The sequence below is a fragment of the Eleutherodactylus coqui genome, chromosome 4 (genome assembly GCF_035609145.1).
Source record: "Eleutherodactylus coqui strain aEleCoq1 chromosome 4, aEleCoq1.hap1, whole genome shotgun sequence".
Taxonomy (NCBI): Eukaryota; Metazoa; Chordata; class Amphibia; order Anura; family Eleutherodactylidae; genus Eleutherodactylus; species Eleutherodactylus coqui.
The window spans coordinates 38981991-39102609 of record NC_089840.1 but is presented as its reverse complement, the minus strand read 5'-3'; the positions used below and the strand labels follow the sequence as shown (position 1 = coordinate 39102609).

Below are 120619 nucleotides of genomic sequence, written 5' to 3'. Positions count from 1 at the left end.
GTCCTGCCCCGCTCTCCCCCGCAGCTCCCTGCCCGCCGCCGGCACCCGAACCTTCAGTCTCGAGCGGGCAGGTACTCACTAAAGGCAATGGTCAATCGAGCAATTGCCTGTAGCGAGTATACTCGCTCATCTCTATGTACAATGCGTTTGAAAATGCTGCTCAAAATCGTGGTAAAACGCTGCAGTTTTGTGAACGCCTGTGTGAGAGCGGCCTCAGCCTGGAGATCCGACCTTGCCGCCCCGCAGCTTCTGCAGTTTGTCTTTTCCATAAGGTAACTTGTAAAGCTGGAGGCACTCCAAGGCGATAAGATTGCAGCTCCGCAGATAAGAGCGCAGCCTCTGACGTCTGTCCTTCTTGGGACATCAGAAGCTCGGGGGCATTAGGCTGCAGGAATGACAGTGATGCCGCAGAGACCGTGCATTATACTTCATGCAACTGCAAGAATAGCGAGGGGTTTCCACAGTTGGGCCTTTCTTGGAGGAGCCCCACAATGAGCTGCAGAGAACCTCCCAAAGCCGTTCAATGGCCACTAGGGGCACATAACACAGACTATGCTGACAACACTGAGCACTGAGGGGTTACTGGAAAAGTCTTATCATGCAAGTGTAGCCATTTCATTTTTTTACCCATAATTCCCCTGGCAACATAATGGGAACTGCTATTGTTATTGCTTTCTCTGTGTTCACTGACTGGTTTCATTAAAGAGGTATTCCAGGCAGTGCTGGGCTTCATCGGGGTCGGAGCGGAAGCCGCTGCTCCCACATCTGCGTAGTGGCTGGCACTCGTAATTACAGGCGCAGCCTTCATTGAAATCAAGAGGAGCTTCGCTTGCAATTGCAGGCTGGGGTCCCAATGAGATCTGTGCCTGCAATTACAGGCGCCGGCCACTACACAGATGTGGGAGCAGCGGCTTCCGCTCAGCCCCTGTGTAGCCCGGCTCTGAGATCCAGCGCAGTCTGGAAAACTCCTTTAAAATGGGAACCCAGGCACCTGATTCCAATACACTGAAGCTAATGAGGCTGTGACAATCACATCACAGCCGGTCAGTGACTTAGGGTCCTTTTACAGAGGACGACTTGTCGGGTGCAGATGCCCAAAAGGTCGTCCCAGCGATATTCCCGCGCTTTTACATAGAAACGATCATCGCTCAGTGAATGGTGGCGGAGTGGACCGGGAATCGCTGTGGCCAACCGCCTCCATTCACAGTAAACAGGCAGTCGTTCATAGATGACCAACTGCCTGTTCACATGGGCCGATTCACGGTTCGGATTTTAGGCATGTATAACTAAACGAAGAACTGATTATCATCCTTGTATTCTTTTACACTAAACGACGAACGTTCATATTTTCGCTGATCGCAGCAATCTGAGCTATTTGTCTGCCCGTGTAAAGCCCCCCGAGGATGCACATTAACAGCGACTAGGAAGGAAGCAGATAGAAGAACCTACCTGCCAATGCCCTGCCCATCGCTGCCAATGCCGTGTGCTCCTTGTTGAGCGACTGCTTTACCTTCTACTCATCTTGCATTTGATCACTGATCAGAATTGGGCCGCCTGCATAGCTGATGTAATCGCTGCAGACATTCTGCAAGGGAAAACCCATAGCAATTATGCCAGATAAACGCAGTGATCAGATCCGCACGGACCTGGATGCATTTTTTCTTGCAGATTTGCAGCAAGATTTAACCCTTGTATTCCACAACAGAAATCTGCAGAATTTTGCAATGTGGATTCATTGCAGAAAATTTCCGCACTGCGTGAAGATTTCTGAAATCTCCATATGTAGTCGCAGTGCGTATGTGTATAGGTGTCCTTACTTTAGCTGCCTGTCAGCTCTTGGGCTGCAGGCCTGTATACTCCCGATAGAGCATCTGTACAGTTTGCTGCGGTGCTTCTGATGCTGAACTCTGGATGGACCGTTCACACTGCAGAATCTGATGCAGGTTCGTCTCTAAAACTGCCGCCGAGCCGCATATTTCAGTTCCGTAGTTTGCCGCAATCTGCATGTGGATTTATGCTGTTAACAGGTACAGATACACGTTAGGCGACATGTTATCCACTGAACGCGGTATTGTAATTCCACACGTGACCTTTGCCTGTGGATGGGGCTAAAAGCCATATCCAGATCCGCGACAGAAATATGCAGCTTATTCTGCATTGAGAATATTGCCTTATTTCTGCGTTCGTTTACAGGGTGGCGTGCAACACAGGTTTTTGCGCAGATTCAGCCTGCAAAACTGCAGCATTAATAGTCTATTTCTGCCGTGGATCCAAAACCTGGTCAATAGGCAAAATCTGCGTGCACAATTTCTGATACCATTCCGCTTGAGTCCACATACAGAAAAGCTAAATCTGCGTACAGATCCACGGCAAAATGCGTGGCAGAAACACGAGGCTTAGCGATGGTTTTAGGCTACATTCACACGGTCAAGCGTGATATCAGGCAGAGAAACTCGGCCCAATGTCGCACTTCTCAACATGCATTTTAAACGCCAATACGAGGCGTTATTCCTTCAAAAATGCCGTGCATCACTTTTGTGACATTGCGATCCTCAGACGCGCGTTTCACGCCCGCTAGAGGATTGCGACTGTTTCCCATTTATTCCAAAAGGGAAAGATCACATCACACAGCATGCGAGTGTCATGTGACGTCTTTTGAAAATCCCATTGAAAACAATGAACGAGGCGTTCTGAAGGACGCCAAAATATAGGACACGCAGCGATTTTTAACCTCGCAGCATCGCTTCGAGGAAAAAATAGTTCATGTGCATAACCCCATTTAAAAGAACGGAGTTCATATTTGCGCGAGTTGTGTGCATTTCACAACGCACGAGATTCTTACCTGTGTGCATGTAGGCTGAAAGATCCATGTTGGATTCTGCCGTGTGAACATCTTTCTCTTTATCATGTCTCAACAGATTTAACCTCATCCTTGCTGGGGGTCCCGGGACAGACCTCATCTCTGCATATAACCTAATTCCGAGCTTTGCATTCTGCGGCCTCATGTGATCGCTGCGTAGCGAGGGTGAAGTATGCGCGGTTTGTGCTTTAATGCATCAGTCTACATAGATATAAATCATTGTATGGACTGGAGAGAAATGAGCATGGTTTAATTACTGTGGCAAATCCAGAAAATGCACCAGACCCCCGCGGACGTGAGGAGCGTCCAGTCAGGGAAATGCTCTATATAGATCTCTATGTCTATAGTGTCACCACCCTGTGACCTTTAAAATGGCCTTGGGAAAAATAAACAATGTTTACATTAAAATAATGCAATAATTTACACAGCAACAAAAAAAATTGCTGCATCAACATAAAATAAAAATATATATATACTCTAACCTACAGCGGCTTCTCTTTGTAAACCAGACAGATGAAGGGAAGGAGGAGACGACTTTGCCTACGAAGACCTCACTCAGGAACGTCACAGCCTGAAGCAGCGTCCATGGCGTGCGGCAAAGGATTCAGTCCCATCACTTTTTTTTTCTTTACTTGTTTGTGTGTTTGGAGGTCGGTTTCAAGGGACGGGGAACTTTTTTTTTTTTGTCATTTTTTTCATGTTTTTTAATTTAAAGAGTCACTAGAAAAGTCTCCACAAAAGAATTTCAAAGTCCGTCGTGTCTCTGGGGAGAGAGTAAGGACAGCAGCCGTCCACAGTCTCATGGGGTCAGAGGAAAGAGACACAAAAATGTTTAAGTAGCAAAATGAAGAAGAAGAAGAAAAAAAAAAGTCAAGGCAGCCTGAAGATCATCGTGAGAGCTGAACCACCTGTCCGGGGATGGAGATGGTCAGTAGTGAATGGCCGATCCCACTGAAGATTCTTGGTACAGAAGTTTTGTTCCTGTATATCTTGACTTCATACAGTTAAGTCTCTACATCGTTCCTCTCTGACCTTCAGGTCCGACAGAAGCCGGGCAGCTTGTATCAGAGGGCCCACGACCCGGCGCCAGTCGCCTGGGTGCAGGGCTTTCTTTGTCGGTATTGTCAGGCGTATACGGTTAGTCTGGTCTTTCCTTTTGTCACTGCGTCCTTGTAGTTGAAGTCGGAGGTGAAATGAAGATATGTTAAAGCAATCAGAAGGGTGACGCCATTCTGTCATGGCATAGGCATAGGCTTGGACCGGGAGAAAGACCTCCTAGCTCCACTGACAGCGCCAAATGTCAAAGAGGAAACAAGATAAAAGAGTGCACAGTGAGGAGAAGGGGTTAAAAGAACTGGAAATTAAAGAAGGGGAAGAGCAACCTGAAGAAAATTTTGAGGGGTAGGGGGAGGAAATAAGAGGGGTTTACAGGGCAGTAAAAAGGGAAGATAAAACCGCGCACGCGGCCGACAGATGGTGGAGGATCGGGAAGGAGGATGATGGAGATCTAGCTCTGTGGCATGCTGAGCCCCGGTGGATCTAGTTACAGTTGGAATCTCTCCATGGGAGTTTCCCGCTGCTGGAAGATGTACTGCTGTTGGCTGAGATCTACTTGGGGGGCAATACTGCTGTCTTCATCCTCCGTTCCGAAGTAATGCTCAATCAGGTCGAAGGCCTTCTGATAGATCTCCTGGTTCTCGTGGCTCTGCAGGAACTCAATCTTGTCTAGGCCTGAAAGGACACAAGAGGTGAGAGCGCCTCTCCTGGTGACACCACAGCGGTACATCTAGAAACATTCTCTACTTCATTTATGAGTTACATCCAGTGCTTCATTAAAAAGTGCAGCTTCTGCTATCCAGTCGACCCAAAGCTTACAGGTGGAAAAACCTTCCATCTCACCGATGTCCCCTGCTGGTTCAGAGGATGCAGAGTATACTCTGCTACGCTGCATTGCAGGTTTAAAGGGGTTGCCCCAAAATGTAGGGTGTATTCAGCTGGCGGAATCAGACACAGATTTTTCCGCATGTATTTTGCGAAATCCGCAGCTGATCTGTAGATTTCTGCTGTAGCTATGCAAATTGGCAATGGGTAAATTTGCATGCGGAGAACCTGACACCAAAACGGTATGGAATCTGCATCAAGAAGTGACATGCCTTTTTTTGCACACGAATTTGAAATACACATACGGGGAAAAAAAATCTGCCCTGTATAATAGGATGCAGATTTACCAAGGAATCAGCACGGATTTTGCGTCAAATTCCATGGCAAACTCCATCATGTGATCAGACCTGTAAAGTTATCTCCTATCCAAAGGATAGAGGATAAGTGTCTGATTGGCTGGTGCCTGGCCGCTGGGGCCTCCCAGATCACGAAAATGGGGGTACTTGTGACCCCTGTAGAAATGGTGCAGAGGTTGAGCATGTGCGCTGCCACTACATTCATCTCTATGCGACTGCTATGGTCTGTACTCTCTTTGGCATTCTCTATGGCAGTCCCATGGAGATGAAGGGAGCAGCAGCCTCGCCACACCATTCATATCTGAGAAAATACTACCCCATTCTCTTGGTTGGTGGGGGCTCCAGTGGTCAGACCACCACAATCAGACACTTACCCCTAACCACAGGATTGGGCTAAGTTTAAATCTCTGGACATCCACTTTAATACCAGGTACTCAAAGAATTCCTGATGGAGGATAGAAAATAAAAACAGCTCCCACAATGCAATACAGCATTGTAAAAGCAAATGGATCAAGAGAGCCATCACCCGACTTGCTCACCAATTGTTATATGAGGATTTAGTGGGTCGGGGCATCTGTAAGATAAAGCGGTTTGTTGGGTGACATACCCACATTAAGAATTTTAAGCAAAATTGTAAACGCAGCTCTGGATGTGACAGGAGTGTAAGAGATAATGAAACTCAGTATCAGCACAAAGTAACGCATACTTATGTAAATGCCAAACTATATTTCAGAATGCGACCCGAGTCTCCACCTTCATATCCTTACCATAAGCTTCCTCGATGAGAGCGCAGTAAGGGTTTATGCCTGATCCGCTCCGCTTTGATTCCTGCTCGCCCAGTCGCAGAATATTTTCTAAGCCATTCAAAGCCACCTGCACGATCTTGGAGTCCATGACCGTAAGAAGGTCACAGAGTGGTTTGATGCAGCCCAGATCGACCAGGTATCTGAAATGCAGAAGAAAATATGAATGTGAAGAATCTGGAATATCCTACGATGCTCCTCCAGATTGATTCCTTTCTTCCACATTAAGACTATATGTCCAGGTACGGATACATAATGACTACCACTACCCCCCAGACAGCCATACACAAAGCATTACTTCTATCCTGTATTTATCTACCACTGCACCCAACACTCCTCAAACTCTGTGCACAATCAGGGAAGCTCTTTCGGACTATACATGTGGCCATATCCATATAGTGCCTGTCTGCACTGACTAACACAAGGGGGTCCGAAGCAGAGGATTAATCACTCTTTTACCTACATACACACTGATAGGTTATATGTTGAGAGGTGATTTAGTAAATTCAGAAGCCTCTGCACAGTAAGTAGAGCCCTACTTTATTTGTTCCGCGGAGCCCCCAGATGTGGCATTTGTAATCGCCCATGCTGCTTCCTTTCGGGTCCTGAACTCAGCCGTCTGCAAGATGTTAATAAGAGCAGGGAAGATATCGGCTTCAATTACAGTCTGAAAAGAGAGAAAAGACATGGGAGAAGTGTTAACCGATGACTCCTAACCAATGGAAAGTTAGTCCCCTGGATGTCTCTAGTTTAAAGCAAGTTCTCATTTTGTTTCCTTAGATTTATTAATTCCAAGAATGAGCAGCAATGCAAGAAAGGGATTGTCTGAAACTTTTGGGACTTCAGCTATTGATGACCTCTCCCCAGGACAGGTCATCAATAGTTGATTGGTGGGGTGGGACCCCCACTGATCAGCTGATTCCCAGGCTCTCCATCAGTACAGACAGCGCTGGAAGCAGATAGTGTTGTCTGTATTGCAGTGGCCTGCCAATAAGCTATTGATGAGCTATTCTGAGGATGCGTCATCAACAGTTTAAGTCCAAAACAACTCCTTTAACTGTGGGGCACTATTTTTCACAGGGAGTGTTATCTTGCCTTTATGTCCCTTTAACAACCAGCCTCCCAATTCCTCATAATTTGCAAAATAGGTTTACTGTCAGCAGAAACTCTTCCCGTTCACGGACAACAAGTAAGAATCTTAATAGTGATGAATTGAAAGGATGGAATGCAGTGAGGTGATGGTGAATGACACAAAGATAATGACCTGGATCTGAGCTCTGTTGCCGGCCGTGATGTTTGATATCGTCCAGCACGCCTCCTTCTTAATGGACTCCTTGGGGCTGCTCAATAAATGGAGTAAACTCTGCAGAGCTGAACAGTTCAGGATGACCTGCGATCAGAGAAATGCCTCTTACTTTATATCACAAGCTCTTCCCAAGTTCTACTTTGTGAAATAATTAAGGCAAATAAAGGGATTTTCGGGGGGCTGCAGAGCCAGGAAGAAGCCCCTTCAATCAGCCGATTGGAGGTTGCTGGGAGTCAGACCTCCACTGATCTGGTAATGATAACGTTATCGTAAGGACAGACTATCAATATTATAGTCATCAAAAATGCTTTAATCCCATCCAGATGCTGACATGTGCGTGATGTTTGTAAAATAGGCCACTAGAGGGCGGTGTCACACATCTAACAGCATGGAACCTGGAGCCATTCCTAAACAGCTTCCAAGACTTCACATAGCTTTTTGTCATTGGGCAGTAGTATAAAAAAAAAGCTGCACTCTGCTTGTTCTCACAGCACCGGAGTCAATGAATTACACAAGATTTCATGTTGTCCCGCTCAAGTGGGAAATCCTCTATTCTGGGCGTAGTTTATTCTAGAGACACATTCATGCCAATTACTAAGCTATATAAAAGAATCCACTTTCCATGGTTGGGTCCGGTATTGCAGCTCCACCCCCTATCACATGAATACCAGACAGTTCATGGACAGGCATGGCGCAGTCTCTGCACTTCCCCTTTAAGGGACGCAATACTGAGGGTATCAATCATCAAACCTGCGTCTGAAGGTCATCTCCAGTGACGATGTTCCCAACAGCTCTCAGGGCGGGTGACACCACTTTATAGTCGCTGTGCCTAAAATGAAAGGAGAGCGCACGTTTACTGGTCAGCAGATTACACTTATCCCCATGATATGTAGTCATGCTTCTGTGTGGGCAGGTAGATACTCAAATACTGGTTACCAAACAGCGCACCGTCCATCACATCAACTATATCTTACAGTAAGAGCTCCACCAATCGTCTGCACACTCCAGCATCGATGACCGCCTGGATTTTATCATTTGGCCCGTCGGACAGGTAAGAGAGCGCCCAGCAGGCATCAGCGAGGACATCAGTGTCACTAACAAACAGCAGCCAAGACAGCACGCTCAGACACGGGGAGACCTGCCGGAGAGAAGATGGCAATCGCATCAGTGCCCGGCCAACAGACCAGACCAATGACTGAGAATGCTATAGTTATGTTGTCTGGTAACCGGACAACCCCTTTAATGCGGAAGTCATCCACATCCAGAATATGGTTGTTTGAAGGAGGCCTTATGGCTCTATGTCAACACCTCCCTGTTCTTGCTCATAGAGGGGAGTCCCAAAAGTGTGATGTACCTATGACCTTACAATGTATGTTATTACAGGCGGCATCTCTATACTGCAGAACGCAGCTGGAGAAAAGCTTATTGCAGCCTGGACTCCACATAGTTACTGAACTCACAAGCCCTGGTGCCAGCCGCAATCAGCATTTCTCCATCTGTGTTTTGCAGTGGAGAGATGCTGTGTGTAAAAGTGCCTTAAGGTGCGTTCCTACGAAACTGATTTGCTGCAGATCTGCACCAAAATAATCAACAAAATCTGCAACACATCAGCGACGTATCAATGCACTCCAACTGATCATGAGCGATCCCCATACTAATGAAATCTCTCACCTTGGCAAATTCTGGAGGAGGGTTCTTCCCTCGGCACAGGTTAGACAACGCCCAGACAGCGTTCCGGGTCATCGTGAGGCGATTCTGTTTAGAGAGTAACCTAAAATATATATATACACACACGTGAAATGTACTGTACATACAGAAGTCAAATACCTCTCATCAGATGCCGCCAGCCTCAGTCCAGTATCAGGAGGGGCTGGATACTCATCTACACAAGATTTATTGACAATCACTCATGAAATCATGAAAGACTCTCCGTCTAGAGGCATTACTAGAAAGATCTGATTAATATGGCAGCCTTTGATGAAATTATGTAATTGCTGCCAAGCTGCTTCCCCTGTTAGTACACAATACAGCCATGTCTGACAGTCTGACCAACACGCTCACTTTTTCAGGTGATTGTCAGGAAGTCCCATCCCTAGTAAACAATCTGTATCTGATTACTCAGGTCTACAGCTCTAGGCAAAACTAGTCGATAAGGGATAGGACATAGGAAGGACTTAAAGAGTTTTTCCGGGACTAATCTATCGATTACCCATAATCAAGATAGGTCATCAAAAGTTGATCGGGTAGATTCACCAGTCCGGATCCCCACCGATCAGCTGATAGAACAGGCCACAGCGCTCAGGCCTATAATGTCATGTACATCAGTCACACTGCCTGAGACCAGCTCAGTCCCACATTTAAACAAATAGCAATGAGCTGCTATACAATGTACGGCGCTCTGCCTGGTATGGTTCACCTGAGAACTACTGTGACTTCAATCAGCCGATAGGCAGGGATCCAGAGCTGTGCACCCTTGCTGATGAAATATTGATGACCTGAGAATAGGTCATCAATAGTTTACTCCTGGAAAACTCCTTTGAAAGGCAGTCTGTCTGCAGTTTTGAAAATGCAAAACTGCTTAAGAGTGCTATATGGGGGCAGCGGGGCACGACTGAAGCCCACCGGTGTGCATGAGGTTAGTATTACCATGATTGAGAAAATGAACGTCAAGTGCTTTCCTTCTCTGTCCAGCGAGAACTGGTTTATAGTTGACTGACAGCGTCAGCGTCCAACTAGGAGACCGCTAGAGCTGTCGATCAAAGCTGTGGAACAGCTCTTTGGACAGAAAGGGAAAGCACTTGAGGAAGTCGCCCAATACTTGCAGTGTTGATGAGAGAATAAAAGTGGATTTTCTCTGTCATAGCGTCCTGCTATGTAGAGAAAAGTGGATCATTGCCCTAGAAATAGGAAGGTGATGTATCGTACTTACTGTAAGAGGGGCGGCAGGATGTTACAGTCCAGCACATAGTCTCTGCACACAGTGCTGTCTCCAGCGATGTTCCCCAGAGCCCACACCGCCTGGTGGAGAAGAAGTACAACAAATGTGTATATATATATATATATATATATATATATATATATATATATATATATATATATATATATATATACACACACACACACACACACACACACACACACACACACGACTTTGACACATTAGAAGGGTGCACAGAAGGTGTAAGGCAGTGCCTTCCAGCAGTGATGGACACGATATTACCTGCTCTTGCACATCTTCAAACTCTGAGCTGAGCAGTTCTATGAAGATGGGCACGGCGCCCGCCTGGATGACGATCCGGGTCTGCAGGGAGTTCCCCGAGGCGATGTTTGTTAACACCCAGGCTGCTTCAAACTATAGAAGACAATGAAGAGTCCAGGATGAGTGTGAACAGTGCCGGACATCATACATAATACATACTACATGGGGTCTCCGCGGACCTGTAATGTGCAGTTCTCTTTCCTCTTCAGGAACTCCACGAATCTGGCGACCACCCCATTAGTCCCAATCACTTCATCTATCGGGGGGTTAGGTTCTAGAGGAAAAAAGAAGAAGGGTTCACTCTGTAACCATATGGTAAACCCCTGGCCTGGAAAAGGCATTACGTCATCAATTAGAGCAGTATATGACGATGACTAAAGGAGACGGGTTTATACATAAGATCTAGCACCAAGGAGAGTAGCTGCGCTGCTTGTAGAGGGAACATAGCCATTGTTATAGTGCCGGGTGAAGAGTGAAACCAGGAGCTTTAAAAGGGGGTTGTGCCAAGATGCACAGCCGGGTAAGGGAGGGGGGGGGGACACATTACCTCTTTAAAGGGGTTGTACCAGAATTACAAGCTATCCTCTACCCTATCCTGTCCTCCGCACTGCAGGCTTGCTGCACTCCTTTAAGTGAGGAGAATGAAAGGAGTGACGGTTACGCAAGTGCACAGCCACTCGATTAATTTTCAATGGGACTGCGGAGATAGCCGAGTGTCAGGAGCTCGGGTATTTCCATCAGACTCATTGAAATGAATTGGTAGCGATCAAAGTGGATGGCAAAACGGAAGAGTCACTGATGCGCTCGACATATGCAGACATTAAGATAGGCATCATTGATGTCAATAGATGACAGAGACTCCCCCAGTTCCATGGACGAAATGACTGATCAACGACTCCAAGTGGAAGTCTCTGACCTTGACACAAAAAAGGGCATCACAAAAAGGAGTGGGTCATACGCGGTAAAATCATCGTCAGACATGTTTCGTGGCGGTTGACGGATAGTGCGCTCCAATCTGTCCATGATGGCGGTGAACGCCATTCTTGTTTCAGTAGATGACAGGGGTTGGATGGGAAGAGTGCCTGCAGATGGTTGATTGGCCGTCCGACTCGATGAAGACAGTTGGGGTATAACAGTTCAGACTGTCCACATAGAAATATGCTACTATAGTGAAATGCTTAACTCTCGTTGGGCCCTATCAGATTCCTTAAGCCCTGGAGTTGGACATGGTGCCAAGTACTGCGTACTAGTCAGTAGAGCGCTCTTATATGGGCTTGCTGCTATGGGCACTTCAGGAGGAGCAATGGAGGAGGGAAGCACTTACCTGGTCCTGAGCTGCTGTGGAAGCAGGGCTGGAATGCTGGCGAGTCACTTAAAAATTTGCAAGGAGCTCGCCAGGCACACTACTGGTCCCAGCACGCAGCAGAGAACAATGTGCTGGTGCAGGCAGGAAGACAAACAGGACCTGAGGGCGGGTTCTGAACCAATCAGAACAGAGAATGCCGACGCTAAGAAGGGGATTCGAAGAAGGACAGGAAGCCCCCTATTGGATGAAAGTGGTAAATGAGCCGACCCTAAAGGAAGTGCCCCTACCAGACTGCAGCCAGGGGCCTTGATTAGGGCCTGGAGGCTGGGAAGTTTTACGGATGTTTGTGGCCGCCAGCTTCCACACCGCAATTCCTGTGATACCCGCAGGATAAAAAGAAAAAAAAAAAAAACAGCTATGGCAATAGCTGCACTAGGAGTAAGGGGGACCACGCTGCCACAGTACTAGCCCCCCCGGCACCGCCAATGCCACAGTAAACGCCACAGTAAGAGCCAGGCAGCAGTCGAAGAAAAAAAAAAACGCACCGGTGGCAGGGAGCAGATTTCCGAGGGCACATAGAGGACGAGGAAAGGTCTTTAGTGACCCTCTCCCCAAGTGGACAATGAAGCCAGCTGGCTCGTTCACTCACAAATCGTTCAGTTATTCACATTCATTGTATTAGTGAATGAGAGCGAGTAAACGATTGGTATTTAAACTGAATGATTAGAGAACGAGCCAGCAATGATTCTCAAGCTTGAATGAAATGAACAAACGAGTTATCGTTCATCGTTGGCCGTGTTTACACTGAACTATTATAGTAATACATAGTAAGAACAGTAATCGATCTGTGTAAAAGGGCCTTAAGCTAAAACATGCTAGCTTGGTGCCTGCAGGAGGCGTATAGCTGGTAGGAGGAGCCAACCCTTTTTTTGGCCTAATGTCCACCTCCTAGTGGCAGTAGCTAAACCGATGGTCCTAAGCCGTGTCCCCCAATGCAACGGAAGAGAAAGTATATTCATCTGCAAAACAAGAAAAGTTTGTCTATCTGTTCCTGTAGTCCTCCCTTTTTTCAACCCCTCTGAGACAGCGGGGCGCCCCGAGTCCCACTATCAGCAGTCCTAACAAGCAGCAGATTTTGTCTGGGGAAGCAGCAGTCACTGCAAAGGAAACGTAGCATTACAGCATAGTCATTCATATGAATGGTCATTCTATAATATGGCAGAAGGTCCACTAGAACGAGAACCTCTCTTATTGGGCAACTCTCCATTCTGGGACAGGTGGAATCAGAGCAAGGGAACCCGCTATGACTTTTCCGTGCCTGGGTAGGACATACTAAATGGGGATGCCATTATTGCACAGCCCCTTTAATGGCTGCCATCTGGACCTATACTGAAGAAACTGAACTCAGGCGCCTCCTGACATATTAGAAAAACGTTACAAATCATTTAAGCAGATTACTTCTGAAGAAGCAAGACTGTAGGAGGTAAGGGAGCTGGATATATACGTTACAATACTGCGATAGTGCTGCAGAAAATCTTCATCAAATTCTCTACATGTGAGGCCTCCTTCACACGGGGCGCTTTTGTACAGCATTTAGCGCAGCGTTTTCAGCCCTGTGCTAAACGCTGTACAAGGCTCCCATTCATTTCAATGGGGCTGAAAATGCTGCGTTTTGTTGCATGTTCTATTCTTGGCTGTTTTCAGCCGTGTGTCTCCCATTGAAATGAAAGCGCAGCTGAAAACGCTGTAAACGCAGCATTGAAAAACGCAGCGTTTTTGCAAACGCCCCGTGTGAGAGAGGCCTTAAAGTGCCCTTAAACTACAAGCTACAACTTTAGGGATGCATTATAGGGCTGCTGTGTAGGTGGACCAGTGAATGCGCAGATGTTACCTTTAGACAGAAGCTTCCGGAATTTCTGGGTGGCGGCGAGCTGCTGCTCCGGATTATTGGAGAAAATCATGTCTATCATGTCGGATGTGATCACCCCACTCTGCAAGAAGAAAGAGAGCTGCAGGTTCGGGTTGTTGGAAACAATGCAAATAACGGGAGGTATTATGGAGTTAGTCTGTATAGGATCTCCCCATCCATCACCGGAAGTCTTCCCCATGTAAAAGATCACTGCATTGAGTGGGAAAGAGGACCCTCCCTATACAGTAATGATGTGTCCGATCCTGTGAATGATGCACTGATTAGCATGGAAACCATTAACCCCTCTATGACCAGATGCGTTTTGGCCTTCGTGCCTAGAGAAAAATTTCACCTTTTAAATTGTTGCATTCTAAAGATCCATTTGTTTTAGTTTCGCAGTCTATCTTTATTAATATTTACCCCAAAACTGATTCCTCATTCTCCTGTATATAAAACAACATTACATACGTGTATATTGTATAACATAGGACATTACATACATGTATATTATACTAGCTGATATGCCTGGCCTCGCCCGAATTAATTTGATATAAGTGTTTACATGTTGTTTGCACAGAAAATTTTATGAAGTCAAGGTTAGTTTAGAGGAACCGAGGAATAAAATATGTATACACATAGAGGAGCGTTAGATTCTCCTCAGACTGCATGTACTGATGTCCCTCTGCAGAATGTGCTACCCCTCCCACTCCCCTCATTTAGAACCTAAGGAATGCTCACGCCAAATTTCACGCTTTTATGACACCGAGAACTTACATTACATAGGGGTGCACTTACTTTTGCACTTAGCATTGAATAATTGAGTTGTGACCCACTTACTTTTCCTATTTAGGACCTAAAGAATGATCATCCCAAATTTCATGTTTGTACGACATTGAGAAGTTAGAGAATTAGATTCGGTACATTACATAGGGGCGCCAATACTATACAATATATATATATATATATATATATATATATATATATATATATATATATATATATATATAACATATGACAACACAATAGTGGCAAAAGCCTTATTGTAGTCATAAATGTATCTTTTACATTTTTTATACACTTTTATTTACCATACTATGGGGAGGTTAGCAGGCAGCACATTTTCTATGTGTTCCCTCTTGCCCCCATATACAGACCACTGATAATAGTGATCTAATGGTAACTGCCCATTAGATCACTGTTGGCAGTGACCCGAAGTCACAGACATGGGGCTTATTCACACGGACGTATTGTCACCACGTATTATGCGCACGTATATCTCGTGCGTAACACTCGGTGAATGGAAGCAGTGAAAGTCAATGGAGTTTCATTCTTCCATTTACACCTGCGTGTGAGCACTGCGTATTGATATGCAGCTCTATTTCTTTGTGTATCGTACGCACCCCCTGTATGAGCTGATATACAACAAAGTCCATGTCCATATGGATGCATTGTGTAAGGACAGAGTTTCCATACGCATCACTGCTCAGAGCGGGGAATTAAAAAAATAATTAAAAAATAAATAAAATAAAATCACACCATGCATATCCGTGACAGCGTCATTCTCAGGCATGTGCAGTGTCATATGTAGCCCGTACGCAGTCTCTGCCGCCTCAACGTATGGGCTGTGATGTGTACAACACTGTGGAAGACCCGCATTGTTGTACGCATACGTCCTTGTGAACTAGCCCATACAGAGAGGATGTACATTATCTGTGCACGCCTTTAACCCTTTGCAATCCAATTTTGGATTCAGGGTTTCCTAGGGGGCTTTCTCTTTCTGCAATTATACAATGGCGCCATCTGCTGGCTAGAGCCAGTACTGTGGTATGTGACACGCTGGAGAGGCCTCCGACAACAGAGCGGCCAGTGATCTACAGCAAGAATACCCTGCTGGACGTCTTCCGATGTCGGAGCTGTACAGCTGTCAATCAGAATGTCTTTAGACGTCAGACAGTGGATTGGAAAGGGTTAAGCTCTGATATGCAGAGGGAATCCCTACGCCATCATTACTGAGTAGCGCTTCCGCATTCTGGAGTTCAGATCCATCTCACGCGGCAGAAAACCCTAAGATTAGCGGGTCCCCACAGCACAGGATGGATCAGCTGTCATATTAAGTAACAGCAGGAACAGGTCCCAATGTTACTTACGCTGACAGCTGATTGCTCCTGGCCTGCAGGGATCCACCGATCGCAGAGTTCGCTTGAAAGGGCTTTGGTTGCAGTTCTCTACCCCGGCTGGAAGCAGCGCTGGGCAAAGACTTGTTGAGGGTCCCACAATTGGCAATGTCCCCGCTTGTTACAGCTGAAGTCCCCATGAGGGTCGAGTCCCCCACTTACCGATGCCATCTCCATATTATTTGTCGGTGCGTCATGGTAGTTTGCATCAAACATGCCGTCATCTTCAGCCGCTTCTTCTGCGGTTGCAACATTTCGTCTTTTGAATAACTAGAATAGAAAGCAGATGATCAGTTTCTGAAGGCGGTGAAGCTCAGCGGCCTACATGTACAATATGCCGACAACAGTATCGGGACCCCCAACAATCCAGAGCAAATCGGATCTGTGAGCATTATAAACGGGGTCTGGTGGTGGGAGTCACCTAAGCAACCAATCAGTACGGGGCAGTGCGGAGCTTTTGGACTTTTCAAAGTCCACTCTTGTGGCAACCATGTAAACTGACTGAACGTGGACAACAGAGCCCGGTACGGGCCGTGAAGGCATCATGCACATCGTTGGGAAGTCTCATAGGCTATTAGAACATCCACAAGGGACTGAATGTGACGGCTGACCATGGACGAGTGGCGACACACAAGCCCAACACCACAGCAGTGACTGCACGGCGGCGCCAGCGATGGGAGCGTCGTTCTTGGACTGTATACAGCCTCTTTCGCACGGGCTACAAAACGCATTAATGTGAAGCCCGCGGTTTCCAACCAGTTCTTTCACAGGAGATGTTTTGTAGTGAAGTTTAGCATACTTCACCATTGATGAGGTGCGCTAAAGAGCAAAATAGAACAGACACCGCTCAAAAATTGCGGCGTTGGACCAAGTGGCTGTCTGGGCAGTCCCATTGAAATTAAATGTCTGTGTGAGGGAGGCCTTAATGTTCCATAAAAATGTTTAAAATTTCTAAGTGGACTGGAATGGAAAAAAAAAATAAAAATGCAATTTCGCCATCTGGCGGGGCGGGGAGGGATTGTTTTTACGGCACACCGACTAGATCAAAAACGACATGATAACTTTATTCCGTATGGGGACGACGATACAAAATTCAGGGTTTTTTGCTTACTGCTTTTGAAAAATAAAATATCTTAAATCTGCGGCCATGACTTTATTTCCCACTGTTGCTATGCGAGGGCGCGGTTTTTCGCAGTCCATCCTGTGGTTTCTATTGGTACCGTTGTAGAGAGCACATGACTTTTTGATCACTTTTTTTTCCTGTAGACACAGTGACTAAATTAGTGCAATTCCGGCATTGTGTATTTATTTTTCCTGATGACAATCACCGTTTGGGATAAATGATACATTATTTTGATAGATTGCACCTATATGGATGCGGCAATACCAAAGGTTTTTTTTTTATTTTTGCTATTATACCTATGGGAAAGGAGGGGGGGGTTAAACTTTTAATAACTTTCATTTTTTGCAAGTTGAGGACTGAAAAAAAAATGTGGTTTTATTGTAATTGTTTAATCGCTCATACAGTCTGATGCAATACTATAGTATTGCATTACACTGTATTCTGACAGGCAGTCTTGATGGGAGATCACTATGGGAGCCTTTAGAAGGCCCTGGGTTGCCATGTCAACTGAAGGCACCTCACAATCTCATTGCGGGGAAGCAGTTCTGGACCACTGAATGGGGCATTTAAACGGTTAACAGTCAAACGTTGATCGCGGGTGTAAGCTGTCAAAGACAGCTAGCACTCACCGTGTATGGGGCAGGATTGATTCCGGATTCCGCACTATACAAACCCCGCACCTGGACACCGTACATGTACGCCCTTTAAGGTTAAGGGGCCAATGGGACTTTTAGAAATCCACGCATATGCTGCGGACATACTTCCATTCAGATGATTTTGCAAACATAACCAAAGGGTCCCGACACTGTAGACGGGCATTCGGACTCAATTTCTGCTGCTGACGTGGCATGCATTTGAATAAAGCCATTGATGTAAAGTTCCACCTTGCAGCGCACCCCGCCAGCCACGCGAGCATGGGAAGTGTAGCCGGAGAGGCACAGGTTAGAGACCATAGGTGTGAAAAGTCAACAATTTTAGCAAATTTGCTTGGAAGCACCCAGATAAGTTTGGGAAAGTTCCTTTAAGAGTACCAGGACCCTTCTGTCTGGGACCTTCGTAGGAGTCCCCATAGTTACCATCTATAGGGAATATTCACATCTGATAAACAAGTCAAACCCGATCACTAATACAAGAGAAGTCAGTGGTTAACATGCGAGACGTCCGGTCCCTTCCCCCAAGCCCTACTGGTCAGTGACTGACAGCAGCAGCCGGACCCCGCACACGCTGATACCCGAGGCTCTGCAGGACTGTCGGCCCCCGCACCAGGCATTCCCAACAGTGTAAACAGTCCCCGGGACCGGACGTGTTTATCAGAGACCCCGCTTCCTGCAATGTCCACCTGTCCGATGAGGGGACAAGAGACGATGCAAAGGGGACAGTGTCCGCTCATAGACAATAGTGATGGACGCGGCATTATACTAGAACCAATGCAGGTCACAAAACTATCCACTTAGCTGCGACTTCTGAAAGTCACTTCTTGTCTTTTAATGGGAACCCGTCAGCACCAATGAGCGCCATAAACCAAGTTATAGTGCTTACAGGGCAGGTCCTGAGGAGTCAGGCGCCCCGATCCGTCACCCGTGAAAGTCGTCGCGTGGACAGTGCAGCGGACTAATCTCTGCATGCTGCGTTCACGCACTCCCATAGAGAACAAGGGGAGGGCGCAGGAAACGAGTCCGCTAGACTGTCGGCGCGCCAACCTACAGGGGGTGAACGAGGCGCCAGACTCCTCAGGACCTGCCCTGTGAACACCATAACTAAGTTTATGGCGCTCACAGGTTCCCTTTAAGGGGGAATTCCCCTTTTATTCATCCATTGATCGCAGTGTGATTTTACCTACACTGATACATTGTAACAAACCATTACCTACGAGACGTATCAGATCTTTATCACTTTCTGATCCTTTGGAAGTGAAACAGGAATCTCCCCAATCACTCGTAGCGTCAAGAACATAAACCGCACAGCTTACAGAACTCCGTATTCTACAGTGACTTTACTTATGGACAATCCCTTAAAGGGGTATCACCATCTGGACTTTAAAGGCGTATCCACAGGATATCCCATGACCCACACCTAGCCCGGCTGTATGTGGTCACCAGGGGTGGGCTGATGCTATAGAAGGAGCCGAGCGGGCTGTCTTACATCATTTCCGTAACTGCCATAGAGCGATAGTGTAGCACATCTGCGCTTGGCGTTTCCATACTCCTGATTGCCCGGCGCAGAGAGGAGATCTCATCGCAACCACATATGGCCGAGGTGTGAATATCCTTTTAGCTCTAAAACGTTGGAACAGAATCTTCCAGTTTTCACAACCCAGAAACCGCCCGGCCCCCCGACTCCTGGGCTATCCCCCGCCACTCACCTGCTCTTCTCTTTTCTGTTTGCGCAGCTGTAGCCCCTCCTCCTCTCGCCTTCGCCGCATCTCATCTGGGTTCAGAGATTTGTTCTTGTAGCTCTTGAGCCGCGAGTTTTCCTTTCCTGAGCTCGTCATGGTTACTGAAATCAAGAAGAAAACCACAATAATTCACCGTTCTGTTGTAGCCGGTCCCCCCCTGCAGACGTGCGCCGCCGCTGTAACAACCCCAGCAGATCATCACATATATTATTATGTAAGAGGCCAGAAGAAGCAGCGGGTAAGAGACCCCAGAGGAAGCGCTAGCTTTCATTTGAGTCTCCCTTTAAAAGGGGTTTTGACAGGATGACGAGTTATGCCCTAGGATAGGTGACAACTTGCTAATCAGTGGGATCATACCACAGAGACCCCCAACGATCCAGAGAACAGGAGGCCCCCCTGTGTACCCCTCACTATGGGCTGACTGCACCCCCTGCAGTGGGGAGGAGACTGAACGCAGCGGTGGTCTCACGAGCGTGCGGACGCTCCAATCACTTTCAACGAGACAGTGGAGATAGCCGAGTGGCAAGTGCGCGGGTATTTCCATCAGCTCCATTGAACTGGAGAGCGAACCGCGTGGTAGGATCCTGGCACAACCCCTTTAACAAAGTTGGATTACAGGTCCAGCTCATCACAAATACCAGCTGGGGTCTTAACTTGGTGCTGGAGAGTCCATAATCACCATAAAGGAACAAGACCTGCGAGGACGCCGGCACTCGTCTTCATAAAAGATACTCTGTATACAAACGTAGTCACTGTTATGGGGAGGAGTGTTGGAGTCCGCATGGAATTCTGTTCTTTTAGTGTTCAACATTGCTCCGCCGCTGCCCCGATACCTTCTGTATCCCCCCCCCCCCCACCCCCCTTGTTTCCAAATAATTGAATACCATGTGTAACTTTTCTGTAATTTCTGTAGTTTTCGCATTGTTCGTGTTCCCTTTGGGCCTCGATAGCGCTGCGGAATAAGGTGTTGCAATACAAATAAAGGTTACTACTAGAGATGAGTGAGTAGTGCCTTAGCTGAGTATCTCCCCGCTCGTCTCTAAAGATTTGGGGGCCGGCGGGGAGCGTCAGGGAGATCTTTCTCTCCCTCTCTCCCCCCCACCCCCCGAATCTTTAGAGACTAGCGGAGAGATAATCGGCTAAGGCACTACTCACTCATCTCTAGTTACTATGATTAACGTGTTATTGTACTAAAAAACACTTGGAGAATAAAACCAAATGTTTTTTTTTGTCGCCGCATTACATTTTAATTTTTGTCAAAAGATCCGTGGGACAATCTGTAAATTTTATTGGTAGCATTTTGATCTAAGATGAACTTTTTGCTCGTTTTCTTGTTCTGCTTTTTAGGAGGTAGGATTAGCAAAAAAACAGCAACCCTACAATAGTAGTTTGTTATTGTAGTTTTTTTTAGTGTTCCCTGTGCGCAATAAATGACCTTTTTCCTTCATTTTGCAGGTTAATACAAGTGACCACATTTCTAGTTTTTAAAACAAAAATTTCTTATAGAAATAAAAAACGAATTTGCATCGCCGCATTCCAAGACCCCCAACATTATTCATCCTCCCACAGAGCCATGCAAGGAGCTGTACTTTTCATTGCTACCACTTTGGGTTACATTGGACTATTTAATAGCTTTTTATTGCAAGGCAAATGGATGACAAATAGCGATTCTGCTTTTTTTTTTTTTTTTTTTTTTTAACGTCGTTCACCAAATAACAAAATATTTTAGATGTTCGTGCCGTTACAAGAGCGGTCCTATCCTTTATATATATATTTTTTTTTTAAACTGTTTTATGAAGTAAATTTTTGTTTTTTAATTTACAGTGGATTTTTTTAATAAACCTTATCAAACTTTCTTTTGACACTTTTTTTAGTCCCTCAAGGGGACATGAAGATGTGATTGTGTGATCACTAGCATAATACACTGCATTACTTCTGTAATGCAGTATACTATGCATATGCTCTCAGCCAATCAGACTCTTCCAGACGCAGGTCTGATAGCTGAGATGTCAGGCCTCCTGCTGCCATTGTAACCCATCAGCACCTCACAATCACATTGCAGGGTGCCGATGGATGATAAGGTGAGCCTCCTCCACTGTCTCCTGCTTCCATACAGTGATCGCTATTGATTGTGGCATGGAAGGGGTAAAATAGTTGGGAACAGAAGTTTCTCTGCCCCCGGCTGTTACAGTAGGTGCTCAGCTGTCAGTACAGCACCAGACCTGTTCCTGCTAGATTGCATGGGCAAGAGCTTTAAACCTGTGCTGTAAATTTACTATAGCATGGGTTTAAAGCCCGGCACCAAGTGCCATATATATATGGGCTTAGTCACTAAAGGGTTAAAACAAGGCTCAGTTTACAGTTGTTGCTCTTCCTTTGTTCTCCAGTCTTATCCCATATAACTACCAAGTGTGAACTTGGCCAAAGCGGATTTAGCTTTACATAGAGAAGCCCAGAAGACCAAGAAGAGACCCTCGGTGGCCGCAACACGGGGGATATGAGGGCGACTCCTCCGACGTAACGTACAAGTCTCTTCTTTGTGATTGTTGGCAACTCAATTGTTTGTAAATTCAACAAAGCCAACATGAATCTGAAAGGCCCAAATAAAGTCACCCCCAAATGAACAGCCGGTCGCCCCGTCTAGTGCCGCCTCCAAGGGTGTAAAATGAGGACACAAGGTGGCGCTGCGGATCTGCACTTTCTTCTGGCTTGGTTTGCTCAGCCGGCGCGCTGCCATTTGTGGATGGTGTCCCCTTTAATAAAACCCCGGGAAGTCAGAAATCAGCATTTAACATAATAAAGATAAAAGATTTTTAATTATTATAGAAATATATATGAAATATCCAGCAGACCAAATGGACGGCCAGCAGGGGGCGTTAGAGCAACCAGTGATAAAGGCATGTTAGATTGTGGATCCATGACAAAGCGTATGGCTATTGCGGCGGGTTTGGGCGCAAAAATGCTGCTCGCTTGCTGTAGACCTCACATCTTCGGGAAGGGTTAAATCGGGGTATACCCATCCTGACCTTTCATAGTCCAGATGGGAAACCGCTGCTCTAGTCACCAGCCAACCAGCTCATAACTACGGCAACAGCTGAGCGCTGCAGCGCGGCGCCAATAGCCCTCAGTGAGGTGAGCGGGGGCTGCAGGAGCCGGGGCCACTGTTGCACACAGCACTGATTTGCTACGGACATTGTTACAGATCTGCAGCAGATTTTACACTTCCACTTGAATTCAAATTGCAGGAGTGAAATCTGCAGGAAATCAGCGAGGTGTGAACGCACCCGAATGCACGTTGGATTTTCCGCTGCACGTGGACATATCCTAAGGCTGGGTTCTCACAGGGCAGATTCTCATCGGAATGCTCGCGGTTTGGCCGCAGCGAAAAAACGCAAGATTTCCGCTGGGAAATCCCACGACGGCTTTGAAGCGGCCCGGCGGCTTTGAAGCGGCCCGGCCGCTTGCGCTGCCGCTGCGGCCGGCGCTCCCATAGAGGAGAGCGCGGCCACAGCGGGAAAAAAAAAAAAAGACATGCTGCGGTCGGCAAATCGGCGCCGCAGCAGCGGTTTCTGCCGGCTTAGCTGCAGCGGATTTGCTGTTCCGTGTGGACAAGATTTCTGAGAAATCTCGTCCACATAGCTGGCTAATCCCGGGATTAGCGGCCGCATGCGGATTTGCCGCGGCAAAATTCCGCACGGCATTTCCACGGCAAATCTACCCCGTGTGAACCCAGCCTAAGGGTGCGTTCACGCCACGCTGATTTGCTGCAGATTTTGTACCGGATTTTGGCGCGGCTCTGCAGCAGATTTCACTCCTGCAATTTGAATTCATTATGTGTAAAATCTGCAGTGGATCAGCGATGTGTGAACGCGCCCTAATGGCCCCTTTGATGAGTGTTTAAGCGAAGCGATTCTGAAGCGCACGCTGTATGCTCTTGAGTTCAGCGCATTTTTGACGCACCACATCCCCCATTGTAATGACGGGGTGCATTAAAACCCCCATCAAACGGGTTTAAAGACGCTGTTCTGAGTGCTGAAATAGGTTTTTACAAACGCCAGTGTGAGCGTCGCCTCGCGAGGGTTAAACCTGCTTTTCACAGACACGGTTATGGTTGCTATATTTTGCAGAGGGTTATGGCTGGGTTCACACGGGGCCGAATTGCCGAGGAATTTCCGTTCAGACGTTCTGCATGCAAAGTCCGAGGCTAAGCAGCAAAGTCAACGAGATTGGCAAAACTCTCATCCACATGCTGCGGGCGAGCTGCGCGGAAACTGACATGTGGCATGGAATTCAAATCCGCGAATGTCAATTGTATCGTCGTTTCCGCTGCGGAATCGCTTCTCTCTCTGGAGAGATTCCCACAGCGGGATACTGGCGGACAAGATGCTTCAAACGCGGGTTTTTAAGCTGCCTTTCTACTGCGGTAATTTAGCTAAATTTCCGAATGGTCCCGCTGCGGACATTAGGCGAGATTTCCGTCCCGTGGGAACGCAGCCTATCTGTGTGGAAGGTCTACGGTTGAACACACAACATGTGCAGCGACTGTTACAGATTTGGTGGAACTAACTGAAGATTCCGGCCTCTCCACTGAAGTCTAATGGTCAAAATCCGCAAAGTAGCCGAGGCGAAAACGGACGCGCTGCAGCTCCCGAATCCCCTTCGCAGGTCAATTTCCGTACGGATTTTGTATGAATTTTTCGACTTGAGAATGCCGCAGATTTCGGGCGGAGGGTCTGCATTGAAAATCTGTGGCAAATCCGCCCCGTGTGAACACGGCCTACAGATTATTCTTGCGCTTCCGTCAGCTGACATCTCATCCTTCATATCGCTGTGTACTGTAGCTGTCATGCGCTCGTCACATTGTGGACAGACCGGGACTGACAGCAGAGGCTGAGGTTAGACCTAACTAATGGATAGCAGAGCGACTATCTGCTGGTCTTATCACATAGGGATGCTTGTCCCTTTATATGAGACCATCCACATGACCCGCTACAGACCCCACGTCTAAGGTGGTCAAAGGGTTAAAAAAAAAACACATTCATCTGCTATTGGCCCATTATCTGTAATAATAACTTGGAGATGCTGAATGGACCGGACCGACTTTCCCTTAACCCCTTGAGTGGCAGGTTTCCTACCACCCTGTCGTGCCCACCAGGGCAGGTTTTTTAAAATGGTCTAATCATTGAATTTCAACTAATTTTGCAGTTGCGTCTCAAGAGCCATAACTTTTTCATTTTTCCATTGACATGGCCATATAAGGGCTTGTTTTTTGCGGGACAAGTTGTGATTTTTTTAAACAGGAGGGAGGAAAAAAAGAAATGGGGAAAAAAGAAAAAAAGGGGCCATGTCATTAAGGGGTTAAATAATGTATTAACTTCCTTCTCTGGGTCATTACGACGCATGGATACCACATGTGTGATTGTATTTTTGATTTTTTACAAAGTAAAGGGAGACAAGTGTTTTTATTATTTTATTTTTTTTTTTATTTTTTTTTTTGTCCCTTTAGGGGACTTCCACAGGGACCCATCAGGACCCCTGATCACATTCCGGGGGTCTGATGGTGACAGCCCTTTACATGCTGCAATGACAGCCCTTTACATGCTGCAGTCACATAGACTGCAGCATGTAAAGGGTTAACACAGCAGAGATCGGAGGTTTTCTCTGATCTCTGCTGTAAGAGCTGGTACCTAGCTGTCCTCTGACAGCCAAGCATTAAGCTCTCCCTGCCACAGAAACCATCGGCTTGCTTCTGACAAGCCGATGGTCTCTATGGCAACCTGTAAACAAAGCAGGAGGTTGCCGACATATCGGCAATATCTTCTGCTGGTTTTTCAAAGCCCTTGTACTGCTCTGTGTGGGTCTGTGCAGGCAGAGCACACTGTCACAGCTTGTGGCATTGTGCTCTGCAGCTCCCATAGTGATACATAGCCCGGAAATCTTCCGGGCTATGTCACTATGAGCAGTGGAGCTCGTCCCGGAAAATTTCCGGGAGTGCCACTCAAGGGGTTAAGGCCCGGGACACACGAGCATATTACAATCACATATACGTCTCAGTAACATAAGTCAGAGTCCCGGTCTGCCCGCGGGTATCCATAACCGAAATGCGAGAATTACAGGAATCAAAATCATGTAAAAATGCCATCTACTAGATGTCACCACTAGAGGGCGCTCTCTACAAAACTCCACAGAAGTTTACACAGCCGGTCCAAATCAGGTTTGTAATAATGACCAGTTCACAGTTTCTGCGAGTGAAATTACTGTATACACTGGGTTTGGTTTCCTGCAAACACTGATTGCCAATTATGTTTAGTGGCAGCGGGCCCTGCCCTGGCATACCAGCTGCCCTCGTATTATTACCTGTGCACGGCCCATATATGCCCTGTGATGAATGGTTTAATGATAGATCCCGCCGCAGACGCGGCGCAACTTTATTATATTATATCCTGGATTCAGCTATTCATAGCCACTTTTTCTCTGATGTCCTGACTCACGAATAAAGTGTCAGACTACCCCCAGAGCTTGCAGATATACAGAACAAGCAGAGCTGCAGTGTAAAGCACAGAGGAAGGATGGAGCTGCAGCTGGAGCCTCTGAGACAGGAGGTGGATTTCAGACAACTTCAGACTCCAACAGACAGACATAGCCGATTCATGATGGAGCGGATCCAAAAAGCATGAGACGTAGAGCACAAATACCAGGATCCCATGGGGACGATGACTGATCTGCTGTCACACGAGGAGGACGCCCGTCATTACTGATATACGGTGAATGACTCAGCGGTGACATCAGTGCTGGAGCCGTGACAGATGGAGGAGGCTCCGGGATTACAGGATTTACACAGATCTCACCCTCCATGAAGGGCTGCAGAGACAGCGAGGCCTTGGCGCCCGCATACTGTTACGGTATGGCCAGGATGTGCGGCCACGCTCCTCCGTGCCATCCGGACCAGGGGAGGGTTTACCCCATTCACCAGATATCAACTAACTTTAATGGATTCAGGAGGCAACAGCTTTCCATCAGAGACCATCAAACTACAGGAGATAAACTAGAGGACATCCAGATAATGAGCAGATTACAGAGAGCAGAGCCAAACCCCACCGAGGAATACACTCAGTATACACGCAACGCCGTCACATCCAGCTATATACTAACGGGCTGAAAATATTACTACTCATGCCCCCCTACGTACAAGAATATACCTACTATAATACTGCCCCCTATGTACAGGAACATTACTATAATACTGCCCCCTATTCACAAGAATATAACTACTATAATACTGCCCCCCTACGTACAAGAATATAACTACTGTAATACTGCCCCCTATGTACAAGAATATAACTACTATAATACTGCCCCCTATGTACAAGAATATAACTACTATAATACTGCCTCCTATGTACCTGAATATAACTACTATAATACTGGCTCCTATGTACAAGAACATAACTACTATAATACTGCCCCCTATGTACAAGAACATAACTACTATAATACTGCCTCCTATGTACAAGAATATAACTACTATAATACTTCCCCCTATGTACAAGAATATAACTCCTATAATACTGCTCCCTATGTACAAGAATATAACTACTAGAATACTGCCCCCTATGTACAAGAATATAACTACTAGAATACTGCCCCCTATGTACAAGAATATAACTACTAGAATACTGCCCCCTATGTACAAGAATATCACTACTAGAATACTGCCCCCTATGTACAAGAATATAACTACTAAAATACTGCCCCCTATGTACAAGAATATAACTCCTATAATACTGCCTCCTATGTACAAGAATATAACTCCTATAATACTGCTCCCTATGTACAAGAATATAACTACTAGAATACTGCCTCCTATGTACAAGAATATCACTACTATAATACTGCCCCCTATGTACAAGAATATAACTACTATAATACTCTCCCCTATGTACAAGAATATAAGTACTATAATATTGCCCCCTATGTACAAGAATATAACTGCTATTATACTGCTCCTATGTACAAGAATATATCTACTATAATACTGCTCCTATGTACAAGAATATAACTACTATAATACTGCCCCGTATACACAAGAATATAACTACTATAATACTGCTCCTATGTACAAGAATATAACTACCATAATACTGCTCCTATGTACAAGAATATAACTACTATAATACTGCCCCTATGTACAGGAATATAACTACTATAATACTGCCCCCTATGTACAAAAATATAACTACTATAATACTGCCCCCTATGTACAAGAATATAACTACTATAATACTGCCCCCTATGTACAAGAATATAACTACTATAATACTGCCTCATTTGTACATGAATATCACTACTAGAATACTGCCCCCTATGTACAAGAATACAACTACTATAATACTGCCCCCTATGTACAAGAATACAACTACTATAATACAGCCCCCTATGTACAAGAATACAACTACCAGAATACTGCCCCCTATGTACAAGAATACAACTACTATAATACTGCCCCCTATGTACAAGAAGACAACTACTATAATACTGCCCCCTATGTACAAGAATACAACTACTATAATACTGCCCCCTATGCACAAGAATACAACTACTAGAATACTGCCCCCTATGTACAAGAATACAACTACTAGAATACTGCCCCCTATGTACAAGAATACAACTACTAGAATACTGCCCCCTATGTACAAGAATACAACTACTATAATACTGCCCCCTATGTACAAGAATACAACTACTATAATACTGCCCCCTATGTACAAGAATACAACTACTATAATACTGTCCCCTATGTACAAGAATACAACTACTATAATACTGCCCCCTATGTACAAGAATACAACTACTATAATACTGCCCCCTATGTACAAGAATACAACTACTAGAATACTGCCTCCTATGTACAAGAATATCACTACTAGAATACTGCCCCCTATGTACAAGAATACAACCACTATAATAAGGCCCCCTATGTACAAGAATACAACTACCAGAATACTGCCCCCTATGTACAAGAATATAACTCCTATAATACTGTCCCCTCTGTACAAGACTATAACTACTATAATACTGCCCCTATTACAAGAATATAACTACAATAATACTGTCCGCTATGTACCGGAATATAACTACTATAATACTGTTCCCCTATGTACAAGAATATAACTATTATAATACTGCCCCCTATGTGCAAGAATATAACTGCTATAATACTGACCCCTATGTACAAGAATATAACTACTATAATACTGCCTCCTATGTACAAGAATATAAATACTATAATACTGCCCCCCTATGTACAAGAACATAACTACTATAATACTGCCCCCCTATGTACAAGAGTATAACTACTATAATAGTGCTCCCTATGTACAAGAATATAACTACTATAATACTGCCCCCTATGTACAAGAATACAACTATTATAATACTGCCTCCTATGTGCAAGAATACAACTACTATAATACTGCCCCCTATGTACAAGAACATAACTACTGTAATACTGCCTCCTATGTACAAGAATATAACTACTATAATACTGCTCCTATGTACAAGAATATAACTACTATAATACTGCCCCCTATGTACAAGAATATAACTACTATAATACTGTCCCTATGTACAAGAATATAACTACTATAATACTGCCCCCTATGTACAAGAACATAACTACTGTAATACTGCCTCCTATGTACAAGAATATAACTACTATAATACTGCTCCCCTATGTACAAGAATATAACTACTAATAATATTGCCCCCCTCTTACAAGAATATAACTACTATAATACTGCTCCTATGTACAAGAATATAACTACTGTAATACTGCCCCCCTATGTACAAGAATATAACTACTATAATACTGCCCCCTATTACAAGAATATAACTACTATAATACTGCCCCCTATGTACAAGAATATAACTACTATAATACTGCCCCCTATGTACAAGAACATAACTACTGTAATACTGCCTCCTATGTACAAGAATATAACTACTATAATACTGCCCCCTATGTACAAGAATATAACTACTGTAATACTGCCTCCTATGTACAAGAATATAACTACTATAATACTGCCCCCTATGTACAAGAATATAACTACTATAATACTGCTCCCCTATGTACAAGAATATAACTACTATAATACTGCTCCCCTATGTACAAGAATATAACTACTATAATACTGCTCCCCTATGTACAAGAATATAACTACTATAATACTGCTCCCCTATGTACAAGAATATAACTACTATAATACTGCTCCCCTATGTACAAGAATATAACTACTATAATACTGCTCCCCTATGTACAAGAATATAACTAATAATAATATTGCCCTCTATGTACAAGAATATAACTACTATAATATTGCTCCCTATGTGCAAGGATATAACTACTATAATACTGCCCCCTATGTACAAGAATATAACTACTATAATACTGCCTCATTTGTACATGAATATCACTAATAGAATACTGCCCCCTATGTACAAGAATATCACTACTAGAATACTGCCCCCTATGTACAAGAATATAACTACAATAATATTGCCCCCTATGTACAAGAATACAACTACTATAATACTGCCCCCTATGTACAAGAATATAACTATTATAATACTGCCTCCTTTGTACAAGAATATAACTACTATAATATTGCCTCCTATGTACAAGAATATAACTACTATAATACTGCCCCCCTATTACAAGAATATAACTACTATAATACTGCTCCCTATGTACAAGAATATAACTACTATAATACTGCTCCCTATGTACAGGAATATAACTACTATAATACTGTCCTCTATGTACAAGAATATAACTACTATAATACTGCCCCCTATGTACAAGAATATAACTACTATAATACTGCCCCCTATGTACAAGAATATAACTACTATAATACTGCCCCCTATGTACAAGAATATAACTACTATAATACTGCCCCCTATGTACAAGAATATAACTACTATAATACTGCTCCTATGTACAAGAATATAACTACTATAATACTGCCCCCTATGTGGAGGAATATAACTGCTAGAATACTGCCCCTATGTACAAGAATATAACTACTATAATACTGCCCCTATGTACAAGAATATAACTACTATAATACTGCCCCCTATGTACAAGAATATAACTACTATAATACTGCCCCTATGTACAAGAATATAACTACTATAATACTGCCCCCTATGTACAAGAATATAACTACTATAATACTGCCCCCTATGTCCCTGAATATAACTACTATAATACTGCTACTATGTACAAGAATATAACTACTATAATACTGCCCCTATGTACAAGAATATAACTACTATAATACTGCCCCTATGTACAAGAATATAACTACTATAATACTGCCCCCTATGTACAAGAATATAACTACTATAATACTGCTCTTATGTGCAAGAATATAACTACTATAATACTGCCCCCTATGTACAAGAATATAACTACTATAATACTGTCCCCTATGTACAAGAATATAACTACTATAATACTGCTCCTATGTACAAGAATATAACTACTATAATACTGCCCCATATGTACAAGAATATAACTACTATAATACTGTCCCCTATGTACAAGAATATAACTACTATAATACTGCTCCTATGTACAAGAATATAACTACTATAATACTCTCCCCTATGTACAAGCATATAACTACTATAATACTGCCCCCTATGTACAAGAATATAACTACTATAATACTCTCCCCTATGTACAAGAATATAACTACTATAATACTGCCCCCTATGTACAAGAATATAACTTCTATAATACTGCCTCCTATGTACAAGAATATAACTACTATAATACTGCCCCCTATGTACAAGAATATAACTACTATAATACTGCCCCCTATGTACAAGAATATAACTACTATAATACTCTCCCCTATGTACAAGCATATAACTACTATAATACTGCCTCCTATGTACAAGAATATAACTACTATAATACTCTCCCCTATGTACAAGAATATTCAATTGTACAAGAACATAACTCCTATAATACCACTGCTTTGGATAGGTACATGAGTCTGTATATGTAGTGGTATATTCTTATGTAGCTGGGGCAGACAGTTGACCACTAGGGGCAGTGACATCATCTGTTACTCATTCATGGCAATATTCTGGTCACTGGAGCTATACAGTGTAAATAGTCCTGATGACGTCATGTGTTGGCAGGGAGTACAGATGACTCCAGTGTCTGGGGCCACCATCCTACACATGGGAGAGAACCTTACTTAAAATGTTGTTCCCCTGCCATCATCTTCCTTTACAAGAAATGTTCTTCTAGAGAAGAAGCCTCTGACTGTAGCGAGACCGGTAACATCTCAGGGTGTTAGTAACACGTGGGGAGCAGACTGCGGCCATCAGGTCAAAGAATTTAAACAGATTCCCTATTAATACCATAAAATTATCTCGAGGGACATAGACATCTGATCTGACCGTTTAAATATTCCCCAAACCTCATGGCCTTAGCAGAGCAGTCAATGCTTTCTGTAAGGTGGGGAGATAAGCAGCATCAGCTATATCTGTGGTTGCTGATCTCCAGGTAAACAAAAAGATCAAACAGGTTAAACTCCATCCTTCCAGGCCTCGCTTCCAATGGGGCCCCCCCTGTGCTGCGATATACAGGAGATCAGAAGATCTGCCGATAATATCTGATATCTGAGGGATGAGCACTCGTGTTATAAAACAGCCTCAGGCAGAGGGTCCATACTATAACCCAGGATGCAGCGTTATGTCCAGAGAACAGAATTGCCGGAATGCTATATTTATAAATCACATCTCTCCCTATAGAAGCTGAGAGTACCACACAATGATTGGCTGACATTATACACTAAGCCCCGCCCCAGAGGAGCTAAAGGGGAAAGGATACTTTAGACAACCCATATAACTGACCGCTGGCAGGGAGATAAGTAAAGTGACCACGGGCAACGGAGAAAGGAAAAAAAAAAAAAAAAGAGGGCGGCTGAAGCTGAAGCCTACATGGGGCTCATTCACATTTGCGCTTTTTTGCTTTCTGTTCCATCTGAGGAGCGGCCCAACGGAAAAGGATTCCATTTCAGTTCCCAATTATTTCAATGAGGATTAAAATGCTTCAGTTGATGGCAATTTGCCTTCGTTCCATTCGATTTGGGTATGTTCACAGGTAGAAGACAATGCAGCCCAAAAAACAGCGTCAAAAACCGCACAATTGAAAAAAAAAAATCAGACGCAGCAGCGATCCACCGGATAAAAACAAGGCTGTAGTCCAACAATATATTGGCCTAAAGTAACAAAAAGGAGACAATCTGACAGAAATGCCTTCAGTTTTGGCCGTTTTTACATCTGTTCAATTAAAAAAATGAATTAAAGAAAAAAGTAAACAGGAAGGAAGCGCCGATGTGAAGGAGCCGCTATATGGCGATATACACTGGGATCCAGGGCGCACGCTGGCGTTGAACACATCTACAGTGAAGCGTTCCTGGGGCGGCCGGGTTAGTGAGTCGGATTATGTGGCTTTCGGAATCGGAGGAGTCTTACAATTTCTCTGTCTTCTGGTTTTAAGATTATCCGTCTGATTTGCATTGGAAACGAGTGCTGGATTATCAGATTTCCTGGGATTACAAGCTGCACTTACGGTATTTCACGTCACACATTATCACACAGATATAGTGGTGACCGCATTATGGGAAGAACCGATCCATGTACATAATACGGCGTCTGTATACAGCTCCCTCGTATCGCTGATGATGGCATACCGCACCATAGGGCTTCAGAGAACAATATCCTATTGAACCAGGGGGGGGTATAGTGTTTGGTTTTTTAAATAAAGTCCAGTTGTCAATTAGAGATCACAGTTTCCTTCATTTCCATATGAATGAGAATCCTGTTGCCATTTGTGGCACGAGCGCTCAGAAGCCCGTTAAAGGCCCATTTACACGGGCCGATGATCGCTCAAAGATCGCTCAAACGACAGTCTGAGTGACAGCTTTGAGCGATCATTTTGCATAAACTATTAAGGAGCTACTCAGCTACTTAGTAGAAATTAGGTGTGCAAACGAAGCCTTAGGTGAACACAGTTACTAGCCAGAGGGCCCTAATCTGCGCTCAGATCCTTGGTTCTCCATGGTGAAACAATGCTATCAGCACTCCCCATGCAGAACTGCTGATAAGGCTGAAGGATGATTTTCAGGTGAGCTTGAATTTAACGATCAGCTAGCAGTGCCTGAAAAGCGCACGATTGGCGCCCATTTACACGCACAGATTATCGCTAAAACGTTCGCCAATTAGCGATCATCAGCTGGTGTAAATGGGCCTTAAATAGGTGGTCCAGAAATTCACAGAAGAGAAAGAATCGCGACACTTCTGCATTGACGAACTTCACACCTAAATAATTCTTGTTCGAAGCAAGAAAAGAATTATATAAAAGAAGGAGATATAGATTTGGAGCGGATGAACCCTGCAAGTCGCCTTGTCAACGTCTTGAAGATGTATCAATACAGATGTTTTTATTCACAGAAGAAACAGAATTCTCTTCGGCTTTAATTTATTTTTTTAAGGGGGACACAACGGTTACCGCAGTCTAGTGGGCACCGATTGGCAGTAAATAGAATGGACTATTTGGCCATGGTCATAGACTATAGGCAATAATGTGATTTGATGCGCCTTTGAGGAGCCTCAGAAAGCTGAGCAACCAGCAGGGGGAATCGCCTGGCCACCCAGCTTTCCTCGCCTCCTGAGAAACCAGACTATCCAACAGTTGCAGATTGTGTCAAAGAAGTTGGAAAAAATCCCCCGGCACGCAGCGCTACTTTGTCTGGTAAAATGGTGAACACCGTGATGAACAACCACGGGGCTCCGTTAGAAGTCAGTGAGGTTGTGTTAGAGATCCAGCATGGCCGTCATTGTTGTAGTTCTAAAGGAACAGAAGAAACAGAACCTCTAAGGCCGCCTGCAGACGGCCGGGTCGGATCCTGCTGCGAGAATTCTCGCAGCGGGACCCGACCGTCTGCAGAGAGCAGCGTGACACTCACCTGTTCCCGCAGCCCCGACTCTTTCATGTGCAGAGCGGAGCCCGGTGAGTGACGTTTCTGTGCGGGACTCGCAACAGAGCGTGCCGTGATTTGTTTGCCGTGCGAGATTTTGCGCGGCCGTCTGCCTAGGATTGCATTTGTTAACGCAATCCTATGGCAGCTTCCAGAGGCTGAAATTCCGCAGGAAATCCCGCAGCGGAATTTCAGCCCGTCTGCAGGCGGCCTAACGCAGACGCAAAATCAATCAATCATTTATACCCCTGATCTAATAATCCAGCATGTATGACAGATTAAAGGGATTTTGATAGATAGACATCCTTTTTCATACGTGCATCGGCCTGGAATTAACAGGGTTGTACCAAAAAAAAAAAAACTATCGTTGCACCCACCCATAGTGATAAGACTGGGTGCAGCAGGGGCCACACATGCACAATGCTGTTCCATTCATTTCAGTGGGGGTTGATGGCAAGTAACAGCCATCTGCAGCAGTCCTACTGAAAGGGAATGGAGCGGCACTGCAGACCATGGCTCCATTCAACAGCAGGGGGTATGGTGAGCCCGCAGGGATGAGAAAAGGGAGACATGGGACTCCAGTACTCGGGATCATTGGGTGGTCTCAGCAGCGAGACCCCTTCTGATCAGACTTATCTATCCTGAGGTCAGGTGAGAAACGCTGTTTTAGGTCCTCTAAAGGGGTTTCTGGAACGAAGGCGGAAGGGAATGTTCCTGCCGGAAGGGAATGTTCGTATGTTGCAGAGACGCGGAAGACTTCCCACCCGGAACGGATGCAGAGAATGCGCAGAGTCTGCCAGCAGCGGCCGTGCGGATCCTGAGAGATCTCCTCCATGCAGAAGAGTCTGCAGCATAAAGTCACCGGGGGTGCAGAGGGTAAATTTACGCTGCGGATATTCGGAGTAAAATTCACGTGAACCCTATTGTGACACAGATTTGGGGGATGCGCACAGAACCCACACGAATATGAAATCCATTCATTTGAAGGAAAAAAAAAACCCAGCCTATTCTATCTCTTTTCACGGAACGCCTCGCCTATTGTTTTCAATGAGTGGCATTCGCAAGCCGCGTGAGGTGCATGCAAGTAGGATGCCATGTTCCCCACTGAAATCAATGGGGAAGACTTGTGACCCATCACATGCGTGAAGGTTGCAATTTCACGGAAACTATTTTTTCAAATCAAAGATGCGTCACACCGCTTGGAGAATGGTATGTTGGCAGGCAGGATGGCGGGACGAGTCTCTGAGCCCCCAGGCGGTACAATCCCCATCATAATCTGCACTAAAACGGTCATTTAACACATGCAGATTTTGACACAAAGCAGCAACAGAACCCCGGCGCCCTAAACACCCTGCAGCGCAGCTTTGGTTCTCGTCCGTCGGCTCTAGACCTCCTCCAGCAGTCATGTAGATGAACGGCGTCCGACTGCTGCAGGAGCTTCCAGGACCGGAGTAGTCAGGCACTTAAAGGGGTAGTGCCAAGTTATAAAGTTTAGCCCCTACTTTATGATCGGTGGAAGGCAAACCACTGAGTCTCCTGCCGATCCCAAGAATGGGGGACCAGCCGATGTGGCAAATTTTAAAAACTCAGAAAAACACCTTAAAGGACTAATGCCCACAGCCGGATTGCTGCCGTGTTTTACGCGGCAGAAATCTGCAGCGCGAGGCTGGAGCCATTATGTTCTATTGAACCTAATAGTTCAATGTCCACGCTGCGGAATTCCGCAGCATGAAACAAACCACGGCATGCTCTAATTGCTGCGGGAATACGTGCGGCCGGCTTCCATCGTAGTTAATGGAAGCCGGCGGTCACACTAGACTTCCGCTGTAGCACAGTAGAAGCATCGTGTGAAAATCCGTCCCTGCCGGCCGCGTCATCCCGCACTGCTGGTTTGAGAAATGGGAACAGCATGGCGGATCCACCAGTATGAGGTTTATGATGTTTTATTGTTCTTTACCGGAGGCAGCGCATTTAATTTAAAAAACCAAAACAACTGATTCTTTAATGACTATATAAGAAGCAATGCTATATGTAACCCCTGACTGTACACAGACCCCTTATATAACTATACACCGAGGGCCTGACATCTTGTGCAATCAGTGGGGCGGCTGCAAAGCTCTGCAACTGTGACCCCCTTAACGGCTGCCGCTTCCCTTCAGCTCCTACCCCCCTCTGTACGGGGGCTTCTGGAGCCCCTTTACCCTCAGCATCTCGCTTTCAGATAGTCACTCTGAAAATGTACAAAAGTTTGTTAGAAAGTTGTTACAGAGCGGTGATTGTACATAAGTTGTTCGCCGAGATCGTTCATAGAGATCTGCAGGCGAATCCGGCCGGCTGTGATGTCACAGCGGCGACCAACCAGCGACTATTTGTGAGCTGAAATGATGACACTAGCGAGCGAAAGAACCCTCATCCCCCCTCCCCCATGTACGTCATTCTGGGTTTACACGGAACGACTGTCGCTCGCATTCCCTTGCTAGTCACCCCGTATAAAGCCTCCCCCGGGACGGCTTCAGGTGGCCGAGAAAATGGCGCGAGATTTGTGCACAAACATGAACACCATTCACATTACTGATGTTTTTCTCCGTGGCACCGCGATGTGATACCAGAAACCCATCACAGCGTGTTCCATCTAGCTGCGATATCGCCCATTATTTTCAATGCAGCAGCGCCGGCCCCATTGAAAGCAATAGAACACCGCGATCCTCTGCCGCGATTGTGACAGCCGTGCCGGTGGACCCCTGCAGCGATGCAAGGCTGTTTTCACATGGTGGGGTTGAGCGATTTCGCACTCGCCCCTCTAAATCTAGCCTTAAGGCCTCATGTCCACGGGGAAAATCAGGCCCGCCGCGGATTCTCCATGCAGAATCCCACAGCGGTCCCTCCTTTCCCGCGGACATCAGGCCTAAAAAGAAGATTTACTTACCTGTCCAGAAGCTGCGGATCTTCCCTCCAATGCAGCCGGCTCTTCTTTCTTGGGCCCGGCGGATGTGCTCCGCACGCCGGCAGGGTGCAGCACGCATGCACCGTGCACTCTTTTTTTAACTCCTGGAGAGTTTAACGCACTGGAGAGCAGGAATTCCGGTGCGGGTGTGCCACGGATCCGGACGGCTTCCATAGGCTTCAGTAGAAGCCTGCGGAAGCCGTCCCCGCGGGAGACCCGCATGAGAATGCAGCATGCTGCGGATCTTTTCCCGCACATGTAATCCGCGCCTCAGCGGGAAAATGACATCCGCAGATATTTAACTACCTGCGGATGTCCAATGCATCCCTATGGGGCACGGACCATGCGCGTGCGGGTGACCCGCTGCGGATCTGTCCCCGTGGACATGAGGCCTAAGGCTCTTTCATGCGGCCCGATAATTGTTGGGATTCCTGCGATCCAGCGAGAAGGATTATCGTTCCGTGTAAACGCCGCAGCGACTGAACGACCAATGAGAATTTGTTCGCTTCCCATGGGCTGTTCAGTTTATGGGTGCAGAAAACCGGACTACGGATCTGATGAGGGAACAGGCAGAATCACTTCTGAACAACTGCCTGTTTACGGTGGATGGAGGCGGACAGCCCGCGGCGATCCCTGGCCGCTGCACCTCCCCCTCACAGCAATAACACTGCGCAACACCATTAATGTAACCAATAAGCAGATAGGCGGCTGATAGAAACGTCAATGCGCTGAATTCAAATACAATATCCGTTTTTTTCTGCAACGTAAGGTTTTCCAATTGCCGTATATACGCGAATATAAGCCCAGCCAGACTAGGGTAAATTAAGAAAAAAAATTTTTTAAAAAAAATATATAAATAATATCGCAATCCTCGTCTTGCAGCCACATCTGTGTCCCCGACACGATGGGCTCCCGGCGGCGCGCAGGCCTTGTTTAGCAGAGAGCTGTCAGCAGGTAAGCGCTGTGATTGGATCGCGCGCCGCCGGTGTAATCATAAGTGATTTTTTTCTCCCTTGCAGCGATGCTACGAGGATTTAAATCGCAGCGCATTCTATCCTTTGGCGCTCCCGTGCTTTGGAGAACTCTCACGCTTCTGACATGCGTGACGCTCGCGGATTCACAGAAGTGATGCAAACAGTTGTAGAATGAAAAAAAGCCTCGCACTTGCGCGAACATATGGCGCTCGGCCGCGTGAATCCGGTCTGACTATTGGAATGTGAAAGTTTTTCACATGCGAGAAAAAAAATAAACAAGTCAGACGTGCGGCGATGAAACGGGTTTTTTGCACACCAATACTGCGCTCGTCTGTGTAAACACAGCCCAAGGCCAGCGGCTCACAGGCGTGGCGGCGAGCAAGATTTACGGACACAATTCGCAGAGAATAGAATACACCGATTACAATGCGTTCGGTCTCCGTATTTTGCGCGTACATTTTAATACGGCACACTCTACGTTTCAGCGCATTTGTTCACCATAGATACCCACAGAAGTCAATGGGCCCGCAAAACGTAAGGGGCTGCGTAATTCCGCTGGAAATAGAACCCATCTGGAACGATGCCATTCCAATCGGTGCGTCCGTTTTCCGTGCGCAGATGAACACGGCGAGCGAGCGGGAAGAGTGCGGCGACACGCAGATATGTGCGCAAACAAAAGTCATTTAGTGGGCACAAAGGTTGCACTGAGGTGCGTGAAGATACGCATCCGCCTGCGTGACAGCGGCCTAGAGGTGCCTCCAGGGGGCATCACACAGCATATTTGTGTATAGAAAATCCACGTCAATCCCTCTGCGTGCGGGCGCCTCCTCCTGGCGCTGCGAGGCTGATGTGAATGACCCCCACTGCTCGGCAGAAACAAGTGACACCAGGCTACACAGTCTGACAGCGATCGGTGCCCGCTGTGACAGCGCCAGATCTAAGAGCCGTTACAGGCGAGCCGGAGGACCGAACCTGCGAGGAGGGGGATGGGGGGGGCATCTCCGGTTACTGCAAAATACACAAAACCACTAAAAACAAGCAAAAAATGAGCGGATTGTAAAGTCGTTGTCGTCGTCCAACGAGACGGGCGACTACAGACGAATATTGTAGGACCGCGGCCGAACTGAGAAATCAGATCATGTGACCAATAACGATGGCGGCAGACGGGCAATAATACAGAAACCTATAAGGACCCCAAATACAGCGAGGAGCCGGGAGAAACAAGATATACATTATATATACATTGTGGACAGAATGTGTGATGGTACAACTACAGAGCAAACAGGAGCCTCCCCTCCTATAACATCACTAGACCCCTGTATACGCCTAGAACCCTATATAACAGCTAGATTCCACTATACACCACTATTCCCCTATATACCACCACTAGACCCCTATATAGCACAGCTAGATCCCTATACACCACCCCTATACTCGTAGACACCCCCCCCCCCCTCATATAACACGAACCTTCGCCTGTATAAACATCCCTATATAACACCCCCTATATACCGGTAACACTGCCCTCCCCCTATATAACACCCCCTATATACCGGTAACACTGCCCTCCCCCTATATAACACCCCCTATATACCGGTAACACCAACCTCCCCCTATATAACACCCCCTATATACCGGTAACACTGACCTCCCCCTATATAACACCCCCTATATACCGGTAACACTGCCCTCCCCCTATATAACACCCCCTATATACCGGTAACACTGCCCTCCCCCTATATAACACCCCCTATATACCGGTAACACTGCCCTCCCCCTATATAACACCCCCTATATACCGGTAACACTGCCCTCCCCCTATATAACACCCCCTATATACCGGTAACACTGCCCTCCCCCTATATAACACCCCCTATATACCGGTAACACCAACCTCCCCCTATATAACACCCCCTATATACCGGTAACACCGACCTCCCCCTATATAACACCCCCTATATACCGGTAACACTGCCCTCCCCCTATATAACACCCCCTATATACCGGTAACACTGCCCTCCCCCTATATAACACCCCCTATATACCGGTAACACTGCCCTCCCCCTATATAACACCCCCTATATACCGGTAACACCAACCTCCCCCTATATAACACCCCCTATATACCGGTAACACTGACCTCCCCCTATATAACACCCCCTATATACCGGTAACACTGCCCTCCCCCTATATAACACCCCCTATATACCGGTAACACTGCCCTCCCCCTATATAACACCCCCTATATACCGGTAACACTGCCCTCCCCCTATATAACACCCCCTATATACCGGTAACACTGCCCTCCCCCTATATAACACCCCCTATATACCGGTAACACTGCCCTCCCCCTATATAGCACCCCTAGACCTGCGGGCAGCGGCCGCCTATAGACCGCATACAGACAGCGCGGTATATGCGGCCGGCAGCTGACCCGGTATAACACTAGGATCGCCGCTGTCAGCCGCCGGCAGTGCATTATAACACTAGAATAGGGCGCTGACGGCCGGGTGGGAGGCTGGGGACCCCAGGGGCCCGGCTGAGGCTCCTCCTTCTCACCTGCCTCCTCCCGTCTCTCCAGTGGCTGCTCGAGGGGTATCGGTGCTCCGCGCTCGCCGGTGTCTCCGCTCTCCCGGGGTCAGGCCCTGGCCGTCGCAGCCGGTATTAGTCCTGCGTGTGAGGCGAATGCGCATGCGCAAATGGCCGAACCCCACAGACGCTTCTGGTAAGGGCTTGTCTAATGACAGACGCAGGACACGGCCGCTGACCCTCCTCGGCTTCTGTAGCAAATGCCATCTTGGTACTCCCTGTACCAGTTCACATACAAGTCGGCCATGATTGTACTCCGTTTCTCGATCAAATTCCGCCGTTAAGGAACGTTTAATACAAAGAATAGAATAATGATATGGAATGCTTAAATAACTGGGTCGGTTCAGGTCTGATCGCCGCCCCCTTCTGGCAAGAAGAGTTCACTGCATACCGTACAAGACCTTACTGCAGAGGCAACAGTACCACCTGCTGGTAGAATAGGCACATAGCATCACTTCACCTTGAACCAGGGTGAAAGTCGCCACCTGCTGCCAGAAGCTGAACATAGCAGGATAGACAAAATACCAGTGATGTACAGCAACAATAGCCTGGTACTGTGTTAGGGCCCATTCACCTCTGACCCCCGCAGATCTGGTGGATGTCCGTTGTTTGGCGTCATCCTCTGAGACGGACAATAAAAATGGACCGGAGCAGCCAGATCGACACATGCTGGACTGCTGACAATAACGGGGTCTCAACAGCTTCTGGTACGCCGACCAGCATTTCCCAGCAGCGGCTTTATATTCCCATCTGTACCCAAGGCTCCATTACAGATCCAGCACAAAATAGCGCAGCACGCTGCCGTTCCCACAGGAATGTGCTGGACAGAATGGAGCCAAAGCAGGAAAAAAAAGAACGAGTATGAAAGGGGCCTTAACCAGAAAATCTGTGGTGTAGGAGGGAGACTGCGTTGGCCAACATAACGTCACACGGGGATTGCCATCTTCACCCGCGGGTATGATTTAGGGTAAAGAAACACAGCGTCTCCATACCTCACGCAGAAGAAACAAGGAGGATTCTGCCTCCCAGACGCTACAAGGCGATACATACCGCTAGGGGGCTCTCATTGGTCTCACAAACCTACAGTCCTTCTGCATGGGAAGAGACCTTCTAAATACAGAAGACCATGTCCGCCTTTGGTCCAACAAGAGAATCCAAACACAACATAAGTGTAGAAGCCCGACTACCCGCCATAATCAAAGTGATGAGAGAGTTATGCCAAAATGGTACTGAAACAGGCAAACTCTGCCCCCCCACACACACCTGCCTCCCTAATACCCCTCATCATTAGCTAAATATCTTCCCCACCCTCCCACATCTGGAACAGAATGTCCATGACAACATATGAAATCATGAAAGGCCCTAAAATTACTAAAGGAGAGCAGATAGTACCCCTCACCCCAAACTAAAACCCCAATTTCTTGCAAGCATTAAATCTTTTTCAACTACTCACAAAATGTCAGGATCTCTACCCAAACGCACTCAGAGACCCGCTATGGTCTGACACCCATCTGTCTCTCCCCAAGCCATGTAAAAAACTCATCTCTAAGGGAGTGCTCCCAGATTCGGCCCCACAAGCCGTGGGACTTGGAGGTTTTGTCATTAAAAAATAAAATAAAATTCTATACTCACCTATTTCTTCCCCATTAAAATCCTTCCCACATCTTCTCATCGCCGAGCTCCTCCAGTGTCCCGGGTCACCTCACCGCACCAGAAGACTGCCAGCCAATGTACGGAACCTCACAGGAAGGAGAAGAATCAGGCAGCTGGAGGTGAAGTGAACCCGCAGGACTGCAGGAGACAGGAGAAGATAGGGGAGGTGAAGATAATAATCATCTTTATTTGTACAGCGCCAACTTATTCTGCAGCGCTCGGGTAAGTATAGATTTTTTTTTTCTTTTAATGACAGAACCCCTTTAAGGGAATGGGAAAAAGACTTAAACCTCACCCTGTCTAAAGAAAATACAGACAATCCTAAGCAACTCTCATGGTTCAAGATTCGTCCGCATTCAAGAAAATTTGTTTAAACTTTTAACGAGATGGTACAAAACTCTGTCAACTATTCAAACTGAATGGAACACCATCTGATAGCTGTTGGAGATGCAGCCACCAGGGGGCGCCCTTCTCCACATTTGGTGGAATCGTCATCGGATAGTTCCATTCGAACAAATCAACAAAATCGGTTTGACCTCATAAAGATTGGCACCGGAGGAGGCATTAGTGTGGCAACCATCTAAAAAGAACAACTTTACACCAAGAAAAGACTCCCTGCCAACAATCCTATTATCCGCAGCCAAATTACTCATCCCTCTAATGTGGCGGAACAGAGAACCCCCTTCCCTAACCCAGTGGGAAAACAAAATACACCAGATACACCGCTTGGAGGAACTCATAGGCTGGGAGAGCGGCAACAGACGTACAGATCTAACCATCTGGTCACCATGGATTGAATTCAAAAAATAACCAGAAGGTCCCAATAGTACAAATCTGGTGCCCCACATCCGCTTAACTCAAACATCCCCCTCAACCACTGAGGGGTCACATACAATTACGGAGGAAATACCTCATAAATAACCAGATGGCAAGTCTCCAGGCCAGAATCTATTAAGAGCCAGCAGCAATGACTCTACCCCCCCCCCCCCCCACGCCTCCTTTATTGGTTTATAGGTTACTGCTTTTATGGTTATTGACACCATGATGAGGTCTTAGGATTCACTTAAAAGTCACAATCCTTATAGAATTCAAATATTTCTGAGAATCTTCAGGGTCGTTTTAAACGGTGACAGATTGTATCTCTTGCGAGACCCGCGAGTCTCAATCATACAACGTACATTTAAGCAATCTGTATGGATCCGCTTCTCAGACCTATAGGTTTTATTAAGCATTTCGTAATAAAAAAAAAAAAAAAAAAGAAACCGCCATATCTGCAGGCCATGCGCCGTGTAATCCCGCAGCCAGCTCACGGCTCCACTGCAGCACATGCGGCTATTACACATGAACGGTTTTCCACACGGATTAATGGTCCACGTGAGACCAAACTCCTGCCCTGATCCGGCCAGTGTCCAGGGAATAGGACACATAATATGCGATACAAGGTCGGTCACAACGGACATTACGGCCAAATACCTCCAGTATTAAACCCATGACCGCTGTCAGGTAATGTTCACGACAGACTTCTCACTCAGCAGCGACACGGACATCCACTTCATGAATCCGCACATTTACTCTTTAAGTCGTGACGTAGATTTCCAGCCTTACACTGCAGAGTCGACACAAACTGTTCTGTAGTCACACAGAATCCTCAAGAAGGCGACCGGAGGCAACGAACATCAACGCAGAGTCTCCATGGATATCATGAAACGGGAGGCGGTTAGGAAGGAAATGTTAGCATGAAACGTGCGCACATACTGCGACACAAGGCACATGACAATCCGTCGTATGAACACAGCCCACGACTGGATGCCCACAGCGGTATGGGGGCCGTGTGTTGCCCATGTAATCCCACAGACCGCGAGCAACGCAATTATAGCCGTGGTCCACGGGAAAAGCCTTATGGCGGGTCCTATTTGTTTCATGGATGAGAAAGACCATGCCAGTGTGCCCCGTCCGGGTATATTACTGGTGCCCGCATGCTCTGATGCAAGTTGTGTCCACATCTCTGAGGCGCAACTCACAGTTAGAGCGAGCCGTCACCAAGCCTCAGGCCGGATTCACACGGGCGGATTTGTGCATCAGTGAATAGAAGGCATTGAGTTCAGTCACATGCAAAAAAACAAACAAAAAAACACAGCATGCTCCATTTTCCTGCGTACCAAACGTCCCCATAGAGGTGAACAGGAATGCGCAAATGCACACAAAATACCCTAGAAGATGCGTGAAACATTGCGGAATTGCCCAGGAAAAAGAACACATCCCTAACTCATTAGGATTTGTTTTTGTGTGCGCAAAAAACACAGTAAAATACACCAATACGCACGCAAAAAAAGCAATGTTCGTTCCGCATAAACACTGCGGTAATGCTTGTATGGATCCGGCCGCAGTCAGCCTTCACCCTTAGGCCGCCTGCACACGGGCGGAAATCCCGCGGCGGGATTTCCCGCAGGATTTCCGCCACTGAAAGTTTGCATAGGAGTGCATTACAATACGCACTCCTATGCAGATGGCCGCAGTTTGGCCTCGCGAAATCTCGCGCGGCAAACAAACCGCGGCATGTCCTATTTTTGTACGGGGCTCGCACTCACCCGGCCGCCGGCTCCGGTCTGCGCATCCGCCGGCTGCGCGGCAGCCGGCACATGAAAGAGCCGGGGCTGCCAGGCGCGGGTGAGTACGCACTCGTCCCTGCAGGCTCTCGGGTCGGGTCCTGCGGCGAGAATTCTCGCTGCCGGATCCGACCTGCTCGTCTGCAGGCGGCCTAAATGTTCATGCAGCGCTTTATTTAAATTTTTAAAAAAAGAAACAAACAAACAAACATGAATTCATTTTTTTTCATAGCAGCTTTTGTATTTTTTCATTTACAACATAGATTTAGATTTTTGTTTTATTTTCTGGAGTTTTTCAACCCTTTTGGAGCAGACTATTGGGGGGAAAATGTGATACGTGAAGAACGCTGAGTCTACAGGAAAGAAAAACAAGAGAGGGTCTGTCTGCCGGCCCGTCAATCAGTCCTCAGCAGAGGCCATCAGATCCGTGGGGCTCTGCCGATCTGCTGATTGAAGGGGTCGCGGCGTCCTGTGAGCCCGCAGCCTCATCTATCCACACACATACACAGCGGCCATTCTGAGTACTAGCAGCTTGTCCCACTGAAGTAAACGGGGCGGCTTGTAGTACTTAGAGTGGCCGCTATAAATACAGCGTTACAGGACCGTGCTCAGATGAGGCGGCGGTGTTCGCAGGAGCGCTGTGGCACCATCAGTCAGCTGATTGGTGGGGATTCAGAATGCAAAGCCTCGCTGATCACAAATGGATGGTCTAGTCTGATGATAGGCAACAGATGGATAACGCCTTTAAGTTAAAGGGAAGGACAGAAAAGCAGCGAATGAGGCTAGAAGTTCTTTTTGAACAGAAGCCCCCCAAGTCCATGCGCCCTGTCAGTCTGCAGGAATACCATCCCTTGGTAAACGGCCACCAGTTACGGCGCAGGAAATCACAAAATGGTTATATCATAAAAACTTTATTTCTCCCTTTTACAGAATATTTAAATTAAAAAAAAAAAAAAAGTTTCTTCTACTTTGTTACCACAACGCCGGCACCCCAACCCCCGCCTGTGCCCGCAGTCCTCTATAGGGGGAACAGGCAGGGCTGGCAGACATCACTAGGAGCCGTAGTTGGCTTCATCAAAGGCTTTCCTGGCCCTCTTCAGCTCCTCATTCATGGTCAGCAGATCCTTCACTCTCGCAAACTTGCGTGGGTCCTTCCGTATTAGGAAGACGATGTCCTCCACCTGGACCCGCCCCTGGCGCCCGATAGACATGGCTTTGTGAGTCTGGAAGAAGAAGTGCAGGATGAGGACATGAAGAGGATGCCGCAATGAAGTTACAACCCCCAGCAGCGATCCGGGCCCGCAGGCTGTTGGGGTGCGTTCACACGGCGCGAAAATACTGCGGACTTTTCATAGCGTTTACAGTGTAATTTGTGTGGACACGATTTAATGAAACTCGGACGCATGGTGGGGAAAGGACTATGAGAAATCCACAGCGGAATGAACATTAAGACTAATTAGCCATTTCAATTGGCGCATTTTTGTTTGCTGCACATACCTTGCGGACGCAAAAAGCACAGTAAGATATTCAGGAGCGGAAACTAAAGAGAACGGACATTATTTCTTGATGTGGAATCCAGATTTTTGGGGGCTGAAATTCCGCCCGTGGATTTTGTGCGCTGACAGCAAATTCAGCATGAAACAATGTGGATTTTAGATGCAGAATTTACGTGGCGTTTTTCCGCGGGGAGCGCCGCCGCCCTCTGAACGCACCTTCATGGCACCGTCGCTGTATCTGCGGCTGACTTTCCACAGTGGAAAATTGGCAGTGAATTTGCAGAAAATCCGCGGTTTGTTACGAGTTTCAAGCTTTGCATTTCAAAAGGTTGATATCCGGCTGTCAAATCCACAACATTAACTGAAATGCTACAGATTTACAATCCGCAGTATGGCGCCCTGCACACGGGCGGACATTCCGTGGCAGGATTTCCCACAGAATTTCTGCCTGTGCCCGCTTCCATAGGATTGCATTAGATAACGCAATCCTATGCAGACGGCCACAATTTGACCACGTGTAAAACAAATTGCGGCATGTCCTACTTCTGTGCGGGCGAGGCCCACACAGACACGTGACTAGTGACTCGCCGTCTCCACTCTGGGCGGCAGCCGGCACATCACAGAGAGGAGACGCCGGGAGCGGGTGAGCTGTGGGGGTCACAGGTTGGATCCCACTGCGAGAATTCTCACAGCGGGATCCGACCCGGCCGTTTGCAGGAGGCCTTAATTTGACATTTTTTCGCTCCACGTAAATATAAGTTTTATTTTACCTCTCGCCCGCATGGCTTCTACTGAGGAATTTCTGCAGGAAATTCTGCAACATTTACGCCCCATGTGAAGGCGCCCTTAGGCTAGTTTCACACGAGCGAGTGAGATATCGCAGCGAGAAAATCGTGGCAATATCGCATTTTAGTACTTGAGATGTCTGAGCGCCAGCGATGCTTCTTCCTGAAAATAATCTCATATTGCTGTCGCTTGTGGTTTTCTCGCGTGAAAGACAACAGAAGTTGCTAATGTTAAAAAACGCATTACATCACAAGTTTGTGCGTTGCGATATTTTGGAGGCCCCATAGGAGAACATGAGCGAGAAAAAAGGATTAGCGCAGCAAGAAAGCACAAACTGCTATTTTTTTTTTCACACCACATCACATAAGTGAAAACATGTGATGGTAGATACTGAAATACATGGGCTTCATATTACAGCGATTTCACGCACTCACGCGTCGCCAAAAATCATGCGATTTCACATGGAAAATCCACAGCATTTGCAGCAAAGTGGAGATTCTCAAGATCTCACAATACGCTGTAGAAAAGGTCCGCAGAAAGCGACCCGCAGAGCGGAATGTATATCAATACAGCAGCTGATCTGCACACTTCAGATGAGAGGATGAAATTGGCGCCAAAATCTAACAGGGATTTGCTGCAGATTCTCGACTACAGACGGTCCACAGCAAATCCGTCCCGTGTGACCATAGCACAACAGCTTCACAATGTAGCTGGGGGGATACAAGATGGAGACCATTCATCCCAAAACCCGCCCGTCCCTGAGGTCAGCTGATCTGGCGGTATGTGTCCACCGCATGCGCCCTGCAGAGGGTACATGGATGGTGTACGGGCCTCACCAAACTCACCATCTCCGTAATGAATTCGATCACCAGGTCCTCCAGGATGTCCACCGACTCGGTATACGGGTTCTGATCGTCCCCAAAGCCGTACATCATGCAGCGGACTGCGGGGAGAAGAGAGTATTCGCATGTGAGGAGCCGGTCACTATAACCATATATAGTGCGGTTATATACCAGACCGTGGGGGTGATTATACTGTACAGCAGGGGTATGCCAGCTTGTGGAGAGTCTGCAAACTGTCCAGGCATGCTTGGATTTGTAGTTCCACCACAGCTGGAGACCCGCAGGCTGCACAGCACTGGGACATACAATGGGTCAGGATATCAAAGGTTCTTACTCTATAGTAACAGAGCCGAGTGGTAAACTTACGCTCTTTAGAGAACAGTCGTTTCCTGCGGCCAGGACCGCCCTCAGCGCCGCCCGCCACATCTTCGCTCTCCTCCTCAAACTAGGAAAGAAAAAAAAACGCATTGAGAGGTTAGTAGAATGACATTAAGGTAGGTGCGCCCGGTGCCAACTTCAAGGCCGGGCCCTCACCAGCGTATTTGAATTACATATTATGTTTGCGGGGTACAAATGTATAAAATGCGGTAGATCGCGGCAATTCAAATTCATTGAATTTTGCTGTTACACTCAAACTATCGTTTTTTCACTGCCTGTAAAAAAAAAAAAAAAAAAAAAACCAGCATTTTCTATCTTACCGTGTATTTTGTGTGATAGACCATGTTGCTCTCTATGGGTGCGTACAAAACGCCGCTGTACATACACAGTTACATCGCGTATGAGCGGCGTTTCTACGCAAAGTTGCTAAGCGACAGAGCAGAAAGTAAAAAAAAAACAAAAAAAAAAAACACAGCAAAACCAGGAAGCCTGCGTGTGCCAGTGTGTGAGATACGCGGTCATGCACAGGCAACAATCGCTGCCATACGCAGGTCCACTGCGCTACATACGGCCCCAAGCGTGTGAACGCGCACATGCAGAGCTTGGTACAAATTTTTACCGCAGATTTCACTGTAATGATCTAAACACGCGGTTCCGTGAGATCTAGCGCACGAGCGGATTCCAGAATCACCGGTGTGACTAGATTCCGCGGTATGTGAACGAAGTTGGTTCGGGCTCTCTGACACGAGCGGTTTTTTTACCGCGTATTACGCCCGCGGGTTTTACGCACATAATATGCGGTAACAAACTTTACATTACTTTCGACTTTCTCACACAGCGCAGGAAATACACGCAGAAAAAAAACAAAAACGCAACATGTACTGAATCGGCACACGAACACACCAATTTATGGGGTTTGCTCGGCACGCAGCCGTACACGGTGCACTGCGTACCCCCCGCGCAGGAGATTCACCCACAGTAACCACTTGTGTGATAGAGCCCTCTAGGCGACATTCACACGGGCGAGCGCGGTATTGGGCGGCCATCACAATCGTCAGCTGCATTACCCGCTTATTCAAGGCGTTTTTAATGCAAAAACGTCTCACATCACTTCTGGAAAATCACGATCCTCCGGCGCCCGGTGCAGGACCGGCAAGGGGTTCCCAGGGATTTCAGAGGGAACATCACATCCCACAGTGCGGGATTCATTTGACTGGCCTATTAACAACAACAGGCGATGCGCTCCAAGGGGTGCAAGAAAAAAAAAAGGGGGGGGGGGGACATGAAACGATTTTATACCTTGCAGCATCGCTGTGATGGAAGTCACATTTATGACTCCACTCAAAATAATTAGAGTTCACATTTACGCGTGTTTTGTGCGTCTTTTTGTGCGATCCGCGCCCGTGTGAATGTAGCCTGAAGAGCAGCTGCAGGTTTTAAAAACTTTCGACAATGTCAAAAGTTTTGCAGAGTGGCGGTCCGGGTGCAGAATGGAGGGGTGCAGCGCTGCGCCCCTACGGCTGTCTTCATGGCTTGTCGGCGTCTCTCAGCAGCTGAAGACGGACGCATAGACTTCTATGTCCTTCTGTAGCTGCAGGGAGGAGCAGATGAGCTACAAGGACAGCCGAAAACACACAGCGCTCCCCACTGGTCAAAAGTTTTCACGCGTCGCTCTGACACATCAGAAGTTTTTAAACAGCGCAGTTGGTCTTTAAACCCCGTTCATTATAGTGTAATTGGCTGCAACAATCCTGCGACGGGGAACCCACCTGCAGCCCCGGGGAGGGGGCGAGCGGAAATGCCACTGCATGCAGTACTGAATACCAGAAGGGGAAAACAAGCCTGCTGGGGCACTGGTCATTACAGATGAGCAAACGACCATACAACAGAAGCATGAGATAAGATGCACGCTGAGACTTGTAGTCCTCCGACTGATAAGACACACATCTATAGAGCACACCCTCCCTCCTTCCACTATATACATTCCTGGAGCAATGGGATCCTTACACCGAGCCTAGGTTCGTCTCCAGTCCTTACCGTCTGATCCTCGTCCTCCTCCGCCATCTCGTCTCTCTAGGCAACAACTTCCCCGCCAGCGAGCGGCGACTTCCGGGAGTACAAATATGGCGCCGGCGACTTGAAATACGGCTTCGTTTTACGACACTCGTTAGTGAACGTCACACACCACGTGACCGCTCGGCGCTCAGTTTGAAAATTAACTGTTGGGAGGAGACGAAGAAGGAGACGGAGGTGAGTGCGGGGACTATGGGGACTGGGCCGAAGAGCTGACAGTCCGGAGAGTATATATACAGTATATATAGTACTGCTAGCCCCAGGAGCTGACAGTCCGGAGAGTGTATATACAGTATATATAGTGCTGACAGTCCAGAGAGGGGACGGCGGAGGCTCTACGGGGATAGCGCGGAGACAAGAGGTGCCGGGGCCGGTCCAGTGTAACGGGAGGCTGGAGCGCATATCATAGAGTGTATATAGGGCTGCTAGTCCCAGGAGCTGACGCTCTAATCACACGGTATACTGTGTGTGTGTGTGTGTGTGTGTGTGTGTGTGTGTGTGTGTGTGTGTGTGTGTGTGTCGGTCTCGTATACAGCTCCTCAGTTCTGGTCCGATCTCAGTGATATTTAGCCTGACCGTTCCTCGGCCCCCGGTGACGAATACTGGTGGAGTTAAAAAAATGAAAACCTGCTGATTTTCTCCTCTAAGTTTTGTTGCCAACAGTAGCCAATCTCAGCACAGCTTTCATTTCTTATACTGCTGAGGTAAAATGAAAGCTGCGCTGTGATTGGTTGCTAGGGGCAATGCAGATTTTCTTTTGGACAGCCTTTATAAGCGGGGGCTCTGCCCATTCCTGCGGTCGTGTCCTGAGACGTGACTATTGTGATGTTGGTGGTTATGTCCTGTGTTGGCGCGGTCAGGTGTGCGGTGCTGCAGCTCAGAGCGCTGCTGGTCCGAGAGCATGAAGTAAAATAAATGCGACGCTCCAGGAAAGGAGTATGTATGTTCTCTGACAGGAGAGAAGCCGCCTGCGGGGAGTGGCCGCCCGGGAGTCTGTCACACCGCAATCCAGGTTGGTGTTGATAATAATATATTCCCTCCGTCCTGCGGGGGGCGCCTCGTCTCAAGACATCCGCCGGCGGAGAGCGTATACAGGAGTAGCAAAGCAATATGGTACATCAAGAAGTCTATGCAGCGCGTTTCAGAGGTTCTATCGCCTTCATCACTAGGTGGCGCTGCAGAGCATTGGTCCATCTCCCTTATTTGTATACTAGCGTACCCGTCGCTGCGATCTCAGAAGAAAGGAAATTCAAGGAAACTCGTTATGATAACGATGAATTTACATTGTGTCATTTTCATGGAAACCATTTCAAAGTGTCATTTTTATTCTATTTATTCATTTGAGTGCTTGTGGATCCACAATATTTTTTGTTTCTCCGTCTGGTGCGTATGTGAATAAGGCTGCCTGCAGACGGGCAGGTCGGATCCGTCGGTGAGGATTCTCGCCGCGGGACCGACCGCCTGCAGAGACGAGCGCGTACTCACCCGCACCCGGTGGCCCTGGCTCTTTCATGTGCCAGCAGCCGGGTGAGTGACGTTTCTGTGCGGGGCTCTGCAAGCCTCGCACACAAATAGAACATGCCGTGGTTTGTTTGCCGTGCGAGATTTCGTGCGGCCAAACCGCGGCCGTCTGCATAGGAGTGCGTCTGTTAACGCAATCCTATGCAGTCTTTCAGTTGCGGTAATCCCGCCACGGGATTTCCGCCCGTGTGCAGGCGCCCTAAATCTGGTTTTCGGACGCGTGAGCTGGCCACATACGGTTGTCCATGTGAGAAGCACGGATTCTCCAGACCTAGCCCACACACCCACAGCGATTGTCCTTGTGCTGTGTTGATGGTCACTGCAAAAGCGAGTCGCACCGGAAACTGTAAGGCTGGGTTCACACAACGGAATCCCAGCAGAAATCTCACGGTTTGACCGCAGCGAAAAACCGTAAGATTTCCGCCGGGAGAAGCACTGCTTCAAAACCTGCAGCACAGGAGAGCGCGGCGGCAGCGAAAGAAGAAAAAAAATGAACATGCTGCGGCCGGCGAATCCGCGCTGCAGTGCCTGCTCTGCCGCAGCAGATTCACCGTCCAGTGTGGACGAGATTTCTGAGAAATCTCGTCCACATGGCTGGCTAACCCCGAGATTAGCGGCCGGAGGCGAAAATTCCGGACGGAATTTCCACGGCACATCTGCCCTGCGTAAACCCAGGCTAAACATTTGAATTCAAATGGCATATCTGTTGGGATAATTGGAATCCGTGGCAACAGAACATCTTCCCCTTTGAATTTCCCATTCAGAATTGTAGCTACGATGACATTGTTCATCATCTTTTTCACCAAAAGTCTTGCACCGTTGCAAAGTCGTGGTGGATGGATGTTTCGAAGAATGATAGGCACGCCTATTGTCACTGTTAAAATGTGCGGTGGCATACCTGGAAAATCGAGTGAATTCCAGAATTCCGTTGGCTAATTGACGGCTTTGTCTTGCTTCCTCACAGTATCGGTGGACTTCTACGTTGTCGCTTCGCCTGGTATTCCGTTCTGAATGCTGGAGTTGCTGGCATTGACATCGTTGTTGGTAGCTGCTAATATAGCCGTGCGCTGAGCCGCTGAGGATTTGTGTAATTCTGCGCGATATTTGGGAGAACCTTTTGAATCAATTCGTCTTTGGTTGATGTCATCTTACCAAAGTTTGTTGGCAATGTGATACATTGTATAGATCTGCCGATCGCCATCTTCCCATTCCCAATATCCAGAAACGTTCAGCGATACATCATTTTGTAGTTGAACGCACATTGGTTTTCAAAGTCCATTCTCTTTACGTGTCACCATAGAACTGATGATTGGAGCCATGCATAAAGTTCGTCAGCGGGTGTTGGACGGGGTCTAACTGGCAGAGTTTGTCATCACCAGACCATAAGATGAGTTCTCCACCGAGGGGCTGTGCGTTCCCCCTCACATCTTGCAGTGTATGGTCAAGCGCTTCAATGCTTTTTTGTGAGCCATTGTGCATTCGTCCCATATGATAAATTCACATGTTTGGAGAACTTTGCCCGTTCCTGAATTTTTGGTGCGACCCGCACGCCACCTATCATAGGATAGATGGACTATGCCAGAAACCGTCGCAGGAGTGTACTCAACAACTTCCCAAAGCTTCATGGCGATCGGATGAATGGTGTAGTAATGCATAAAGGACAGACAGACAGACAGACAGACATTTATATATATATATATATATATATATATAGATAGATAGATAGATAGATTACCCAGAGGAGCATGGACGGCCTTATAAGGCTACTCACTCACTCACCTACTAAGTGCTCTCCCAAAGGAGAAAGGATGGCATTTCTCATCTCCTTCAAAGAGCTGCTGCACACGTGTGGTGAGGAGGTATTGGGCCTGTTGAGATACAGTGACCCTAAGATCCGATGGAACAGTCTTGGAGCGCCGCCTAGAACTCCTCCGGAGCGAGAACTCTGTATAGTCAGATTCCTTCAGGAGATTACAGACCGCTCCTTGGGTGCCGCCTGTGCTGTTTGTACCGAGGGCCAGTAGAGGGCAGACACCATAATTATTGGTGCGGTCATAGTGGCAGGTGTCACCTGAGACTGTCCCCGTTACTACCCGCAATCTGCTGTTGGAGTTGCGCTGTAGTTGGAGACCCCTGCTCCAGTGTGACCAATGAGGTTCAGTTATAAAGCCTTATGGTTAGCGGGACGATGAGCCGTACAGTGAGGTCTGGTTGGGCTTCAGCGGTTGGTTAAAAATGACCCAGATGGGGGTACAGCTGTCCCAGACTCAGAATGACTTACGAGGGCCCGACGGATATTGGGTTTGCCAATGCTGCCAGGGGCATCAAGGACTATGTCCACATGGAACCTTAAGGCTGGGTTCTCACGGGACAGAAATCTTGTGGAATGACTGCAGCCTTTCGCCATGGATTTTGAAGCGGCTTCATTGCCTGCATTCGGCTGCGGCCATCTCTCCCCATAGAGAGGAGAGCGTCCGCCGCGGAAACTGGGAAAGGAGTGACTTGCCGCGTCTTTGAATTCCGCACGGCATGTCAATTGCAGCGTGGTTTAGCCGCAGAGTGTGAACATGATTTTTGCAAATCTTGTCCAGTTTGCTGGCTTATCCGGGGATAAAAAGGTGCAGGTGGAATTTCGGTGCAAAAAGTCTGCACAGAAATTCCCCGGCAATTCCGCCCCGTGTGAACCCCAGTCTAAGGGCTCATGTCCACGGGGAAAAGAAGAATTAAAATCCGCAGCGGATTTTAACTCTTCTCCCGCGCGCGGATCCGCACCCCATAGGGATGCATTGACCACCCGCGGGGTAGATAAATACCCGCGGATCGTCAATAAAAGTGATTTTAAAAAAAATGGAGCATGAAAAAATCTGGACCATGCTCCATTTTCATGCGGGTCTCCCGCGGGGACGGCTCCCGCGGGCTTCTATTGAAGCCTATGGAAGCCGTCCGGATCCGCGGGACACAAAAATCACATTTTACTTACCCGTTCCGGTTCTTCTCTTCGGCGCTGCGCCATCCTCTCTCAGCCGCGGCCGGATCATTTTGCTTCGGCCCGGCGCATGCGCGGGGCACGTCACCGACGTCATTGTGCACATCCGCCGAGCCGAAGAATGAAGATCCGGCCGCGACGAGAGAAGATGACGCCGCCGCGAAGAGAAGAAACGGAGCGGATGGGAGGTGAGTTTATTGTCATTTATTTGTATTTTCAGCGCTCATGTCCGCGGGGCAGGAGGGACCCGCTGCAGATTCTACATGGAGAATCCGTAGCGGGCCCGATTTTCCCCGTGGACATGAGGCCTTAGGGTACCTTCACATGTTGCCATTTTTTTGTGCAGATCCACAGCAGATTTTACACTTTTGTTACATTCACACAAAAAGCGTCTTTTAGTGGAGGTTTTCTGCTGCGGAAATTCTGCTACATGTGAACGTACCCTAAGGTACCCCGGCAGATGCTGCGAGGGCGTGGGTGCCCGTGTTACTGCAGTGTGTGCTCATCCGGGAGCGTTCCCCCAAAGAAAACCGGCTAGGTCAGAGAACACGGCCTTGCTAGAAATGACCAGAATTGTTAGCGGGTCAATTTGGGGCGTAAAAGCGGAGCTTGACTGATTTGGGCCAGCCACTTTCAAACAAGGGAGGCCAATTGTGGGCCACTCTTGGTAATCTACTGAAAGTATGCCATTTCTGGATGGAGAACGTGACAGACACTGAATTGGCATCCGTAAAATTGAGGGGACTAGAGGCTGAGGACTAAGTGCCAGGCGGCAGCTTTGTTCAGGGTCACTGCCAGTTGCTGAACCAGGTAAGAGAAGGCCGCTAGCTGACCAGGGAATGTCCTATCGCCACCCATGAGCACCATAAACCAACCTGTCGCCACGTGTTCCCTCGCTGGCACTTGTGAAAGTTGGTGCCAGCGGACTCATTCTGTAGCCGTGTGTGTCACTCCCATAGAGAACAGTGTGTGCGGGCACAATGCCTGCTGTTCTCTAGGGGGATAAATGAGTCTGCTGGCACCAACTTCCACGGGTGACGGCGCAGGAACGGAAAGCTGGGTGAGTATAGGAACTACATCCCTGGACTCCTCGGAAACTGGTGCTTACAGACCAGGATCTGAGGACATAAGATGTGAAGTGACTGTTATGTCTCGTCTGCTCCACTATACTAACTTCTAGAGAACGGATGAGACAATGATGTCGTGGTTCCATGTAATGGCGTACCCACTTGCTTGTATCCGTACTGGGAGTTGTCAGAAGTGATGGTGATCACCCAGTACGGTGATACTCGGGTAGATGTTATAGACATGAAGGTGCTCTGAGGGCCAAGTGGACTACTGCTTCAGGAGCCAACAAGCCAGTTGTTAGTTTCTCAGCTTGTTCTAGTGGACAAGGTAGAACATCTACTTGGAGAAGACAACCTGCCCCAAAGTGCTGTTGGCCGATTCCGGTGGGTATGGACTACCAGGAATCATCCATCGACCTATAAGTGATGGAACAAACTTGTTGCGATAGAATGGCTTGACCCCCCACCAGCTCACAATCCTAAGAGAGCTCTTCCATGGCGGGGGGGGGGGGTGATTATCCCACCACTAGACAAGCAAATCTGGTGTGTTTCGTGGACTCTATGCCCCCCTGTTGCACAACCCCACGACGTCTCAATGGGAGGGAAGTCTTTTGGCAAGTTTCGAAGATGTTCACCATGGCATCTCTTCGTGATGTGGGTAGAAGCACCGAGGGCAGCGCTCGTTAAGATGGTGGAGAATATTAGGTGGTGCTGTAATGAGGACTATTACCTCGAGGATCAATGGATCCTTCAACTGTCTTTCACTGACTGAACTATTTAACCCTTTCCAATCCACTGTCTGACCTCTGAAGACATGATGATATAAGGCTGTACAGCTCCGATGTTCGAAGACGTCCGTCGGGGTTCTCTTACTGTATATTGCCAGCCTCTCTGCTGTCGGAGCCTATCCAACGTGTCACCTCATGCAGTACTGGCTTTAGCCAGCAGATAGCGCCATTGTATAATGGCAGAAAAAGAGTAAGCCCCCTAGGAAAACCAGGATACAAATTGGATTGGAAAGGGTTAAAACGTAACTGGTCTCTGGTATCACCTTGTGGAATTAAAAGAGGATTTTAAAAAGAATGGTCCTAACTGGTCCAACGCGTTTCGCCTGAGGCAGGCTCTTCAAAGATGAAAATAAACCTCAAATCTCTCTGTGCGCTCTCCGCAATCAAGTATCCAATCTGTCAATTTTTGACACTTAGTGATCACTGACTCGATCACCGTTCTATACAATGTCCAAACGGACCTCTTCAATTCACATAGGTCTATAATCTAGATCGCCTGAAGGGCGGGAGATCTATTACTTCCGAACATACAAATAATGAAAGTACGAGATGGTACATGATCACCTGCACTGCTACTAATACATCATTATCACGGGGGAGTCATCACCCATACCCGCTACGGAAGGGGCAATTCCTTAGGGTACGTCGCAATTGTTCTTCCATAGGTGAATTTCTAAAGGAGAGAGTCTAACTATCAAAGATTTTTGGAAGGGGGTACCCCACTGGTATAGTAAAGCGGTGCAAGAATTTTTCGGCAGCTCAAAATAGAACTGAACTGCTGAAACCCAGGAGAAGAGAACAATTAGAGAATACCCGCATTATAGGCAGCTTTGACATGGGTGCCTCACAAATGCGTAAGATCTCGAGTAAATGCTGGGATCTACTGAAAGATGAGGAAAATATAAAAGACCACCTACCTGCATTCCTGCAGAGGAAATGTTGGTCAGAGGCGGCTACAAAAAGTGGTCTTGGATATACGGATTCAACTCTGATCCCAGCAGGCGTCAATGAAAGCTTATTCAACCGCTCCATATAATAGTCCTGTACTGGATACGTGATTGAATTTCAGGATGAATTGGTGGGACCGCGTTACATGGGACTGCATTACATGGGACTGCGTGCATCAAGATTCGTTTTGACAAAATGTACATTCTGTGTTTGTTGATCTGATTACACTGCTCAACAGCATTTTTGCATCTGGTGTGCGATTTATATCAACTCTTATGGATTTTTGGGTGTAGAATCCAAATTTACCTTAAAGGGGTTGTCTCGCGGCAGCAAGTGGGGTTATACATCATATACATCGTGCATTAAATATGAGCCGTACAGAAGTTATTCACTTACCTTCCCTGCGCTGGCGTCCCCGTCTCCATGGCTCCGTCTAACTTCAGCGTCTAATCGCCCGATTAGACGCGCTTGCGCAGAAGGGTCTTCTGCCTTCGGCTCGGCAGCAGCGGCGTTCTGACTCCGCCCCTTCTACGTGTCATCGCGTAGCTCCGCCCCCGTCACGTGTGCCGATTCCAGCCAATCAGGAGGCTGGAATCGGCACATGTCATGGGGCGGAGCTACGCGGTGACACGTACAAGGGGGCGGAGCCAGAACACCGCTGCTGCCGGACCGAGCTGAAGGTAAAAGGCCCATCTGCGCAAGCGCGTCTAATCGGGCGATTAGACGCTGAAGTTAGACGGAGCCATGGAGACGGGGACGCTAGCAACGGAGCAGGTAAGTGTATAACTTCTGTATGGCTCATATTTAATGCACAATGTACATTACAAAGTGCATTAATATGGCCATACAGAAGTGTATAACCCCACTTGCTGCCGCGAGACAACCCCTTTAAGAAATGATGCATCACGTAAGAGTTTATTATTTATATAAAATTAGTGACTAAACTCTTTATTTGAATGTAATACACTGTGGATGAAGTTCTAAAAATGGTCACTAGATGGCAGAACAATGTAGTTGAGCAGGAAGGTTACCGACATGAGCCTATCTGTACTGCTGTTTAGTGTTATCTGCATGAAGCACTTCTATTCCTTTTTGCCTCAGCAGATCGGTATTTTTTGAGTTTCATTCACAAATACATTACCTTTTTTTTTTTTGTATTTAAAACCAGACACTATTTGGCAATACTGTGTTATTGTCTATGTAATAGCGCTCTGTATCTCAGAAATGTGACGGATGGATAGAATCAGATTTTTCCACTGAATTCAGCACCCCAAAATTAGGCCCAATGTCCAGGTGCGGATCTTATTTATGAGATCCGTGCGTCATGCTGCCCATAGGGATGTATTAGCATCTGTAGGGCAGCTAAAAGCAGCATGCTCTATTTTTATGTGGATCTCCTGCACAGATGGCTCCCGCGGCTTCCATTGAAGTCAATGGCAGCCGTCTGTATCTGCGGCACACCCGCAGCTGTTTTTGTGCTGATCCGCAGGAGAGCAAAAACAAAAAACGAGCACATCCGCCGGGTAGAGGAAAGAAGATCCGGCCTGCACTGAGGAGAGCCCCGCAGCATCCGGAGAGGGAGAGGAAATGTCTTTTCCCTCTCCATGGCCGTGGGCACGCATGGATACTACTGCGGGATTCAGCACCGCGCGTACAAGTGGACACGAGGCCTTAGTTAAACCAACCTGTTTCCAAACCAGATGCAGAAAAAAATTGTTGCTTGTTGACCAGTGATCTCACGTGATCCAATTGTTGTGATGGATTGTTGCCCTCCAGCGTTTGTATTAATGAGCAAACACCGAGGACAAACATGGAATATGATGGAATTATGGTTTATTTTCTGGTAGGGTAATAATCCGTTGAAGTTATCGGCTATAATGAGGAGCGGAGGGGTCGGATATTGGAGAATATACCGCACTGTAATCTCTTGTCCTAGATGCTTTATTGCACATATACAGAACATATGGATTAGATCATCCATCACCTTTTGTGATACTTCCTCCAGAGACCATTTTATCTGAAAGAGGACTGATGTATGAGCTCCTCAGTAGAGCTGATGTGATGTGGACGTTACTGCTGGAGTCTTGTATAGGAAGGATCGCTGTTGTGACGACATCCGTACTCCGGGATGTCAGCGGCGATCTATGATGCCACGCCATAATAAAGGATACGTGTCCTACAACTGTGACGTCAGCACAAGGAGGCGCCGCTATACAGTGCGGTTTACTTAATACCTGATCGCTTTACGCATGCTCCAATAATGACAGCGCTACGCAGGACCGCTGCATGCTGCGGGTCATTGAGTACCTGGTTACACCGCGCATGCGCTAACCTCGTGTACGTGATGACGTTGTGCGCTGCGGTCCATCTAGGTATCCGATGTAAGTGGAGTGATTGGGGGAGTGGTGGTCCACCGGAGACTACTGTAGCTCCCAAGTTATCTGTAAGAAGGGGGGTAATTGACTGGCTCCTTTGCACCATCGGGGCGGCTGGTTTATTGGCTTATCATTTTATTGGCTTTTTTTTTTTTTTTTTTTTCATCCTTAATATCCGTGACACTTGAGATGGTTAGTCCATAACAGCTATCAGGGGGCAGAGAAGGATAGAAGTGCCAGGAAGTTTGCTAGTCCTATTTACATAGAGATTGAATATCCTACTGATGGACTATATTAATCATGGCTCATCAGGCAGCAGAGTAAGATAAGGCTGTTTGAATAGGACGCATAAACTAACCTGCTGGAATGAAAAAAAAGGAGGACGTATTGACAGACCATCAGGACTGCAGTCGCTGAGTTCCTTCTTTCGGAGTTTACTGCATACCTAGTCAGAAGAAATATTTATTTTGCCCTTCAGGCGTTGTACGGAGGCGATATAGATTATAGACCTGCGTGAATTGGAAAGGTCTGTTTGGACATTGTATATAATGGCACCGCTGCAGCCTTTAGGCCCCCTGAACACGGGCGGAAATTCCAGGGCGGGATTTTCTGCAGAATTTCTGCCCATGGAAGCTGTCATAGGATTGCGTTAGAAAACGCAATCCTATGCAGACGGCTGCGATTCGTCCGCGTGAAGTCTCGCGCAGAAAACCAGTCGCAGAACGCTCTATTTATGTGCGTGGCTCGCAGAGCCCCCACAGAAATGTCACTCCCCGGCCGCTGGCTCTGCTCTGCGCATGCGCCGGCTGGGCGGCAACCGGCACATGCCAGTGCCGCGGGAGCAGGTCAGTGCCACGCTGGTCTCTGCAAGAGGCTCAGGTCGGGTCCTGCTGTGAGAATTCTCGCAGTGAATTCCGAGGCGGCCGCAGGTCACTTGTCTTCTTAGGCTTACATAATTACATGTTCATGGTTCCATGGTACTGCAGTAACATGGTAGCATTAACATGTAAGCCTAAGAAGACAAGTAACCTGCCTAAGGCTGCAGCGGTGCCACAAATCTATCCACATGCTGCTAGGACCTTAGTCTCTTCACCCTATCGGGAGCTGGGGGTGTGAGAGGGGCGTTCCTCCTGTCAAACCCTTAGCTTCTGGTGGCGTCAAGATACGCTAATACCGCCTGCAGGGGCGGCTCCAGGCCCGTGTGTAACACTTTCCCGTCTCGCCGCTGCAGCTCTCTATTCCCTGGCGGCTGTAATTTCCCACCTGCGGCACCGATCCTGCTGCTTCTGGGTTGGCACTTTGGCAGAGGTGTTCGTTAGCCCCCTGATAGGGCAGTATCCTGCTGCTGTCACGGCTCCTGCCCAAGGCTTCCCGCTGCAGCTGTAACGTTGCCCGTGTACTCCTTCTACCTCCCCCGCTGTCGGCGGTCACAAAACATCAGTGACAGACAGCGGCCGGCAAATCTCACCCCTCCTAGCATCCCTGAGGCTGCTCGTTCAGTGCGGGAGAAAGCGGCAGAGACAGTTGCCGGCCCCACGTGTGAGCAGTGCTCAGCGACAATGCCATGTTTTGGGGGAGGACAGTTTTTGCACGGACGGCGGCTGTATGGGTATAATTTGGCCGCATTCGGTGCTGAGACACCCAGCATACTGCAGGACAGTATACAGAGCAGCGGAGGGCTGTATGGCCATTAGTGTATGTCGTCGTCCACCTTCCAGGACCTTGTGGACTTGACCCAATGGGGAGCTAGGGGTGTGACGGGCATTCCTGCATGGCAAACCTGTCAAGATGCACGAATACCCCCTTTATTGACAATCGAACCATTTAAGCACTGCTTTCAGAATTGACAGTGGCATTTAAAGGCTTAACCGCCTGTGATCTAATTGTACAGCGAGCAGAAGACGGCGGGAGTATCCCAAGTGGGAGCGCTAAGTCTAACTTTGTCACAGTTGTTGTTACTCTGCCTAAAATGGTGGCTCATGCAGTAGGTGGGATTGCAATAGGAATTGGTGCCTCTGGACGTGGGTGTCGCAGTGATGAACTAAAGAGACCAGTCCATGAAAGTACCAGAAAAATCGAAGGCACACAGTTTACTGGAATTCAGAATAAATCCAACAGTCACAACTCTTCAGAACTACAGACAGTAAAGTCACTTCTAACTTTAGGTACAGGCAAACTATCATGCACTTGTTCCCTTAGGTTTTCCTGAGGAATGAAGCTGCCAGGCTAGGTTAAGTGGGCGCTGTGCAAGAGGGTTATTTGTGGAGGAATGGAAGGAATAGTGCTGGCTCTCCTGTTACATGCTGACTTCTGAATTTGCAGGGACAAGATAACTCACTGTTTCAGTGTTCGTTTCCTTGCGTATCTCCGCGGGGTCTGCCTTGTCACAATTTCTTCTAGCAGGGTTGAAAAAGACTTCCCTCTGGCCTCCTGCACTCTCCTCCTGCCGGCTCCACGATTAGTACGCCTTCATCACTGGGCTTCTCTTCCCCACACCGGATTTGGCCCGCATTAGGCGAGCCTAAGCTAGACACTTACTCATCCCTCCTAGTCTCTCTCTGTCTGCCGTAACCCCACCCACGCTCTGTCTTTTATCCTCTCCCCACTGACCAGTCATGCGCTAAAGGGGAATCCTACCCAATCCCAGTCTGGTATTAGTGTATCTTGACACCACCAGGAAGTGTAATGGCAGGAGACGCCCCCTGCACCTCATTGGCTTAAAAATATGGGTTGGCGGCAGGTCCTGGCAGGCCTTTATCAGACTGCTGGCAAAGCTCCCAGGCCCTTAACTGAGCTCCCATCTGCTGTACTTTCCTCGCCGGCGCTGTGCTTCCCGCTACTAGTGTCGCGTCCCAGGCCCCTGTGCTGTCATGTACTTCGCTTTACTGCCTGGCGCTGTGCTCACTGCTTGTGGTGTAGGCTCCCTGGGCCTCTGCTTCCAGCTACTCTTGCAAACTTCCTGCCGCTGTCCTCTCCGCTCCTGCTGTATGCTCGCCGGCGCACAGCTCCCCGCTCCTGCATTATGGTCCCCGGCGCAGTGCATGCCGCTCCTGCAGTTTTCTGGCCTCACGTTTGGGGCTGCAGCTCCTCATTTGTCACACTGACAGGCAGCGTCAAGTGGCACCCTCTACACAGTTCAGGGTGCTTGGCGGTCCTTGGTGCAGCCAAATGGAATCCCCGAGGACACTGTAGCTCTGTCCTGGGCGGCGTCTGCTGGTACACGGCACAGCTACGTGACTTGCTGCTTTGTGGCTACTCAGTGGGCTGCCGTGGAGCTAACAGGTCAAACATCACTAAGCGTCCACAGCAGCCAACAATATACACACAGCGTGCTGGTAGGACCTTTGACAAGTCACCCAATCGGGAGCTGGGGGTGTGACAGGGGCATTTCTCCTGTCAAACCCCTAGCTTCCTAGTGGCGTCAAGGTACACTAATACCTCCCAGTCCTAGCTAGGGATGACTGACAAGTGGGTTAGGGTGCATTCTGTATAGTCATGCAGAGTTTTAGTGAAGACACCAGACATTAAAGGGGTTGTCCCGCGCCGAAACGGGTTTTTTTTTTTTTCAACCCCCCCCCCCCGTTCGGCGCGAGACAACCCCGATGCAGGGAGGTAAAGAAAGCTCACCGGAGCGCTTACCTTAATCCCCGCGCTCCGGTGACTTCTCTACTCACCGCTGAAGATGGCCTCTTCCTCCGTGGACCGCAGCTCTTCTGTGCGGTCCACTGCCGATTCCAGCCTCCTGATTGGCTGGAATCGGCACGTGACGGGGCGGAGCTACACGGAGCTACACGGAGCCCCATAGAAGACTGCAGAAGACCCGGACTGCGCAAGCGCGGCTAATTTGGCCATCGGAGGCCAAAAATTAGTCGGCTCCATGGAGACGAGGACGCTAGCAACGGAGCAGGTAAGTATAAAACTTTTTATAACTTCTGTATGGCTCATAATTAATGCACAATGTACATTACAAAGTGCATTATTATGGCCATACAGAAGTGTATAGACCCACTTGCTGCCTCGGGACATCTCCTTTAACTGTTTCATGACCGTTTAGGGCCAATACACATAACTAAATGTTAGTACACACGAGGTATAAAAGTGCTGTGGGACCCCAACTCTGTGGTAGTGCTGTTGCAGCACAGCGTTGGCTGTCAGACAGCTGACACCGAGCCCACGCTATATTAACCCTGCACACACGGGATGTACATATACGTCCTGGAGCATGAAGGGGTTAAAGGTTATGAGCTAATCGTGGCCAATATTTCCGTATGGAGCCTTCCTCTCTGTTGCGTTTTTGTGCGATGTAACTTTCACAGTAGGAAATCCTAATGTCAAAGCCCTAGCTGCAGGGGAAAAACACACATACATCACCTAGAAGCCCTGTTCGGCTTCACTGCGTCTTCTTCCCGGTCCCTGACACTGGTCTTCAGCATTTCTTCTGGCCAGGGATTAGAAAATCCCCACCTCCAGTAACTGCTGCCTCTGATTAGCTAAGGGCTGCAGCTCGGCCAATCGGAGCCAGCACTCAATGAATCAATCACAGCCAATGAATGGCTGTGATTGGTTCATCGAGCGCTAGCTCTGATTGGCTGAGCATCACAGCACTCAGCCAATCAGAGCCAGCGCTTCCAGGAGGTGGGAATTTTCTAATCCCTGGCCAGAAGAAATGCTGAAGACCAGTGCCAGGGAGTGGGAGAAGACGCAGCAAAGTGGACAGCGCTTCTAGGTGATGTATTCTCTTTTTTTTTTTCCCCTGCAGCTAGGGGTTTATTTTTGGGGTAGGGCTTATATTTCAAGTGACCTCTAGCGCCACATAATCATGGTATCGCTGCGAGAAACCGCAGCAATGTCACACGGACCTATGAAGCGGTATCGCGTCTATATCATGTCACCCGTGTGAAGTGGGACTTACAGCTCATGTGTGTGAGATATCCCTAGAGCTGATGCTCTAGTGGTGGATCACGGCAGACATGTCGGTGCGGGTTTTCCTTCGTGGCCCACAAAGCTTATTAGTTTCTGGTGTAAATGTGTAAAATCTGACTTTAGGATTCCTGACCCCAAATATCTGTCAGTATCTGAGTGAGTGTATACAGCACCCATGTATGTGGCTGCGCTCTACAAACAGCATGAAATTAATCCTATTCCAGCCGCTTCCTTTAATCTGGCATCCGACTGCAGGGAAATCCCACTGATCCGCCATACAGCAGTTTAGTGGGAAATCCCCGATAGTCCAACACTGCGGCCTTGCTTGTTGATGGGGTTAAGATTTTTTTGTATCCATGCTTCCAATGGTTTAGAACTTCTAGCAGTCTAGTGCCGGGGCATGCCGGATTATCAGAAGTTAACATATAAATAACTCTAATTTTTCTTTCCTGGCAGGAACAATGCGGAGAAGTTCGGTGACTAACAGGCAGTCGCTGCAGCCCCTGCGGGTCCAGGATACCAACCGGATGGGTCTGACAACACCACAGGCGTAAGTGCTGCTCTCCCTGCACCCCAAGCCTACGCTGTGCCCTGCAGATGGAGAGCGGCGGCCATATTGTATTCTCTCTCCATTCACAGGATACAGCTGTAGGAATTCCCTGAAATAGTGGATGTGTCTGAGGGAATCGATCGCTCCTTCTACTGACCCCACATATGTATAAATCTGTATTATCCATCCCTTATAGCCTTATCAATGGAAATGTCCCAGCCTCACATCGAAGTACTATTTATATAAACCTCGCATAGTGATTGTGCAGGGATGAGCGGAGCTACGTGGGTCCCGCTTATCTCTTCCTATAGGGGTAACCTATCAGAAATCGCCTCTTACATTAAATTTCTTCTGTGCCCATCACTCACTGAAAAAGTTCTGCAGCAGCTGGAAGGTATATCGTACAGTTCCATGACCTTGCTGCTGCAGAATGTCACAGTACACGCCTGAGCTGCTGCAGAACATCAGACTTCTATTTGTATATTGCACAGTAGGCATATATACAGCGTATGGATTGCAATTTATTTCTTATCTCCACTATTCTGTGTCTTGGAATATTAATTTGTCTGTTTGACTTCTAGTAAAGATCGGCTGAGCAAACTGAGTATGCCGAAAACACACTCTGGCACTTCAGAGCGGAAAACCAGCTTTTTCGGAAAAAGGTAAAAATTTATCTTGAAGTGCAACTCTGCTCTTGGAGTCATGTGACCTGGTAATTTGGATCCATAACTGACTGCTGTGATGTCACCGCTGCTCTCTAGGGTGTGGATACATTCACTGAAAGAGCCACAAAATGCAATACCTGATGGGTACAATCGCCGTAAACCCTCATAGAATGCCGTCAGCCAGACTATGATACGGAGCTGCTTGTTCAGTGCTGACTATTAGGCAGTCACCCACTCAACCCAGCAAATATTGGGGAGGAGCGACTGCAAGCAAACATAGCCCGCACATGTGAACGATACCAAAGAAGCCAGCCAAAGATGGGTGTGCCCCACCATACAGGATAGCGACCCTTACTGACAAGCTGCCCTGTATCTCTAAAGTGGGCCACACTGGCTGACATCTTGGGGCCCCCCACCCAAATTTCTAGCAAACTGCAACTACAAAAAATACTGATGCATACTAATAAATGTGGGGGTTAGTTCTGCATTTTGGCCAAGGCTCAGTTGAGTGGGTGACTGCATAATAGTCAGTTCTGAAACAAGTAGCTTCTCCTTATCATAGTCTGGCAGACTGCATTCTATGAGGGCTTACGGCGATGGCGCCTATCAAGTATTGCATTTTTTGTCTTTCAGTGAATGTCTTGGGGTTTTTTTTCTCACCGCTGCTCTCTAGTATGTGGATAGCCTGTGTTCTCTGGGATGTCACCGCTGCTCTCTAGTGTGTGGCTAGCCTGTGTTCTCTGGGATGTCACCGCTGCTCTCTAGTGTGTGGCTAGCCTGTGTTCTCGGGGATGTCCGCCTAATTCTGATAGTGTCCTCTGCATTTCACCTCTAGGGCCAGTGGCAACAGGAACAGCCAGTTTGGGGCTTTTGGTGCATCGGAGAAGATTAAGGACCCTCGACCTTTGCATGATAAGTCCTTCATCCAGCAGTGTATCCGCCAGCTTTGTGAGGTGAGCCTCGCCGCCGGTCAGACATATCGCATGAAGCATGATGGTACAACCACCCTTGACTGCAATGAGCCTGATTAAAGGGGTTGTGTCGCGAAAGCAAGTGGGGTTAAGTACTTCTGTATGGCCATATTAATGCACTTTGTAATATACATCGTGCATTAAATATGAGCCATACAGAAGTTATTCACTTACCTGCTCCGTTGCTGGCGTCGCTGTCGCCATGGTGCCGTCTAATTTCGGTGTCTTCTTGCTTTTTTAGACGCGCTTGCGCAGATGGGTCTTTTCCCTTCGGCTCCGTTCGACAGCATCTGCGTTTTGGCTCCGCCCCCTTGTACGAGTCATCGCGTAGCTCCGCCCCATCACATGTGCCGATTACAGCCAATCGGGAGGCTGGAATCAGCACATGTGACGGGGGCGGAGCTACGCAGCATAAGATGTAATAAATATTGAGCAGGGAGTTGGACCCGATGACCTTGGAGGTCTCTCCCAACTCCGCCATTCTATGAGGCTGCTGACCTTTTCCCTGCGCAGCTTACAGTATCAGTCAGTAGTTGTTCCTATGTAGTTAAACCCCTTTGATCATCAGGACACGCGTGTTGATGTTTGTAGAGGTGCCGCTGGTTCTTGTGCACTGATTCAAGCCTCATTCATACCAGCGTTGCGTCTTTACAAAGTCTCGTGAATGAAGAATAGCCGTGACACGGCCAAAATTCGTGTTTCCTCATCCATTTACATGAGCGACTGCAGCGTGTGTATGCCGCAGCCCAGAAAATCCTCGCGCGGCATAACTCCGCAGAATTACTTCTAAGAGTTAAGCCAGCTATCATTTTTGCGCAGCGTGAGACGCAGCTAAACGCTCTCCCTTTTTTGCAGCATCCGTAGGAGCAGATTTCAGTCACGTATGTCCCCCTTCCCGGCGCAACGCTGCTAAAAATCTGTCATCTAAACTAATGCATTGGAAACCGATGCTTCAGATGGTTGTGATGTTTAACCAAATAGCCACTTCAAACCGCTTGTGTGAATGAGGCCCTATATGGAGGATACAAAAGGAAGATATGCTCTTTGTCAGTGTTGAAGATAATGTCCGATAACTTGGTTATGGCGCATGCTAGTTATGTGCAGTCAGAGATCCCTCTAAAAGTACTGCAGGGCTGTTACTTTGTATCGCCCCATGCAGTCCTCCAAAATTATACAGAGATAAAGGCCTCCTACGACTACATGAAAGAAAGGAGATTACAGCTTTATGTATACAGAAGAGCAAAATGGGGCATAAGGCAGATACTGGCTGCATCTTTAGGGGGGTCAGTAATTCTATATTTGGGAGGTTCTGTCAGAAACTTTGGCGCGGTTTTCTTCCCCTATGTCCCTCACGTATTTCCTTCTTAATTGGGATTTGCAGTTCCTTAATGAAAACGGCTACTCGCAGACCCTCACGGTGAAGTCCTTACAAGGCCCCTCCAGCAAGGATTTCCTGAAAATCTTTGCCTTTATCTACAGCTTCATCTGCCCGAACTATGAAATCCCAGACTCCAAGTTCGAGGAAGAAATTCCCCGCGTCTTCAAAGAACTTGGGTGAGTACATCTCTGAATCAGACCCCCTTGTCAGTACTCTCCTTGTAGAACACTACAGTCAGCTACAGCCCAGCCCAGCTGATAACAGGGAGCAATAGACTAACAGTTTATAGAAAGCCATAGTATAAGATTCCAGTCCTCCTCCCTGATCCACAACCTGCGTTATTAGAATTCGATTGAGAATGAACGGATTACATATGTGGCTTGTTTTTTCTCTTATTTGCAGGTATCCCTTCGCCTTGTCCAAAAGCTCCATGTACACAGTCGGTGCCCCCCACACGTGGCCGCAGATAGTGGCAGCGCTGGTCTGGTTGATAGACTGTATTAAGGTATAGCTTCTCATGTGGGGCTTTTTTGCTTTAAAGGGGTATTCCCATCACACTACATTGGGATAACCAGCTGATCGTGGGGGTCTGACTACTGGGGGGGTTAGAACAGCATTGCACAGGAAGTGAATTTTAGCACAACTCTGACTCCAATGGACTGATGACAGCTATGCCCTGATGGAGCAGACACTGAGTACAATAGCAGGTAAGTACTCTGTGGTGGAAGAACACCTATAGGGGCAAAGACCATCTCTCAAACGCTTGAAAGAGTGGCAGTTTTAGCGATCATTTTGCATAAAGTGTTAATGGACACTAATGTCCATTAGCACTTTATAATCTTCAATTGCGTGTAAAAGGGCCTCTGGGAGCTGTTTGCGGATCCCAGCATGCGGTCTGAGCTCTGCACACAGCTGCTTTGTTTTCGCACGGGCTGTCAGCAGAATACAATGTTATCTGCGGCTCCTGTGCTAAACACAGCTTGCGGTCTGTAATCTCTCTCTGGCTGAACGATGGATTTTAAGCTCCCCTTAATTAAAATCATCGTTTAGCCGAAGAGTGAACGATGGCAGCAGCTTGCTTTTTTTTTTTTCCTTCTTTTTAACTCATTTTATTGAGAATAACGGAACATATCAAATTATAGTACTCCGTTACAAACCTGAGTGTACCATGGTTCAAGTCTACAATTCGGTTATAATTACTTATAACATAGCTAGTTTGCAGAGCTCAGGATATTCTCTTCATACCTGTGAGAGGCTAAATGGCACCTGGATGGGTTTAAAACCTCATTTGGTCCACCAATTGCTGAAATGCGTTTTGCGAGTGGGTTGTGATTGATGGGCACTTTCTATCTTCGTATTTTTTTTTTTCCATATGCCATTGGGGGAGCGTCGGGGGGCTCCATCCAGCACAATGCTACAGCTTTGCGGGCCAGAAACGGTACCTCACCAAGAAAAATGTGGATGTGGAATTGCCACTGCTCTTCATCCAGTATACCTAGCAGACATACAGCGGAGTTTGGTTGAAGTGACACTCCCAATAGTTGCCCCAGGAAGTCTGTAACCTCAGTCCAGAAGGAGTATATCATCGGGCAGCTCCTCATCAGATGCTTAAAGTTAGCGTTGGGTGCCTGACAGCGATGACCTTGTGTGTTAGGGGCTCTATCCATCTTCAAGAGTCTGCTTGGTGTCAAGTAGCATTCGATGGTAGCGTTTTTAGAAGCAATGATTATCGCTCATATGGCATCGTTCCAAAGAATTTTGAGCGATATAATCGTTGCGTGTAAATGGGCCTTTAAAACATAACTTGACATCCGCTCGGGTCCAGCTATTCTGTTAATTCCATCTAATAAATCCATGATTGTTGACTGCTGCTCCACCGTATGTTCATCTTCCAGGTGTCCTGTGTGCTGAAGGGAGACGACCATGTGTTCGAGGAACTGCAAGTGTCGGAACCAAGTGAGGATGGAATTGACTTTAATCAGGTACAGTTCAATTAGCTCATATAGTGAAACCTTTGATGTCCTATAACATATCTGTCCGCCACTCTGTATTATACTCCAGAGCTGCACTCACTATTCTGCTGGTGGAGTCACTGTGTACATACATTACATTACCTATCCTGTATTGATCCTGAGTGACATCCTGTATTATACTCCAGAGCTGCACTCACTATTCTGCTGGTGGAGTCCCTGTGTACATATATTACATTACCTGTCCTGTATTGATCTTGAGTGACATCCTGTATTATACTCCAGAGCTGCACTCACTATTCTGCTGGTGGAGTCACTGTGTACATACATTACTTATCCTGTACTGATCCTGAGTTACATCCTGTATTATACTCCAGAGCTGCACTCACTATTCTGCTGGTGGAGTCACTGTGTACATATATTACATTACCTGTCCTGTATTGATCCTGAGTTACATCCTGTATTATACTCCAGAGCTGCACTCACTATTCTGCTGGTGGAGTCACTGTGTACATACATTACATTACTTATCCTGTGCTAGTCTTCGTTAGTGAATAAATAATATGTCATATATAATCTGTCGATCATTACAGCTGTTCCTGGATTACACGGTCAAGTGCTACCAGCAGTTCATGGAAGGACGGGACACATTTGAGGATAATGATTCGGAGGTGTATTCCAAGCTCAGTAAGTCGTAGTAATCCCCTCCGGGGCCTTCACCTCTTTTTACATATCCTCAGTCTATCAGCTTTTTGCAAATGCCATTTAATAATTGGATAATGAAGAGTTCTACACTTTTTCTAACTCTTTGTGATTCAATTTCTCACTGATTTTCAAGATCTGTTTTTTTGGGGGTTTTTTGTCAGACTGAGCGAATCCTTCTGACATCTGAGGGTCTCCAGTCTAGACAATCCTCTGAACTGAACAGCGGGATAAATGTTACTGCCACTGATACATTGTAGCAGAACTATAAAAGAGGAAGATAAACTTTTCTGCTGTGTCTAGCTCCCAGGAATATTCCTCCTCCCCCTAACAGCAAGCAGAGGTCTTGAGTAGAGAGGGATGGAAAATTAGCCCCAAAGCTTATACATTGATTGTTTATGAAACTGCCAACTGGACTATAGAAGGACCCATAGACATCATTTGTCTAGCTACGAACCTTCTCTAGCGAGCGCTCCACCTCTTACCTGAGGGGGTCTTGTCCACGGATGGTCTTTTAAGAACTCTGCCCCCTTTTGACCCTCACTGGTTTGTCTCCCTGACAGAGGACCTGTACGCTGTGGAGGAGTCTCACGTGGATTCTCTGCAGGCTGAAGCACGGAGACTAATGGAGGAAATAGAGCGGCTGGAGAAGGACAAGGAGAGGGAACCGGTGAGCATTTGACTGTGGGGTTTCTGGTAAAGGGGCCAACAAGTTTCTTTCTTATAAGACCAGATTCACATGAGTGTATGTTCGCTGCATTTATGCGTCTGTAATATGGCCGTGTGTCCCAGCCTGATTGTGGGTATCCGGAGCTGAAATCTAAGCATCGTAGGAATCAGTGATGCTCAGAGTTTGGGTTAGGATACTGGAAGTCGGGCCAGGACACTTGTTCGTATTACGGACGCATAAATAAGGCTCGTATGAAGCCGGCCTAATAACCATACCCATCTAGAATTCCTCCTGTACCTGATTCCTTTCCAATTAGTCATTTATCCACAAGATAAGGCAAAAAAGTCTGGCTGGGAGTTTGTCTGCTGGTACTCCCAAGTGGTCCTGAGATCTGCGAACCCTCATTGTCTCATGTGAATGGAATGCTTGACCAGCTCTATGTTACCCCCAGAGGAAGCGAAAGCGATTCTTTCGGCATTTTTCTTCCATCCCATAGTACTGAATGGAGAAGTCACTAGAGATGAGCGAGTATACTCGCTAAAGGCAATTGCTCGAGCGAGCATTGCCTTTAGCGAGTACCTGCCTGCTCGAGACTGAAGGTTCGGGTGCCAACGCGGGGGAGCGGTGAGTAGCGGCTGTCAGCAGGAGGGAGCGGGAGAGAGAGATTTCCCCTCCATTCCTCCCTGCCCACCGCCGGCACCCGAACCTTTAGTCTCGAGCGGGCAGGTACTCGCTAAAGGCAATGCTCGCTCGAGCAATTGCCTTTAGCGAGTATACTCGCTCATCTCTAGTGGTCACACATGCACAGCACCGCTTCTCCATTGAATTGGGCACTAGAATTGGATAGATTTCAGGATTGTTGGGGGTCCCACTGCTTGGTATTACAGGTAAAGTTCCCATTCACTTCAGTGGGTACTTGGTCTGCAATTTCAAGCTTGGCCACTGCAGTGAGAACAGAGCTATCTGCTTCCTGCAGAAATAAGCTCAATGCATGAGCGCACCAACAACGCAAAAAGCTGATCAGCAGGGGTCCTAGGTGGAAGACCCCTATTGATCTACGATTGATGGCCTCTCCTTCACAGAAGCGATCAATAGTTTACAACTAGACAACCCCTTTAATGGTAAAATCATGGATCTGGGAAAGGTGGGTGACAAACAACATAACTAACATTACAGTGGTAGCAATTGTCACCCAATTTTTTTTCTAGTGACCAGCAAGGGGTGATGCCCTCACCCACTTCTTCTATCTGGAAGCTGACGACCTCTATAGTTTTAACTGCAACCATTTTGGTGGTTGTTCCACTTTTTCATGTTGTGTCTTAGACTGTATGCACACGAACGATAACGAGTTGTACCTGAGATTCTGAGACGCAACTTGCATCTGACAGCGGCATACCATATGTTGTATGTCCCAATCTCGTCTGAGAATCGGACAGGAATAAGACATGCAGCCATTTTTTTTTCAATCTTGCACTACAAGTCTGAGTGAAGAATCGCTTGTGTGAATGAACGCCATAAAATGAATGGATTCTATTTTCGTGCAAAACTTTATTTTTAAAAAAATCCTGACCAAAAAGTGCATACAGCCTTAGCCTGTTCATCTTCCTGTGCAGTTCTTGCTGTGGTAATGAATATCATTTTGCCTTCTGATGGAGACGTCCGACACTGCATGTTGGGGTTCTCAGTCATTATGTGTGTTTTGGGGTTCCAGGACCGTTTAGCCTCCATGAGAAAGCTGAAGGTTAATCTCCAAGCAGACATCCAGAAATACCAGCACTACCTGACAGAAGTGGAGTCTCACTCCACCTTACTGGACCAACGAGTCGGCAGCCTGGGCGAGGAGCTGGAGGCCACAGGTGAGAGGCCTGCTGTAAACTAGATTACATGGAAGGGGCGGCTTTGAGGATTCCGGTAATGAACATCTCATGAACCAGAGGGGCCGCTGTACAAGGAGCACCTGCCTCTCTGCAGATTCTTTTTGAAACATTAGAGGCCACATAGCATTCTTGCACACGGACCCCCTTCTGTCTATGCCCACCCCTTCCATGAAACATGGTGCCCCTTAGGAAGAGAAGACCCTGTCACTCCTCCCGGACCACATGAACCTTCTAATACTGCTGGAGTATTCTCACTATCCCGGATCTTCCCTCTTGATGCTTTTTTTTTTTTCGTAAATGCTTCTCCGTGTTTGTCCACAGAGATGGAATGTGAAGCCATAAAGCAGGAGAACATGCGGCTGAAGAACATCCTGGACAACCAGAAATACTCTGTGGCCGACATCGAAAGGATCAAATATGAAGAAAATGAGCTGCAAGAGACGATCACCAAACTGACCAAAGAGCTGGACGAGGAGAAGCAACATCTGTGGAGCGAGGAGCTGAAGTACGCCAAGATCAAAGAATCGGTAATTACTGGCTGAAGAGCATTTATAGCATAATTCCTGTTATTTGTGCAGTGACTAATGAGCTTTGCATTAGTTATTTTATAGCGGTTGTCTGCCAGGCTGTGATCTCCACCGAAATAGATGGGAACCCTGAGGGCTCTTGCACACTTGCGTTTTTCTTGCGCAGTTTTTTTTAAAGCGAATGTCAATGGGACTTTCTAATGTTAAAAACGCATCGCTTCTTCTTGATCTTCATCAGTGGATGAGGATCTCTATGTGTAACTGTTCCTGCTAGAGAGAAGTCTGTATATGCAGTCTGGTCTGCAGGCTTCTCTCTAGGAGTCGTCAGCTCTGGAGCACAAGCTGCTGCTCTAGCAAGTACAGTAATGTGGTGATGCAAAAATGACCAAACTGACTCAAGAAATTAGTAAAAAATGTGCTTTTACATAAGCAGAACATAAAACCCATTTACACATCACTCACTGCGTACAACAGGGATCTGGGGCTTATTTGCTGCCCCTCAGCTGAGTCCAGAGTTAACTCCTCGTTTATCCTGTAGGTGGAAACACAAATTGCAGAGTTCCACAAAGTAGCACGGAAAGTGCGGCTGATTCCATCCACCGCAGAAAACGCCAATGGCTATGACTTCCAAATCGAGTGCAACATGGACAGTGAACAGGGCGGCTTAAACATCTGCCGGAACAAGATCAATGTAAGTCGCCTCAGTGTAGGTATTCTTGTATCTTGGGGATTAGACTTGGTAACATGGGTACGTTGGATCAGGAGGGTGCGGCTGTTTTCTCACAGAACACTATTAGTTTTTCTATCTGCGTTGATTTCCTCCTCTTATAGCTCCCCCTGCTGGAATTACTGACAAAAACTGAAGGACAGATCACAAACGCCACCAACAAGAAGATGGAAGCAGAAGACCTACTGGAGCAGGTAAGACCCACAACCCTCATCTGTCCCGACATGTTAGCAAGTAGCCCCACAGCCAGACCCTGATTCCCATTACTACAGAGCTGCAGATACAAAGTAGTTGGAGAACAAATGTCTGGATTCTCCTTTACAACGAACAATCCATGGCTGGAAAAATGATGGTCGGCATCTGCTGAAAATGTTTTTTATCAGGCCGATCGTCACAGTTAGTGGGGGGGGGAACGGCGCCTCACCTGATCGCACAACTAATAATAATAATTATAATAATAATCTTTATTTGTATAGCGCCAACATATTCCGCAGCGCTTACATAGGCAGGGGAAATACAGAAAGACAAAAGTACAAAAAATTACAGAACCACGGTTACAATCGTAATCAGCTGATGGAAACAATAGGGGTGAGGGTCCTGCTCCAACGAGCTTACATACTACAAGTAATGGGGTGATACAGAAGGTAAAATGGCTGGAGGTGTGCACAGTATCGCGTGCTGGAGAGTGAGGGATGCTATATACAGACAACAGTCAGACATTTAGCTATGCGACGGCAGGATCAATATGACTACAGGAGCGGTTTATGATGGCTAGCAGGGATTGCAGTCAGTAGGTCAGGAAACATGTTATCAGGCGGTGTACAGAAGGGTTTGTTTAGGGAATGCGGTATGCATCCCTGAAGAGGTGCGTTTTTAGAGCACTCCTGAAGTTTTTCGAGTCATGGATTGCCCGGATGTTCTTTGGTAGTGCATTCCAGAGGACCGGTGCTGCTCTGGAGAAGTCTTGGAGGCGGGAGTGAGAAGTTCGAATTAGAGGGGTGTGCAGTCTAGTTTCGTTTGCCGAGCGGAGAGCCCGGGCTGGGTGATGGATTGAGATGAGGGAGGCGATATAGGGGGGCGCTGCACTGTGGAGGGCTTTGTGGATGAAGGTAATAAGTTTAAATTGAATTCTGTATTTAACTGGCAGCCAGTGCAGTGACTGGCACAGGGCAGAGGCATCTGAGTAGCGGCTGGACAGTAATATGAGCCTGGCTGCCGCATTCAGGATGGATTGTAGAGGGTAGAGTCTGGTGCAGGGGAGGCCGACCAGCAAGGAGTTGGAATAGTCGAGCCGGGAGTGGATGAGGGCAACAACAAGCGTTTTCAGCGTGTCTATGGTGAGAAAGGAGCGGATTCTTGAGATGTTCTTTAGGTGCAGCCGACATGTTCGGGCCACTGACTGGATGTAGGGAGTAAATGAGAGATCTGAGTCGAATATGACCCCAAGGCAGCGGGCATGTTGTCTAGGAGTTATGGTGGTGCCACACACTGAGATGGAGATGTCAGGATGAGGTCGGTTGGTGGAAGGAGGAAACACCAGTAAGTCAGTTTTAGAGAGGTTTAGTTTTAGGTAGAGAGAGGACATGGTGTTAGAGACAGCAGACAGACAGTTGGTGATGTTTTGGAGGAAAGGTGCAGAGATGTCACGGGAAGAGGTGTATAACTGGGTGTCATCAGCATAGAGGTGGTAATGAGCATCAGCATAGAGGTGGTAACTAAGACTGTGCGACATGAAGATCGGCGTGTAACATCTCGTCTACAACTGGTATAGGAGAGGCAGCACACTGGAATAGATCTTCTTACCAGAAAATGTCCATAACAAGGCTTTTATTCATAATCCACACATACAAAACTGCGACGTTTCGATCATCCGCTGTGATCTTTATCAGGCATATACACCAGCAGGAAATGACCGCATTAAATAGTGACAATAACCTATCCCCCATAACGTATCCACCCACATTTAATTAAAACATATAACTTACAGGTGTTCTACAGGCGGACACCTGTAGAACACCTGTAAGTTATGTTTTAATTAAATGTGGGTGGATACGTTATGGGGGATAGGTTATTGTCACTATTTAATGCGATCATTTCCTGCTGGTGTATATGCCTGATAAAGATCACAGCGGATGACCGAAACGTCGCAGTTTTCTATGTGTGGATTATGAATAAAAGCCTTTTTATGGACATTTTCTGGTAAGAAGATCTATTCCAGTGTGCTGCCTCTCCTATACCAGTTGTATACGTTTGCCTATGGACACTTGGAGTCCAGTGCCCGGATAGGCGTGCACACATTAGTTCTTTTTCTCCCTCAGCTATTTTTCCGTCTGATTTGTTAGTGCTGCAGTCCCTCTTCTATTACTGTGTAATATCTCGTCTGTCAGGGATCTTCCCATCACACCGTCTGTTATCACTGCAGTTGTTTGGAAACTAGTAAATCACCGTAACTCGGCAGAAGTGAGGAGGAGACATGAGCAGTTGTGTTCATCTGTTATACACATTGCAGGTTGCACTTCGATCGTCTCTACGGGGATTCTGTTTTATCTCTTTAGTTACATTCATTGATTGGAGAGAAGAGAAATGACACCAAGAGTCATAAAGAAGAAGCACAAAAGTTGGAGGAGACGTCTATCCAGAAAGCAGAGGTGAGAAGATCTGTGATGGAAATGGACATTATGGGAGGGGGCTGTACTTGATTGGGTATTGTAATGTATATGGGAGGGAATTGTATCCTGTTGACCCTACATATCATCCTTGGACCGCACCCAGGAGGCAGATGAGGTGGAGAAGAGATGGACTTCAGAGATCGAGTCCTTGGAGAAACATCGCCACCTGCTGGAGTCTGGGGTTAACAAGAGTCTAGATGAAGCCTTGAAGGATCTGCAGAAGGCTCAGCAGGAGTAAGTAATGCAGATGCAGCTGGAGGGGGATGACAAGTTATTTAACCCCTTAAGGACGTAGCCTAGTTTGGTACTTTATGATGTGACTATTGTTTGGGACTTGCAACTTCACTTTTCAAAAGATATATATTAAAAAAATTATTTATTTTTTATCTTTTGCCGTCTACATAGCCATATGAGCGTTTTGTTCATTACATGGTGAGCTGTAGTTTTATTGGTTCCATTTTGGGGTACATATGACTTTTTGATAACTTTTATTGAGGATTTGGGGAGGTGAAACGAGGTGTGTGTGTGTGTGTGTGTGTGTGTGTGTGTGTGTGTGTGTGTGTGTGTGTGTGTGTGTTTTTTCTTTTTTTTTTTTTGTTTGTTTGTCTACCCCCACCCCCACCCCCACCCCCACCCCTCTCTTTGAGTTTGCTTTCCCCCTCCCAATTCTTGAAAATGGCTGCCTCGAGTACATAAGTGCAGCTTACTTTATTTGCAGTGCATAAATGCAGTGATGCCAACATCCATGTATCATGTAAGTAAGGAGATTGTGTCATCCGGTCCGCAGGCTGCAGCTGGTGGAGCATCAGACTGAAGAGGAGATGAGGCAGGTGGGGAATAAGCTGGTTCGGGTTGTGACCGCGGTGGCTTCTCACATGGCAGCAATAGAGGTGAGGAACCATTGTACAGCAGCCCCTTTCTCTAACACTGCAGGAATGACCCATAGTCCTCATTAATCCTTCATTGGGTTGAATCCTTCAAATATAACTTATTACCTTAATCATTAAAGTGTAGGGCTCCGAAAATACTCTGTGTATACAAACCCCACTAGAGACTAAATTCCACATGCACCCGAGTGCAGAATGTTAACCGTCTTTGCACATCAAATGGATATATGTGGCATTTAGTCTCTAGTTGTGTATTTAAGGAATAGAATGTATTTAGGGAATCAACCTAGCGAAGGATTACTTGGTTTGGAACAAGATTCCTCTGCCTCAGTGAATCCCTATAGTCCTGATTAATGTGAAGGTTTCATCTGCACTGATTCTGCTTAATTACTCTTTCTAAAAAATATTGAAGCTCCTAGAAGGAGTTGTCAGAATAGAATGAAACTTTTTCTGTTATTTGTAACGTTGATACAAGTGATTACAATATCGGAGCAAAAGGATCGTTTATTGCAGACAACTGTGATGGTCCTGGACAAGTCGGCCACGCATACCGGGTCTCTGAGTAAATTGTCATTTAACTTCCAATTGTCCCCTCTAAAGTCCTGTCTCCTGGGTCTCAGTTCTCCATACACGGGGGCGTGGTCGGACCAGATGAAACTACCTAATGAGCATTTTTGGATGCCATCTAGGAGTCTATGCAAGACAAAGATGTAATCGATCCTGTTGTGTGAGTTGTGTACCTGCGAGTGGTAGCTATAGTCCTTAGTTGAGGGGTGGAGGGTTCTCCACAGATCAACAAGGTGAAGACTCGTCAGGACCGTTCGAAGCCTGCGGATGGCCGAGTGAGGGACCGAGGAGTGACCTGAACAGGCGTCCAGGTGTGGGTCCAATGCCACATTGAAGTCTCCTCCGGTGATGATGGTCGTATTTTCCGAAAACTCTACCAGTCTCCGGAGAGCTCTGGAACAGAAGGAGACCTGATCCTGGTTAGGGAAATAAGTTAGCCATTGTATACACATCATCAGACCATTTTAACTTTAGGAAAGCATTTAAAATGGTTCTGAGAGCTCTACGGAGCTGGAGGGCTCTTCTTGAGAGATCCGGAAGTACTAGGAGGGCGGTGCTCTTGTATGTGATGGGGCCTCCCTCTCTGATTCTCCTCAGCAAGTCCTCCTTTTCTTTAAAAAAATGGATCCTACACACCACATCACGGGGTCGGGCAGGGTCTGCGCTTTTGGGTCCCAAGGATCTATGTATGGGATCAATTTATATAGGACTGTCAGCTGGCCTCCCGAGAAGATCACCAAAGCATTTTATTGCCCACCATTCCAGCCGTGCTGGCTCCACTTCTTCGCTCAGGCCCCTAATTCTGATGATGTTCCGTCTGTTACAGTTTTCTATATCGTCGAGCTGCGTCAGGATGTTATTGATTTGCAGGGAATGGTCTTGCAAAATGCGATGATGCTCATTAGCCTGAGATTGGAGTTTGGCTTGTGACTCCTCAGAGTTGGCTACTCTATAGCCAATATGTTTGATTTCTGTCTGTAACGCTTCTATGGCCTGCATTTGCGAGCTTGTAGCTTTTGTTAGTAGCGCATCAATTTCGGTTCTTGTTGGGATGCTTCTCAAATGAGCTTTCCAATCCCATTCATCACAATCTACGACTGCAGCTTTTGAGGTGTCTGTTCTGATTGATGGATGGGCTGCTGGGCCTTTTTTTTTTTTTTTTTGCAGGTTTGGAGGCTGATAGATGGATCTCTGATTGTGCCCCATAATGCTGGGTAACAGGGGGTTCATAAGATATCCCGTCCCCCTTGCAGGTCTTCTGGGATTCGGAATGGTTGGGCGCTCCCCTCCTGCTGCTGCCCACTGGCTGCGTGTCTATAGGTGTATTCCCCCCCTGCCCCATCTGAGGAGCGGAAAGTCCCCTCATTAGTTCTTTGTGGCCACCCTCCTCCTGAAGGCATCCAGAGGGCTGTGGGGTAGGAGGGCCCTAGGGAGAACCCCCATCTGCAGGGGACACCTTCTGGGGAGATTCTGGAGGGACCTCGCTATGTCCCGCTCCAGTCACCTGTCCCCCGCTGCTGATTTCTGGGCTTTCAGTGACCTCTGTTGCAGAGGAGACTCACCCTGATGTCCTTGAGGTTCAAGGGACCCATGGCTCTTGTTCCAGAGCGGGGATGTTGGCCGGGGAGCTCCGCCCACCAGGGATAGCGGCGCCATCTTGAGGCCTGCTGGAGCAATCTTCCTCTTCGGATTGGGCCCCAGAAATGCGTCCAGAGGGCCGGAGTCGTCACGGTCAGATGCTCCCCGTTCTCCAGGACGCCTGTTACGACCCATGTGCGCAGATGCCGTTGTTGGATGCCTCCTGTGTCGGTGAGTAGCCAGGGTCCAGCGGGAGCTCACAAGCCTAGCGTCCTAATCCCTCATGCCACTCCCCCTATTGCAGACAACTGAACCCTTACAGGGAGGCTCTAGTACCCTGTTGGCCAACTCTAGCTTGGATGCAAGATATGATCTGGGCGGGCATGGAGGCTCTAACACCCTGTTGTACCGCCTCTAGCTTGGATACAAGATGTGATACGAGTGCCCATGGAGGCTCTAGTACCCTGTTGTACCCTCTCTAGCTTGGATACAGGATGTAATATGGGCAGGCATAAAGGCATACAGGTTCTGCATGGTATCCTGTGGCATATTGGTCCACATTTGCAGTAACTGAACCTCTAGATCATGTAACCTCGTAGGCTTTCAAAGTTGGTGTACCATATGATCCCATAATGTTCTATTGGTTATTAAATCTGGTGACCGGGCAGCCATGGAAATGTGGCAATGTTGTGGGGACATTCCTGTGCCCCCGTTGTGTGTGCGGCCGAGCATTATCCTGCTGGAAGTCACCATGAGAGGAACACATGTGGTTGCAGGATGTCCTGAACATATCGCTGAGCTGTTAGTGTCCCTCGTACCACTACTAGTGATGACAACTGCGGTATGCGATGGGCCCCCAGACCGTCACACCAGCAGGGGGGGATTGTGCTGCTCCACAGCAAGATTGAGGCGCTCACCCCGAGGTCTCCAGATACTAGCATGGCCATCTGTGCCCAAACTAAAACTGGATTTGTTGCTATCCTATTTCATCTTTTTTGACACCACTGCAAATGGAGGCAACGATGGATATCAAAGGCCGTACATGTAACTGGCACAATGAGACCAAATATCCTTCAGCCAAGTGTCTTGAAATGGTTCCTATAGACACAGGGGTGTGATAATGGTGCTACCTGTCCCTGGATGGCGGACAACTAAATAGTTGGATCTACTCGTGCCTTTCAGATGACAGACGCTCCTCTCTATTGGTGGTCTGTCAGGGGTCCTGAGCCCGGTCACCTTGTGTGCACCCATCCACTGATCCCAACACCTCCCAACAGTCTGGTCAGGATGTCCTAAACATATCACTGAGCTGTCATTGCCCCTTGTACCAGGCAAAAATGGGATTGAGCTGCTCACCCCAAGGTCTTCTGACAAGAACATGACTGTGTAGGTGCCCAAACTAAACATGAATTGACTAAAGTCAATCCTGGACGCTACGGAGTGACCAGTTTCATTGTTTACAACAAATGGAGGCGACAGTAGGTGGGTGTAAAAGTCAGAATACATAACTGCCATCGTAAGGTCAAATGTGCTTCCGTCAAGTGCTACAAAAAATGGTTCCGACAGACACAGGCCTATAATGATGGCGCCACCTGTGTCTGCACGGTGAACAACGAAACAGTTGGCGGTGCTTGTGCTTGTTGGATGATCTTCTCTACTGGTGGTCTTTCGGGAGGTCCTGAACACCTCACACGCCCACTGGACCCAACACCTCCTACTAGTCTGGTCAGAACTGCCCGATGGGGGGAAATACATCGATACGACCATCCAGCTTCTCACATCCCAATAATGCGCCTCTCTCAGACTCTGGTAACGGGTGAAATCTCTTGGATTACGTCGTAGAGGCGTCTAGTGGTTAACAAGCTCTACACAAGCGGAAGAAGAGGTCACCACACACAAGGAGCCTCCGAGAGCCTTTTATAGGCTGGGAAGGGGGGGCGACCACTTTTAGGGCTTCCGGTGACAACACCGTCCATCTAATCACCACAACTCTCATCATGTACCTGCCTGCAGGTGCTATATATATATATATTTTTTTTTTTGAGAAGTGTATTTTAAGAGGTTGTGCCAAGCTATAATGTTACCCACTACCCACACATTAGGGGATAACTTTTGATTGATGTGTCCACTGAGACCCCCACCAATACAGAGAATGGTGGTGCCAAAGGTCCCCAAAAGAATGAAGTGGCAGTTGTGTAAGCGCACCGCGGCTCCATTCATTTCCATGACGGCGCTGGAGGTGGCCGAGCCCTCGTACTCAACAATTTCCAGCACTCCTGTTTAAATGTAATGGAAACGTATCTCACATGCGCAATCACTACTTTATTCATGCTGATGACTTATGGGTCGGGGAGATCCTAGTAATTGGATCCCTACTGATCATAAAGTATTCCCTATTCTGTCGATAAGGGGATATCTGTATAACTCAGCACAACCCTTCTAATGGAAATCTGCAGATTTGTACAATTACAGGATCATCAGACGCCTCCCACAGTCTGTGTTGTGGTTCCCCAAGTTTTCTTGATGAGGGTTCAGTTTCTTTAATTTTACAATTTTTGTCGTTGCTATAATAGATGTTCTCTCTCCATGAACTGACCTCTTGCTAGGCTTGTACTGTATGTATACCCAGCAGCAATCAGAACTGCAGTATAAAGCATGGAGGAAGAATGACAGTATCCAAAGACATCCAAAAACCAAGTACAGTTTTAGAATGTGATGTCTGGTGCAAAATACAGTTTATAAGGCTGCATAGAAATAAGACTTTCTCCTGGTATGAGTGCTTCTGTGTGAGAGACAAGTGACAGATTATGAGATGTTCTGGATTATTGGATGTCTGATTATAGGAATCTCACTGTATGATGGGGGAAAACCTTTTTTATCGGGGTGCTAGAAAACGGTGTTCACTTCCCCCCCCTCTTATTTCAGAAACACCTTGAGGAGAAACGGCTAAAGACGGAGCGCGAGCACGAGGAGTTCAAGCGGGAGGATCTGCTGCTCGACCTTCGAGAACTGATGGCAAAATACAAGGAAAAGGCAAAAGTCTTACAGAACCGGCCCGGTAAATAGCCGCCGCGTCCTCTTGTCTTCTCCTCCATGTTCTCGGTGCTGTACAGCAAGGGTCCCCAACTCCAGTCCTCAGGGACCACCAACAGGTCATGTTTTCAGGATTTCCTCCGTATTGCACAGGTGATGTAATTCTTGTCAGTACCTCAGACATTGCCACAGGTGTTCTTACTATAGGATATCCTGAAAACATGACCTGTTGGTGGTCTCTGAGGCCTGGAGTTGGGGACCCCTGCTGTACAGGATCCACGGCCGGTTTTTGTGGCTTTTGTTGTATTTTTTAAATTCATTTTGGTTCTATTAAAGTCTGTAAATACCGGATGTTCATCTTCATTATTCCACACGTCCCACCAGCACTGAGACCCCAAAACAGGAGCCCCCTCCCCATTAACATCCATGTGGTTCCCCTGTATTATTCAGCTTGCGCCCCATTGTATAGTATTTATAGGATCTTAAATTGTTTTGCTTCGTTCTTTTAATTGTAGAATTGTTTGTAAATGGAAATAAAGTAAAAAGGAAGAAAAATGTTTTCAGATCCTTCAGTTTTCTTTGACAAGTTTAGTGAGAATTTATATTTATGATCTTTGGTCATGTGTAAAGGGAACCGGTCATCAACTATAAACCCCATGAACCAAATTGTGGAGCTTATAGTTCAGGTGAGGTGGAGTTCTGGAGCATCTTTTCATACTCTCCGATTCCCCCGTTCCTGCAGTGTCCCCCAGTGAAGTCGGCATGCGCACTGCAGCTTGGCTCTTCTTCAGAAGGCTGTGCTGGTGCTCCTCCCATAGAGATGAATAGGAATGTGCTTGCTCAGCCCTCTGATAAGAGTCAGGTTGCTGGGCATGCTACGCTTGCCAAGGCCCAGCACAAGAACAGGGGCCCGGGTGAGTATGAATCACAGCTTCCTAGATTCTACGTCGCCTAAACTAAAAGTAACATCAGACTGCTGCGGGTTATGTCTCAGATTTCTGGGTGCAGTTTGCACCGGACTCACCGACCGTGTGCTGCCCAACGTGTGGGACGCCGCACATTACTGATTCTCAGACAATAATAATATAATAATAATCTTTATTTGTATAGCGCCAACTTATTCCGCAGCGCTTTCAGACAAGATTAGGACATGTAAAGTATAGGATACGGTCAAATGCCCACGGACAGATTATCGCTGCGGAATTCATGGGCAGACACCCGCCGTGAATCCCGCAGCAATGTCTGTGCATAGACATGCTGTAGTAAATGATTCTCCCCTGCCCTCGAGTGAAAATCAACTGCATTTGTTTTTTGTTGTGTTTTTTTTTTTTTTTTCTTCACTTACGGGGGAGAATCGCAGCCTGTTCTATTCTGTCCAGAAAAGTCGCACGGACGGCTTCCATTGTAGTCATTGGAAGCTGCCCGTCACATGTTACTTCCATAGTGTGCACTGCAGAAGTACCGCAAGAATCCGTGTCACAGCCCAGCGCGTCATGCGCTGCACTGCGCACCAGGTGAGACACTCGTGGTAGATCCAGAGGAGTGAGTATATTGTCTCTGGGGGCACCGGGTCTGATTCCACTGCGATATTTCAGTCTGAATCCGACCTGGCAGCGGGCATGAGGCCATACTGTGAAACTTATCTTTTCTTATTTGATTATCGGTCCGAGTGTAAAAAAAAAATAAAAATTTAAATTAAAAATCGCTGGTGTGAATGTATCCGTTCTATTTCCATACAATGTTTGGCCAATTTGTGTACATGTACCCTTAGTTTATGGAGCTTATACTCAAACCGGTCTTGTCTCACAGTTATGGCGGATCCATAAGATGTGCTATAAATGTTTGATAGACGTGGGTCCCAGAGGTGGGATTCACAACGGTCTCCAGGATGAGGGGCATCTCCACCTGGTTCACATCCGATGCCCGACGTGGTTGGAAAACTGTCAAACTAGAAGTAACAGAGTTTCGTACTGCACTGAGCTGTGCTGTTCCTTCCTGCATGTCAGAAGTTATGGGAACGGCGTAGAGCGGCTAGTCTAGTTCTGTAATCCCGGCCGCAGCTGGCGGCTGCAGTCAGATGGCGATTCCGATCTCTAGATCAGTGGGACAGATGCCTCCTATTACACTTCAGGTTCTGATCGCAGTGAGGAGACAGAAGTATTATGGAAGCATCGCTCTTATTGGGAGTGAAGCCCTCTGTTACACTTCGGCCCCCTGCCTACTAATGCGGACGTTTGACCGCGCTACACTTACAGCAGGTCGGAGGATCAACTGATTGGCGTTGGTCTGCTGCTTAGGATCAATGCCAAACAACTATTGGTGACCCATTCTGAGGCTCCATCATCAGTAATAACGACAGGGGCCACCTTAGAAGGACATCTGTCAGCATCCCTGCAGCTACTAGGCCAGCAGTACAGCAGGGGAGCTGTCAGGGTAGTAGTTAACACAACCAGATGTGGCTGGCTCAGAAGTGAGCCAGCAGCATCACACTGCGACAATGTGGATCAGAGATATAATTGTGGAGGGCCAATGGGTTGCCATGGTAACCAGACAGGGGTGTCTGGGCCTTTTATTGCAAAGAAGAATGTATTGCAGTACAGAAGTACTGCAATGCGTTATTATAGCGATCAGAGGTTTTCTACTTCAAATCTCGTACAGGGACATAAATGTAAAATAGAAAAAAAACTCTTGTGTGCTTTCCTCTATTACAAAATACCTATATTTGGTATCATCATATAGATAACGACCTGTCCCATAATCTGAACACCCCAACCTGCACGGCTAAAAAACAAAATGCAACAAAAGTGATCAAAAAAGCTGTATGTACCCTGAAAATGTACCAATAAAAAGTTGTGGGTTTTTTTTGTTTTTTTTAATGCATTTTTTTTTTTTTAATCGACTGAACTGGACCGACCCGCAGAAAAACAAATGTCCTTTTTTTTCTGCATGATTAACGTGGTAAAAAAATTGATGTTTTTAATCTCCCTGCTCTCAAAAATAATTTTTAAAAGTTTTACATTATATCTTTACATTGAAACTAATTTTACACACAAGCCGTTGTCAATGGAAAAATAAAAATATTATAGCTTTTCAATAGTGCAGATGAAAATCCCCGTCAAATCGTCTGTGCTTAAGGGGTTAAAAAAAAACCAGGAGTGACAGCCGGCAGCTCTGCTTCAGCGGAGGAACAAGGAAGACAAGCGGCAAGCAGGAGAAGACATTTAAAATCCGCCGCGAGAACAGGAAAGGTGGCCGGGTGACGTAAACACGGGAGGCGGGGCAGGCAAAGGCCTCACGATTGGTCAATAACTTGATTGAACAGAACCACCACCAATCACGGAGTCCGTGTTCCCCGACGGCATCCTCCTCCGGACAGGATCGTGTTGTTGGATCCCTCCTTTCCCTACTTGTTGCCGGTGGAAGTCCAGGTGTGTCCGTGATGTCGGCGGTGCTCGGTAAGTGTCTCCAGTCAGTACCGGAGGGGGCGTCCTGCTCGTGCTGAGGCTTGTCCGGTGACTGCAGTAGGGGGACGCGGCGAGTAAGTGGTCGCTCTGTTCCCAGAACACTTTTCCTTCTCCCCCGTTAGTAGTACACAGAGTCCCGCAGCCGCGCTGGAGGTGACATCGCCTGCAGCCTTTTTCGGTACATGCCTGGCAGCCCATTCATATGCAGTACATAGGACGCCTGCAGTACACTGACATGCCTGCAGATGGCACTGTGTTCCAGTGCAGTGAGGTCGCCTGCAGCCTTATCGGTATAGACCTGCGCTGGTATACTGTGAAGTAGCCTTAGTCTGAGACATCTTGTGTCTGAATGCAAGCTACATTTCAGGTGTTATGTAATCTAGTATGCTGATTTCAAAAATCAAGATGGAAAAAATTCTCTAAAAACCGGAACACCTTCTTATTTACAGTTAAATTCACTTGTATCAATTTTCATATTTTATATATTTGTTATTTTTTTTATGCCCAAAATAAAAAAACCTTTTGTTTATTATTAAAACCAAAATCCATGAACCCCATAACCATATTATTTGTAATTTATATTCCTGGATGTACAGTACACCATTACAATCTTTACACTCGTCATATACTCATTAGCCGACTAAATTTACTCATATACTATTTAGGAGAAGGTAAAAAAAAACTATATCCAGCGTTCGCCAGAGGACAGTTGTTCCGACCCTTCAGCCAAAGCATAAGTTAAGTAGTTGATTGCAACGCGTTTCGTCGCATGCGGCGACTTCTCATACCCTCTTCTTATAGAGAACTTACACCTGCTTTAGTCTCATCGGTCAGCGTCCTCACTTCACTGGATGGCGACACTTCTGGGTTCAAAGGGCCGGCCGGGAGTGGGCGGAGGGAGGGGTCTGCTGGTCGAGACGTCGCCGTGGAGCGCACGCACAACCAGCGGGTGTCATATAGCTTGACATGCGCAGACGCCACACAGACACTTAATGGATTACTACAATTCATTCATAAAAACCTCTCATTGCACGAACCCGATTTAGACTTTATAAACAATCTTGCTAGCCGCGTTCATTAAATTCTAGCTGCAGACGTCCTCAACGATCTATATATTTAACTATTCTAATTAAATTGACTCTTTATATATATATATATATATATATATATATATATATATATATATATATATATATAATCACTCTTCTAGTAAAAATGCTAAATCCATATAGCATAAACATATATATATATAAGCTATGACACACACTGATTCTTACAGATTACTATTTAAATACCTGCTGGAGTCATACTTTAAATCGCTGTATATAAAAAACACATTCTTTATGTAAACATACCGCAGGAAAACCACGTGTATTTCTAAACGGGTTATTGTTGTGACAGTAATTTTGTGTAGAAAACTAACTCATTTAGAAATTCATGTAGTTGAAAAAGTCGGAACAGCTGTCCTCTGGCGAGTGCTGGGTATAGTTTTTTTTTAGTTTTATTGGATCTGTACCCCACTGTGCCTACACCTGTGTCGTAGACATTATACATCCTAGCAGCTCCCCTGTGATTACAAGAGAAGAGAGACTGAGGGGATCCTTCAGAGGCTATTACTATATGCCCACCGGGATGTGGAGGTGCTACGGGAGGTCCGGGGAGGGGACCCCGCTAGACCCCGGGTGAGTCCCTCCATTTATTTCTTTTAAGATATTATGTTGGATTTGTCGTGGAGCGCTGTCCTAATTGCTTTATTATTACTATTTTGGAGAAGGATAGTTAAAGGTTTTTTGTTTTTTTGTATCGAAACATGGCAGGGAATTTTTCCGGTCATTTAGGGAGGTGTTCCGGTTTTCAGAGAATTTTTTTCATCTTGATTTTTGAAATCAGCATACTGGATTACATAAAACCTGAGGTGTGCCTTCCATTCAGACAAAAAAGGTCTCCGATATTACCGGCTACTGTGAAGTTTGTCAGTGGGCGGGGCCAGGAGGCGGAGTTATAGCTGCATGTCCCTTATAGACTGGCTGCAGCACATGGTTGTACAACGTTATAAAGGCAGTTTACAGGTTGTCAGCAGCAGTCCGTTCATAGACCCGCACCAGGGAGGCAGTAGGCTTGTAAAGCCGCTGCAGGAACCGCGGACTTCAGATCCCCAGGAAACAATCCAAGAAGATAAATGCCAGCGGCAGCACAAGCATGGTGCAAAAATATAAAATCTCTATTCTTTCATGATAAATATGCGACGTTTCCACGGCCTCGCGGTCTTTCTCAAGCATAACACACAAAGACCAATACAGCTTTTAAATACTTAATATATCAGACACCACCAATAGCATGACTGCTGCCAAGACTCCACCCCAGCGGACGTCCCACAAATGTGCATATAATTAAATCGGTACCATAGTACTGATGATCCACGTCTGCATGTGACATCCAGGAGCTTATGGACTGTGTCACTGATCATTCCTCTGCGCATGTCACCGGTGTCGGAGATGCGTACTGCGCATGCGTGAGCCTCCTTGCTGATGTCATATTCTCACGAATGACTCCCTCAGACTTCAGAGTCTCCACTGCGCATGTCTGCCCATCCTGTACCTTCCACCTAAGTATTACGCAAGCGCAGACATTTCTGCACCCAGCGTACACTAAGAGGCAATGGCTACAGATAGAGCATGCTAATGTGAGGCTGGGCTATGTATCACAGGGTATAGGCCCATTTAGACACAATGATTATCGCTCAAAATTCGCTCACAGCCATCTTTTGAGCAATAATCGTTGTGTCTAACTGCACTGACATCATGCAGCTTTCGTTCTCCCGTCGCTCATCGTCATCTTTCAGCGTGGTAAAAGACAACGATGAGCCTCATCAGGGATTCACAGTGGGATACAGCTGATACTATTGTTTCAGCTGTATCTCATCCCTGATGACAGGCTGGGTATGAAGAACAGAGTGGTCCAGCTCTGTTCTCCATACCCGCCACGGAGCGCTCTGCTGTATAACAGCCTGGCACTCCGAGCAGAGACTATCAGGATGCAGAAGACACATCAATATAGAAGGTGCAGCAGCAGCACAAGTATTCCACCCTGATTAGGGGACAGACCTGTATGCAGTCGCCAGAGAAGAAGCTCCAAACCAACGCTTCCAGGGTATAATGCAATCCAGTTATGCTGCCAGTTTTCTTTGGATGAATGGATGCAGAAGACAAGCGGGAACACCCAGCTTGTCTTCTGCATCCTCCGCTCCGAGCACTCGGCTGTATAATAGCCGGGCGCTCGGAGCGGGGAACAGCTGGATGCAGCGGAAGACCCGCGAGTCAGTGCGGACATAACTTTGTTAAATGCCTGCCAGCAATCGTGGATGTGATATTATTCACTCCATGAGATTTCTGTAGCAGAAAGGAAGCTTCAACACCTCTGCCTTTCGCAGAACCTTACATTTATCAGTGCTGAACCTCATTTGCTGTCTTTCTATCCAAACCCCCAATTTATCCAGATCCTCTTGCAATCACATTCTGTCCTCTCGTGTTGATTACTTTACATAGTTTTGTGTCAGCTACAAATATTGATATTTTACTGCACAATCCTTTTACATTAATAGGACCCAATACTGCCCCCTGTGGTACCCCCTAGTAATGCTAAATCCTCCAGTACTGCCCCCTGTGGTACCCCGCTAGTAATGCTAACTCCTCCAGTACTGCCCCCTGTGGTACCCCACTAGTAATGCAAACTCCTCCAGTACTGCCCCCTGTGGTACCCCACTAGTAATGCAAACTCCTCCAGTACTGCCCCCTGTGGTACCCCACTAGTAATGCAAACTCCTCCAGTACTGCCCCCTGTGGTACCCCGCTAGTAATGCAAACTCCTCCAGTACTGCCCCCTGTGGTACCCCGCTAGTAATGCAAACTCCTCCAGTACTGCCCCCTGTGGTACCCCGCTAGTAATGCAAACTCCTCCAGTACTGCCCCCTGTGGTACCCCACTAGTAATGCAAACTCCTCCAGTACTGCCCCCTGTGGTACCCCACTAGTAATGCAAACTCCTCCAGTACTGCCCCCTGTGGTACCCCACTAGTAATGCAAACTCCTCCAGTACTGCCCCCTGTGGTACCCCACTAGTAATGCAAACTCCTCCAGTACTGCCCCCTGTGGTACCCCACTAGTAATGCAAACTCCTCCAGTACTGCCCCCTGTGGTACCCCACTAGTAATGCAAACTCCTCCAGTACTGCCCCCTGTGGTACCCCACTAGTAATGCAAACTCCTCCAGTACTGCCCCCTGTGGTACCCCACTAGTAATGCAAACTCCTCCAGTACTGCCCCCTGTGGTACCCCACTAGTAATGCAAACTCCTCCAGTACTGCCCCCTGTGGTACCCCACTAGTAATGCAAACTCCTCCAGTACTGCCCCCTGTGGTACCCCACTAGTAATGCAAACTCCTCCAGTACTGCCCCCTGTGGTACCCCACTAGTAATGCAAACTCCTCCAGTACTGCCCCCTGTGGTACCCCACTGGTAATGCAAACTCCTCCAGTACTGCCCCCTGTGGTACCCCACTAGTAATGCAAACTCCTCCAGTACTGCCCCCTGTGGTACCCCACTAGTAATGCAAACTCCTCCAGTACTGCCCCCTGTGGTACCCCACTAGTAATGCAAACTCCTCCAGTACTGCCCCCTGTGGTACCCCACTAGTAATGCAAACTCCTCCAGTACTGCCCCCTGTGGTACCCCACTAGTAATGCAAACTCCTCCAGTACTGCCCCCTGTGGTACCCCACTAGTAATGCAAACTCCTCCAGTACTGCCCCCTGTGGTACCCCACTAGTAATGCAAACTCCTCCAGTACTGCCCCCTGTGGTACCCCACTAGTAATGCAAACTCCTCCAGTACTGCCCCCTGTGGTTGCCCACTAGTAATGCAAACTCCTCCAGTACTGCCCCCTGTGGTTGCCCACTAGTAATGCAAACTCCTCCAGTACTGCCCCCTGTGGTTGCCCACTAGTAATGCAAACTCCTCCAGTACTGCCCCCTGTGGTTGCCCACTAGTAATGCAAACTCCTCCAGTACTGCCCCCTGTGGTTGCCCACTAGTAATGCAAACTCCTCCAGTACTGCCCCCTGTGGTACCCCACTAGTAATGCAAACTCCTCCAGTACTGCCCCCTGTGGTACCCCACTAGTAATGCAAACTCCTCCAGTACTGCCCCCTGTGGTTGCCCACTAGTAATGCAAACTCCTCCAGTACTGCCCCCTGTGGTTGCCCACTAGTAATGCAAACTCCTCCAGTACTGCCCCCTGTGGTTGCCCACTAGTAATGCAAACTCCTCCAGTACTGCCCCCTGTGGTTGCCCACTAGTAATGCAAACTCCTCCAGTACTGCCCCCTGTGGTTGCCCACTAGTAATGCAAACTCCTCCAGTACTGCCCCCTGTGGTACCCCACTAGTACTCGTGACCCAATCAGAGTATGTACCCTTAATAACCGCCTCTGCTTTCTATCACTGAACCAGTTACTTAGGTCTCGTGTCAACGGGCAGGAGCCCGCAGCAGAATCCCACCCTGTCAGCGGGAAGAGGATATTACTTACCTGTCCGCATCCTCTGTGTGGCTGTGAGAGTCTTCCATTATCTCCTTTGTGGATGTGGACGGGCGAGCCACCGCACATGCGCAGCGGAGTTTTTTTTTTTTTTTGCCTTCCCGCAGGATCCATAGCTTGTCTGTAGTTACAGCTGCGGGTCTGCCGCGGATCGGATGCCTTACATTGACTTCAATGGAAGCCATGCGGGATCCGCAGCAAAATGTAGCATGTTGTGATTTGTTTTCCGAACCAGAAGGTTCGCAAAACAAATCCGCATGCTTTGATTAAGCTGCGGGCGCCCATCCATCCCTATGGGCAGATTGAACTGCAGATTCCGCAATTGAAACCGTGGACATCGGGCCTTTAATTGTCGTTGCACTTTTTTATTTTTAAGCACCTGAGAACATAAAGCCGCTCGTTTCCTGCTGACTGTGATGTAAACAAAGGAAAACCATAAATGTAGCATGTGGTTGTGGGCCAGGAGAAGCGGGTCTGCGGTGCTTCACTATCCCACATGCGGGAAATGTAGACAAACGTAAAAGAAAAAATGAACATGCTGCGGCCGTTGAATCCGCACCACAGCGCCAGCTTTGCCGCAGCGATTCACAGTCCCGTGTGGACGAGGTTTCTGAGAAATCTCATCCACATGGCTGGCTAATCCCGGGATTAGCGACTGCAGGTGGATTTGCCAAGGGCGAAATTCTTTATGGAATTTCCACGGCAAATCCGCCCAGTGTGAACCCAGCCTAATACGGCCATGCATGGTCCTCTGGGTAATTAAGGAAGATGGACCAATATCTCTGCAGCGCCACCTATTGGATGGCAGCATTTTTTCATATCTGTCACTGTTCTTTTCTGGAGCAGAGACTAAATTATACGGTTCTGTCTCACCACCATGGATTTTTAACAACTGAAAACTTTTAGAACCCCATAGAAATCAGTGGTGATAAAATGGAAGCGGTTAATGCGCTCACTGCAATATATATCTCTCTCAAATACACGATAGTAAGTAAAGGCTCGCCGTCCGACCGATGATCAATCCTGTGCTTTTACAGAGGAATGATCATCGCTGAGTGAATGGAGACGAAGCGGGCCGCAGCATTCATCGGAGGGGGGGGGGGGGGATTTGGGCTGCAGGGCGGCAATTTGTGAATGTAAAGCAATAGAATTTCATGATTCTGCTAAAATAAAAAAAAATGCGAAAAAAGGGTGATTTAATTCATAAGTCAAGTACATTTTAATCTACTATAAAACCAATCATTCTTTTCTTGTATCTTCACAGTTGTTCTCGCCATCCTGACGATAACATCTGTCTCATCAGGAAGAGTCTATGTGAAGAAAGGATCAGACATCGGTGACTGCAACATGAAATGTCCTGATAGAAAGAGTGGCTTTCAGCTCTACCAGAAATGTGAAGGTAAAGAGGACAAAGCTCTGCTGGAGCTGCGGTGTGATGATATGTTGCCCAGCAATAACTCGGAACCAAGATTTAGCTATAACACAAGCAGCGGGTGCTGGAGGCTGATGGATGCCAGGAAGGACGACTCCTGTCTGTATATTGTCCGCCTTCACAACCGTTCGGGAGCCTTTGAAGAGTCTACAGCCATCACTGTACTAGGTAAGAGCTGGTGGATCACAGGAGACATTTCTCTATTGCAGAGAGTATCGAAATTGGTTCCAGATCGTCCAGGTCGAGGCGCATTTATTGTGTTTCATTTCATTTTAAGCACAAAGCTCCTCCATATACTTTAAGTGATCTATCGCCTCCAGCCACATCAGTCTGGAGGGAGGCGCGGTAGATCTCCAGTTTCTTGGGATTATTTGGCACATGGCCAGTATGAAGAATCTGAGTAGTGAGCCCTTGATACAGGCTATTGAACCAGGGAACATGGACAACAATGCCATTTCTGGAGTAAATGCAATTTTGTTCCTGCACACTGAGGAATACAAGGTGTTGCCCTCCTGCCAGAGGGGGCGGATCACGGGGCAGGACCACTATAGGTGGACTAATGTACCAGCCCCTGAGAGGTATCTCCAGCACGTATCCGGATACTGGGGAAATATCCTAGCCAACCTTGCCGGAGTCCGGTACCATCTTGTCAAAATGTTATAATTTAATTCTTGCATTTTGCTGGATATGTTCATTTTATGGGTCAGAATGTACGATTTTCTCCAGGACTCCTCTGGGGGTGAAATACCAAGGTCCCCCTCCCACTCTCGCTCCAGATCCCTGTTGCTATTGCTTGTGTCCTCCCCAAACATCCGATACAGCAATGAAATCGTCTGAGGAACTCAGGAAGCCAACATGCACAACCTCTCAAAAGGGGTGATAGGACACCTCATCTGTCGCGCATCCCCCAAAGCCCCAACGTAACTGTAGATACTGGAACCATGCTCCGGGTGGGGGGTCTCTGGCCTCCCAAGATCTCAAGTAGTGTTTTAAATGCATGACCTGAGATTATGTCACAAACCCTGGGGATCATGTCAGAGATATACCCGTCAAAGAAGTACCCCTTGCAAAATTAGGGATATCCAGGTTTCCCACCAGGGGAGTGAGCGGACCTGGTCTAGTGATCAGTACCGATTTAGTCGCCGGCCCAACCAGGCCGATTTCATGTCTTTAAATGGAAACAGACCCAAGCCCTTATGCCTACCTCCGCCTGGTAGCCAAATAAGGTCCAGACCATTAAAGAGAACATCTCTACCCATAGTTTCTGTGTAAGTCCCTAGGGCTGGTGAGGGCCTTCCAGTTACGCTTGGGCCTGCCGTTTCCCCAGATGAAGCTCATTATAACTTTCCTAACCCGTGAAAGGAAAAACCCGGGCAAGTGAATAGGGACTGTTTGGAGAAAATACAGGAATTTTGGTACGGCATTCATTTTAACTGCACTGATTCTGCCAAACCAGGACATGGGGACAGACTGCCATCCATTAAAGTCTCCCCCCCCCCCCCCCCAGCATGGATAAGAGCGGCTTATAGTTTTTTTGAGAAGTTTTTCCGGGTCTTTCGTGATCGTCGTGCCTAGGTATGTAATCTCATTAAGATTCCATTTGAATGGGAGAGTGGGCTTTAAGGACTCTGAATCCGTTAGAGTAATATTGAGGATTACCGATTTACCGAGATTTACTTTAACATTAGAGAGCATCCCGAACCGTTTGAATTCTGCTAAGACGTTAGGGAGAGCAATTCTGGGATTTGTGATGTACAATAGTAAGTCATCCGCGTACAAGGCTACTTTATATTCTTTGTTGCCTAACTTAGCGCCGCCGATGTTGGGATTTGCGTGGAGAGCGTTTGCCAGAGTCTCCATGACCAATATATACAAGAAGGGAGACTGGGGACAACCTGGCCTTGTGCCATTACGAATTTGTATGGGTTGCGAAAGTTGATCCGGACACGTGCGGAGGGATCCTGGTACAGGGCCATTATCCAGCTCCTAAATCTGGGGCCTAGACTCACGCGTCCCAAAACCGCCTCCAGGAACCCCCAGCTCACCCTATCGAACGCTTTTTCTGCGTCCACTGAGTGAAGACACCTGGGATCCCCGCAGTTATGTGCCCGAGACACAAGGGCGAGTGTTTTTGTGTTGTCCCCTGCCTCCCTCCCCGGCACAAAGCCCACCTGGTCCCCATGAACCGCCAATGGGATGTAAGGCTGGAGGCGTGTAGCTAGAATTTTTGAAAAGATCTTAGTATCTATTTAGAAGGTAGATCGGTCTGTAACCATCGCAGGCCGAGGGATGTTTCCCTAGTTTAGGTATTACTGTTATCACTGCCTGTAACGCTTGAGCCGGGAAGGGACAGGTATAAGAGATATCGTTGAACGCCTTAATCATCAGGGGGGCCAACTGTTCTCCAAGAACTTTATAAGGGCAAGGCGTATAACCATCTGGCCCTGGGATTTTCCCGGTTTTGAGAGATTGAATTGCTTCCCTCACCTCATGCAAAGATAAGTCCCCCTCGAGCGTCCTCTGGTCTAGATCTGCAATCTGTTTTTGGGAGCAAATTCGTGCAAGTAGTTGTCCCTTTCCCGTACTAGTTCCTCTTTCTGTTCCCCAAGTCTATGCGGCAGGTTAATGGCAAAGCTATATGTCTGAGGTGGCTGTAAGGCTCTGGCTAGTCCCCTGCCTCATTTATTCCCGTATTTGTAGAACCTCCCCCTAGCTCTGTCCCTTTGACAAAGCGAGGCCTGATCTAACAGGTGAAGGATTTGATTTCGGATTATAGAGATTTCTGCTGCTCTAGCATTTGAGGGGATTGCCTTATTTGTATTCTCAAGTTGGTTTAACTGGGAGATGAGACCCTCTAGAGAGTTAGCCCTTTCCTGCAAGCGTGCCCCATGAGAAATAAAAATCCCGCAAAACACACATTTTAAAGGCCTTCATGGGGTCCGAGGTATTGTCAGAAGTGTGATCCGTGTTAAAATTTTCGATAGCCTGTTGAATCGCCTGCGGGCAAGTTGTATCGTTCAGCAGGTTGTCGTTTAGGCGCCAGCTAATGTTTGTTCTATCTTGTGAGGCTCCTTTGATCGACCCCCAGTCCGGAGCGTGGTCGGACCATATGAAAGAACCTATTGAACTTGAGGGTTCCTGGTGTGAGACTAAGGCCTCATGTCCACGGGGAAAATCAGATCCGCTGCAGATTCTACATGTAGAATCTGCAGCGGGTCCCTCCTGCCCCGCGGACATGAGCGCCGAAAATAAGAATTTAAAAGTATTTACCATCCGGCGCGGGCGGAGAAGATCAGCTGTTCCTCACGGCCGGATCTTCATTTTCGGCCGGCGGAGGAATTCCTGACGCCGGCGGCACGTCGCCGGCACGTCGCCGACGTGCCGCGCGCATGCGCCGGGCACATCCGCCGAGCCGAAGCAAGGAAGATGCGGCCGTGAGGAACAGCTGACATTCCGCGCCCGCGCCGGATAGGTAAATACTTTAAATTCCTATTTTAGGTCTCCCGCGGATCCGGACGGCTTCCATAGGCTTCAATAGAAGCCCGCGGGAGCCGTCCCCGCGGGAGACCCGCACGAAAATGGAGCATGGTCCGGATTTTTCCATGCTCCATTTTTTTTAAAATCCCTTTTATTGACGATCCGCGGGTATTTATCTACCCGCGGGTGGTCAATGCATCCCTATGGGATGCGGATCCGCATGCAGGAAATCCGCTGCGGATCCTAAATCCTATTTTGCCCGTGGACATGAGCCCTAACAGGTAGTCCAAACGTTGGTAGCTACTGTGAGATGGGGAGAAAAAGCTATAATCCCTATTCCCAGGGTGTAAGGTCCTCCAAAGATCAGTCAGTCTAAGGCTAGCAAGCTCTCTGTACAGTCTGCGGAGTGAAGTGTCTGCGATTCCGGACTTACCCCCAGAGGAGTCAAGTGTGGGTTCCAGGCTGAGGTTGAGATCACCGCCTAATATGATGTCAGAGCCGTCCACTTAATCTTTTTAAAGGGGTTTCCCATTACTTAAAACTGCTTCACAACCCCCCTGTACTTCCTGGTTGCTGCTGACCAGGACATGTGACTGCTGCAGCCAATCACTGGCACACGTGACCCTCTACAGCCAATGATTGGCTGCAGCAGTCACATGTCCTGGTCAGCAGTAACCAGGAAGGACAGAGTGGTTGTGAAGTGATGGAGAAACCCCTATAACTTTAGCTAGGGTCTTAGGAAAGGGAATCGTTGGGCACTCCCAGCCAACTACAGTAGCCCACTTAGCCGCGGATATCTGTGGATGCTTTTTAGGTAAGCCTGTTATGTTGGCATAAGACTGCAGACCATGGGGGGTAAGTTGCATCCTGACTTCGAGCTTAATAGAATATTACTGTGCTGTGAATCTTGCTCTGTAGATTGTGTGATGTCATCCATTACATAACATGATGTAATTTTTTATTTCCCCCACGCTGCCCTATATAGATATAAAACAGGTAAGTGTTCAGCTTTATGGACGTGTCTGAGCTTTAGGGTGCCCCTACATGTTGCTGTCAATCGCTGGTCACTCCATACACATTATAGCTTTTGGGGTCCTTCAAGACGGCATTGTGATCCCTTTGGGTGATGCTGGCGATGACAAATGGGCAGGATACAGCAATATTCTTAATCAGGCCTCATGGACACGGCATGTGCAGATCCCACGTGGGGAATCCTGCACGGGATTCCCCTGTGCCCGCTGTCAGACACCCTGCTTGCCTGCCATTTCTTCGTCTTCTGTACTGCGGATGTGCCACCAGCTCACATGCGCAGTACTGATTTCCCCCGCGCCGTTGCTAGGCGATGACGCTGTTCCTGCATTGATTTCTAAATATACATTTTGGAATCCCCACGGAACGGACGGCTTCCTTTTGACTTCAATGGAACCTGTCAGCACTTATCCCACCATAAAATAGAGCATGTTGTGATTTTTATTTTCAGTACATGGCCATGGGCAAACTGAGCAGTGGATCTCCAGCGCCGGTGACAAGCACAGGATCCGCTGCTCAATTTGCCCCGTTTGCATGAGGCCTTATGGTGGCGTTGGGTAAACAAAGGATTCTCACAAGTACGGGACAAGGCAGGATGCACTAAGGACAGAATACTCGGGAACAGAACAGGTAGTACCGACCAACAGCAGCCTAAATCATTCCCACAGTACTGTGGTGATCAGGCAGATCCCAGAGCCGAGCGTTAATGGTGGAATATCTCGTCCACAAGCCACAGAAATAATCCGCACAAAACCCGTGCGGAATTCAGCTTTGTGGCTTGTTAAAATTTTGTCGTCTTTTCTATTGTGGAATTCACTTCTTCTCAATGAAGGGACAAATTCCACACAGAAATACACAATAATATCCGCACCAAATGGTGCGATCCTGAAGGGAGGCTTGTCGCTGCAAATCAGCCCCCGGGGGGACCCAGCCTAAGGGTCGGCTGGATTTGAGGACCGCCGTATAAATGGCCTCTTTCATGACGATGGCTCATTTCTGCACTTCTGGATTTGCCATTGTTTCAATTGAGCGTTTCAGAGGCAGCCCAGCAATTAGCAGTAATCCCATTCGGTAACTGCAGATCAGATGCAGCGTGTATGGGCACCATAGCTTCAAAATCCTAATCCCTTCTTCCTGTGTTGATGTTGTGAAGTCCTGAAGGTTGTGAGTTATCAGATCTCTAATGGTAATTGGAAATTATTACATTTAAACTTTGTGTATCACGCGGACCTGTTATATGTATTGTATGTAGTGTTACTCCTGAGCACAGACCGTGCGATATAATATCCATGTAATAATATACAAAGACCTTTTTATATGCATATATATAACCACCCAGACTAACTTGTATTATCAAATGGAAACCATATACTGTTGCAGTCAAAATTTTATATATATATATATATATACACACACACTGCAAACTCAGTTTATTTGCCAAATTTACACAATTGCAGCTGTTTGAAATAAGGAGGCAAAAAGACCAATTTTAAATGGCTCAATACAACTAATATAATTTGTGGTTTCTCCAAATTCAGCACAAAATGCCACTTCTTCTGACTACTGCAGTCTCCGAATTAGTCAACCTCTTCATGACGAGCGTCTATAGTACTTAGTAGAGCACTGGTTACTGTTATGACCTGCTGTATATATGATGTATCACGAGACAGCAGCTTCTGACAGCGTTCGTGAGGAGTCTTACCCCTTTTCTTCTTGCGCACTGGCCTCCAGTTCAGGAATATTCTGGGGTTTGTGTGTTGCACCCACCTTCAAGTCTCGGAGACTTTCTATAAGGTTCAGATTAGGCGAGGTGTGACGGCAACTACAGAATCTTCTAAGATTTCTTCTGAAACTGAACCTTGGAGGACTTTGAGGTGTACTTGCGACCAGATACTGGTGCCCTACTAGAAGGTCCAATGATGCCCAAGCTTCAGCTTCCTCACAGAGGGCATGATGATTTCTCCTAGGATTTCCTGATACTTTGATTCCATCCTCCCTGCTACACATATGCAAGAAAGCAGTTGTGACAGCATATAGGGTGCAAGTAAAAGGTATTCTTTATTCCTCCCAAACGGATGACGTTTCGACTGTTTAAGGTCTTTATTAAATCCAAAGAAAGACCTTAAACAGTCGAAAAATCATCCGTTTGGGAGGGATAAAGAACACCTTTTACTTGCACCCTATATGCTGTCACAACTGCTTTCTTGCATATGAGGACTATATGGATCCATGGATCGGATTCAGATTGGTGACTTGCATCTTTTCCATCCAACTAAGTATAGTATAAGGCTGTGCTGTTAATACCCTTCTCCCCGCTACACATTATGGGTTTCCAATACCAGAGGAAGTAAAACATCCCCAGAGCATCACCGAGCCACCGCCATGCTTCACTGTAGGTGAGGATCTTCTCAGCATGTGCTTCATTCCTCCTCCAGACATACCGCTGATCCGCAGGCCAGGAGAGTTCATTTTGTTTTACACTCCACAGAACAGAATCCCCAAACTTCTGTGACTTATTTATATAGTTTTGGGCATATTTGAGTCAATGTTTCTTCTCCTGTTAGGTCAGTAAAGATGTACATCTTGGAGTTCAGGCATGAAGACCTTCAGGGTTTAGTATCCACCTTACTGTACAGAGACCTCAGTTCTGCTGCCACCAAATCTTGCTGCACGTCTTTTGAAGGGTTTTTAACCACCTGCCTCCTCAGCAGTCTGGTGGCAATCAGTGATGGCTTCCTCTGTCTGCCCCGTCCAGGTAGTGTAGCCGATGTTCCTTTAACTTTGAACGTGCAAACTGCTTCCATCTATAGGAACGTTCAGTCCCAAATTGATCACACGATCCTCTGAAGTAACAGAGCAGAGAAGGAAAAAGTCCAAATCCAGGGAATTTCTAAACATCTGGGAGATTATTATATTTGTAAACATAATAAACTCCCTTAATTCACAATATAATGTAATAAATACATCCGTATATGTACATCAGGTCTGCTCTATAGTTAAGAGCCTTAGGGTGACGGCTGTCAGCATGATCCTGAAAGCCTCTATTACAGAGCGTGCTTTCCTGGTCCCGACCCTACATTGCTTTACACTGTTACATATGGATATATCACTGCAGGCATATGTATTGCATAATAACACAGACTGTGACTGATACCCTGTATGTTATCAGATAATTACATGTATACACTAGATGCTCATATCTCCGGGTCTCACCCTCTCTGATATGTCCGTTTATCTTCTGACAGATTCTCTGACTCCACTACCTTCTCCTGGGACTCCACTACCTTCTCCTGGGACTCCACTACCTTCTCCTGGGACTCCACTACCTTCTCCTGGGACTCCAGCACCTTCTCCTGGGACTCCAGCACCTTCTCCTGGGACTCCAGCACCTTCTCCTGCTGCTATTGCTGTTCTGGTTTTTGCTGCTCTGGCTGTAGTGATTGGTCTCCCTGCTGGGATCTTTCTTGTAAGTTTGTGTTGGGGATTTTATGTATAAATATGAGATAATTACATGACAGAAAACTGCGGAGATGTGATCTACAAGATCTGTGATCTGTTATGTTATTAGTGTTGTAAGAAGAGGAGGAACGTGCCGACCGATGATGTAGAGATGCAGAGGAATGGACGTCCCCCAAGAGCCGATCAATCAGGTGCCGTTATATTCAGTGTTGTACTTTATAACTGTTGGGCCCTCTCACACAGGCCGTTCTTTACAGCATTTAAATACTGCGCTAAACGCTGTAAAACACCTCCACTTATTTCACTGGGGCTTCTCAGACGAGCATCCGAGCGCAGTGCTTCTAAAGCTGTGATTTTCTAATGCTGTCTGCTCTATTTTAGTGCGTTTCAGCGCTTTTTACGCGCCTCCTCACCCAATAAAATACGGTGCGTTAAACGTTGTTGGAAAACTCCGCATTTGAACAGACGCCTGTGTGAGAGCAGCCGTAACGCAGCGGGAAGTAAGCTTATGTCATGTGGATGGTGCAGGGTCAGAAGCTGAGCCCTTGCAATGCTGCAGCGGGAGCCGGCTGTTACCGATAGCTGGTCACTTGCTGCAACAGAAGGGGTACATAAGAGCCGTGATCCCCGCTGTTAACTCTCTGCATGTAAAGGTTTCACAGAGGTTGATACGCTTCCTTTGTGACATCATGGGTTCCTGTGATTTAATCGCGGAGGGCCAATGGGTGGCCATGGCAACAGGACGCCAGATACTGGCGTACCCGATATCCATTGCCTATGATCTCTATTGTAAATGATAAGTCATTGCAGTACGAAAGTCCTGCAATGCTTTATCATAGCTGCTATGGTTCAAGTCCCCTAAAGGGATATAAAAAGGGTGTTTAAAAAAAACAACAACTTTCATCGTATCCATAATGACCAGTACAATAAATTCAACTCCCTACTTATCCTGCACGGCAAAAACAGGAACAAAAAAATCCCCCCTAAAAAATGGAGGCAAAATACTTATTTTGTTCATTTGCTTCCCCACAAAAATGCAATGAAAGTGATCAAAAAATCCGTATGTACCCCAAAACTGTAGAAATAATAACTTCAGCCTGTCCTGCAAAAATCAAGCCCTCGCAGAGCTTCGTCCTTGGAAAAATCCCTAACAGGACTGATCTCCATTGCTCTGTACAGCCGCCATGCTCCTCATGCATGAAGCACAATCCATCGCCATGATCAGTAAATGACCCCCCTCCGCCTCCAGCTACTGACCCCAGAGATGCAGGTGACCCGTCCAGCAGTGGTAATAAGAATATACTGTATGACCGTCATACTGATGATATAACTGCTTCCTTCTAGATCCTCCTGATGTTACCGGAGCACTTCTGGACCCCCAGGATTCCCATGAGATGAATGGATCAGTGATCTCTGCAGTATGAATGGCTCCATCTTGTGGATACATAATTTACTCTTTCCATCTAAGCTTTATATATATATATAAATAATTAGTGTAGTTATTGGCTGTGTAGGAAGAACAACTGTGAGGATCATTTGGTTTTGTGGTCATATTTTCTGCCTGATGTCAGGGAACCTAATGTGCTTTCTTCATTACCCTCCAGTATTTTTTGAAGTAACACACTGCTCCAGTGAATGCACGATTTTCATTTGCATTAAGCTCGGGCCTTCTGCTCGTGAAATAGCCTGTCTCATGTGATCTTTAGTGCAGCTTGACTGCAATTTTTTTTTGTTTGCGTGCCTATACTGTGCTAAAGCCAAGCCCGTGTGAAAGAGCCCTAACTTCTAGAATCTGAACCTCCTATTTCAGCTTGACTATGTTTCTCTGGGATGGGCTACCCCAAATAATTGGATCAATTCCCAATATCCACGGTTTTAAGCACAATAACAATCCTATGTTACATGTGACTCCTGTCTTGTACCGCTCTACCTGTGCTAGCATAAGTGTATACTATGTATTTATATCGTTCCTATCTTATTGTCTTGTGTATCATATTGAATTGTTCTTCACACTTTTTAACCCTATGAGACCAGAATACCTTCTGCTTCATCTACTCCTTCATAGTGACCGGCATATGATGAGTTGGTTTCGGGTCTAGAAGTGTTTTTAGCTCATTTCTGTTGTGCTGTGACTTTATGACTGTTCTGTATATTCTGATATGCACTTTTTTTGTACACCCTTTATGTAAGACCGTTAATTTAAAACTTAAGATTCATTTAATTTTTTTCAGGTTTTTCTTTAAGGAAAAACACTATTTGGCCCCTCTGGTTTGTAGCCTCGGTGCTTTTACATGGGACGACCTGCGGGGTGCAGATGCCCAACAAGTCGTCCCAGCAATGATCATTCTTGTGATTTTTACATGGGAATGATCATTGCTGAGTGAATGGATGTGGAGCGGGCCGCCTCCATTTATGGACCACTAACTGCCTGTTTACTGTGAAGGAACACCTGCCTGTTTACACGGCCGATCCGTCATCCAGTTTTATGCATGCACAAACTGAACGAGAAGCGAACAAATTCTTGTTCGTCATTCTGTACAGCATTTAGACTAAAGACCATCATTCAGATTCTGCTGGCTCCAGAAATCTCAATGATTTGTCACCCCTTATGGTAATAACCGGGCAGTATTACCGGCCCGCACATCTATGCAACACTTCTTCTTGGTCCTTTTACTTCATATATACCAAATAGAAGGACAGGGCGAAAATAATGATTTTTATGTCTGTCCTAATGTGCTGCTGTGATTCTCTACTTTCCCTGTCCCACACGTCTGCTTATTCTCATACATTACACAAGGATCATGTGACTCACGTTTACACCCTTGTCCTGCATGTTTAGAAATATTCTACATTTCTCTTTTTGCTTAAAGCCAATGTCTTGTGAATATAATTTTTTTTTTTTTTTTTACAATAATGTTTATTGATTTTTCAATTAAACATACATACAAGGAAAAAGCATTATGAAGAGTTTTCCAGTTTTGCTATAGGAGGGTAGAACAATTCTTGCATTTTTCAAATAAGGTAATGGTATGTGAATGTCATTTTAGCGTCCTTCATTACATTTTAACCAGTAAAATAGAAATTTTTTTTTTTTTCCTTGCCATGTTTTAGCTGCACCCATCTGTGGTGCAAATATAATTGTATTCCGACAGCCATGATTGTTCACTGTATGAATTATAAGGATTGTATAACTGAGTTTTATAGACCTGCTGGAGACCATATTAATATCTGCACATAGTGTCACCATTGTCTATAGAGTCTTGTGATCTATTGTCTAATTAATCATGCAAATCTATCAGCATTGTCTTAAGACTGAACTGGTGCCCTATCTACATTTGAAGCTTTGTGCTGCCATTGTTTTAAGAATCAGTTTTTTGTTTGCTGATCTGGTTAATGGTCATTTCGTATTGTGACTATAGATGAGCGAGCATGCTCGATAAAGCTGATGCTCGATCAAGCATTGGTCTTGTTGAGTAACTGAGTACTTGACCGAACACCATGCGGGGGGGGGATCTTCCCCCCCACCTCCCCGCATGGTTCTCGGTCGAGTACTCAGTTAGTCAACAAGACCGATGCTCGGTCAAGCATCAGCCTTAAACTATTGTGCTCGCTCATCTGTAATTGTGACCTTTCCAGACAAGCAACTCCATACACTGATATTTGTAATGTAAATGTTCAAGCAATAAATCCTAAAAAGTATAAAAGTCAGGGGAACTGTTTGGGGAGTTAGAAGCATTTTGGACCCGTGATGGGGGAGGCCCTCTCACAGTGGGGTTCCCAAGACGCCCTCCTGTTTTCTGACTTTTAACCATTGCTTCTCCAGTTGATGTACAAAGTAGATAAGTATACCTAAGGCTCTTGGTGATGCGAGTATTGATGTAGCCATTGTTTAACAAAAAGTTTATGCATTATCACCTATTTTTATGTAAATTTGTTTTATTTTATCATTTTATTCATTTGTATTAATAAACTGTGTTTGTATTAACCCACTTGTCTTTCTTTAACGCCGTATCCGAACTTGTTTTCCAGTTGGCAAGACATACCATCCGTCTTACATTGTATGTATACACCGTGCAGCAGGGGGTGTTTTACGGCTGCTGAAATGTTTAGGAAATAGTTGACAGATTTAAGCTGTGTTCCCACGGGTCGTATTCTTGGCTGAAATCTCGCAGTTTTGCCGCCACGAAAAACCACAAGATTTCTGCCGGGAAAGTGCAGCTTTAAAACCTGTGGCACTTGGCAACGGGTTTTAGAGCGGCTTGGCCACATGCTTTTCCATTGCGGCCGGAGCTCCCATAGAGAGGAACGCGGCCGCAAGAGGGAAAAAAAATAGACATACTGTGGCCGGGGAATCTGCGCCGCAGCACTGGCTAATGCCCACTTTGCCGCAATAGATTGGCCGTCCCATGTGAACGAGATTTTTTACAAATATCGTCCACATGGCTGGGTAACCCCGGGATTAGCGGCTGCAGGCGGATTTGCACGGAATTTCTGCTGCATATCTACTCTGTGTGAACCCAGCCTTACAGTCTCCAGGAAGTGATGGGGTACATTTCATCCTGCAGAGACCAGGGAGTAAGAAGTGTCAGGAGGAACAAGGGGGGTGATCAGCGCTGCTGTAGAGGAAGGGGCTAGCGGGTGAATGAATTCCTTAATTGGACTACGTGGTTCTGGGCCGGACCGGCTCTTCCATTAGGGCAGTAGTTGGCTGTAATACAATAACAAACAAATGCCTGACAAAAGCGGGAAGAAGCCGTCTGAAATCACTGGGAGTTCCACCAATCCTGCGGCACCAACAGCGGGGGAACGGTCTACAAAGGGCAAATAGCAGGTATAATTGTCAGCATTATAAGACGGAAATAATGGAACCAAAAGCAGAATTAGATAAAATGTAACACATATCACATATAAGGAGTATATAAAAACGAAATATGCAATAAGACTGATACCAAAAATAAACAGAAGATAAAGCACAAACCAAATAATAAACATAAGTTTATAAATAGGACCTAAACTAACGAGTACTGAGGGGTCGCCATTGATTAACCCTTTAGCAGATACCAGAACATGCTGATGACCAAAAAAATTAAAAAATCGATAAATCAGAAAAATTAGCAATAAAATGAGGACATAGGCGACAAAAATTGCGTGATTTTCTCACGATGCGACAGCGCTACAAATCGCATGTATGTCAAGCCGCTTGCTTTCCTATGGGTTCTTCCACATGAGCGATGTTTTGTAACCTGCTACATTGCGGGAATACAAAATCTCGGCATGCTCGACAGCCACGATTTGCAATGTTTTGTAGACCATGTTTTTCTATGGAGCCTTTCTTTGTGTTCCAACACACGCAAATGCGGTTTTCTTGCGGTGCAATGCAACTTTTATTGTAGGAAATCCTATTGTTTCCCCTAAAATAACCCCTAGCTGCACGCCTCCTCTGCAGCTCCCGCACACTTCTGTAGTCTTCAGTCTGAGTTTCCTGATCAGGGGTGTCAAAAACCCCGCCTCCAGGAAATGTTGGTTCTCGAGTGCCGCAGTTCAGCCAATCAGAGCCAGCGCTTCCTAAAGGCAGGGTTTTTGAAACCCCTGACCAGAAAGCTCTGCTGAAGACTACAGAAAAGTGTACTGGAGCTGCAGAGGAGATGTGCGGCGGAGTGGACAAAGCCTCTTAGATGATGTATTGCTTGTGGGTTATTTTCGGGGTAGGGCTTATATTTTAAGATCCCCGAAAATCCCTGCAAAGGAGCGCAACAAAGTTGCGATATCGCACAGAACACAGATGCGATACCGCTGTCACCCATGGGAAAGATGCCTAATGGGGAAGAGGGGGACAAAAAGTGAATAAAGAGAACTTTAATGGTGATAAATAAGAGAAGAGGTAAAGCCTGCTTGCGCTTTAACCCATTAAGGACCAGCCGCTGTATATATACAGCGGCTGGTCCTGGGCTTAGAGGACCACCGATAGTAAAAATAGTGCTCTAAGCCTCCTGCCTCTGCAATCAGTCAGAGCAGGTACCGGTTATCAGCTGTTAGTGACAGCTGATAACCTGGTGCAGAAGGCAGGAGGGGTTTTTAACCCTTTCTGCCTTCTGCTTCCCCGATATACAGTGCTCAATGAGCACTGTCTGGGCAAAGTGAAAGTAACATGTACTTTCACTACAGGAGCCTTAGGGGTCATGTGACCTCCCAGGATTCCCTGCTATGCAGAGCTGGAGGGTCAGACTTAGACCCTGGCAGCTCTGCAGGTGACTAAAGTCACTAGAGGGGTTGCTTTCCCCTATAATTAGGGCTTCTATGGACGCCCCAGCTATAGTGGAAAGTGTCAAAGTTAAAAAAAAAAAAAAAAAGTGAATATCCCCCAGAGGTCTTATATGACGTCATGGGGGACACAGATAGTAAAAAACACAATTACATACATCGGTAAGACAAAACAACAATACATACATAAGAAAGAGAATAACACAAAGCAGACGCCAACAAAAACCGTCACTGTATGCGCCCTGTAAACCAAAACCATACATACTATATATCAAAATGTCGGAAATAGAGGAACCCGTCCCCATACTTTATTTTAGTGTAAATATAAAAATAATTTTAAAAAACACTATGTTAAAAAAATCATTTTTTTTAGCATTTTACCCCCAATAAAACTAAAAAACGGGAAAAAAAGTCAGTGAAAAAGATATTAAAAAAATAGTCCTATATGTCACGGGAAAAAAAACGCAGCAAAAATAATTTTGGTAGCTAAAAGAAAAAAAATGGAGCAGTAAAACCACCACATGGGTAAAATCCCTAAAAAGTGCCTGGTCCTTAAGGTACAAAACAACCTGGTCCTTAAGGGGTTAATGACCAACTCATTTTTAAATTCTATTTATCGCCGACAGCCATATGAGGGTTTGTGTTTTTTAATGGCATCATTTTTGGGTACTTATAAGAGTTCATTAAAGATTTTCCCTGACCCACTCCCCGTGGACTGAGAGCAACGAAACTTGGCAGAGCTATTAGTTCTTTTCTAAATAGGTGCCACATAGGGACACACACTTCTATCTTTTTAAGCAACTGTAAAGCCACGCTTGTAGAAGTCGAGAGGTTCCTCCAAAAGCCACGTTGTGACTTCGGAAGTCAGAGACTCCTCATCTGGAAGATGCTTGCCCTTCAAAAATGACTTTAATTGTTGGAAAGAGATGGAAATCCAATGGTGTGAGGGCGGGTGAATAAGGGGGATGCGGTAGAATTTCATCCCCACAGCAGCGTGCTTCCATCTAGGCAACATGTGATTAGTGAGCTGGGGCATTGTCTTGCAGATGGCAAACACCTTTGGTGGGCATGCCACGTCTCTTGCCTTTGATGGCCTCCCGAAATTTCCGCAGCAGTGAAGCATAGTATGCCCCAATAATCGTGCTACCCTTTGCTAAGAAACCCATCAAGCCTAATCTGTCCTGGTCCCAAAAGACGTAAGCATGACCTTGCCTGTCGAGGGTTGGGCATGTACCTTCTTTGGAGGCGGTGAATCCAGATGCTTCCATTGCATCGACTGGACTTTAGTCTCCGGTTCATAGTGATGAACCAGCGTTCATTCTGTGTGATCAGTCTGTTGAAAAAGTTGTCTTGGTTTGCATGGAACATCATCAAAAGAGCCTGGGAGCATTCGACTCGTTCCTGCTTCTGAAAAGTTGTGAGCAGTCGGGGAACCCAGCGAGCGGATACCTTATACATACGAAGATGGTCTTGGATGATTTTTTTTCCACTGACCTCACACTAATTGTGATATTTTGGGCTAGGTTGCGAACCAAAATGGCGGCCTCCACTTACTGGATGGCATGTTCATCGATGGTAGAGTGCAGTCACCATGGAATTTGAGCTGTTCCACCAAAGTCCGACCACATTTGAATTGACGATGCCAGTTCTTGACTACATCATACTGTGAGGGTATATATATATATATATATTGCCATATGTGTTTTTTATGCTTTTATACCTGTATGCAAGTTTTATTCAATTCCAAATGAGAAAAAACTTAAATGTCACCTTACATCAGATATCCCAAGGCTTTGCAAGAAGATGTTCTAGAAATTCAGAGAAGATACCGAACCAGACGCAAGGACGCATGTACTTGGCTGTTTTCCCAGAAGCCCATATCAAGATGTTCAACCATGTACATAATTTTCACTGTCTCAGTCCGCAAATCCGGACTGCCCATATATGGTTATGAGCCCATCACCCCCTAGTGGTGAGAGGGCAGAGGGTATAAGATCTCATGTAATCTGTAATAAAGTGCGCAGTTTTTTCTCCCGTGTGAGGAGCTAGACCAGACTCCTGTGTGTGGTGTCTCTTCTTACGGCCGGCAACGGGGCAAGTGGGGTGGGCCGGATTGGTGCTGCACTTAGAATTTTAACCCTCATAATACGATGGGGAATCCTCCCCATAAACCTCTTTTTATCTCATCGAACATCTCCCTTGTTGTGCGACCTTTCAAGTAAAGGAACTTGATGACTGCTCTGCATTCCGCTGGGTCCGTTATCAGGCCTCGCACCACTTCAACACTTGTAAAAGAAAGAGTGTTATTAGTTCAGAGTTGCTTATTGGCAGGTAACCTATAGAGACTTATATCATTACACATGTGCCGATTCAGCATCCTGCGATAAATAGAAGTGGATTGTATAATGTATATTTTTTTATTACATTTTTTTAGGGGGTTGGAGGGGAAAATTCTGCGATTTTTGGATTTTATTTTTGTGGCTTTCAGTGCAAAATAAATGGGATAACATTATTCTCTGGGTCACCATGATTCCAGCAGCACCAAGTTTCTAAAGATTTCCTATTTTTTGTAAGCAAACACTTTTAACATTAAAAATATATATTAATTCTACAGCGAGGCCGATTGGGTCAATACCAAATATTTTCTTTTCAATTATTTTCAAACTTTTTTTTTTCTTTTAAAGATGTATTTTTTGTTTATCGCTGCATTCAAAGACCTCTAACATTTTCTTCTTTTCTTGTCAATGATCGTGTCTGAGGTTGCTATTATTTTTGCTCGCAGGATGAGTTGAACTTTTTAATGGTAGCATTTGTTGATCCATGTAATGTTTTGATCTTTTTCCATTCCATTATTTGTAAGGCAAGATAGGCAAAATTAGCTGTTTTCACCATGTTTGTTTTCTCATGACATGCGCTGTGTGGGTTAAATGCACTAACGTTTTCTCTGGGTCATTTTGAATCTGACAATACCACAGATGGGTTTTGTTTTTGTTTGTTTATTTTTACATATGAAAGGTGCAGTTCTAATGATTTTTTTTGTCCCACTAGGGGACTTGAATATTTGCATCTTTTATCTTTCTTCTAATGCACTGCCATACTTCTGTTAGTCTTTTACTTGCCACAGTCAGTGTAATGTAAAGGGTTAAATAGCGGGAATCGAAGGTTTCTTTGGTCCCGGCTATTAGAGCAAGTGTCAGGCTATGATCCGACAGCAGAGCACCCGCTGTCCCTGGAGACCCGCGCCAGTCTTCTCATGCAGCTGCGCATATGAAGAGCAATTCATATTTAAAGCCATTAGTGTGAGGGGTTTTTCCAGTTCAGTGATTAGCAGGGAAATTTCTCGTATCACTAGAACAGAACTTTTTAAAATGCATAAAATAACATCCTGATCTTATATATTAAACACAAGATCTGTGTGTGTCGGATACACATCCCCAGTTCTGGTCCGATTTGAGTGACATTTTGCATGAGCGTTCTTCAGCACCCGCAATGAAGACTGGTGGAATTAAAAATCGAAAATTCTCTGACTTCCCCTGTAATTTTTGTTGCCAATAGCAACCAATCACAGCGCAGCTTTCATTTCTTATATTGCTGAGGTAAAATGAAAGCTCTGCTATGATTGGTTGCTATGGGTAACACAGATTTTCTTTTGGACAGCTTTCATAACAGTGTGGTGCCGGGCACATTTTTGTGATCCACTTTGTATATTCAGGATTGTTATTGCCATGCAACACACGAGTATATCAGCAAATATTCAGAAAATAGGAAATGTTTTAATTAAACAGTATCGGGCTGCGTTCACAAGAACGTATATCGGCTCGGTTTTCACGCCGAGCCGATATACGTCCTCTTCATCTGCAGGGGGGGGGAGCCTGGAAGAGCCAGGAGCAGGAACTGAGCTCCCGCCCCCTCTCTGCCTCCTCTCCACCCCTCTGCACTATTTGCAATGGGGAGAGGCGGGACGGGGGTGGGGCTAATTTGCGGACCTTAGCCCCACCCCCATCCCGCCTCCTCTCATTGCAAATAGTGCAGAGGGGCGGAGAGGAGGCAGAGAGGGGGCGGGAGTCTCAGTCCCTGCTTCTGGCTCTCCCAGGCTCCCCCCGCTGCAGATGAGGAGGACGTATATCGGCTCGGCATGAAAACCGAGCCCATATACGTTCATGTGAATGCACCCTCAGGCAGTTCATTAAGCCCATCTGGCTGTAGAGCCTGTAATTTACTAGTAATTATTAGGAAATTATAGTACCAGTGTTTCTGCTCTGCTACATGCACGTCTCACACACACACACAGCTCTGCTACATGCACAAAAATGCTGAGATTCAGATAGCGCCAGGGATAGAGGATGGTCTATTCATCCTAATACTCTTAGATCCTTTACGAAAAAGGAAAGCTGCAACAAGAGTTTGGGGGGTTCTCACGATGAGAATGACGCGGCACGCTACCCTGCGTAGCCACGTCACCGCTGATATCCTACTATGACTGGACAATGCAGCGCATGCAATCAGTGCGGCCGCACCACGTGACACACAAACGTCACCAGCAGAAAAGGCACCGCAGTGATGTCTCCCCCCATTTCCTCCCGAAATAATTGTTATTTCATCTCTATTCCCTTAGCTTTAATAGTAATAGCACAAAGGACTTAGTGCATCACAATACAAATGCATTACTAGCAAAGCACACCGCTTCCCAGCACCGGCCACTCCCTCCAAGGGGCGGCCCCGGATAGCTCCGCCCATCAAGATGGCGTCACCCATGCAAACTGAAAGCAACATCAAATTCCTGCTATAAATGTGAGTATACCCTGCATGATTCTTATTATATTGGCTTGATAAAGGTGTGTGTTACACCGAAAGGCGTTGCCAGCATCTGTTTTTGAATAAAACGAAAAAACCCAAACCTCCTGTGGCAGTTATATCTACGACCGGGAGCCTTGCTTGAGGAGTCGACACTTCAAGGAGGGGGCTTCTTGTTTCATACACCCCCCTCCTCCTGAGTAAGTGCCGCTTCAGTTTCTTTCTTATTGGATTTGTCAACCAGCTTTGGTTTATTTTCTCTATACTTTTCACGAGCGCAAACGAATTTTTTTACAAAACCATTTGTCTGCTACATGCACGTCACTTGGGATGATGCCTCCCAGAAAGACATAATAAAAAGGACCCCCGCCCCCTCGTGAGCCATCCAGCATGCGGAGGAGCGAGGTCAGCGTCCAGAGACTCCGCACTGCTGCTGGTTGGGTGGATGCAATGCCGGCCGCAGGGATGCTGCACCTATTACTACTGCGGCCATAGGCGTAGCGTCAGGGGGTGCTGGGGTCGCCATGGCGACCCGGCCCCTGCGCCCAGGGGGCCCAGGGGCCGCCCTCCGCCATACCCACATGCACATTCAGTGCATATACCCAGCCCTTGAGCTGAGGGGGCCCAGGGGATTGGCGCTGTCGGCCGCATGATGGCTGAGAAGGGAGAGGAGAGAGACGGGAGGCAGGACCTGGGAGAGGACCTGTGGCTGCAGATTACATGACCAGGCTCTGGGGACTTTCCGTTACAGGCTGCCCAGAGACTGCTGCAGAGGTGAGTAGAGAAGGAATTATAATTATATATGTATAGCTGGTATAAGTTATACCAGCTGTATATATATATAATTATATACAGGGAATACACAGTTTACACCAGCATGGGACATACCACTATATACAGGGGGATACACATCCTGTATATAGTGATATGGACCATGCTGGTGTAACCTGTGTATCTCCTGTATATAATTATATATGTGCAGCTGGTATAGGTTATACCTCTCCTGTATATAAATATATGTACAGCTGGTATAGGTTATACCTCTCCTCTATATAATTATATATGTACAGTTGGTATAACCTGGGTATATACTGTATATAATTATATATGTACAGCTGGTATAGGTTATACCTCTCCTGTATATAATTATATATGTATAGCTGGTATAACCTGGGTATATACATGCATTAAAATACAGCACACCATGCTTTTTCCTCCGTGAGTGGAAAACCGCAATTGCTTTCCGCTCATGTAGAGAAAAAAATGCTTTTCCATAACATCTTATGGGCGGTACATGCTGCGGAATCCGTAGGCGGATGCCCGCTCCATATTCCGCAATGCAAATCCAGCCATGTGCAGCCGGCCTTAGGCTAATTTCACACGAGTGAGTCTGATATTGGGCCGTGAAACTCTGCCTCCTATCACACTCGCCAACGTGTGCCGTCCGCACGGATGTGAGCGGTTGTTGTGTTAAATCCAGCTCGCATCACATCATCATATTCTCGTGCGATGCAGAGAAAAACAAAAAAAACATCGCTCCTGTGTATGATTGTATTCAAAACAATGGGTTCATATTCATGTGCGATTTGTGCATCTTGCAACACACAAATCTCACATAATTTTTGCGGCCGTGTGAAAGCAGCCTAAGACATTACCAACAGGTTTTTACATCGTCAAGGAAAGGAGTCCTGATGAGAAGGCTTACGCCAAGGGGCTAGATCATGTTTGTAAATTAGCACGGTTTAGGTATAGGTACGGGTACAGATGGAAGGGGGGGGGGCCCAGCTGAACTTTTGCACCCGGGCCCCTTAGGCTTTAGGTACGCCCCTGACTGCGGCCACTGGTGTACAGTGTAACGGTTCTGTCACTGCAGCCCAACAAAGACTCCGAGTGCCGAGCTTTCCCGTTCTTTAGTTGTTCCTCCCCTGATGGGGCGTGTTCTTGGTCTGCCCCTCCCCTGACTTGTGACAGTATCGGCATACTGCATACCGAAGTGTTGATGCCGGTAAGTGTCTGCTCTCTCATCTCCCGGCATGTCAGCAGTGCTCTCCCATCTCCCGGCTCTCTCTTTCAGCTGACATATGGGGACCTGCAGACCCGACTCACCAAGTGCTCTAATAACGGGGGCACAGCGGCCGCATTCAGTACTGGAGGGGGCGTCCTGATCTGTGCAGCGTGCTGAAAACTTCTCCCATTCATATACGGAACTAGCCTGCAGTACACAGGACTGGCCTGCAGGTGGCACTGGTAATCTGTGCACAGTGCTGTGGATATGTATAACTAAATTCCACACCATTCGCAACCTAATTGGTTGTTTGGATTAACTCATTCCTGGTGATTGGTTATTTGGGTTGGCTGATTCACGGTGATTGGTTGTTTAGGTTGGCTCGAGTAGAGGTGGTGTGGTATAGAGATATATGTGCTCTGGACCAAGCGGCGGAGGTGCAGTTACATGTCAGCTATAGACCGGCGGCGTACATGCTTGTGCCTCATTATAAAGCGCTTCTGCTCCTTTAAAAATCTTTTTAAATTGACACAATTGCCCAAAAAAAACAAAAAACTTTTTTTTCCCCTTCTGCTTTGCTTAGATTAATTCAAACACTGTTGGATAAAAATATGCAGTACACCGCTAGAGGAATTCATTAAGAGGTCTAGTTTTCAAAATGGCATAATTTGTGGGGGTTCTTTATCGTTTTGACTGCTCAAGGGCTCTACAATTGGGTAATGGGGCCTGAAACACCTTCAAGCAAAATTTCTGTACAACCACCGGCTGTTCCTTTCGGTTTGGGCCCCGTTGTGCATCCAGACATAAGATTAGGGCCACAATGGGTATGTTTCTGAACACAGGACAAACAGGGGGATCCATTTTGGGGTGTCACTCCTTATTCTCATGTGCACTGTAGAAAAAAATGCCTTTAGAATGACATATTTGCAAAAATATGAAATTTTATTTTTCTCCTCTAAATTGCATCAATTCCTAGGGGGAAAAAAACTGTTGCGTAAAAGTACTCAGTGAACATATTAACCCTTTCCAATCCACTGTCTGACGTCTAAAGACATTATGATTAAAGGCTGTACAGCACTGATGTTGGAAGACATCCGTCGGGGTTCTCTGTATATTGCCAGCCTCTCTGCTGTCGGAGCCTATCCAATGTGTCACCTCATGCAGTACTGGCTTTAGCCAGCATATAGCGCCATTGTGTAACGGCACAAAAAGAGTAAGCCCCCTAGGAAAACCAGGATACAAATTGGATTGGAAAGGGTTAAGGGGTGTAGTTTTTAAAATGGGGAATCTATCATTCTGACACCCATGAGCCTTTGCAATCTTGGTTTAGTGCAGGGGAAAAAAAAAAAAAAGTGTTCCTCAAAATGTTGATAATCTATGATAAATTTGTACGTCTCCTAAATGGTTAACAAAAAACTGAAAGTTTTCCAAATGTGCGTCCAAAATAAAGTAAACAGATAGAAATAAATATCTTATCAAAAATTTGTACAGTATGTTTGCACATATTTAAAATATACTGCAATTAAAAATGTGAAAAAAAATTAGAATTTTTTCAAAATGTTCCCAATTTTGGCGCTTTTAATAAATATGCATAAATTCTATTGATCTATTTTTACCTTCTAAATGAAGTACAATATGTGGCAAAAAAACAATGTCAAAATCACTTGGATAAACCTTTACGAAGTTATTCTATGTCAAAGTGATGTCAGATTTCCAAAACTTGGCTCAGTCACTAAGGGGTTAATTACTCTGATTATCAAAAATATTGAAGGATCTAGAAGCAGTTGTCAGAATCAAATGAAAATGTTGTGACTGTAACGTTGCTATAGGTAATTACAATATTGGAGCAAAAGGATCAGTTATCCTAAGTAGTTGGATCTACTCATGCTGGTCAGATGATCCTCGCTACTGATGGTCTGTAGGGGGTCCTGACCCCGGTCACCTTGTGTGTCCTCACACATCTACTGGTCCAACACCTACTAACAGTCTGATCAGGATGTCCTGAACATATCACTGAGCTGTCATTGTCCCTTGTACCAGCATTTAGACGCTCATCCTGAGGTCTTCAGACACGAACATTGTTTGTACCCAAACGAAACTTGGATTCATCACTGAAGAAAATCCGTTTCCACTCCATAGCGTCCAATTTCGTTATTCACAGCCAACTGAGGCGACAGTGGGTGGGAGTCAAGGGCAGAACACAAAACAGGCATTGTAAGATCGAATGTGCTTCAGCCAAGTGCCACAAAAAATGGTTCACGGACACGGGCCTATAATGATTCGCCACCTGTCTCTGGATGGTGGACAACGACACAGTTGGAGCTGCTTGTGCTTGTTGGATGATCAGACGATCCTCTCTACTGGTGTTTTGTAGGGGGCGTCCTGAGCCTGGTCACCTTGCGTGCCCTCACACATCCACTGGTCCTAACACCTCCTAACAGTCCAGTCAGAACCTCCAGTGTGGGACAATTTATCGATACGACCATCCAGCTTCTCACATCCCAATAATGAGCCCCCCTCAGACTCTGGTAACAGGGTGGGAGCCTTTTATAGGCCAAGGGGAGAACCACTTATAGGGCCTCAAGTGACAAGACCGTTCATCTAATCCCTACAACTCTCATCATTTACATATTTGCCTGCAACAAAACTCCTCCTAGGTGCTGGATTTTTGACAAGTGTATCTTAAGGGGTTGTGCCAAGCTATAAAGTTAGCTCCTACCCACTAACTTTTGTTTGATGTGGGTCCGTCCGCCAGGACCCCCCACCAATACAGAGAACGGTGGTGTTGAAGGTCCCCAAAAGAATGAAGTGGCAGTTGTGTAAGCGCACCGCGGCTCCATTCATTTCCATGACGGCGCTGGAGGTGGCCGAGCCCTCGTAGTCGACAATTTCCAGCACTCCTATTGAAATGAAAGGAAAGGCAGCTCAAATGCACAATCGCTGCTTCATTCATGCGGGGACTTATGGGTCGGCGGAGAATCTAGCGGTTGGATCCCTACTGATCATAAAGTATTCCCTATTCTGTTGATAAGGTGATATCTGTATAACTCTGCACAACCCTTCTAATGGAAATCTGCAGATTTGTACAATTACAGGATCATCAGACGCCTCCCACAGTTTGTTGTGGTTCCCCAGGTTTTCTCGCTGGGGGTTCAGTTTCTTTAGTTTTACAATCTTTGTTGTTACTGTAATAGATGTTCTCTCTCCATGAACTGACGTCCTGCTTGGCATTTACTTCTACCCAGCAGCAATCAGAACTGCAGTGTAAAGAATGGGGGAAGAGTCCCAAGACATCCGAAAATTCATTTACAGTTTTGCTACATTTTTAGAACGGGATGTCTGTGGCAAAATACAGTTTATAAGGCTGCATAGAAACAAGACTTTCACCTGTCACATTCTGTATGAGCGCTTCTGTGCAGGAGACAAGTGACAGATTATGAGATGTTCTGGATTATTGGATGTCTGATTATAGGAATTTCACTGCATGTATGATGGGGAAACCCTTTTTTTATTGGGGTGCTAGAAAACTGTTCACTTCCCCCTCTTATTTCAGAAACGCCTTGAGGAGAAGCGGCTAAAGACGGAGCGCGAGCACGAGGAGTTCAAGCGGGAGGATCTGCTGCTCGACCTCCGAGAACTGTTGGCAAAATACAAGAAAAGGGAAAAGTCTTACAGAAGCGGCCCGGTAACTAGCCGCCGCGTCCTCTTGTCTTCTCCTCCATGTTCTCGGTGCTGTACAGGACCGGCCCGGTAAATAGCCGCCGCGTCCTCTTGTCTTCTCCTCCGTGTTCTCAGTGCTGTACAGGACCGGCCCGGTAAATAGCCGCCGCGTCCTCTTGTCTTCTCCTCCGTGTTCTCAGTGCTGTACAGGACCGGCCCGGTAAATAGCCGCCGCGTCCTCTTGTCTTCTCCTCCATGTTCTCGGTGCTGTACAGGACCGGCCCGGTAAATAGCCGCCGCGTCCTCTTGTCTTCTCCTCCATGTTCTCGGTGCTGTACAGGACCGGCCCGGTAAATAGCCGCCGCGTCCTCTTGTCTTCTCCTCCATGTTCTCGGTGCTGTACAGGATCCACGGCCGGTTTTACGGCTTTTGTTGCATATTTAAATTAATTTTGGTTCTATTAACCCCTTAATGACGTGGCCCCTTTTTCTTTTTCCATTTTCGTTTTTTTCTCCCCCCTTCAAAAAATTCGTAACTCCTTTATTTATCCTTCGACGTCGCTGTATGAGGGCTTGTTTTTTGCGGGACGAGTTGTATTTTTTAATGGTGCTATTTAAAGTACCATAGAATTTTTAAAAAGTTTTTCACTACATTATAAGTGGAGTAAAATGAAAAAAACAACAAAAAACGACATTCCGCCATCTTTTAGTGCGTCTTGTTTCTACGGTGAACAAACTGCAACAAAATCGACATGATAACTTTATTCTATGGGTCGGTGCGATTACTACGATACCAAACTTGTATAGTTTTTTTTTTTTACTATACTCTTTTTTAATTTTTTTCAAAGACAATTTTTTTCAATTATTTTCTGCCGTCATTTTCTGTGCGCAATAACTTTTTTATGTTTCGTCGACGTAGTTGAGCAAGGGCTCATTTTTTGCGGGATGTCCTGTAGTTTCCGATAGTATCAATTTGGAGTACGTACGACTTTTTGATCGCTTTTTATTGCGTTTTTTCTGGGAGACAGGGTGACTAAAAAAGTGCATTTCTGGCGTTTTATTTTATTTTTTTTCCGGACGACGTTCACCGTGCGGGAAAAATAATGCGCTACTTTGATAGATCGGACTTTTACAGATGTGGCGATACCAAATACATATTTTTATTTTAGAATTTAGATTTGTTTAATAATAGATATGGCAAAAGGGGGTGATTTAAACTTTTATAACTTTTTTTTTTTTTACAATTAAAAAAACTTTATTGATTTTTTTTTTTTACATTTCTTTGAAGTCCCCCT

General features: G+C 46.7%; 4 protein-coding genes across 10 annotated transcripts; 2 read left to right on the top strand and 2 right to left on the bottom strand.

Moving 5' to 3' along the window:
- Window positions 1–3089: 3089 nt before the first annotated feature.
- Window positions 3090–41053, bottom strand: KPNA1 (karyopherin subunit alpha 1). Its single transcript, XM_066599299.1, has 14 exons — window positions 40915–41053; window positions 19340–19473; window positions 16017–16124; window positions 13663–13762; window positions 10645–10739; window positions 10427–10558; window positions 10136–10224; window positions 8878–8977; window positions 8181–8344; window positions 7957–8035; window positions 7165–7290; window positions 6440–6567; window positions 5865–6043; window positions 3090–4591 (listed from the first exon to the last, which is right to left on the bottom strand). Exons 2-14 carry the CDS (start codon window positions 19466–19468, stop codon window positions 4404–4406), a joined length of 1617 nt encoding a protein of 538 aa, XP_066455396.1. The 5' UTR covers window positions 19469–19473; window positions 40915–41053; the 3' UTR covers window positions 3090–4403.
- Window positions 41054–46098: 5045 nt separating this feature from the next.
- TAF13 (TATA-box binding protein associated factor 13) lies at window positions 46099–50883 on the bottom strand. Of its 2 annotated transcripts, none has more exons than XM_066599298.1 (4): window positions 50743–50883; window positions 48694–48772; window positions 48331–48428; window positions 46099–46426 (listed from the first exon to the last, which is right to left on the bottom strand). In XM_066599298.1, the coding sequence occupies exons 1-4, from the start codon at window positions 50767–50769 to the stop codon at window positions 46256–46258; spliced, it is 375 nt and encodes a 124-aa protein (XP_066455395.1). In that variant the 5' UTR covers window positions 50770–50883; the 3' UTR covers window positions 46099–46255. The 2 variants fall into 2 exon arrangements, with proteins under 2 accessions (XP_066455395.1, XP_066455394.1); XM_066599297.1 differs by having other exon boundaries at window positions 50713–50804.
- Window positions 50884–50893: 10 nt separating this feature from the next.
- Window positions 50894–119467, top strand: NDC80 (NDC80 kinetochore complex component). 5 transcript variants are annotated; one of them, XM_066599289.1, is made up of 17 exons: window positions 50894–50955; window positions 65843–65936; window positions 66518–66598; window positions 67437–67554; window positions 68954–69126; window positions 69353–69455; window positions 70846–70932; window positions 71514–71607; window positions 72186–72292; window positions 74004–74148; window positions 74491–74696; window positions 75235–75387; window positions 75528–75617; window positions 77979–78071; window positions 78196–78326; window positions 78880–78982; window positions 119219–119467. In XM_066599289.1, the coding sequence occupies exons 2-17, from the start codon at window positions 65848–65850 to the stop codon at window positions 119417–119419; spliced, it is 1974 nt and encodes a 657-aa protein (XP_066455386.1). In that variant the 5' UTR covers window positions 50894–50955; window positions 65843–65847; the 3' UTR covers window positions 119420–119467. The 5 variants fall into 5 exon arrangements, with proteins under 5 accessions (XP_066455386.1, XP_066455387.1, XP_066455388.1 ...); XM_066599290.1 differs by lacking the exon at window positions 119219–119467 and adding an exon at window positions 84050–84723; XM_066599291.1 differs by lacking the exons at window positions 78880–78982; window positions 119219–119467 and adding an exon at window positions 84050–84724.
- LOC136625247 (uncharacterized) lies at window positions 87539–106044 on the top strand. Of its 2 annotated transcripts, XM_066599295.1 has the most exons (5): window positions 87539–87612; window positions 94473–94808; window positions 102392–102612; window positions 102715–102796; window positions 103950–106040. In XM_066599295.1, exons 1-5 carry the CDS (start codon window positions 87597–87599, stop codon window positions 104027–104029), a joined length of 735 nt encoding a protein of 244 aa, XP_066455392.1. In that variant the 5' UTR covers window positions 87539–87596; the 3' UTR covers window positions 104030–106040. The 2 variants fall into 2 exon arrangements, with proteins under 2 accessions (XP_066455392.1, XP_066455391.1); XM_066599294.1 differs by having other exon boundaries at window positions 102715–106044.
- Window positions 119468–120619: the final 1152 nt, after the last annotated feature.

Excerpts from the sequence above, each read along its gene's own strand:
- LOC136625247 (XM_066599294.1), top strand. Across the intron at positions 94,809-102,391 it reads TACAGCCATCACTGTACTAG|ATTCTCTGACTCCACTACCT; the intron begins GTAAGAGCTGGT and ends ATCTTCTGACAG. Across the intron at positions 102,613-102,714 it reads TCCCTGCTGGGATCTTTCTT|TGTTGTAAGAAGAGGAGGAA; the intron begins GTAAGTTTGTGT and ends TTATGTTATTAG.
- NDC80 (XM_066599289.1), top strand. The coding sequence starts at position 65,848 with ATGCGGAGAAGTTCGGTGACTAACAGGCAGTCGCTGCAGCCCCTGCGG. Across the intron at positions 70,933-71,513 it reads ATGGAATTGACTTTAATCAG|CTGTTCCTGGATTACACGGT; the intron begins GTACAGTTCAAT and ends CGATCATTACAG. Across the intron at positions 74,149-74,490 it reads CGAGGAGCTGGAGGCCACAG|AGATGGAATGTGAAGCCATA; the intron begins GTGAGAGGCCTG and ends GTTTGTCCACAG.
- TAF13 (XM_066599297.1), bottom strand. The coding sequence starts at position 50,769 with ATGGCGGAGGAGGACGAGGATCAGACGGTAAGGACTGGAGACGAACCT. Across the intron at positions 48,773-50,712 it reads GAGACGAACCTAGGCTCGGT|TTTGAGGAGGAGAGCGAAGA; the intron begins GTAAGGATCCCA and ends TTTCTTTCCTAG. Across the intron at positions 46,427-48,330 it reads TCGAATTCATTACGGAGATG|ACTCACAAAGCCATGTCTAT; the intron begins GTGAGTTTGGTG and ends TTCTTCTTCCAG.
- KPNA1 (XM_066599299.1), bottom strand. The coding sequence starts at position 19,468 with ATGACGAGCTCAGGAAAGGAAAACTCGCGGCTCAAGAGCTACAAGAAC. Across the intron at positions 16,125-19,339 it reads AACAGAAAAGAGAAGAGCAG|TTATTCAAAAGACGAAATGT; the intron begins GTGAGTGGCGGG and ends TTTCTATTCTAG. Across the intron at positions 10,225-10,426 it reads TTGAAGATGTGCAAGAGCAG|GCGGTGTGGGCTCTGGGGAA; the intron begins GTAATATCGTGT and ends CTTCTCCACCAG.